This window comes from Microtus oregoni, unplaced genomic scaffold (assembly GCF_018167655.1).
Source record: "Microtus oregoni isolate MIOR12 unplaced genomic scaffold, Mior012 000062F_ref0000492, whole genome shotgun sequence".
NCBI classification, from domain to species: Eukaryota; Metazoa; Chordata; class Mammalia; order Rodentia; family Cricetidae; genus Microtus; species Microtus oregoni.
The window spans coordinates 5,966,277-6,110,455 of NW_024543872.1; the positions used below are offsets into that span (position 1 = coordinate 5,966,277).

A 144,179-nucleotide genomic window follows, 5' to 3' on the forward strand; every position below is an offset into this window, starting at 1 on the left:
AGTCCAGGCTAGCCTCAAACATCCTCTGTAGCTTAGAACCTGGACTTCTGATCCTTTTGCCCCCACATTCCATGCGCTGAGAGTATGTGCATAAACACCCAGTTTATGCCGCGATAGGGATCGGGCACAGGGCCTCACACATGTTAGGCAAACATTCCCCCAACTGAGCTACATCCGCAGTCCAGGACTGTATGTTCTGACTCTTGTGCAGAGTCCTTTCCTCTTTACCTAGTTGGGTCAAGGGTCAGCTAAGCAGGGGCATGGCTCTATGCTTCCTATAGCCCCCAGGGTACAGCAGGCTCTAGATTGGGAGTAGAACAGATGTTAATGGCATAATAGAAAGAATACGGGACTCAGGTTCTGAGCCAAGTGTTGCCACCTTCCTGTCATCTGATCCCAGTCCAGGCCTTCCTTCATTTTATTATGAAGCCTGGCTTCAAACCAGTGAGGCCCATTAGCTCCATAAGAAGACATGGCACTAATAGGGTCCTTAGAAGTCAGGACCAACCAGGCGTGGTGGTGAACTCCTATAGCCCCAGCACTTGAGGCGTAGAAGCAGGAGGATCCCAAATTCCAGGTCATCCTGGGCTATGCAGAGAGTTCAAGTCTAGCCTGGGCTACAGGAAACCCTGTCCCAACAATAGGAACTCTGACAAGAGAGCAGGGTGAGATGTACTCAAGGGGGCCTCTCTGCAGAGTGAAGCCTGCCCTGAGAACGCAGCACGGGAGCGGACCCGGGTGAGGACACTGCGCCAGGCCTTTTTGGCCTTGCAGGCTGCTTTGCCTGCCGTACCACCTGACACAAAGCTTTCCAAGCTGGACGTGCTGGTGCTGGCCACAAGCTACATAGCCCACCTCACCCGAACGCTCGGCCACGAGTTGCCTGGCCCTGCCTGGCCACCCTTCCTGCGTGGACTCCGGTACTTAGACCCCCTCAAGGTAGGTCGCTGGCCTAGGGTCTTGGTAGGAAACCTTGGGGAGGGAAATGGTATTGGGGGCATTTTCCTCCTGTTCTCTCAGCAGGGGGACAGAGGCTGGCTCTTGGAGTGGAGCGGTGACTGGGTGTTGTCTGCATGGGAGTGGATTGCTCCAGGAGGAGAGAAACGCTCTGAGATTCTTAGTGTCTGGGGAAGAGAGGAGTGGGTTCCTGTTCTAAGGCCCAGGACCCAGGAGAGTCACCCATTTCCAAGCAATTTCACCTCCTTGAGTAGCGAGTGGCGCCGGCCTTTCTGGTCTCTGACTATTGTTGCTGCAGACATCTGGTCTCTGGGAGGACAACATCCTAAGCCCCCCCCCCCCAGTGCTCTGGAAACACCCATTGGAAGGCAAGCCACCCGGTGTAGGTCAGAGGTCTTCCAGCAAGCACCATGGCAAACCATTACCCAGTTTCCTGAACCTTAGCTTGAGAATGCACTAAGATTGAATGCTGAAGATAAGCTGGAGGCCAAGCTGAGAACCTTAGGGCAGTCCCCCTGCCCCCTCCCCCACTTAGGGCAGTCCCCCTGTACCCCCACTTAGGGCACTCTACCTTCCTCCAACCAAGTCTTGCTCTTCTTGAGGTCCTTACTGCCCTCAGTGGGCTCCTGTGCCGTTGCCAGGCAGCAGGGAGACCCTCTAAAGCTGTGACATCCAGAGGACATATCAGAGGATGCCAGACTTAAGGTCTTAATTGTTTCCAGGCTATTCAGGACCACACAGTAGCTGTGTTAATCATTCCCCGTCTTCTGTCTTCTCAGAAGTGGCCCATGCGATCTCGTCTTTACGCAGGAGGCTTAGGATGCTCTGGCCTCAATTCCACCACAGCCACCGCTGCCAGCCAGAGAACCAGGGACGAAGAGGTGGGGTCTCAAGTCTCTGTAGCCACAGATGTTCTTGTCGCCGATCCAGTATCTCCAGCTCTTGGTAACAAATGACCAGCCCCTCATCCTCTTCTCTCAGACTGTGGCTCTCACGTAAGGAATCGGATTTTCTACAGCTCTCCCTGTCTTTCCCCCTGACTCTCAGCCTTTGGAATTAACTCAGGCTCAACTTTCAAGTTCAGGCTCGGCTTCCGGCAGGCAGAAGAAGCAATGGTGACGTCAATGGTGGAGAGTTCTGAGGGGACCCAGGATGAAGATCTTCACCTTTGGCTCTTAGGAGGGGACATTCCTGGCACTTCTAGGTAGTGGCAGGAAGTGAAAGAGCAAAGTGTTTGATGTGGTTTAAAGTCAAGCTAGGGAATCACCCTCCTCTTACTTCCCTAGGCTTCTTCCCAGCGAGAAAACAGAAATGACTCTGCAGGCTCAGGTGGAGGAGGCTAGGCTGGCGTTAGCCCCAGGCGCTCTTGGCCGCACAGGGAACAGGAAGGGCTTTTGGTAGCAGTACACGTGACCTCTAGGTCACAAGGTCACAAAGCCAGAGAGGAAACTGAAGAATAAAGTGTGATTTTTTTTAAAAAATTGCCCTACAAGATACTTATCTAACATCAAAGAGGAAGCAAAAAGTTTAGAGTTCTTGTCCCTGGATATGGTCTCTCCAGCTGCCCCCATCACCACATTCCCCCACCAAGGCCCTGCATCCTTTCACACTTTCTTAGCACGGGCTCTGTCTAGAGATGAAGCCACCACACTTACACGGCTTACATTCCAGGGGAACTCCCAGCTGTCTAGGGGGAGATGGTTTTATCCCAAAGGCATCTCTACTTTCACTCAATGAGGCAGCCAATCACAGTCCTGCCTCCAAAAGGTTGGCACCATGCACTCAGCTGTCTCCTGGAAGAGACTAAGACGAGGCATGTGTATCTTTCGGGGGGGGGGGTGTGTGTGTGACAACTATGGTCTTCATTTCTGTTATATTAGAAACCTTGCCTCAAGAAAATACAAGACAAGCATGTCCTCTGTGTCATCACTAACTGGGGCTTTGTTGGTTTGGGTATAATCTATACAGTTCTAGAAATCAGCTCCCAAGGCCAACTTCTCCCCACAGACATTGACATCCCAGGCCTGCTCCAAGTCGTGGGACAGAGTGCCAATATTTTGCTATAGCTTTAGTGACACTAGTCCTTGACCCTGAAGAAATAATTGGAGGACAAAGCACACAATGCAACGAGCCTTCCAAGTCAGGTAGAGTTTCAGAAAGGCTCCTCAAGCCTAGACACAGAAGAACAGCCTTCCTGTCAAATTTTAGTAACCAAGGCCAACTAGAGTCCTAACCGGATGATCGTGAGCCGAGTGAGGCTTAGGCAGGCTGGAAGGGATGGGTCTGCTCCTCCTGGGCTGACCAGGGCATTCGGGGAAAGGGGGTTGAGGGGGTGACTCAGCAAGCTGGGGTGTAGCTAGAAGACACAGAACGTCCCAGCCAGAGCTGCATGGGCTGTGGGAGAGCAGCTGGGCTGTGGCTGGGAGCCATCGCAGAAGGCCTTAGCCAAGGCCAAACGCATAAATCTGCCCGGTCCCGCATTTCTGCTAAGAGACCCTGAGAACTTGTCCAGAGCTGATGCGGGCAGCTGGACGGGGCCAGGCAGGGGCAGTGACCAGGTGTGGGAGGGCAAAAGCAGTATTCTTCACAAGACCATAAAAGTCCAGCCTAGGGGGTTCTATTTTTATTTTTTTTTTTTATTTTTTATTTTAATTTATTTATTTATTAAGAATTTCTGCCTCGTCCCCACAACCGCTTCCCATTTCCCTCCCCCTCCCCCGATCAAGTCCTCCCCCCCCTCATCTGCTCGAAGAGCAATCAGGGTTCCCTGACCTGTGGGAAGCCCAAGGACTGCCCACCTCTATCCAGGTCTCCTAAGGTGAGCATTCAAACTGCCTAGGCTCCCACAAAGCCAGTACGTGCAGTAGGATCAAAAACCCACTGCAATTGTTCTTGAGTTCTCAGTATTCCTCATTGTCCGCTATGTTCAGCTAGTCTGGATTTATCCCATGCTTTTTCAGACCTAGGCCAGCTGGCCTTGGTGAGATCCCAATAGAACATCCCCATTGTCTTAGTGTGTGGGTGCACCCCTCGTGGTCCTGAGTTCCTTGCTCGTGCTCCGTCTCCTTCTGCTCCTGATTTGGACCTTGAGATTTCTGTCCGGTGCTCCCGTGTGGGTCTCTGTCTCTGTCTCCTTTCATCGCCTGATGAAGGTTAATATTCCTGAGGATGCCTATGTGTTTGTCTTTGGATTCACCTTATTTAGCTTCTCTAGGAACATGAATTATAGGCTCAATGTCCTTTATTTATGGCTAGAAACCAAATATGAGTGAGTACATCCCATGTTCCTCTTTTTGGGTCTGGCTTACTATTTTTAAAATCAAATACAGCATCTCCCTGGTTGAGTTGTTGGAGGGTGGTAAAAAGATGTGTCCATGATTTCCTCCCAGTTGGTGACATAAAATTGGTCTCTGGGAAGGCAAATGACTGGTTTTGGGTATGTACTGGAAGTCCCCTCACAGCTTAGAACATCTCCCAGTGATCGGGTAGAGTTAGATTTAGAGCCTGGAGTGTCCACCCTGCCCAGACTCAAGCTTTTGCCTCATTTTGACAACTCCCTCAGGACTGAACACTTACCAGTGCCCTGGTGGAGAAGACAAAGAGGATGAAGATGGTAGAGGATTGGGTTAAGAACAAGCCCATCAAAGAAGAGATACTTTTTGTTTTTATTTGTTTTGTTTTTTACATAGTTCACTGTGTAGCCCAGGCTGGCTTTGAACTTGAAATTCTTCTGCCTCAGCAGGGATGATGGGCTCACAGGCCTTTACCTCTCTTCCCAACTAGGATATGTTTCTAAGGCTGCTTCCAGGGAATACGGTTTTCTTGGTGACTAAGACAGTCATCTGGTCCAGTCACCCCTGGGAGCCAGGGGGGGCTGGCAGTGGGGAAAGGAGCCAAAGCCAAACGAAGACTCAGGGCACGACCGGGGGTCCACCCTCTCTAAGGAGCCCAATACTGCCCTTGGGAAATAGCGCTCTGGGGACTGGAGTCTGTAAGCCAAGCAGAAGCAGTAATGAGCCCCTTTGTTCCCACAGCAGAGGAAGAAAAGCACCTGCTGACTGGGAGACCTATGCTCTCCAGTGCTGGGGACATGACAGATAAGGGCAGTTAGAGGCCGTAGAAGGAGCTGAAATCTGTCTCCATCAACAGCAATTCCCTAGGACCAAGCATGCGCAGGGAAGAATATGCCTAATTGAAGGTGACATGCGGTGTGAAGATTCCCTGGTCCAGGAGTCAGTTGCACGGCTGCACCCAGTGAACCTAGTCCATTCTGCTTTCTTCCAGTCCTCAGGGTGAGGTGCAGGCAGAGTGGGAAGGAAGACCTCGCTGTTGCCTCCCTCCACCCAGCTGGATGTGCTCCAAGAGCCCATGGCTGAGGCTCCGATGGAGCTTTGGAAGGGCACATTTAAGGATGACGGTGGCCGTGGACTTATCCCTACAATAAGTTACTCTTTAGAAATTAAATTTAACTCATCTGCAGCTGGAAGCAGCAGCAGTGTCACTGCAGAGACTGTGGGGAAGCAGTCAGACCCAGAGCTCGATCACATTTCACATGTTAGAAGTCTGGGAAAGACATGAAAATGTTCACTGGAAGTGTGTGTGTGTGTGTGTGTGTGTGTGTGTGTGTGTATCTGTGTGTGTGTGTGTGAGAAATGACTACCTGCACTAAGAATAGATCATTAGCATGCTGTGTGCTGGAGCTGCTATCATGACTAAATAAAACAGCATTGAGTGAAAACAGTTATAACAAATATATTTCTTTTCTTTTCTTTTTTTTCTTTTTTTTTTTTTTTTGATTTTTCGAGAGAGGGTTTCTCCGTAGCTTTTGGTTCCTGTCCTGGAACTAGCTCTTGTAGACCAGGCTGGCCTCGAACTCACAGAGATCCGCCTGCCTCTGCCTCCCGAGTGCTGGGATTAAAGGCGTGCGCCACCACCGCCCGGCAACAAATATATTTCTAAAAATTTCTATATCCTGGATGACTTAATCAAATCCACAAAGATCCTGCCTACTGCATCAGCATCAGTGTAGATTCTTGCAGTGAATTACACAAAACAAACTGAAAATTTTGTGATGCTTACAAACAAATTCATGCTTCCATCATTTGGTTTTCACGGTGTGGATGATCTGTGTCTAGTGAGTAAGTGGCATTTATTGGCATCCTTTTATTCCAGTTTTAAAACAACGATTTCATAGTCCCGCATTATCTATTTAACACTATAATTTTGTTGTATTTGTGTGTAGGAGAGAAAGAAACAGGAGAGCAGCTCAACATTAGTTCAAACTGATTTCAATCAAACTCGTAGAAACACCTGTCTTACCCTTCAAACTGCTGGGTTCATAGGTGTTGCCACCACACCTGACTTCACTTTCCATTTGAGTCTCCTGTATATTTATAATTTTATTTATAATATTAATAATTAATATTCCAGCATATAAAAATGAACTTATGACATTCATCAGCTAAACTTAAATTTACTTGGCATATTTTGAATATGCATACTTTAATAAAAATTGTATTTTGTAACTATTAAAAAACTTTGGGTATTTTGACTTTAAATAATTTGATACTAGTAATTCAAGAACTGAAAATATTTCTCACTGCTAATTAAAAGCTTATTCAATATTATACCAATAGCAGTGTAACAATGATAAACTTAGAAAACGAAAAATATTAAAAATTAATTCATTTTATTAAAACACTCAAACTCCTACTGAAAATTACTTAGTTTATATTTTTGTTAAGATAACATTGAAATGATTTAAATAATTTATTTTCTCTTTTAGAAAAATAAAATACAATGAGAAAGAAATAATTTAGTGAATAAGTGAAGTAGGATTCTAGATGCTTTTGAGATAACCAAAAAGATCTACTTCATTAAAAAATATTACAACAGGATAAACATATGTAAGAAAAATTTCAATCTAATTAATAGAATGTTAAGACCATCTTACATTTTACTAAGCCATAAAGAGAAACTCTCCTAAGAATTCCCAAGTATACACAAACTAAACAGAACAGAAAATTACTGATAAACACTAAATTAATTAAAATTATTGCATAGTCCTGGTGAAGTTTCCTATAAATAATTGCACAAGTTTGAGAAAGGTAGAAAAATGAGAAAATATAAAATATAATTTATATATATATCTTAATATTATAAATGTACTCCTGCAGGTTAATAAATGCATGTTCTTTGTGTTTCACCCTCTGAGCCATTTCAGCTGTTTTGTGAGAGGGTTGGAAATGTAACACAGCTGCAGTTATTTAGGAAGAATCATGTGTATAAAATTATGAGCTACTCTCAGAAGGATCCATAGTCAGATATGCTCATTTAAATACTTCATGTGGGGTCACTTTTTTACAGAGATATAAATGTACATTTACTGTACAAAGAGATAGATATCATTACATTTTCATTCAATACATAATATTCATGATCACCTTCACCCTATTAGCCTTCCCTGTCTAGGCGTTGTCCTCTTTCCAAAAGGCCACCTTCTACTATCACACACATTACAATCAGAGGTCACACAGCAAGAGAAATCTATGTTCTTTTACAAATTATTACACTGATATTTTATGTCTGCAGGCATTTGTTGTGTTTTCTCTTGATATAATAAGGCTCAGAAATGAATTCTAAACAGAGAACTCTCTAATCATTTTATTACAGAAAAATCTGCTTCCTTTTCCTCACTATTAATGAAGAGTAAAAGACACACTCACCTGGCAGGACCTTTAATAAACATCCATTTAGAATGAGGCAATAAGGCATAGTTATAAAGAAGAAGTGTCATCAGCTCATCTCTCTCTAGACCCATAATCACCATGTCACTGGTAAGGTGAAGTTATAACCTTGAAGTTGTTAGAAAGTGAACTTTCCTAATTCCAGGACAACAATTGAGAAGGAGCAGCTGAACACTGGCTTTCCCATGTGTGAGCTATTCTCCCCAGTCCCTATTGGTCTGTGTAGATTAGCTCATCCAGTCCTTCTGGACAAAACTAAAGTAAAAATAACGTCACATTCAAAAGAAGTAGAAAAACATTTTGATTCCTCAAGGAATCCTATTTGCTTCCAAAATGTTAATAACCTCCATATTTACTTGACAGTGGTTTCATGACCTCACCGAGAAATTAAAAATCTTTTGCTAAAATTAAAAAAATATTTGTAAATACACTTGGGAAAATTAATCTTTCTTACAGGAACACAGACATGAGTTGAGGTAATCAGCAGATAGTGAGCTGCGGATGTGGGTTGTAACTTAGTTGATAGAGTGTATGTGTAGACATTGTTGTTAATGTGGGATACCATGGAGAAATCAAACCTTGAACTTCTATGTACATGTGAGGGAGAAGAATCCCAAGTCAATGGCGAACACAAGACCTTCAAGGAGATCTTAGAAGAAATCTGTCCAAAACTAAGGAAAGTTCACCCATACACATAGAAGAAGCACACAGAACATATTAAAGACAAGAACATAAGAAAATTCTAGAGCATCTCATATTTAAAACATTGAGGAGACAGAGCAATAAAGGTGCATTGAAAGTTGCAAGGGAAAAAGTGCAAATCACAAGTGAAGAACACTTTTCAGAGAACAGCTGATTTTTCAAAGAAAACTTTCAAAGCCTGAAGAACCTGGAATAATACCACCCAAGTCCTAAATGACAACCAATTTAACAATATGACCAACAAAACTACTGTCGTGATTTAAGGAAAAGGAACAATTTTACAAACACAACCAATTTAACAATATGACCAACAAAGCTACTGTCATGATTTAAGGAAAAGGAACAATTTTACAAACATTTACAGCCTAAAAATAATTTATATGCAACAAACCAAACCCAAGGTAATACAGGAAGCTTTATTTTGCTGTAAATAGAGGGATAAGCTAAACATAGAGATTTCTGAAGGAACATGAGCCATAATTATTAAACCATAAAGACCACTGAGAACACAACAATGAAAATCAATAACATGATGACCAGAACTAGCACACACATTTCAATAACAATTTAAGCGTGAATGGCCTCAATTCGCCACTTAAAAGACAGAGTGTGACCTAATGGATCAAGAAACCAAATCTATCTATCTGGTGCCTACAAGAAACAGATTTTAGTTATAAAGATAGGCACTACCTTAGAATAAAAGGAAAGACAAAAGTACTCCAATCAAGTAAAACTAGGAAGAAAGAAGATAGCACCATCCAAACATCTAAGATAATAGACTTGGAACAGAAACTGAGCAACAGAAATAAAGAGGGAAACTACATTTTGATCAAGGGATCAGTTAACCAAGAAGTCATTACTGCCCTAAACATATGCACACCAAACTCGGGGACAGAAAATTTCAAAAAAAATATATCTCTGTTTTAAAAGACACAGATTAACCCTAATCCATTAATAGTAGGAGAATTCAATGCCCAACTTTCTCCAAGAGACATGATATCTTGCAAGAAAAAATATACAGAGAAACATCAGAATTAATTCACATCACATATCAAATGGTCTTAAAAATGCCTACAAAAAAGTTCACTCAAACACTAAAGAATACACATTTTACTTTGCATTATAAAGAAACTTTTCTAAAATAGACCACATATTGATATGTACAACAAATTATTACAAATGAAAGAGATTGAATGTCCTTGTAGCATAATTGAGCGTCCTTTGGGTATATGCCCAAGAATGGTATTCCTGGATCCTGAGGTATGTTGATTTCCAATTTTCTGAGAAACCACCATACTGACTTCCAGAGTGGTTGTACAAATTTGAAGTCCCATTAGTAATGGATGGATGTTTGCGTGACTACACATTTGCTCCAGCATAGTCTATCATTGGTGTTTTTGATCTTAGCCATTCTGAGTGGTGTAAGATGGTATCTCAGAGTTGTTTTGGTTTGCATTTCTCTGATGGCTAAGGATGTTGTATTACAACCATTTGAGATTCTTCCGTTTAGAATTCACTATTCAGTTCTTTACCACATTTTTAAAAATTGGGTTATCTGGATTTTTGATGTCTAATTTCTTGAGTTTTTTAATATATTTTTAAGATTTGTTATCTGTGTCATATGGGCATGGTGATGATCTTTTCCTATTCAGTGGTCTGTGTTTTTGTCTTTTTGACAGTGACAACAAGCTTTACAGAAGCTTCTCAACTTCAAGAGGTCCTTATTTTATTGTTGCTCTTAGTGTCTGTGCTACTGGTATTATATATAGGAAGGGGTCTCCTGTGCTCATGCATTGAAGGCTACTTTCCACTGCTCTTCTATCAGGCTTAGGGTGGTTGGATTTATATTATATTTAATCCATTTGGACTTGAGTTTTGTGCATGGGGATACATATTGATCTCTTTGCATTCTTCTATATGCTGACATCCAGTTATGGCAGCACTATTTGTTGAAGGTACTTTGTTCCATTGTATAATCTCAAAAATCAGATGTTCATAGATGTGTAGATTAATATTCAGGTCTTTTTTTTGATTCGATTGGTCAACCTGTCTGTTTTTATGCTAATACTAAGCTGTCTCCATTACAATAACTCTATAATAGAGCTTGATGTCAAGGATAGTGATACCTACAGGATTGTTTTGGTTATACTGATTTTTTTGTTTTTCCATATGAAGTTGATTATTATTCTTGCACGTTCTGTGAAGAATTGTGTTGGGATTTTGATTCTGATTGCTTTGAATTTATACATTGCTTCTGGTAGGATTGTCATTTTTATTAGGTTGCTCTTACCTATCCAAGAGCATGAGAGATCTCATTTTCTGGTATCTTCTTCAGTTTCTTTCTTCAAAGACTTAGAGTTATTGTCAAACAGGTATTTCACTACTTTGGTTAGTGTTAACTCAAGATATTTTATGTTATTTATAGCTGTGGTGAAGGCTGATCTTTCTCTGATTCATTTCTCAGCTTCTTTATTATTTGTCTTTAGAAGGGTTACTGATTTTTATAGTTGATCTTCTCTCCTACCATATTACTGAAGGTGTTTATCAGCTGTAGCAGTTCCCTAGTAGAGTTTTGGGGGAGGGGTCACTTATGTATATAATCGCATCATCTGCAAATAAGAGAAAGTTTGACTTCTTTCCAATTTGAATCCCCTTGAATCTACTTTTGTTGTCTTATTGCTCTAGTCAGAACGTGCAGCCTCCACTTTCCTTAGAGCTAAAATTGGTGTGGGGAGGTTTGCATCAGGTCCCTCACCTGCTGTAGTTGGCTAACAGAATGAGGAAGGGTCTTTCCTTCACTATATAGCCACATAGCAGGCTTGACGTGCTCTCCCATTCTCTTGCCCTCACCCATGCCCAAGCACATAAGTTCATCTCTGTTGTGCTGTCCAGAGGATGTGTAGGACTCTCTCTTTGGAGTGCTTCTTTAGGTAAGAGCCAGAACCATTCTCCATAGTGTTGTAGCCAGTGAGGGGCAAGATCAATTCTGTACAGCCTTATCCTCTGGAGCGTTGGTGGAATTAGGAGCCACAGACATCAACAGAAATAATGGATCAAAGACCCCAGACATGATCCCTGCAGGACAGGCACAGAGTAGAAGGTGGGGCTACTGGAGAGGACAGGGCCTAGTCAAAGTGTGGAGAGACAGGAAAGGCTAACTGGGTAAGGATAATCCAGATAATAACTGGATATTATATATTGAATGAAAGTGTCATAAAATCCTTGTTTTACACTGAATGTACACTAGTACATGTGTAAAAAGTGACCCCAAGTGGAATATTTTAGCAATCTCATCTGACTGTGGATTTTTCTATATGTTCTCTAATAATTCTGAGAACATGGTTCCAGCTAGTAATGCCCACTGTCTTAGTTTTCCATTCTTGTCACAAAACACCTGAAATAACGTAGAGGGTGAAAATCAGAGAACACACATTTATTTGTTTGCAGGTGTACATTGATAATAAAAAATGATACTTTGTTTTTCTCATTTTACTACTTTTCTTAAGTTAACTTATCATGCATTTATTTATATAAAACAAAATCCAGAAATATACAACGAATATTAACTAATTTAGTGTTTAACAGTAATTTTCTGTTCTGTTAATGTGTATTTACTTAGAAATTCTAAGAAGAGTCTCAGCTTACGTCCTACTAAAACATAGGATGGTCTTAACATTGTATAAATAACTTTAAAAAATTTTGCATATATTTGTTTATACTATTGCAGTGATTTCTAATTCTAAAGAGTGATATTGCTGGATCATGAGGTAGGATGACTCCCAGTTTCCTGAGAAACCGCCATACTGATTTCCACAGTGGTTGCACAAGTTTGCATTCCCACCAGCAATGGTGTTTCCCTTACTCCACATCTTCTCTAGCATTGGTTATCTTTGGTGTTTTTGATTTTAGCCCTTCTGATAGGTGTAAGGTGGTATCTAAAAGTTGTTTTGATTTAAATTTCCCTGATCGCTAAGGAAGTTAAACATGACCTTAAGTATCTTTTGGCCATTTGAACTTTTTCTGTTGAGAATTCTCTGTTCAGTGCAGTACACATTTTTTAATTGGGTTATTTAGAATTTTAATGTCTAGTTTCTTGAGTTCTTTATGTATTTTGGAGATCAGGCTTTTGTCTGATGTGGGGTTGGTGAAGATCTTCTCCCATTCAGCAGGTTGCTTTTTGTCTTAATGACAGTGTCCTTTGCTTTACAGAAGCTTCTCAGTTTCAGGAGTTCCCATTTATTCATTGTTGCTCTTATTGTCTGTGCTACTGGGGTTATATGTAGGAAGTGGTCTCCTGTGCCCATGTGTTGCAGTCTACTTCCAAATTTCTCTTTTATCAGGTTCAGTCTGGTCAAATTTATATTGAGGTCTTTAATCCATTTGGACTTTTATTTTGTGCATGGTGATAGATAGGGATCTATTTTCATTCTTCTACAGATTGACATACAGTTTTGCCAGCACAATTTGTTGAAGATGCTCTCTTTTTCCATTGTATACTTTTAGCTCCTTTATCGAAAATGAGGTGTTCATAGGTTTGAGGATTAATATCAGGGTCTTTGATTTGATTCCATTGGTCAATGTCTCTGCTTTTATGTCAAAACCAAGCTGTTTTTATTACTGTAGCTCTCTGATAGAGTTTGAAATCAGGGATGGTAATGCCTCCAGAAGTACCTTTATTGTATAGGATTATTTTGGCCATCCTGGGTTTTTTGTTTTTCCATATAAAGTTGATTATTGTTCTCCCAAGGTCTGTGAAGAATTTTGTTGGGATTTTGATGTGGATTGCATTAAATCTATAGATTGCCTTTGGTAGAATTGCCATTTTTACTATATTGATCCTCCCAATCCAAGAGCATGGGAGATCCTTCCATTTTCTGATATCCTCTTCACTTTCTTTCTTCAAAGACTTAAAGTTCTGGTCAAATAGGGCTATTGATTTTTTTCAGTTGATATTGTATCCTGCCACATCACCGAAGATATTTATTAGTTTTAGGAGTTCTTTGTTAGAGGTTTTGGCATCACTTATGTACACTATCATATCATCTGCAAATAACGAAAGTTTGACTTCTTCCTCTCCAATTAGAATCCTTTTGATCTCCTTTATGTTGTCTTATTGCTATTGCTAAACTTCAAGCACTATATTGAAGAAATATGAAGAGAGTGGACAGCCTTGTCTTGTTCTTGATTTTAATGGAACGGCTTTGAGTTTCTCTCCTTTTGATTTGATATTATCTGTCGGCTTACTGTATAGTGCTTTTATTATATTTAGATATGATCCTTGTATCTCTAATCTCTCCAAGACCTTTATCATAAAGGGGTTTTAAATTTTTCTAATGCTTTTCAGCATCTAATGAAATGATCATATGGTTTTTTTCTCTCAGTTTATTCATATGGTGGTTTTCATAGATTTTCATATGTTGAACCAGCCCTGCATCTCTGGAATGAAGCCTACTTGACTAGAATGGATAATTTTTTATTGTGTTTTTGCATTCAGCTTGCCAGTATTTTATTGAGAATATTTGTATCGAAGTTCATGAGTGAAATGGGCTGTAATTCTCTTTCTTGGTTGAGTCTTTGTGTGGTTTTGGTATCAGGGTAACTGTACCTTCATAAAACGAGTTTGGCAATGACTTTTCTGTTTCCATTGTGTGAAACACATCAAGGAGTATAGGTATTAGCTCTTCTTGGAAGTTATGGTACGATTGTATTAAAATCATCTGGTCCTGGGCTTTTTTTGGTCGGGAGGTTTTTTTTTTATTTTTTATGACAGCTCTTATTTCCTTGTGATTTATGGTTATATTTAAATTGTGCACCTGGTCTTGATTTAATTTTGGTATATGTACTTACTGAAAAAATGTCTATTTCTTTTTCATTTTCCAATTTCGTGTCATACAGGCTTTTGTTGTAAGATCTAATGATACTTTGTATTTCTTCTGTGTCTGTTGTTATGTCCCCCTTTTATTTCTGATCTTGTTAATTTGCGTATTCTCTCTCAGCCTTTTGATATGTTTGAATAGGAGTTTGTCAATCTTTGATTTTCTCAGAGAACCAACTCCTTATTTAATTGATTCTTTGGATTGATTTCCGTGTTTCTATTTTGTTGAATTTGGCCCTCAGTTTGATTATTTCCAGGCTTCTACTCCTCCTGGGTGAGTCTGCTTCTTTTTTTTTTTTTAAAGAGTTTTCAGGTGTGAGCTTTCTCCATTTTCTTTATGTGGGCACTTAGTGCTGTTTACTTTCCTCTTAGTACTGCTTTCATAGTGTCCCATTGGTTTGGGTATGTTGTGTCTTTATTTTCATTAAATTCAAGAAAGACTTTTCTTTCTTTCTTTCTTTCTTTTCTCTCTCTCTCTCTTTCTTCCTTTATTTTTTTCTTTCTTTCTTTCTTCCTTGACCCAGGGGTTGTTCAGTAGTTGACTGTTCAGTTTCCACAAGTTTGTAGGCTTTTTGGGAGTGGAATTGTTGTTAAATTCTAACTTTATTCCATGGTGATCTGATAAGACACATGTGGTTACTACAATTGTTTTGTATCTGTGGATGGTTGCTTTGTTACTGAGTATGTAATTAATTTTTGATAAGGTTCGATGAGATGCTGAGAAGAAGGTATATTCTTTCCTGTTTGAGTGGAATGCTCCATATATGTCTGTTAAGTCCATTTGATTTTATTACATCTGTTAATTTTCTTATTTCTCTGTTAAGTTTGTCTCTGGTTGACCTGTCCATTGGTGAGAGAGGAGTGTTGAAATCTCCTACTATTAGGGTGTGGGATTTGATGTGTGCTTTGAGTTCTAGTAAAGTTTATTTTACATATGTGGGTGCTTTTATATTAGGGGCATAGATATTCAGGATTGAGACTTCATCCTGATGAATTGTTCCTGCTATGAGTATAAAGTATCCTTCTCCATAACTTCTGATTTATTTTAATTTGAAATCATTTTGTTAGATGTTATTTAGCCAAACCTGCTTGTGACTTAGGTTCTTTTGTTTGGAAAACCTTTCCCCAACCCATTACTCTGAGGTAGTATCTGTCTTGGAGGTTGAGGTGTTTCTTGTAAACAGCAGAATGTTGGATCCTGTTTTCGTGTCCATTCTCTTATCCTGTGCCTTTTTAAAGGTGAATTGAGTCCATTGATATTAAGTGATATTAATGACCAGTGGTTGTTAACTCTAGTTATTTTTTTCTGGTGGTAATGTTCATGTGTTTCCCTTCTTTGGGTTGTGCTGGTGGAGGGTTGTCAGATGTCTGTGTTATTTTGGGTTTGTTGGCTTCCTTGGATTGTGGTTTTCCTTCTAGTACTTTCTGTAAGGCTGAGTTTGTGGCTACATATTGTTTAAATCTGTTTTTGTCCTGAAATATCTTGTTTTCTTCATCGATGGTGAAATAAAACTTTGCTGGGTATAGTAGTCTGGGCTTGCATCCATGGTCTCTTAGTTTCTGCAGAACACCTATCCAAGACCTTCTGGCTTTCATGGTTTCCATAGAGAAGTAAGGTTAATTCTGATAGGTTTGCTTTTATATGTTACTTAAACTTTTTCCTTTGCAGCTCTTAACATTCTTTTGTGTTTTGATTATTATATGGTGTGGGGATTTTTATTTTGCTCAAGTCTATTTGATGTTCTGTAAGCTTCTTGTACCTTCATAGGAATATCCTTCTTTAGGTTGGGAAAATTTTCTTCTATAATTTTGTTGAATATATTTTCTTGACCTTTGAGCTGTAATTTTTCTCTTTCTTCTAACCCTATTATTCTTAGGATTTTTCTTTTCATGGTGTCCCAGATTTCCTGGATGTTTTGTGTTAAGGATTAGCTGGATTTGCTGTTTTCTTTGACCAATGAGTTTATTTCCTCTATAGTATCTTAAATGCCTGAGGTTCTTTCTTCTACCTCTTGTATTCCTATGGTTATACTTGTGTCTGTAGTTCCTGTTCATTTACCCAGATTTTCCATATCCAGCCATTCCTCGGATTGTGTTTTCTTTATGACCTCCATTTCAGTCTTCAAGTCTTAAACTGTTTCCTTTACCTATTTAACGGCTTTTTCTTGGTTTTCTTGGGTATCTTTGAGGGATTTATTGATTTCTTCTAACTTCTTGTTTGTCTTCTCTTCCATTTCTTTAAGAGAGTTTTTCATATCCTGTTTAAGGGTCTCTATCATTTTCAAAATGTTACCTTTAAAGTCGATTTCTTCTACTTCTTCTGGATTAGGGTGTTCAAGTCTTCCTGTTGTGTGTTAGCTGGATTCTGGTGTTATGTTGCTTTTCAGGTTGTTGGAGGAATTCTTGCATTGGCACCTACCCATGTCTTCCTTCAAATATGGCCAGGAGAGTCTTGGCGTCTTGGTCCAATCTTTGCTGTGGCTGACTGTTTACTTGGTGGTTTTTCTTGATCTGCCCTCTCTTAGGTCCCCTCAGCACTGGAGCTGGCTCTCAGATCCCCACCACCCTGAAGCAGGCTGTGCTGGTGGATCTAAGGACCCTGCAGATGAAAAGGAGTGCTTGCGGGCAAGATGGAATAGGGTAAATAAAGAAAGTCAGTAGCTGGGGGAGACTCCCTGATGAATGGCCAGAAATGTTTAATGAATTAGAGGGAGCCTGTACTCCATTCCTGTGACCCTACAGCCTGGCGGCCACACACTCACCACTCCGGATGGATGTCCTCAGCACAGGAGCAGAACCTCTTGCTGGGATGAGGACCTTGCTGACAAAACGGTGTGCTTGAGGGGGCAGTGTAATGTGGAACAAAGAACCCCTGCAGCAGGAGCACTCACCACTGGCTCCTAGACCCTTAGCACTGAAGCCAGCTGAGTTGGGGGATCCCAGGACACCAGAGATCGAAAGGAGTGCTTGAGGGCAAGATGGGATGGGGTAAATAGAGAAAGCCAGTAGCTAGGGAGACGCCCCACAGAATGGCCAGAAACATTTAGGGAATTGGAGGGGGTCTGTACTCAGTTCCCGGGACTATCTGGCCAGACTGCCAAACACTCATCACTCTGGATGCATCTCCTCAGTCTACAAAATTCTCTATATGAGGCCACAGTTATCATGATTCCAAAATCACATAAAGACACAGCAAAGAAAGAGAATTACAGACCAGTTTCATTTATGAACATTGATGTAAAAATACTCAATAAAATACTTTCAAAACAAATCCAAAAACACATCAAAAAGATCATTTATAGCAGATGCAGAGATCCATAGACAAGCACTGGGCCATGCTCCAGGAATACAGCTGAAGAGGAGAAGTGACTATATGAGCAAGGGGGTAGCATAAGGTCATGATGGGAAGGCCCACAGAGACAGCTGGCCTGAGTTTATAGAAGTTCATGGACTTTAGACCAACTGCTAGAGAGCCTGTATAGGAGAAATGTAGGCCCATGCATGTGGGTGACAGCTGTGTAGGTTGATCTGATTATGAGGCCCCTAGCAGTGGAATCCGAACCTACCACTAGTGCATGAACTGGCATTTTGAACCTATTACCTATGGTGAGATACATTTCTCAGCCTTGATGCAAAGGGGAGGAGCACAATACTGCCTTAACTTGATCTGCCATGCCTTGTTGACTTCCATATAATGGCCTACACTTTTGGAATGGAGATTGAGGAGGAGTGAATTGGGGTCAGGTAGAAGGGAGGTGTGGGGGAGAGAATGGGAGGAGAGAAAAGAGGGGAACACTGCGAAGAATTCTACCAGAATTTCAAAGAAGAGCTAACAGCAAGAGTCTTCAAATTGTTCCAAACAACAGAATCACAAGGAACATTACCACATTCCTTTTATGAGGCTACAGTTACCCTGATAACCAAACCATGCAAAGACAGAACAAAGAAATAGAATTACAGTCCAGTCTCCCTCATGAACATCTATGCAAAAATACTCAATAAAATATTAATGAATGTAATCCAAGAACACACACACACACACACAAAGATCACCTGGCTTTATCCCAGAGTTGCAGTTATGGTTTAACAAAGAAAATCTGTCAATGTAATCCACCCTGTAACTAAACTAAAAGAAAAAAATTACACAATCATCTCATTAGATGCTGAAAAGGCCTTTGACAAAATCCAACAGACTTTCATGATAAAGACATTGTTGACAGGGTGATTACAAGAAACAGACCAAAACTTAACAAAGACAGTTTACAGCAAACCAGCAGCACAACATCAAATTAAATGAAGATAATGTCAAAGCAATTTCACTGAAATCCAGTACAAAATAAATCTATGAAAATTATACATAATTCTTTTGGGAGGCTATAACATAGCAGTCCTGCTATTAACCGTGTGGGGAGTACGTGTGAACAAAGCTGTAATTAGATCAAGCAAAGGATGACAGATGGTAACGAGTTCACAGTGGCACAGAAGAGAATTGGAACCATAGCATTAATGTATTCAATTCTATAAACACACTTGACTTTTTAAAAACCTTAGAAAACACCAAAAGGTAAATCTAAACAAACAAGCAAAGGACCAATAAGAAAATAATAAATAAATAGGAAGAAAGAAAGAAAGAAAGAAAGATGGATGGATAGATAGATAGATTGATTGATTGATTGATTGATTGATAGATGCACAAAGAAGGCAAAACAAAAACTCTACAAAAATACCACTGAATTAATTTTGTGCTGACTGTCTACTGCTGGGTATGGGGCTTGCCCTAAAGTTTGGTTAATATATCCAGTGAGACTTGCTTGGAAAGAAAGCCTGACTTTTCCTTTGCTACTAGATATCAATACAGATAGCTTCTGGGTTGTGGAAGCCACCTGTGTCTACTTTCCCCTGTCAGTGCTGGGACCCTTTCTGGCGTGAACTTGTGCAGGTATTATACACACTGCCACAGTCTCTGTGAGTTCATATGTGCATTAGACCTGTCGCACCTGGAAGTCACTGTTTCCTTGGAGTCGTTCATCACCACTGGTTTGTTTAAATCGATCCACTCATTTTCTACATAGGTGCCTGAGCCCTGAGGGAGGACTTTGATAAAGGTATCCCATTTAGGACCAAGTACTCCAAAGTATCTGACTCACTGCACGCCGTCCAGACTTGAGTTTCTATATTAGTTCTTATCTTCTGAAAGAAGAAGCTTCTCTGATATGAAGAGAATGAGGCACTGATCTATGGGTATAGCAGTATGTCATTAAAAGTTTTTTTTTAATGGCTATGTTCCTTTAGCAGAATAATAGTATTAAGCTTTCCCATAAGCCCATGTCCTGTCTAGTCTCAGGTTTTTGGCCACTTTAGTGGTGTCAGGTATGGATTCCAACTTACGGAGTGGGTCCTAAATCTAATCAGAAAGTAGTTGGTCTCTCCCATGACATTTGTGCCACTATTGCACCGGCATATCTTGCAGGCAGGTGGTTGTAGATTGCAGGGGTTGTAGTGGAGAGTGGTCCACTATTATTCCAGGTACACAGAGTATCTTCCAATGTCATGAACATTAGTCACTAGGGGTGAAGCTTCTAGTTAGACACCAGCTCAATATCTCTGTGTTCCGTGATGTATTTTCATAAATAGGACCTTACCATCAAGTTATAGACAGCAACCAAGAGCCTGTGATGTTTGAGGGTATCTTGGTTACTGTTCTGTTTCTGTGAAGAGAGACAATGCCCAAAACAACTTGTAAAAGGGATCATTTAATTGGGGCCTTGTTTATAGTTTCAGAGGTAAGTCCATGATCATCATGGTGGAGAGTGTGGCAGCAGGCAGGCGTGACACTGGGGCAGTAGGCAGGAGCTCACATCTGATCTATAAGTTGTAGGCAGAGTGAGAGTGGGACTGGATCTGGCACAGATTTTGAAACCTCAAAGCCTACTTCCAGGGACGCATCCAATAAGGCCATACTGTCTCTAACAAGGCTACACTTCCTAATCCTTCCCAAAGAATGGGAAGTTCCACGAAACAGGTCCTCAGTTGCAGGGAGCCGGACGGGATCACCATTACAAGATGGCGCCAACATCCTGTCTTGTTGGAAATAAACAACTCCATATTTGGCTATGCCTTTGGGAGCTGCGTGTCCCCCGCTTCCCGCATGTGCGGTGGTTTAGAGTCCTTGGGCCTATCCTGACGCAGTCTGGTGTCAGCTGATGGTGGCAACCAATCACAGGGAGACCCATGTGCCTACTCCCTATATAAGCAGCTGCTTTAGTGCTCTCGGGGCCCCTTGCTTCCTGCTCTCCCTCAACCAAGCACACTCCATTAAAGCGTGATCTGAGAAGAATCCTCGTGTGGTGGTTGTTCTTTCTCACTGGTCGAGAATTTCGCCGCACTCAGTATTCAAATATGTGAGTCTGTGGGGGCTGTTCTCACTCAAACTATCATGCGGAGTGGTTCCTAATACATTTGTTTTTAAACAATGACTCAGCAAGATATAACCTATTCCTGGCACTGGAGATTTTACTTGGTGCCATAAGATGTTTAATTGTGGCATTGTCTTCCTATTATTTGGTGACTCCATTTATATTTATAATATGTATATATTTTACAATGCTTCTCTAGTAATAGGTTTCCATATGGTCTTTAAATTGGCCGTTAGTGTTAGTTGTCCCTCCCCATATTCCCTCTTTTACGCATCTTTCTCATCTCCCTCCCAATTTAATTCTGCTATTCCAGTTTCCCTTTTGTCTCTCTCCATAACAGTATATTCTACTTACTCTCCTTTAGAAGATCCTCTCCTTCCCCCAATCCCTTACATGGTACCTAACCACTGTGGATATTATAATTGTAGCACACATATTGAAAGCTTAAAAGCTAACATCCACGTATAAGAGAAAACATACAACATTTGTCTTTTAGGATCTGAGTTATCTCACTAAGTATAATTTTTTTTCTAGCTCCATACATTTACCTAAAATTTTCAGGATTTTGTTGTTTCTTTTCTTTTCTTTTTTACATGACTTAAATTTTAAAAAAATCCATTGTGTAAACATACCACATTTGCATTAATTATTCAACAGTTGATGACTATCTAGGCTGTTTTCAATTTCTGGCTCTTATGAATAGAGCAGCAATGAACATGGTTGAGCAAGTGTCTCTGTAGTAGGATATAGAGTCCTTTGGGTATATGCCTAAGAGTGGCATAACTGGATCTTTAGCCTGTTTCCTGAGGAACCACCACACTGACTTCCATAGTGGCCTTACAAGTCCACACTATCGCCAACAATTAATACGTGTTCCCCTTATCCAAAATTCTCACAAGTATGTGCTATCATTTGTCTTACTGATTTGGTCATCCTGACAGATAGAGATAATATTTCAAAGTAGTTTTAACTTTCATTTCCTGATGGATAAAAATTTTGAATGTTTCCTTAAGTGTTTTTCAGCCATCTGTGTTTCATATTTTATACTCGGCTTACTTCTGTACCATTTTTTTAATTTGATTTTTTTGATGTTCAGAATTGTTAGTTATTTACATATTTTATATATTTTAGAAACTAACCATCTATTAGATAAACAATCTCTCCTCAGTCTGTAGGCTGCCACTTTGCCTGACTGATGGTGTTCTTTGCCATACAAGAGCTTGGCAGTTTTGTGAGGTCCCATTTATTAATTGTTGTTCTTGGTGGCTGTGCTATTGGTATTTTGTTCAGACTCCTTTCCTGTTCCAATGAGTTCAAGACTGTTTACCACTTGTCCTCTATCAGATTTAGGGTATCTGGTCTTATGCTGAGGTCATTGATCCATTTGGAGTTGAATTATGTGTGTGTGATAAATATGTATCTAAATTCTTCTATATACAGATATCCTGTTTGATAGCCCATTTGATTCTATATTTACTCAAGTGTGTATTTTTGACTTTGTTGTCAAAGTTTATGTGTCGATAGGTGTGTGGATTTATGTCTGGGTCTTCAAATAGATTCCATTGATCAATGTGTCTATTTTTATGCCAATACCATAGTGTTTTTATTATTCCAGTTCTTTAACAAAACTGAGTAATATTTCCATCAGTTCTTTCATTATTAAGGATTGTTTTGGCTATCGTGGAGTTTTTGTATTTATATATGAAATTGAAAATTGTGTTTCCAATTTCTGTGAAGAATTATTTTGGGATTTTTATGGGGATTACACTGAATCAGTCGATTGCTTCTGGTAGGATGTTGGTGGAGGCAGATGTTTTTTCCTGGCTGCTCAGATTCCTGAAATAACCACATAGAAACTATATTAATTAAATCACTGCTTGGCCCATTAGTTCTAGTTTCTATTGGCTAACTCTTACATCTTAATTTAACCCATTTCTATTAATCTGTGTATTGCTACGAGGCTGTGGTTTGCAGAGTAATGTTCCAGCATCTGTCTCCAGTGGGGCTACAAGGCTTCTCTCTTACTACACCTTCCTTTTCCCAGCATTCATGTTTAGTTTCCTCCACCTAGCTCTACTCTACCCCATCACAGGCCAAGGCAGATTTCGTTATTAACCAATGGTATTCACAGCATACAGAGGGGAATCCCACATCACTTCCCCTTTTCTGTTTAAATAAAAAGGAAGGTTTTAACTTTAACATAGTAAATTACATATAACAAAATAGGTATCAAGCAATAATCACAGTTACAATATTTATATCTACTTTATCTTTTATCATATCTAAGGAAAACTATAACTGTATATTCTTCAACTCCATCAAAGAATCCCGAAGAATATAATAGTATGTAAGTAAACAGGAAGTGCATTGTAAGCCACTGCAAAAACTCTAGAAATTACTGAGATATCTCGCTACCTGAACAGTCGCACAAAGTTCTTCTGTATCATTGGAACATTCATCTTCAGCATATAGGCACATAGAATCTAACAGACTTTTCCACAAAGCAAGAAATTTCAAAGACAGTTACAACTATATTGGCAGTTTGTCAAAAAAATTTTTTTCTGTGTCCTGCAGAATGCCTGGCAGACTCTTTCATGAACTAGGAACCCTGAAAGACAATCTCACCTTTAGGCAAGTTCAGCTATCATTTCTCTGTGGGTTCTGTATGCCCAGTTCATACAGCATACCATCAAGCAGTACAGGCAAGGGCAGTTTCTTGCGAAAATGGTTAACAAACTCCATAAGGAGCCTCTTTTGGTGCCCATCTTCCTCTTGAAGTAATTGGTGCTGCCAGGAGCATATGTGTCTCATGTCATAAAAAGTCCTAAGTTCTTAAAACATTTTAAATGCCATATTCCGTAGGTCTTTGAAAGGTTTGAAATTATCTAACTGAAATATATCTCTATATATCTAGAAAACCTAGCTAACATGACTATAAGCTTGATTACTATAGATGACTGTAGTAATATGGGTGGCGGGGCTGCGTCCCCAGCACCCTGGCTGCCTGGCTAGCTTATGCCCGAAATAACAACCACAAACTGTATTCATTTAATCACTGCTTGGCCCATTTCTATCTAGCTTCTTCTAGGCTAATTCTCACATATTAATTTAGCCCATTTCTAATCATCTGTGTTGCACCCCAAGGTGCGCTTACCAGGAAGATTCTAGCCTATGCCCATCCTGGGTCAGAGCTTCATCGCGTGCATCTTCCCAGGAGCGGGGAGCATGGCGTCTCTCTGAGGAGTCTGCTCCCGAGAGGAGAGCTGTGGAGTCTGAGCTCACTTCCTCTTCCTCCCAGCATTCTGTTCTGTTTACTCCTCCCACCTATCTTCTAACCAATGAGGGCCAAGCAGTTTCTTTTTATTTAACCAATGACCTTCCTCCATCAGATGACTATCTATTAACCTATATTTCTTAATTATACATTGCATTTTTAAATGAGATATACAAACACAATACCTTAATCAAGAGCCAAAATTGACATATAACAAAAATTGACCTTAAATTTATATCAATAAACCAAGATCCATACAATACAAAGTATTCATCTCTATATCATATCCCCCTTTAAATATAAACAAACACTTATAGACAATATTTGGGAATTTGGCATAGTTCTTTCTAAAGTCTTCTTGCTGTATTTTGGGCGAAGTAATTCTTGGGGTGTTCACAGAGACCTTTCAAGGAGTCTTGGTCCTTCAAACCACATTATTCTGGAAGAAATCCATAGGTTCTCATCTTCTTTGGGAACAAAAGAACCTCTTTTCCAAAGCAACATATCCTTAGACTCAGGTTTTAAAGTCAAGAGACCCTTAGGTTGGTTTATCTTATCAGTGTGTACAATAAAATGTCTCTCTGTACTTAGCTCCTTCACAGTGAAAAAAATTCAAAGAAAACACAATAATATACATATCCAGACTCTCTGTGTAGTTTCCATCTTTACAAGGCTTATTTTTCTTACTCTATTATTTTTCTACAAGTTTAATATTTATTTTATTATCTTTACTCCTTTAATCTATGACTGTCTGTACTCTTTTATATTACATTTACTGTCTCTTTATTTTCTTCTCTCTCCCAAGCCTACATACATTTTTAAACACATTGTATCTCATTTAGAGGTCTTTTATGTCTGAATCTGTCCTTATTGTGAATTTGTAATTTTTTCTGACAAGGATGGCTTCTTAAAATGCTAAGAGACATTACTATGACTAAGGCTGCTTTGCCTTTTGACTCTTCTTAATCCAACATGTTGAAGGAGGTCCATGAGTTGCCTCTGAGAGTGATTCTATCCACCCCAGATCCAGAGATGGGTTGCAGTAGGTCTGTGTTGCCATTAACAAGTTTTAGCACTATGTTCATGAAACCCATTTAAATGCTCCATAGACAGGTCTCCGGAAAGAGTCAGAGTTTGTGCTAGCATCATGGCCCAGGAAGCTGCAGTTTCAAAAATGCACCTTTTTCCTGCTATCACTGAATCAGGAAGACCTCTCTTAAAGGAGGTGTGGCATGCCACCAGCAAACAGCAAAAAACTGTATTAAACTCTGTTTTTTTTTTTGTGTGTCTAGAATTCCTTTTCAAATTCTCTCAGGTTTTAAGCTGATTTAGTTGGCCATGTTGGCACACTAATTCATTGCAATATTGCCTTCAATTTTTTTCTTCAGTGTCTTTTTTTTTCTTTTCTTTTCTTTGAGGCAAAGCCTCACTATGTAGCTCTGGTTGTTCTGGAACTTACCATATAGAGAAGGATGGCCTTAAGTTCACAGATACCCACTTGCCTCTGCCTCCAGAGTACTTACATTAAATGCCTGAGTCAATACACACAACTCTTTCTTCAGTGTCTTAATGTTTTTATTATACATGTCTTTTATTTTCTTTGTAAGAGTTACTCCAAGATATTTTATTTTATTTTGATGCTATAATGAAATATGTTGTTTCCCTGATTTCTTTGTGAATTTGCTATTTGTTTATAGATAGGTTACTGATTTTTGTGTGTTGATATCCTACTACTTTGTTGAAAGTGTTTATCAACCATACAAGTTTTTTGGTGGAGGTTTTAGGGCCTTTTATATATAAAATTGTATCATTTGTAAATAAAGATACTTTGACTTCTTCCTTCTCTATTTGTATCTCCTCAGTGTCATTCATTTGTCTTAGTGTTTTTCAGGTCCCATGGATGTGGATCTATTCCATCTTGACCAAAGGTTGGAGAATTCAGGCCTATTCTTGCTCTTTCAAGTGTTGACTAGAGGTTTGACCCAGGGTGTGGCTGATTACAAGATGCTCCACCAAATATGTGGTCACTGCATATCCTGACTAAACATCAGAATACTTAACGCAGGATATAGTTACTTGATGTTTCAGGTATTGAAGAGATAATTGTTCTGTATGTTCTTTGTATCATGGTAAATCAATCTTTTCCTTCTTTCCCCCTTTTGGATTGTGGTATATAAGCATATAAAACAATAAACTTGGGCAAATTCAGTATCCATTGGGTTGCCCTCCTGACTCTATTCTGAACCTCTGTTTATTTCCTTTGTATCTCTGTTCTATCTAATCCCTAGTCTCTCCAGAACATTTATCATGAAAGGATAAAAGATAGAATTTCATCTAAGGTCTTTTTTCCATCTAACGAAATAACCATGTTGGTTTTTATCTTTCAGTCCTTATATGTGATGGGTTAGTTTATTTATTTGAGTTGTTGAACCATCCCTGGATCTCTTACATGAAGCCTACTTGATTGTGGTAGATGATCTTTTTGATGTGTTCTTGGATTTAGTTTACAAGTGTTTTATTAAGAAACTTTCCATATGTATTCATAAGGATGGTGGCTATTTCTGGTTGTAAACTTGACTACATCTGGTATTTACTAAAACCTGAATGACTGGGCATGCCTGTGGGAGATTTTCTATTTCTCTAGAGAACCAATATAGGCCCATAATTACTAGGGGATCTAGGGGATAATGCTTTTGTACACTGTAAATATTTGTCACTCATATTGGCCAGTAGCCAGGCAAGAAATAAAGACAGGAAAACCAGACTCAGAGAATTCTGGGAAGAAGAAAGGCAAAGAGTCAGTTACCAACCTGATGCCAAGGAAGCAAGATGAGAATATTTTACTGATAAAAGGTACCAAGCCATGTGGCTAAACATAGACAAGAATTATGGGTTAACTTAAGCTGTAAGATTTAGTTAATAATAAGCCTGAGCTAATAGACCAAGCAGTTTATAATTAATATAAGCCTCTGTGTGTTTCTTTGGCACTGAATGACTGTGCGACCAGGTGGGACAGAAACTTCTGTCTACATATAATTTCTTTTTTTGTGTGTGAGTTACTGTGGTTCTGGTGTCAGGATAATTGTAGCCTTGTAAAAAGAATTATGAAAATTATGAAATATTACTTTAGTCTCATTTTGTAGGATAATTTGAGGTGTTTTGGTATTAATTCTTCTTTGAAGGTCTGGAAGAATTCTGCATTGAATCTATTATTCCCTGTACTTTTTTTTGATTTGGAGACTTTTAATAACTGTTTCTATTCTACTAGTGGTTATGGTTCTCTTGAAATTGCTTATCTGATCTTGGTTTAATTTCAGTATCTCACATATATGAAGCTATCTAACCCCATCTTTCAGATTTTCTATTTTGGTGAAGTATAGGTTTTAAAAGTATGTCCTTAAGGTTCTCTGGATTTCCTTGGTACCTGTTGTAACCCCCCCCCCTTCATTTCAAATTTTATTAATTTGCATAATCTCTCTCTGTATTTTAATCAGTTTGACTAGGGTTCATCAAACTTAATAATTTTCTCAAAGAACCAATTCTTTGTTTCACAGATTTGCCCCCCAACACTACCACCTCCTTCCATTTCATTGATCTCAGGCCTGAGTTTGATTATTTCTTCCCATCTAGTCATTTTGGGGCATTATCTCTTTTTGTTTTTATAGAGCTTTTAGGTATTACTAATATGAAATCTAGGTCACTAATATGAAATCTCTCCATTTTTTGATGTAGGTTCTTATCTATGTACTTGACTCTTAGAGCTGCCGTCATTGTATCCCATTCATTTCAGTATGTTACGTTTTCATTTTCACTCAGCTCTGAAAAGTTTTTCTATTTCTCCCTTAATTTGTGTCTTGACCCATTTTTCATTCAGTTGTGAGTTGCTCTCTGTTCATGAATTTGTAAGCTTTCTGTTGTTTTTTTTTTTTTGCTGTTGTTGTTGTTGATATTTGATAGCTGATTGATTATGGTCAAATAGCATGTGAGGTATTATCTCAGTTTTCTCAAATCTGTTGAGTATTATTTCATGTCCATGTATATGGTCAGTTGTAGGGAAAGTCTCCTGAGCTGCTGTGATGAGTGTATCTTCTTTTGTGTTTAGCTGGAATGCTCTGTAGCCATCTGATAGGTTCATTTGTTTTATGATGTTATTTCATGCCAGGGTTTCTCTGTTTAGTTTTTGTCTGTAGGATCTGTCTATTGGTGGGTGTGGGATGATTAAAGCACCCAATATCACTGTGTGAGGGTCAATATGTGATTTTAGTTGTAGTAGTGTTTCTTTTATTAACTTGGGTAAATGTTTAGGATTGCAATATGTATGCTCTAAGTGGATTCATTCTTTGGTGACTATGTAGTGTCCTTTCCTATCCTTTTGATTCGTTTTGGTTTGAAGTTGTTTTGTTTTATCTTTGGTCATATGTTAAGCTAGCTATACCTGCTTGCTTCTTGGGTCCATTTGTTTGGAATATCCTTTTCCATTCTTTTATACTGAGGATGTCTATATTTGATGTTAGGGTGTTTCTTGAGTGGGACAAAAAGATGGATCCTGTTTTCTAACTTTGTTTTTATTTGGGAATTGAGGGCATCAATGCTAAGAGATAACAATGATAACTGTTTATTTATTCCTGTTATGTTGTTGGTGGTGGTCTTCCTCCCCACTTTTGATTCAAATGCTTAGCATCTGGACAGTAAAATGTTTTCCTCATATTCTTTAAATCTTTCACTGTGACCTGTCAGTTCCTCTATGAAACACTAAAAAGAAAAATAAAACTGGATGATGTACTCCCATTTCCTTTTAAAGAGTGAACATCTATTCACTGAAAATACTTTCTTGAGGGTTCACATGCAGAATCTATAATAAATATTACACTGGGACTATATTAAGATAAGACTCTGACACTGCCATTGCCTCCATGCGTTCAAGCAGCTTGAAGTCTGGCATGGGATATTGTAGCTCCCTTCATCTATAGGGCATTATTTTCAAAGGCATGGAGGCACCAGAATGTAGTAGTCTGGAACTGTATATAGGTTGTTTTATGTTTTCCTAAGCATGCACACATTTTTATAAACACATTTTATACAATTTTATAGAAGTTTAAATTTTTACTTCAAGGAAGTGCTTTATGACTTAGGTATATTAAAAGTTCCCATATCATTACTCATATTGTGGCAGGTACTTCAACACAAGCACTATGGTACCTCCCTGCCAATGTGAAAAACTAAAAGATGGCTTATATCTTGGCGAAACAGGTTAATATGGCACATGATTTCATCATATTACTTAGAATGTTAAAATGTATGAGATGTTTACTTCTGTTTAATATTTATTGGATTATGGGTAGGCTATACATTAAGTGAAACTGTGGAAGGTGAAAGAATGCTTCTGTGCTTAACTCTTGAGTAGAAAAAGAAAGATAGAAAAGATGTAAGGTTTAAGACAGACATGGAAGAAATAAATGTATAAATGTGCTATAGAATAGAGAGAATACAACACTTCAGGAAGTCTGACCAGATGTCTAAGAGTTCAGAAATAGGCCGGACCCTCAAGGAGGGTTCCATATAAGTCTGAGTGTCTTCCAACATACATGTGATTCATAAAAATAAGAAAATGAAAATAACTGCTTCTCAAAGGTAAGGACTCAGAGAAAGAAGCTGAGAAAAATCATTGGGTCGGACCCAGGAAAGCCGCAGGTGAGATGTGAGATGCACTGGAATGAACTTAGCCTTAAAGACTACAACTCCCCTCAGTAGGTGGTACCAAATAACCCTCTTTCCTACTGTGACCTGGTGTCCTTCTTGCAGAAAGCATCTGATATGGGATTTCCCTATGTATGCTGTGAATACAGAATAAAGAAACTGCCTTGGCCTGTTCATAGGGCAGAACTTAGGTAGGTGGGGAAAACTAAACTGAATACTGGGGAAAAGGAGGCGGAGTCAGAAAGAAGCCCTGTACCTGCTGGAGATAGACATCAGAACTTTGGCCAGTAAGCCACAGCCATGTGGCAAGACACAGATTACTAAAAATGGGTTAAATTAAGATGTAAGAGCCAGCCAATAAGAAGCTAGAACTAATGGGTCAAGCAGTAATTTAAATAATATAGTTTCTGTGTGATTATTTTGGTTCTGGGCAGTCAGGACAAACAAGCAACCTCGTTCAACAAACATCATTCAAGACCTTCACAGATTTGTTTTAAAGACTCAGTATACTGTGTATAGGAACAGAAAACAGCAGAGAAATGACAAGCGATGACCAAATCACATGATGATGCTAAATGAAATGAACCAGCCTTGCAAAAGCAAGTAGCACATTCCCTCTACCATGGAAATAAAATAGACAACTAAGTATAAAGAGGCGGGGAGTGAGAGGAAATTTAATTTTTTTAAGATTTATTATTTTATGTGAATGAATGTTTTGTCTGCATGTATGTGTCCCACATGTATGGTTGGTGCCCAGAGACATAGAAAAATGCATCTTTGTCCAATGCTGGAGCGATGCTGTAGTAAGGGAAGTACCTGGAGTGTTCCTTCTCCTAGTGATTTGTTTGTTTCTGTTGTTGCTGTCAATAACAATCATTTTATAATCTTCTATGTTTATTAATTCACTTGGTTGCTTTGGAGTGCAGTGAACAACTCACATGTGAAGTCTGTTAAGTCTGATATCCAGCATCCTTACAGGAAAGGAGCTTTCATGGGAAGGACCTGTCACAGTAGCATGTATGCCACTCTCAGGACAAACCACAGGAGTCTGTGAAATCATTTCAAAGCTGTGTAATGCACTTTCCATTTTAACATTAAGTAAAACCAGTATGCAAGATGTGCTGGCCATTTCCCATAGTAGTGACATTGCTTTATTTATTTTATAACATCATCAAAAGACATATTTCAACTTCTTCACATTTTTCTAATGACATTAGATGAGTTTCTGATTGGGCTTAGTATTTTACCAGAATAACAGTACCCACATTTAAAATGACTTCAGGAATGCTGTAATGAGTATAAGTATAAATATGTTCAAATAAGCATAAACATCAACACTTAGATTTTGAAAATAAATTATTTGGCAATTACTAAGTTCAAAAACTCAAAATATATTCCTTAATACAAAATATACATCTATATATCTCAAAACCATGCTGAAAGCAGTGTATACTTTTCCTTAATCTTCAGAGTTACATATCATTTCAAATCAATAGTTTACTATTGGTACAACAACATTTTAAATAAATATTTTTTATTTTTAATTTACATGTATGAATTTTTTGTCTGCACGTATGTCTCTGTGCCACATCTAGGCAGTGCCCTGGAGGCCAGAAGAAAGTATTAGATCTGCTAGGACTGGAGTTACTGATGGGATGTGACCAGTCATGTAGGTGCTGGGATTTGAACCCTGGTCCTCTGGAAGAGCTGCCAGCACTTTAACCACTGAGTTCTCTCTCTAGCCCCCATACTGAATATTTTAAATATTTAGCATATTATTAAATAATAATTGTTGTTCAGAAAATATTTCATTCTAAACAAGCATTCTAATAGCAAGGTTAAAAATATACCAAAAGTTTTACAGAATTTTATTTCACTAAAAGTATTAATTTATAACTTCTTTATCTCAAAAAACTGTCCAACTAATTATAAGTAAAATCCTTTAACATTTTGTACCAATTAGATTAAGGAAAGACAGGAGAGCCCAGAAATCAAAGACCTAATTCCTAAGGCTGGTGATGAGAATGCTCAGAGTGGATTATTTCAGCATCAGGTCCATGAGGTAAAACCCTTGTTATTGTTGATTATCACTTGAAGTGCTTCCTTCATCCTTTCCATTGTAGAATATTTAGGCAAGTCTAGAATATTGTGGCATGTCAATGATCTTGGGTTATCCTCTTCACTGAAAGTTTGCGGACAACGAAATATTATTCCATCAAACTTTAGGCCTTTTATGTGAAACCTATCGCATCCTGTAAGAAACACTAGAAAGGGACAGTTTTGTTAAGGTATTGCATATAAAAAACCTCAAGATAAATAAGAAGAAATTAAGGATTATATTTAATAAATATTGAGGACACTCTTTGTACTGCACAGGGGTAGGTATAGCCTGGAAAAGTCATAACATTTGGGTTTTGTTCTCTACAAATTCATGCCAATAATATATGTTATCTCATCCCTACAGGGATGAGAACATGAGGGAATGGGATGGTTGAGTTGTGGGAGGGACGGAGTGGGAATACAATGAAAGAAATATGTTGATAGAGGGTTAGGGAGAAACCTGGTGCTAGGGAAATTCCCAGGAATTCACAAGGATGATCCCAGTTAAGACTCCTAGCAATAGTGGAAAGGATGCCTAAACTGGCCTTCCCCTGTAATCAGATTGACAAATACTCTAACTGTAATCATAGAACCTTTATCCAGTAACTGATGGAAGCAGATGCAGAGATCCACAGGCAAGCACTGGGCTGAGCTCTGGGAGTTCAGTCGAAGAGAGCGAGGAGGGAGTATCTGAACAAGAGGGGTCAAGACCATGATGAGAAAGCCACCCAGACAGCTGACCTGAGCCCCTGGGAACTCATGGACTCCGGACAGTCAGTTGGGGAGCCTACATAAGACTGAAATAGACCCTTTAATTGTGAATATTAATTGTGTGGCTTGGTCTTTTTGTGGGGCCCCTGGCAGTGGGACCATGATCAATGCCTGGTTCAGGAGCTGGCTTTTTGGAGTGGGATGCCTTGCTCAGCCTTGATGCAGTGGGGAGGGATTCAGTCCTGCCTCAACTGAATGTGCCAGGTATTGTTGACTCCCTATGGAGGCCTTCCCTTTTCTGAGGAGTAGATGGAGGGGGAGAGGTGAAGAGAGGAGGTGGGGGGAGAAGGAGGAAGCGAGGGAGGGGGAACTGTAGTTGGTATGTAAAATTAACTTAAAAATTTAAAATTAAAAAAGAATGACCTGTTACATTAAAAAAGAATACCTATTACAATACTTACAGAGGAATTTTTTCTTTTCATCCGAAGTTAATTCGTGGAAAGCCTTCCAAAAGAGTCGAATAGTTGGATGTGCTTTGTGATATTCTTTTTCATAGAGTGAATTCTTGAGAACACAAGAAAAAGAAGAGAGTTTTAGGGGGGTAATTGGAAAAGCCAGAGAAGGTTTTAGGGGGCATATATATCAGTAAACTTAAAAAAAAACTTAGGTTATCACTTACATTTTCAAATTGTTCCCAGTCACAATCAGTATTTCCAATTATTGCTTTCATTAGTTCTTCAGGATGGAACTGTCTAATTATATCCTGGTTACACACTGTGTAAAATCCTCTATGAAATTCCTCATAAATGGCTTTTACAGAAGTATTAAAAATGTAATCAATATACTTAGAAACATACATTTGCCTTGAGGGAAGAAAAATTAAAAATGGCATACTTTATCAGTGACTACAACATTATCTATTTTGCTTTTTTACTCTATTGGGAAATAAAAGTGTATTTCTTCCGTGTAGTGCTATAAAAGTCTATACGACACCAGAAGATGAAAACCTGGCCAGCTAGAAGAAAGGTCCTTAGAGTCTATAAGAGAAGGATTCAGACTTTGGTATGTTCTGATTTATAATTCCAATCTGAACATAAGCCCTCCTTGACTTTCAATAGGGATATGTCCCAATGAGCTCGTTAAACACAGAAAACACATTTAATACAGCTAACCTACTAAACATTATAGCTAAGCCACTTTCCCTCACTGGCGGCTCTCCAGCATCACGAGGAAGCATTGCACTTCATGTAACTAGCTTAGAGAATTGTCAAGAATCCAAACTCTGTGGAGGATGCTAACTATGGGATGTCACGTGCTTTCACATGACAAGAAAATAGGGATGGACATAAGTCCAAGCATCTGACCCTTGCTTTTTCCCCTTTCTACGTTCCTCTCTGCCACTGTCATCTTGCTGCCTCTTGTCTGCAGGGAACCGTGCAGTGTAAACATTCTCTTTAGCATGGCATGCTTCCTCTTTACCTGGGAACTCCTATCCAGTCATCAGATTGCCATACAAAAGTAACGTCCTCAGGGCAGGCACTTCTTTTCCTCCCCCAGTCTCTCTTCTAGCAACAGCTAATTTGTGGAAACAAGTTCTGAAAGGTCTGTCTTAGGCAGAATGCGCTTTTCACGGTGTGATACATACCCTGGTGGCAAGTGACACAGTGTGAATGTGGTTTGACTCTGTCTCACAAAGATTTATATTTTGACATTTGTTTCTGCCATTGTTGGGTATTATGAAGATAGAAACTTGATCTGACTGTAGTGTTTATGGTGGGGCCTTGGAGAAAGATTCAAGTAACACAAAATTGCCACATAGCGCCCTGTGATTGAACTCTGGTCACCTTCTAAGGTGAGTGAGAAAGACCAAAAGGGACACATGTTCATGCTCCTTAGGTCTTGTCAGGTGCTGCCTGCTCACACTCAAGATGCTGCCAGCGAGAAAGCCACAACAGATGTACTTCTTAGATTTCCAGAACTATGGGACAAATAAAAATCTTTTCTTTTTAAAGTTTCCCAGTGTTTGATGTTCCATTATAGTGATGGAAAGGAGGCTAAGTGGGGCTACTCACACACACACACCCATCTACCCCTTAAACTGTCTTTGTGAACTAACTTGTTTAAACAACCTCCTTCTGTCCTCCCCATAACCAGTCATATGCTGCTGAATGGTTAACAGCCGTTTTCCAAGAGGAAGGTGGGGGAGAGTAGAATATAAAAAGACAGAGGAAGAGAAATACAGAGAGAAGGCAGAGGGAGGGAAAACAGAAAGGACAGAAAGGAAAACCTCATTTGTAACATTTGCCAATTTTTCTAATTATTCTTGCCATGACTGACATCAAGTTACTAATACTTTAAATAATAACCTTTGAACATTGATGAAAAATTTGCAATCAGATTCCATAAGCTTATACTATCTGGTTGATTTGATACATTACATGGTAGTCTATTTGGGTATCTGCTTTCTACCCACTCTAATATAAGTTACACATTTTGTCTTTTTTCACAACTCCATCTCTAGTATCTGGAATATAGTTTAGCATAGAATAGGGCCTAAAAGTCTCTTAGATGACAGAAATATTTATTCCTGACCATTTCTTTTCTTCTCCTACTTGTTTATTATTTTAAAAGACAAGGAACTAAAATGAACATCTGAGAAGTTCAAATATATTTTAAATGGTATTGATACAAACATGTTATGCCTATTTAAAGTGGATAGTTTAGGTCTTAGCTCTTACCTGTTGGTTTGGTCCACAGGTACAAAGATCCCATTGGGAATTAAGTTGAAATCTTTTTGATCCCAGTGTATCTGTAACCAAAATGCAATTGACTGATAAGTACAAACCCAAGCCCACTGTTATTGTCAGTGCGTTTTCCCTATAAGATTTAAAATGACTCGAAATAGATAACCATTTTTCAGTTCAGTCTTTTGTTTGTTGCGACAGAGTCTGTATATGTAGCCCAAGCTGGCCTCAAGCTTGCTATTGTCTCCTGTATCTCCTAGGATGCACCACCATGTTCAACTCCAGACTTTTAAACATACACACGTGTGCGCGCGCGCACACACACACACACACACACACACACACACACACACCTTTAGTTTCTTGCGATTTTTGAGACAGGGTCTCTCTATGTAATCCTGGCTAACCTGCAGCTTGCTATATAGACCAGGCTGGCCTTGAACACAAAGAGATCCCTTGCCTCTGCCTCTCAGCTGCTGGAAATAAAGGCAGGAGCTACCATGCCCTGCCATAAAAAAAAATTTAAACCCTTCTTAATACATGTTATATTTGTATATTTCAAGCACAAATTACCCTGTTTAGTTGAGGACATTGTTTGAATCAAATGAATGTTTGCTATATTCATATAAAAAATGTCTGTAGATATAAGCTATACAAAATGAAAACCAGGTAAGAGAAAAATTGTTCAGAAATAAACTATCTTTTAAAATGTGGATATTTGGGAGAGGCGCGCTGTCCAGACGCAGCAGAGAGGCGTGGCGTCCAGATGCGGAGGAGAGGCGCGCAGACGCTGCGGAGAGGCACCACAATCAGGAAGAGGCTTTCGGGGACCAGCTGCACGGCAGACGCAAGCGGCAGGGACCAGTGCAGAGGCAGACGCAAGCTGCAGGGACCGGCGTGGAGCGGCGGGGACGGGCGTGCAATAATGAGAGCAGATCGCCCTACTACAATTAAATCAAAGAGGTAGGCCTTCTGTTGGCGAGGTCACTGCCAAACAGGGAGCCTGGTCCTGTCCTGAAGACCCTTCGGAGGGGTGAGAAGGTTCTTGGCCTGCTGCAGGAACCAGGAAACAGAGCAAGGGCATTTTGTAAGAGGAGCCCTTGGCCAGCAGGGAAGCCTGATCCGGTTTTAAAAGACCCATTAGATAGGATCAATAGGAGGAGATGGGCAGGCGCCAAGGCAAGAATTCACCCAATAATCTGAGAAACAACATGAAAACACCAACACCAGAACCCAATGATCTTACAACAGAAGTATTTGAACAACCTAACACAGAAGAAGTGGACAAAATTGACTTTATGAAAGCAATAGGAAAAAAAGCAAGTAACTTGTAAAGGTAAACCAATCAGACTTACACCTGACTTCTCTATGGAAACCATGAAAGCCAGAAGGTCCTGGATAGATGTACTGCAAAAGCTAAGAGACCATGGATGCAAACCCAAACTACTATACCCAGTCAAGCTATCGTTCACTATAAATGGAGAAAACAAGACATTCCAAGATAAGAACAAATTTAAACAATACATAGCCACAAATCCAGCCCTACAGAAAGTAATAGAAGGAAAATCGCAACCCAAGGAACCCAACACTGCCAACACTGCCTACAATAACTCAGGCATCTAGCAACCCTTCACCAGCACATCTCAAAAAAGGGAGACACACAAACTCGACTACCAAAAAGAATAAGAATAACCGGAGTAAACAACCACTGATCGTTAATATCACTTAATATTAATGGGCTCAATACACCTATAAACAGGCACAGGCCAAGAGATTGGATACGAAAACAAGATCCAACAGTCTGCTGTTTGCAAGAAACACATCTCAACCACAAAGACAGGCATCTACTCAGAGTAAAGGGTTGGGGAAAGGTGTTTTAAGCAAATGGTCCTAAGAAAAAAGCAGGTGTGGCCATATTAATTTCTAACAAAACTGACTTCAAACTAAAATCAATCAGAAGAGATCAAGATGGACACTTTATACTCATAACAGGAACATTTCATCAGGATGAAGTCTCAATCCTGAATATCTAAGCCCCTAATATAAAAGCACCCACTTATGTAAAAGAAATATTACTAAAACTCAAGGCAGACATCAAACCACACACACTAGTAGTAGGAGACTTCAACACACCTCTCTCTCCAAGGGACAGGTCAATCAGACAGAAACCTAATAGAGAATTAAGAGAATTATTGGAGGTAATGAAGCAAACGGACTTAACGGACATCTATAGACCATTCCACCCAAATAGGAAAGAATATACCTTCTTCTGTGCAGCTCAGGGAACCTTCTCAAAAATCGACCACATACTTGGAAACAAGAGAAACCTCCAGAGATACAAAAAAAAATCAGTGTCCACCTGTGTCCTATCTGATCACCACGGATTAAAGATAGAAGGCAACAACAATGCTACCCACAGAAAGCCGACAAACTCATGGAAACTGAACAGTCAACTACTGAACCACACCTGGGTCAAGGAAGAAATTAAGAAAAAAATTAAAGTCTTCCTTGAATTTAATGAAAATAAACAGACAAATACTCAAACCTATGGGACACAATGAAAGCAGTGCTAAGAGGAAAGTTCATAGCACTAAGTGCCCACTTAAAGAAAACTGAGAATGCATACACTGGGGACTTAACAACACACCTGAAAGCTCTAGAAAAAAACGAAGCAGAAGCGCCCAGGAGAAGTAGAAGAATGGAAATAATAAAACTGAGGGCAGAAATCAACAAAATAGAAACACAGAAAACAGTCCAAAGAATCAATGAAACAAAAAGCTGGTTCTTGGAGAAAATCAGCAAGATCGACAAACCCCTATCCAAACTAATTAAACAACAGAGAGAGAACATGCAAATACATAAGATCAGAAATGAAAAGGGGGACATAACCACAGTCACAGAGGAAATTCAGAGAATCATTAGATCTTACTACAAAAGCCTGTATGCCACAAAAATGGAAAATACAAAAGAAATGGACATTTTTTTAAATAAGTACCATATACCAAAGCTAAACCAAGACCAGGTGAATGATCTAAATAGACCTGTTAGTCGCGAAGAATTAGAAACGGTTATCAAAAATCTCCCTTTGAAAAAAAGCCCAGGACCAGATGGTTTCAATGCAGAATTCTACCAGAACTTCCAAGAAGAACTAATACCTATACTCCTTAATGTAGTTCTCAATATAGAAACAGAAGAGTCATTGCCAAATTCCTTTTATGAAGCTACAGTTACCCTGATAACAAAACCACACAAAGACCCAACCAAGAAAGAGAATTACAGGCCTATCTCACTCATGAATATCGACACAAAAATTCTCAATAAAATACTGGCAAACCGAATCCAAGACCACATTAGAAAAATTATCCATTATGATCAAATAGGCTTCATCCCAGAGATGCAGGGCTGGTTCAACATATGAAAATTTATCAATGTAATCCACCATATAAATAAACTGAAAGAAAAAACCATATGATCATTTCCTTAGATGCTGAAAAAGCATGCGACAAAATTCAACAACCCTTTATGATTAAGGTCTTGGAGAGATTAGGGATACAAGGGTCCTACCTAAATATAATAAAAGCTATTTACGGCAAGCCGATAGCTAACATTAAATTAAATGGAGAAAAACTCAAAGCCATCCCTCTAAAATCAGGAACACGACAAGGATGTCCACTCTCTCCATACCTCTTCAATATAGTGCTTGAAGTTCTAGCAATAGCAATAAGACAACATAAGGGGATCAAGGGGATTCGAATTGGAAAGGAAGAAGTTAAACTTTCTTTATTTGCAGATGATATGATAGTATACATAAGCGACCCCAAAAACTCTACCAAAGAACTCCTCCAGCTGATTAACACCTTTAGTAATGTGGCAGGATACAAGATCAACTCCAAAATATCAGTTGCCTTCCTATACACTAAGGATAAGGAAGCAGAGAGGGAAATCAGAGAAGCATCACCTTTCACTATAGCCACAAATAGCATAAAATATCTTGGGGTAACTCTGACCAAGGAAGTGAAAGATCTATTTGACAAGAACTTTAACTCTTTAAAGAAAGCAATTGAAGAGGACACCAGAAAATGGAAGGACCTCCCTTGCTCTTGGATTGGGAGGATCAACATAGTAAAAATGGCAATTCTACCAAAAGCAATCTATAGATTCAATGCAATCCCCATCAAAATCCCATCAAATTTCTTCACAGATCTGGAGAAGACAATAATCAACTTTATATGGAAAAGCAAAAAATCCAGGATAGCCAAAACAATCTTATACAATAAAGGATTGTCTGGAGGCATTACCATCCCTGACTTCAAACTCTATTACAGAGCTACAGTATTGAAAACAGCTTGGTATTGGCATAAAAACAGAGAAGTCGACCCATGGAATCGAATAGAAGACCCTGACTTTAACCCAAAAACATATGAACACCTGATTTTCGATAAAGGAGCTAAAAGTATACAATGGAATAAAGAGAGCATCTTCAACAAATTGTGCTGGCAAAACTGGATGTCAACCTGTAGAAGAATGAAAATAGATCCATATCTATCACCATGTACAAAACTCAAGTCCAAATGGATTAAAGACCTCAATATCAGTTCGAACACACTGAACCTGATAAAAGAGAAAGTGGGAAGTACTCTACAACACATGGGCACAGGAGACCACCTCCTACGTATAACCCCAGCAGCACAGACACTAAAGGCATCATTGAATAAATGGGACCTCCTGAGACTGAGAAGCTTCTGTAAAGCAAAGGACACTGTCACTAAGACAAAAAGGCAACCCACACACTGGGAGGAGATCTTCACCAACCCCACAACTGACAAAGGTCTGATCTCCAAGATATATAAAGAACTCCAGAAACTAGACCGTAAAAGGCTAATCAACCCAATTATAAAATGGGGCACTGAGCTGAACAGAGAATTCTCAACAGAAGAACTACAAATGGCCAAAAGACACTTAAGGTCATGCTCAACTTCCTTAGCGATCAGGGAAATGCAAATCAAGACAACTTTAAGATACCATCTTACACCTGTCAGAATGGCTAAAATAAAAAACACCAATGATAGGCTTTGCTGGAGATGTTGTGGTGAAAGAGGTACACTTACCCATTGCTGGTGGGAATGCAAATTTGTGCAACCACTCTGGAAAGCAGTGTGGCGATTTCTCAGGAAATTCGGGATCAACCTACCCCTCTATCTAGCAATACCACTCTTGGGAATATACCCAAGAGAGGCCCTATCATACAACAAAAGTATATGCTCAACTATGTTCATAGCAGCATTGTTTGTGATAGCCAGAACCTGGAAACAACCTAGATGCCCTTCAACGGAAGAATGGATGAAGAAAGTATGGAATATATACATATTAGAGTATTACTCAGCAGTAAAAAACAAAGACTTCTTGAATTTTGCATACAAATGGATGGAAATAGAAAACACTAACCTGAGTGAGGTAAGCCAGACCCAAAAAGAGGAACATGGGATGTACTCACTCATATTTGGTTTCTAGCCATAAATAAAGGACATTGAGCTTTAATTCATGTTCCTAGAGAAGCTAAATAAGAAGATGAATACAAAGACAAACGCATAGGCATCCTCCTGAATATTAACCTTCATCAGGAGAAGAAAGGAGACAAAGACAGGGACCCACATTGGAGCACCGGACAGAAATCTCAAGGTCCAAATCAGGAGCAGAAAGAGAGAGAGCACGAGCAAGGAACTCAGGACCGTGAGGGGTGCACCCACACACTGAGACAATGGAGATGTTCTATCGGGAACTCACCAAGGCCAGCTGGCCTGGTTCTGAAAAAGCATGGGATAAATCCGGACTAGCTGAACATAGCGGACAATGAGGCCTACTGAGAACTCAAGAACAATGGCAGTGGGTTTTTGATCCTACTGCACATACTGGCTTTGGGGGAGCCTAGGCAGTTTGGATGCTCACCTTACTAGACCTGGATAGAGGTGGGCGGTCCTTGGACTTCCCACAGGTCAGGGAACCCTGATTGCTCTTCGAGCAGATGAGGGAGGGGGACTTGATCAGGGGAGGGGGAGGGAAATGGGAGGCGGTAGCGGGGAGGATGCAGAAATCATTAATAAATTAATAAATTTAAAAAAATAAAAATAAAAAAATAAAAAATAATAAAATGTGGATATTCCATGTTGAAGGTTCTCTAATAAAATGGCGGTTTGGCATACATTCTTTGGCATGGGTTCAATCTCCAGCAATTCCTCGACAAAACAAAACAAACAAACAAAACCCATAAAACAGATTAAAGCTAACCTATAATCTAGGTTTTTCTGTTACTCACAGAAAAATACATGTCAAGTTTTTCAACATCACCAGCCTCACAATTGAGAACTTCTTGCAAATTCCTATTGAAAAAATAGTTTAAAATTACATATTTGATATTGTAAAATTTTAAAGTAATAATCACTCAATGGGGAAAAATTAAGTAATATCGACATGTACAAAATTCAGTGTAAATTTTCTCTCCTGCTCTTTCCCACTCATCTTCCTATGATTATCTTGATTTAAAATTTGTTAGTCTACCTTGTTAATACTGCTGCGTATTGTGAAATGATTACACAGAGAAGCCTTTACCTCTAACGTGGGGAGAATTTATTTTAAAAAGTCTGGAGATGTCTTTGGTTGTCATAGTTAAGGGCTATCATCTAGTGAGTAGTGTTCTCAGACACTATTAAACCCATGACATTGCCCAGAACAATGTCCCACAAAGAGAATTCAAACAACCAGATGCCTGAGGTTATAGTGCAGTAGATGTTCTTGTCCAAGAGGGAGGCGGTCCAAGGTTTAGACCCCAATCAAACACATTAATAGTAGAAAAGCTAAAAATCTCAAAATTGTCAATCTTGAGAAACTCTGCTTTAATAAAAATCTACAACTAATAGTCCATGAAAAAGAATCTTTTCTCTCAATCTTTAGTCAACACTTTAAGGAAAACTTGTTGGCAGGAAAAGGATATTTCACATAAATTCACTCAGTTACTAGTGACCCTAAGCATGCTTTCATTTTTTGATAAACCATATGTGTGTGTGTGTATATATACACATACATACATATACATGTGTACTTATGGGACTATATCTATTTATAACATATATATTTGCCCTTACGGCACTATATCTATTTAAAAACCATATGTATATGCACTTATGGTAGGTTAATTCATAAACCACATATACATACACAAAGCACTATATTTGTAAACCATATCTATCCACATAAACTTATAGCGCTATATCTCCTTATAAATAATATCTCTGTATACACATACTAATAGCACTGTATATATTTATAAACCACATTTATTAATATAGTGCACTTTTCACATTCCATTTGTAAACCATATCTCTGTACACACACAAATTTATAGCATTGGATCTATAAACCACTTCTATGCATATGGACTCGTACACCACTGCACCTATGTATAAAACAAATCTATACATCTATCCATTTATAGCACTATCTTTATTTATAAACTACATGTATATATGCATATACATACCTAGTACTATATCTACTTATCAACCATATACATATGCACATATACACTGCATGTATTTATCAATCATATATACATGGATGTGCACTTATAGCACAATATGTATTTATAGGATACAAACAATAGCAGATGCGCATTCTGAGAACTGTCCTGTGCACTTTCCACCTTGAAAAACAGCCCAGGTCCAAACTCTTTTTATTGTGTTAGTAGTGATCAGAGGAACATCTGACTTTTCTTCACTTTGAAGGCTGACAAGTCATGCTAATGCTCATCTAAAGGGCACACAGCATTACAAGTGAAGACATTCCTTGTGTGTGATATGATTTATGCTTCAGCAGCTGGCCTTAATACTGTTCTTGACAAGCAACACATGTACTTACGTTCCCAAGGAAAAACTGAGTTCTTTTAAATCTTCCAAAGTTGTCTTTTTTTTCAGAAGTTTTTTATACAAAGCCAGTGGGAAAGGAAGTTTGACAACTTTTAAGTTGGATAGGGAGAGTCCACACAAGATCCCAAAGAGGAAATATCTCTTCTTCTCAAACTTAGGCTAGAAAATAAAATAGAAAAAAATCCTAATGTATTATACATAATTAGTTTTACAAAGACACAATTAGACTAATGAATAACAAATTTTACCTCCCTTTTCTAATTAACATCACAAGTTAGACACAAACTGGGTTTAAAAAGAATAAACATTTCATACTCTAAGTTATAATGAAATTTAAATATCTTCCATAACGTTCTTTCTGTTGTTTATGTTTGTTTGCTTGAGACATACAGGATGTTCTCAAAACTCACTGTATAGTTGAGGGTGACCTTGCCTGTGCCTCCCCAATGTGGGATTATGGCCATGTGCCAGCACGCCCAGCTTCTTGCACAATTTTTAATATAAATTAAAAATACAGAACATTAAGTAAATAGACTTTTGTTACTGATAGCGTATCTGAAATGTAGAAACAAAAGCTCAGGAGCAATTATAGTTTTCCTTTGTAACTTTAAGGTCCTGGCCTTCCGATTCACGGAGAAAAACAACCGTGAGGAAGGAAGGTGGCTCTGCATTGACGCTTCAAGGTAGCAGAACAAATGCCAGATGAGTGTGATGTGAACGCACACTCAGCAATGCAGCCCCGCGTGGAGGTTGACCATTGGAGTAGCTTTCACGGGCCCCTTTCTCACTCTGGCATCCTGTCTTACCATGGCTTCTCTTAGCCTGCAGAAGATCCTGTCATGATACCCTGTGCCCAGAGTCCTCGCGAGAGCCAATGAATGTCAGCACTGTGTATGCCCTTGGACTTCTAGAACTCTGAGCTACATAGGCTGCTTAACAAAGAACTCTGGTGGCTCATTAAAGTGACAACAAGAATAGCAGGCTAATACAGCTGCCTTTACTTTTCCTCTCTGCATTGTGTAGTCCTGGGTAGAAAATCAAACCAAAACTAAGCTTTCCAGGACCAAACTGCAGCCCAAGGGAGGAAGTATCACTAGAATGACATTCGAGGATCCTTACTCCAGTGCCATTCTTGCGGTTAGTGGTCTGTGGGGGTCAGTAACTCAAAGAGTGATAATTCTCCCCACTTTCCTTGACGTAGTAACTCCTCAGAGAGAATTTTGAAATCAGTAAAAAGTAGAGTACAATCTCGAAAGGCCTCTCCTAACCTAGTCTGTTTGCTATCCCTTGATTTGTAACATGTACTTTGGTGAAACTTTCCTCTTTTATCAAGCCATATGCTTTTTTTTTAAATTGGGGGTATGTGTGTGTCTTTTTTCTATTGAGCAGAACAATATGAATATGCTTAAAAGTAAGGGCTTTGCTGAATGTGGTGCATGCCTAATTCAAGTACTCAGAAGATAGAGGCAGGAAGATTGTGAGTTCAAGGCTAGCTTGGCATACATAGTTAGACACTGTATAATAAAATGTATAAAAAGACAAAAATGAAAAAAATTGTAGTCAAATTAACTAACTTTCAAACTCAAAAGTTACCTCTAGTATTCTATCAACAGTTTCTAGTAATTTGAAACATTCTATACTATAACTCTCAAAATGAAGGAAAAACAACCACTCCTTAGAGATTACATAATCAGTTTTAGGATATCCATGCAATAGAATATCACTCCACAGTTGAAAAAATAAGAAATGAACTATGAGCACATGCCATGGCATGGATGCATCTCAAAGTAATTATATTCACTTGAAAAAGACAGATACTAAATTTGACCATATTTAATTTCATTTATATAAAAATATGGCTCACTCTACAGTGACCGGAAGCAGAGCAGTGGTTGCTTAGGAAGGGTGGATGTGGAAGGAGTGTGAGAGAGTCTTTGGCAATGATGTACACATTTGTTATTTCACTGGTGTGTAAGTATATAATGAAATTGAGTATTTTCTGTGTCTATTATATTTCAATGACACCTCATTAATACTAAAATCTAATATGTATAGGAATCACCGAGGGGATTTTATATGAGCCATGAGTTCTGATTCTGTAGATCTTGAGTAGGGCCAGAGTGGTGATGTCTTATTTGTTTGTTTTGTTTTGTTTTCCTGAGCTCACCAGTAACAGTTCAAGCTGCCCTCAAGCTTTGCCCCTCTACATGTGCCTTGAACACGGGTTAAGTATGCAATACTACACCTAGAAAAGTCTGGTTTTCTACATGCTGCCGGATCATGCCATGGCACAGCTACTGCTTCGTGAGTAAGGTGGTACTACTCAACATGGGGAAGCCGGGTCGTACAGTCCTAATTTTACACTGTTATCTATGGTCTGTATATTGCAGCATTTACTATGTTTTATGAGAAAGACATCACTTACATTGACCGGAAACCACATGCTGGAGCTCGTTTCGGGATACACAAACATTCCATATTTGGGGTCTGTCATCTCTTCAAATATATAGTGGAAGAACTCTGAACTCACCCCTGCACTCTTAGCACTCATTTCTTTAATAAATTCAACCTATAGGAAGAAAATTTATTTCAAGGTTCTTAGTCAAAATATAGCTTTTTGCCCTTAATTGAAAAATCTCAGGCCTGTCCTGACCATTCCTCGAATTCTCTAGAACTGCCAGACCCTCACACTGCTTTACCTTCTCATACTCTATTTTCCTTCAGTGTTTGCTGCCAAGTTGTGAAAGCCAGGAGCCCACTGATTCTCAGGTTGATTAGACCATGAGTACATGGATCCTTTAGACTGACATACTCAACACTGGAAGAAGGAATAATATCTTGGTATAAATTTTGATATGCTTCAAACCCCTGAGCCATGACAATTTCCAGTTATTTAACCTTATTGTCTGTCTTCATATTAGCTTTCAGACTGTGCAGACTTGTCTCTAATGATCAACCTTTTGGTTTCTCCAGCCTCTACCTCTGGTAAGCAGCCCTCTCAGTAAGTGTGAGCTAATTTACCTTTGCAGTAAATTCGTTGTCATAGCACCCACTCCTGCATCTGGATTTCATGACCCAGTACAGACTTCATTTTACTCTGCCTGCTTTGACAATTCCTTTTCTGGCTAATTCCATTTCTTTAATTCATTTATATATCGAATACATGGTGCTGGAGATTGAATTGGGCCCTCAGGCAGGCTAGGCAAGCACTCTGCCACTCCCTGGCCCTGTCGTTTGAATATGAGCATGCTTAAGCTTCCAGTGTTCGTTCATCTTCTACTCTAGCTGAGAAAGCTTTTCTGCTGGTCTTTGATCAAGCTCTTTGGCCTGGTCAGGACTCATAGTGAGGGCAAGGATTAGGAAGGACAGTCTTGTCATGCTTGGTCTATTTTGTATCTGTATTGAAGCTAACATATTTCTTCTTAAGGACAGTCATTTTCCATAGAGAAAAGAATGTTCTATCGATATCCCCAGAAAGTATAAGAAATCTAGATATAAAGGGAGTCTGATTTCTAAAATCAAACTGTTTTGTTTTCGACTTGAATTACACACTGAGAAATCATCCTCTCTGGTCTGAGCATTATCCTCCAGAATTTGTTTTCGTTGGAAGCTTACCACATTCCATTCCCTTAATGGAAAGGGGGAGCTTCTAGAAACCTTAAGATCTTAATCACCATAGTTGTGAATGCAACTTCTTAATTATGAATGTCCCCTCCCACAATAAAAAGTCCAGCAAGACCTTTTTCTTTACCGTTAGTGGTTTCCTAAGGTCAGAGTTTTCAGCTTGTCCTAACTGACGCAAGGCATCTTCAACCAGGTGGCTTCGTCTGACTCTCAGTGTTAAGAATACTGGAATAATGCTTCCTTGAGTTGCCATGGCGTCACACTTTTAGAAAAAAACAATTTTCAGTTGGTTCTCCTTTGGACCTTTAAGGCTATCATGGATAAAAGTGAATGGTGAAACAGGCCTACAGCTCTGTGAGTAGAAACTGGAGGGTCAAACATTCAAGATCTGGGGCCAGTGAGCTAGCTAAGAAGGCAAAGGAGCTTGCTGCCAGTCCTCCTAACCATAGCTTCCTCTCGGGAACCTATATGCTAGAAGGAGAGAACGGACCCAAGCAAGTTGTCCTCTGAACTCCGTATGTGGATGGCAACATACACACAAACAGAACATAATTGTAAACATGTTTTAGAAAGAAATTAAAGACTGCCTTGATTAGATACCAGGTTCAAATTCAAGGCCAGCCTGGTCTACCTGATTCCCCACTTTTTTACAAAAAAAATAACCCTAGCTTTTTTGTTTGTTTGTTTTTGGGTTTTTTTTTTTTTTGGTTTGCTCGTTTTGTTTTTCTCTTGCTGAAGGTCTCACCAGGCAGCCAAACTTCCTTGAATTCATAATACACCCCTCCATAAACCTCCTGAGGGCACAAAACACCGGGCTTGATTTACATCTAATATTTCTAATAAAATATCTTTTATGTCTTACTGCCAACACTCTATACATTTATAATTTAAGGAAGGTGCTATTAAATCTTTACAGTGTAAGATAATGCAATTACAGGATCAAACAAGCTGTGACATCTCGTGTTTATGTGCAAAAATTAGTGACTGGGCATGAACAATCAAATTATTAAAACTGTCTAAGATCCCTTACTGTAGCATCAAACATGCTAAGTGAACAATCTGCCATCAGTCTTTAGAAGTCCAGTGTTATCACCTGAACCTCAGAAATGACTCTAAGGGTTGTGGATGAGACAAAGGGAACTGTCAGTAATAGGAGGAAGACAAAGGGATGACGTTCTCTGAGAGGATACACTCTACAAATCATAACCGTCCATGTTGGAAGTCTCTAAATCTACCGCCAGGAGTCACACTGTTTTGGAGCACTGTTCTGACCATTCTAAACAGGAGTGCCTTGAGCCTCCTAAATCATCCATACTTCTTCCCTACCATAGGCCTTGGTCTTGCTTCTGTTAAATTCCTTGGTATTGGAAGTTTAACAATGGCCTTGGCTAACCTTGATTTAACCTTCAACACACCTCAGAGCCTTCAGGTCTACCACATGGACAATAAAGCAATATTTAGAAATCATGATACAAGACAGTTCCCTTGGGGTCTGCCTTATAGTAGTGATAACTTGATTAATGGATAACAAGTTTCTAGATTAGATGTGACTGCCCTTATAAGTTTTCTGTCATCTTAGGTAAGGATGTATGTGACTCTGGACTGGGGAACTCCTACTGCAGATCTCTGCAGCCACCACATACTGAGACATTTATACAGTTCTACTAGATTGGTCTGTTATTCCCCTTCCCCCAATTCTTTATTGACTTCTGTGTTCAGAACTCTGTAGTTCTGAGATGCTTCAGCTACACTGACTTGACTTCTAGACCACATTGTCCACGGCTCTGAAGGATGCACAGACCACTGACTGCAGCAGGCAGAAATACCTGTAATTTCTCTTGCCTAGGGAAGACGTGAATGGAGACTCTCCATCTGACCTTATGGTCCAAATTATCTCCACTTGTGAATTTTCCCACGCTCTCTTCTGTGAAAGTCCCTGAGCCTGTAGGGAAGGGGTAGGCTATGGACCCTATCACTGAAGATGTTGAGTCATAGAACATGGAGAAATCAAGAAGTAGATTTGGAAGCTGCATTCCTACTGACTCAGAGGCAGTACACACAAGGCAAACACAAGGGAAGTGTTTTCAGAACCCAATAGGGCAGTTGCACATATGAACCCATAGTGATTGGGACAGCATGCACAACAATTGAGCAGACTCAACCCAGACAAATCCCAGCGTGGATTCATGGGACGAGGTGAGTACAAACCCTCCACTCCTTGCTGAAGAGATACTGGTTTGTGATAACTGTTCAGAGGGTTGTGACTGCTGGTGGGCTCAACACCCAAGAGGATTTGAGCAACACAAATTGGACTAGGGTTAAAAAGGGGACGGGCATGGGTGGAGAGAAAGACCGTGAAGTTTGGTGGGTAGAGAGGTGAGAATGGATCTGGAGGGGTTTGATGAGATGTTAATATGATGAAAATACAGTACATATGAAATTATCAAAGAATTAATAAAATAGTATTAAATATTGATGCTTATAAGTCAAGCTCCAATGAATTAAAAAAATCTGAAGACTGACACTAAGATCAGAGCAATAGTTAAAATCAGATAAAATGAGGAGAGGAAAAGAATAGCTTATTCGGGAAATGATGTCACCTACAGACAGTGAGGACTGGAATGCAAAATGAGAAACTCAAATTAAACCAAATCATGATTGACTGCTCAGACTGGTACAGGTCACTCACAAGGTCATTAGCATTTTCTGCTTTGGTGAAAGACTGAAAGAAGGGCTTTATACATTGCTGGTGGGAACAAAGATTGGCAAAATAAATACAAGGTTTACTCTAGCAACATTTAACAATTAAAAAGAACAAGTTAAACATTGCACTGCTTTGTTATGTGAGTAATCAAATAGCCTGGATTAACCAAAAAACTTTTTTTCAGAATTCTAAATAATGACTTAGATATGGTAGGATCAGAAATACTGCTTTATTGAAACCTTAACAAAAGTAAGAGATGAAATAAAATTATTAGGTAACTTTTCCATCTGTGCAAAAGTGTTAAAGGTTGGTAAGAAATTCTAAAATGGAAGAAGCATGAGGTGACCCCTTAAATAATAAAATCAGTGCACACAAAAAATGAGGTAACTGGAATTAGAAGATTGAAGGATTAAAATGCTGGAAAGAAATTTGAGCTGGTATTTTTATTAAAATACTTCAGAAAACTAGTAGTGACTGCAAAATTAACTAAAGTAGTAGACCAACACATGTGGTAAAATGTTCATACCTTTTGGCCTTGGTCATGAGTACCACTATTCTTATTTTATGTATGTTTGATTTTTTATGATCAAAAATGGTAACCCATATTGGCTTGAATATCATTTGACTATGTTTCCAAAGAATCCTGTGAAACTTTGTCTCCAGTGTGGTGATAATTAACTTCTACATTGGACTTCTGGAAGACATTCAGGTTATGGGACACTACCCAAGGAAGGGATTCCTATTAGTCTCACAGAGGTTATTCCTTATCAGAACAGGTTGTTATAAAGTATACAAGGCCAAACAACACAATTGGACCCTTCAATAGAAGGTAAAATCCTTTAGTGCTTCTCCTATTTTAATGCTGGTAGTGAGAGATAGGGTAGTGAAGAAGTGAGGATAGACACATAGGGATTCCTACATCACATTGATGAACTTCTAAAACTGCTAGTTAAGAAAAACACTTTATAAAGTATACAGCCTCAGTTATGTTGTCATGGAAACAAAGACATACATACCCTCAGTTTTGCACATAAGTCCCATTGCATTAACCTAAGTTTGGATGGCAAATTGAAGCTAAATAGAAAATCACTTAAAACAACAAGACCAGAGGATTCTGAAGGTAACTAAGAAAAAAAATGGAAAGAAAAATAAGCAAACAACAAATTGGACAATGAAAATAAAAATAACATTCAATCCCTTCCTGAATTTTATCACTTTATATACTGCCAGGATCTTTTGAGTCTATTTTTAAGAATCTAATTAGCAAGAAGCACCCCTTCCTTTTGTTCCTCTCTCAGCCTACCTGTTTTTCCTTGTTTGTTTTTAAGACAAATGTCATAAATCCCAGTTTGACCTCAACCTCACTACATACCAAAGAACGACCTTGCACTTCTTGTTTTTTCAAAATTTAAACTATTTTTCAAAATTTAAATTACTTTATTCTTTTAAGTGTTTGGGTGTTTTGTTGTTGCACGTATGTCTGTACCCCAGATATGTGCAGTGTCTGCAGTGTCCAAAAATGCTTGAAGAGGGACTCTACCCTCTTGAAAAGGAGTTGCAGACAGTTGTGAACCACCATATGGGTGCTAGGAGCAGAACTCAGGTCCTGTGGAAGAGAACATCCAGTTCCCTTAACCTGTGAGCTATCTCGCCTCCCCCGGCCTCACATTTCTGATTCTTGTTTCTCCACTGAAGTGTAGAGATCACAGGCATGCACTGCCATACCTGATTTATGCAGAACTGGGAATCAAGAATTCAGGCCTCAATGCATGCTAAGCAGACACTCCCAACTAAGCTACAGCCTCGGTTGTAAATGTCCCTAGGAGGCACATTTATAGGACAATAATTTGTTTTGTGGGCAAAATATTTAAATTTTCAATGGCCATGTGATTTAGCCAATTTAGTATTATAATAAAGACATTTTTAGTGCACAGTTGCTAACATGTCCTGCCTTATGTCATGAACATTCTCACAAGGGAATATGTCATACTTACCTGATTGCTATACCTGTGGAACAGTTTGATTTCCTCCACAAAGTATAAGATGGCAGAAAGCTCATTTATGATGAAAGTACTTGCTGGCAGTCGACAGTTAACCTTAAAGAGAACAAGGCCTGAAATTTCACTTTCTACTAATAAATGATGTAATGGGTGACACCTACGTTTACATGCGTAACTGAATATGCATTTGACAATGATGGAATAAGGATGTTTTAGACAAGTTGAGTTTGATGGGATAAGCTTCATTCAGCATATTTCATCGAAAAGTCAAGAGTTTTTCACATGGTATCTGTCAGTAATTAAAAAAAAAATTCTGGCTTATCCATGGTGTCTTTTCTAATGCCAATCCCTCTGTATATTTGCAGGACAGTTGAATTCTTTCCTTTACTTATACTATAAATGCTTGTTGTCTGTAAATTTGTATGTGTGTGTCTTTCTTACGTTTTCAATTTTACACACACACACACACACACACACACACATATATATATATATAGTGCTGGATGAAATCCTTTATGTATTTGAAAAGAAATCTATATAAGATACATAATCAAAACGGCAGGTAATAAGTAGTTGAGAAGTACGTGAAAAATATAACTTTCCTACTTTCTCAATAGGTGGACAAAATTGTGCTGGTCTTTGGAAAATAAGCTAGTGGGGCTTCACAGGATGGAGCTTTCGTATGGTTCAACAATTCTACTCTTATCTATATGTCCAAAAGAAATGAAAACATTTATTTACACAAGAACTTGTATACAGCTGTAAATGATCAAGACGTTGGAATAACCAAAATATTTATCAGTTGCTGAAAAGATAAAAATATGGCAGGTTTAGAAAATGAAAGGAAGAGCTCTATAAAACATAGAGAAAGTACAGAAACCAGAATAGTAAAAAGGGACTATGGGGATTGTATTGGCTGGGTTTGCTTGTCAACTTGACACAAGCTAGATTCATCAAGAAGAAGGCACCTCAGTTGAGAAAATGCCTCTATGAGATCCAGCTGTAAGGCATTTTCTCAATTAGTGATCAATGGGGGAGAATCCAGCCCACTGTAGGGGGTGCCATCCCTGGGCTGGTGGTCCTGAACTCTATAAGGAAACACAATGAGCAAGCCAGAGGAAGCAAGCCAGTAAGCAGTCCCCTCCATGTCCTCTGCATCAACTCCTGCCTCCAGGTTCTTGCTCTGCTTGAGTTCTGTTTTGACCTCCTCCAATGGACTATGATCTGGAAGTGTGAGCCAAATAAACCCTTTCCTCTCCAACTTGCCTTTTGGTCATGGTGTTTGATTACAGCAATAGAAACCCTGACTAAGAGAGGGAGAGAGGGAGAGAGGGAGAGAGAAGGAATGCTTGAAAGGCAATAGTAGGATGCAAGTGATATGAACAGGGAAGTGGGAAAATCAGGGAGACTACAACTGGGGAACAGTGGAGGAGTCAGTGCAGAAAGGAAGTCACAGAGCAGGTGAAACTGACATTAAGGATATTTGAAAAAGCTATAAGAATCATTTTACTTTATACTAACCTAAAATTGCATGATTATATTTATGTGTGTGTACATACATATATACATATATATATATATATACACACACACACATATACACAACACAGACACACATATAATGAATTTATGCTACTTGAGATGACATTGCTCCCCATAAAGACCACAGACTATCTAACAAGAACTCCAGTACCACATTAAAGAAATCTTTTTTAGAGTTATAGGTCAGGGCAGTTGAAGAGACTCCCAAAACATTATAGGCTATTGCTGCTGCCTTTGATTAATTTCCAGAGGCTGAAAACACAACACACTTCAGAAAAAGGGCTAAGAACATTAGATATGGATCTGACCTGAAAGCCTCCTCCTGGGAGTCTAGGTTTTAGTCTCAGAACATATTTTAAAAGATGCCAAGGGAGGGAGGCAACCAAGGGTTTTACCCAGCTGTGATGCTTATGATTCATGGCAGTGCCAAATATGGCAAAATATCTCTATAGGTACAGAAACCTTGGTAGTAACCAGCAGCTATCAAATTGAACTTAAGGCCCATTCAACAGGAGGGAAATCATGCCCGGTACTGGAAACCTAAACAACTATCCAGGGAGAGCAAGGTCAGGATCTTAAAGGAGAACCTACAACTACCACTTTACTAGACCAGTATTATTCCCCAAAGCATTCTAAACACCTATCCTTGTATCCACTATAATTGTAGCTCTTAGCCCTCATCAAGGATGCTTCTCTTTGTAGCAGATGTGGACCATTACAGCAAACTACAACTTATCAAAGTTCAGAGAACAATTGATCAATTGTACAACTACAACTTTACTAGATCAGTATTATTCCCCAAAGCATTCTAAACACCTATCCTTGTATCCACTATAATTGTAGCTCTTACCCCTCATCAAGGGTGCTTCCCTTTGTAGCAGATGTGGACCATTACAGCTACAGCAAACTACAACTTATCAAAGTTCAGAGAACAACTGATCTTGGGTTGTTCAGACCCAATGGATACATCTACAATGCCGATACTGACTTTCATAGAACACTGTGAAAGAGGGGATGGAGAGACTATAACAGATAGAGGACCAGGAAGCCTTGTTGTATGATTGTGTTTTCTAGAAATGATGGGAAAGTTACACCCATGATGCCTCAATAATAAGGTCACCTAAATGATGTCTGAGCAATGACAGTACCGATAGATAGGCTGTTGTGGAAAATGGAAATGTCACAGTGCTCCTCCCTACACAAAGGACCACAGTCAGCCCAATAACTGCTGAGAGGTAGTTAGTCATCTTCAAGGATGATACCCCTCATTGGGTATCTAACACTAAGTGGCCAGCCCTGGAATCATGTACATAGAAGCAGCACTAAATGAACTCAACAGGGTGACTTCATACATATATGCATTTCTACACATATGTAACAAAAATAGAGTCCATGAATTTGAGAGAGAGAGAGAGAGAGAGAGAGAGAGAGAGAAAATAGGGAGATATAGGAGGTGTTGCTCTAGTGATATTTTATTTGTATTTTAACAAATAAAGCTTGCCTGAAGATCATAATGCAGAGCTAGACACTAGAGGCCAGGCAGTGGTATCACATACCTTTAATTTCAGTATTAGGGAGTCACACACCTTAATCTCAGCACTAGAGAGGTAGCGACAGGATTGATATGGCTGGGCAGAGAGAGGAATAAAAAACAGGAGGAGACAGAAGCTCAATGTAGTCTGAGGAGCAGTGCAGTCTGAGAACAGGATTGCCCCTTTGGTGTGAGCATTGGTAGAGGTAAGAACTCTCTAGTGGCTGGACACTTTGTTTCTCTGATCTTCAGCATTAACCCCTATATCTGACTCTGGGTTTTTATTATTAATACCAATTTTAGAATTTGTGCTACAGGTTGCAGGGAAGTAACGGAAGGGAGAAATGATACAACTGTACCTTAATTTAAAATATTTTTAAGAGCCTGCTTCAGGGCGGAGGGGTCTGGGGAGTCAGCAGGGAGTGTTCCTGCCACTGGGGCTTCTTTGTATTGTCTCATCATGCCTCCCAAGCCTGCCTTTTTATCTGAAAGATCCTTGGAGCCCTGCAAGAGGCCCTGCTTCCCCTACTGAGCAGATCCAGAGAGCACAGCCTGCTTCAGGGCAGAGGGGATCTGAGAGCCTGCTCCAGTGCTAAAGGGACCTAAGAGAGGGCAGACCGAGAAAAACTCCCAAGTACACAGTCAGCCACAGCAAAGATTGTACCAAGACACCAAGAGTCTGCTGGCCTCATTTGAAGGAAGAGATGGGCAGGCGCCAATGCAAGAATTCCTCCAACATCTTGAAAAGCAATGTTAACACCAGAATCCAGCGAATACACAACAAGAAGACTTGAGCATCCTAACTCAGAAGAAGTAGAAGAAAACGATTTTAAACGTAACCTAATGAAAATGATGGAGACCCTTAAAAAAGAAGTCAAAAACTCCCTTAAAGAAATGGAAGAGAAGACAAACAAAAAGTTAGAAAAAATTAATAAATCCCTCAAAGATACTCAAGAAAACCAAGAAAAAGCAATCAAACAGGTAAAGAAAATAGTTCAGGACTTGAAGACCAAAATAGAGGTAATAAAGAAAACACAAACCAAGGGATGGTTGGAGATGGAAAATCTGGGTAAATGAACAGGAACTCCACAGACAAGTATAACCAACAGAATACAAGAGATAGAAGAAAGAATTTGGGCTCTGAAGATACAATAGAGGAAATAGACTCATTGATCAAAGAAACAGCAAATCCAACAATTTCTTAATAAAAAAAATCCAGGAAATCTGGGACACCATGAAAGGACCAAACCTAAGAATAATAGGGATAGAAGAAGGAGAAAAAATTCCAGCTCAAAGGCCCAGAAAATATATTCAACAAAATTATGGAAGAAAACTTTCCCAACCTAAAGTAGGATATTCCCACGAAGGTAGAGGAAGCTTATAGAACACTAAATAGACTAGATAAAAAAAATCCCCTCACCATATAATAATCAAAACACAAAACATACAGAATAAAGAAAGAATATTAAGAGCTGCAAAGGAAAAAGGTCAAGTAACATATAAAGGTAAACCTATCAGAATTACACTTGACTTCTCAATGGAAACCATGAGAGCCAGAAGGTCTTGGATAGATGTGCTGCAGACACTAAGAGATTGTGGATGCAGGCCCAGACTACTATACCAAGCAAAGCTATCTTTCATTATCTATGGAGAAAACAAGATATTCTAGGACAAAAACAGATTTAAACAATATGTAACTACAAACCCAGCCTTACAGAAAGTACTAAAAGGAAAACTTCAACCTAAGGAAGCCAACAACACCCACAATAGCACAGAGAGCTGACAACCCTCCACCAACACAACTCAAAGAAGGGAAACACACAAACACTACCACCAAAAGAAAATAACCAGAGTTAACAACCACTTGTCATTAATATCGCTTAATATCAATGGACTCAATTCACCTATAAAAAGGCAGGTTAAGAGAATGGATATGAAAACAGGATCCAACATTCTGTTGTTTATAAGAAACACACCTCAACCTCAAAGACAGACACTATCTCAGAGTAAAGGGTTGGGAAAAGGTTTTCCAAGCAAATGGACCTTAGAAACAAGTGGGTGTGGCTACCATGATATCTAACATAGTTGATTTCAAACTAAAATCAATCAAAAGAAATGGAGAAGGACATTTTATACGCATAACAGGAACAATTCATCAAGAGGAAGTCTCAATCCTGAATATCTATGCCCCTAATATAAAAGCACCCACATATGCAAAAGAAACATTTCTAAAATTCAAATCACACATCAAACCCCACACACTAATAGTAGGAGATTTCAACACTCCTCTCTCACCAATGGACAGGTCAACCAGACAGAAACTTAACAGAAAAATAAGAGAACTAACAGATGTAAAGAATCAAATGGACTTAACAGACATCTATAGAACATTCCACCCAAATAGAACAGAATATACCTTCTTCTCAGCATCTCATGGAACCTTCTCAAAAATTGATTACATACTCAGTAAAAAAGCAAACATCCACAGATACAAAACAATTGTAGTAACCTTCTGTGTCTTATTGGATCGCCATGGAGTAAAGTTGGAATTTAACAACAATTCTACCCCCAGAGAGCCTAAAAACTCATGGAAACTGAACAGTCAACTACTGAACCACCCTGTCTCAAGAAAGAAATAAAGAAATTAAAGTCTTCCTTAAATTCAATGAAAATGAAGACACAACATACCCAAACTTTGGGACACTATAAAAACAGTACTAAGAGGAAAGTTCAAAGCACTAAGTGCCCACATAAAGAAAACAGAGAAATCTTACATTAGAGACTTAACAGCACACCTGAAAGCTCTAGAAAAAAAGAAACAGACTCACCCAGGATAAATAGAAGACTGGAAATAATAAAACTGAGGGCCAAAATCAACAAAATAGAAACACAGAAAACAATTCAAAGAATCAATGAAACAAAGACCTGGTTCTTTGAGAAAATCAACAAGATTGATGAACCCCTATGCAAACTAATCAAAAAGCAGAGAGAGAACACTCAAATTAACAAGATCAGAAATGAAAAGGGGGACATAACAAGAGACACTGAGGAAATTCAGAGAATCATTAGGTCTTACTACAAAGGCCTATATGCCACAAAATTGGAAAATGTAAAAGAAATGGACATTTTTTAGATAAATACCATATAGCAAAATTAAATCAAGACCATGTGAAAATTTTAAATAGACCTAAAGTCATGAGGAAATAGAAGCTGTCATCAAAAACCTCCCAACCAAAAAGAGCCCAGGACCAGATGGTTTTAGTGCAGAATTCTACAAGAACTTTGAAGAAGAGCTAATACCTATACTCCTCAATGTGTTCCACATAATAGAAAGAGAAGAGTCATTGCCAAATGCTATTTATGAAGCTACAGTATCCCTGTTACCAAAAGCACACAAAGACTCATCCAAGAAAGAGAATTACAGACCAATCTCACTCATAAACATCGATGCACAAATTTTCAACAAAATACTGGCAAACCGAATCCAAGAACACATCAAAAAATCATTTATTATGATCAAGTAGGCTTCATCCCAGAGATGCAGGGCTGGTTCAACATATGAAAATCTATCAATGTAATCCATCATATAAATAAACTGAAAGAAAAAGCCATATGATCATTTTATAAGATGCTGAAAGCAAATGACAAAATTCTACACCCCTTTATTATAAAGGTCTTGGAGAGATTAGGAATACAAGGATCATATCTAAATATAAAGCAATAAACAGCAAGCTGACAGCCAACATCAAATTAAGTGGAGAGAAACTCAAAGCAATTCCACTAAAATCAGGAACAAGACAAAGCTGTCCAATCTCTCCATATCTCTTCAATATAGTGCTTGAAATTCTAGCAATAGCAGTAAGACAACATAAAAAGATCAAGGGGATTCAAATTGGAAAGGAAGAAGTCAAACTCATTATTTGCAAATGATATTATAGTCTACATAAGTGACCCCAAAAACTCTATCAGAGAACTCCTACAGCTGATAAATACTTTCAGTGATGTGGCAGGATACAAGATCAACTAAAAAAAATCAGCAGCCCTCCTATACACAAAGGATAAAGAAGCAGAGAGGGAAATCAGAGAAACATCACCTTTCACGATAGAAACAAATAGCATAAAGTATCTTGGGGTATCACTAACCTAGGAAGTGAAAGATCTATTTGACAAGAACTTTAAGTCTTTAAAGAGAGAAATTGAAGAATATACAAGAAAATGGAAAGATCTCCCATGCTCTTGGATTGGGTGGTTCAACATAGTAAAAATGGCAATTCTACCAAAGGCAATCCCCATCAAAATCCAAACAAAATTCTTCACAGACCTTGAGAGAACAATAATCAACTTTATATGGAAAAACAAAAAACCCAGTATAGCCAAAACAATCTTATACAATATAGGAACTTCCTGAAGCATTACCATCCCTGACATTAAACTCTATTACAGAGCCACAGTAATGAAACAGCTTGGTATTGGCATAAAAACAGAGGCGTTGACCAATGGAATCGAATTGAAGACCCAGATATTAATCCACAAACCTATGAACACCTGATTTTTGACAAAGAAGCTAAAATTATACAATGGAAGAAAGAAAGCATCTTAACAAATGGTGCTGGCATAACTGGGTGTCAACCTGCAGAAGAATGAAAATAGATCCATATCTATCACCATGCACAAAACTCAAGTCCAAATGGATTAAAGACTTCAATGTAAATCCGACCATACTGAACCTGATATAAGAGACAGTGAAAAGTAGCCTGCAATACATGCACACAGGAGACCATTTCCTATGTATAACCCCAGTAGCACAGACAATAAGAACAATGAATAAATGGGACCTCCTGAAACCGAGAAGCTTCTGTAAAGCAAAGGACACAGTCATTAAGCCAAAAAAAGCAACCTACTGAATGGGAGAAGATCTTCACTAACTCCACATCAGACAAAGGTCTGACCTCCAAAATATATAAAGTACTGAAGAAACTAGACATTAATATTCTAAATAACCCAATTAAAAATGGAGTACTAAACAAAACAGAGAATTCTCAACTGAAGAATTTCAAATGGCCAAAAGATACTTAAGGACATTTTCAACTTCCTTAGCAATCAGGGAAATGCAAATCAAAACAACTTTGAGATACCATCTTACACCTGTCAGAATGGCTAAAACCAAAAACACCAATGATAACATATGGTGGAGAGGATGTGGAGTAAGGGGTACACTCACCCATTGCTGGTGGGAATGCAAACTTGTGCAGCCACTTTGGAAATCAGTGTGGTTGTTTCTTAGAAATTCGGGATCAACCTACCTCAGGACCCAGTACTCTTCGGAATATACCCAAGAGATGCCCAATCATACTACAAAAGCATTTGTTCAACTATGTTCATAGCAGCATTATTTGTAATAGCCAGAACCTGGAAACAACCTAGATACCCCTCAATGAAAGAATGAATAAAGAAAGTGTGGCACATTTACACGTTAGAGTACTACTCAGCAGGGAAAAAATAATGACATCTTGAATTTTGCATGCAAATGGATGGAAATAGAAAATACTATCCTGAGTGAGATAACCCAGACCCAAAAATATGCATATGATATGTACTCACTTATTAGTGGATTCTAGCCATAAACAAAGGACATTGAGCCTACAGTTCACGATCCTAAAGAAGCTAAGTAATAAAGTGAACCCAAAGAAAAACAGATATAGATCCTCTTGGAAATTGGAAGCAGTCAAGATCGCCAGGCAAAAGTTGGGAGCATGGAGGTGGGGGTGGGGTGAAGGGAAGGAGAGAGGGGAAGAGAGAAGGGAGAAGGGGAGGGTTGAGGAGAGCTTGGGGGAGTGGGATGGTTGAGATGTAGGAAGGACAGATATGGGAGCAGTGAGGAAGTTATCTTAATTAAGGCAGGCATTGTGGGGTTAGCAAGAGGCTTGACTCTAGAGGGGTTCCCAGATGTCCACAGGGATATCCCCAGCTAGGACCCTGGGCAGCGGAGGAGAGGGTCCGTGAACTGGCATTGTCCCGTAATCAGACTGATGACTATCTTGAATATCACCACAGAACCTTTGTCCAGTGACAGATGGAGAGAGAGCCAAAGACCCACAGTGGAGCACTGGACTGAGCTCCCAAGATCCAGGTGAAGTGCAGAAAGAGGGAGAATATGAGCAAGGAAGTCAGGACCACAAGGGGTTGGTCCACCCACTGAGACAGTGTGCCTGGTCTAATGGGAGCTCACCAAAGCCAGCTGGACCGGGACTGAACTAGCATGGTATCAAACTGGACCCTCTGAATGTGGCTGACAATTGGAGCAGACTGAGAAGCCAATGATAATGACACTGGGATTTGTCTCTACTGCATGTACTGGCTTTTTTGGGATACATACCTCTTTAAGCCTGGATGGATAGGGAAGGGCCTTGGACTTCCCACAGGACAGGGTACCCTGCCCTCTCTTAGGACTGGAGCGGGAGGGGGCAGGTTGAGTGGGGGAGTGGGAGAGAAGTGGGAGGAGGGGAGGAAATGGAAATTTTGAATGGTATTATTTATAAAGTAATAAAAATTATTAGAAAAAAATATTTTTGAAGCATGGGCTGGAGAGATTGCTCAGCAGTTAAGCTGAGCTGCTCTTCCAGAGGTCCTGGGTTCGATTCCCAGCAACTACATTGTGGCTCACAACCATCTGTAATGAGATCTGGTGCCCTCTTCTGACCTGCAGGCATATATGCAGGCAGAACACTCTATACATAATAAATCTTTAAAACATATATAGTTTAAAGGTTTTTAACTGTCTGAGACCTACAGAATTATTATTTAATAAATTGGTGTAGGCATTCCTCTAGAGGATCCTTACCTTATGCACACGTTTCATTACTTCTAAAAGAACTTTCAGACTATGTTGATCCTGCATCATTAAATCTGGATGCCACAGCTGAGAGATGGCAATGATGATAGTGTTCTTTAGCATCTGGACCAGTGCACTCAGAGAAGAAACGTCCAAAGATTTCCAGCATTTTTCTGAGGGTATGAAAATCAAATATGGTAAATACTTTCCTCCTCTCAGCCCTAAAATCCCGAAGTTTCTTCTGGGTTATTTATAACATATCTACCATCATAACCATAAGAAAACTCCTCTATGGATATTATCATAGACACCACACTACTCAACAGATGTAGGGGAAAGCTTTATTCTGAAAAAAAAATCATTAAAATTAAAGAATTCAAACTCAGGATTTGAAGAACCTTGTTAATGGTTCATACTTATGATTAGATTTTTGACCATGTTTTTCTTTGTGTTTATTGATTTTATTTGATTTGCTATTTCTGAGATAGGGTATTGTTATGTAGCCCAGGCTGGACTTGAACTTCTGCCAGGTTTCTCACCTCATCATATGAGTATTGATTTCTTTACATTCAACCTAGGAATTTTGTCAAACAGCTGCAAAAATCTAAAGCTATTCAGATGAATATGCAAGCAATATTATTCATATTATGCCTGATTTCAGATTTCATAAACAACTGTAGCATACAGATACACTTACTTTAAACAGCAGATAACTCACTTTTCACATTACTGAGATTAAACTGGATTTTGGTACTTTTAAATAGGAGTTCTCAGACAATAACTTTAGTAAATATTAAAATCCAAGTTCTCAGAAGGCGTTGGCAGGAAGATGGCCATCCTGGGTTACAAGAGATTCCATCTCAAAAAACAGCAACCAAAAAGGTTAAAATAAATTACCAAGATAATGCAATTAAATGATATTACCAAGATGCATACCATGCAGATCATGGACTCAAGTACACAAGAGATTTAGTATACTGCATATTCCAAAAATAAAACTTATCACTTAACAAGGGTGAAGGGGAAATTGAAAACTTGTCAGAAAGAAACAAAATCTAACATCCATAAACTATATGGGTTAAAGATTTAAACATGAAAATTATAATAGTAAAAGAAATTTTGACATTTTAGAAACATAGATGAACTCAAGAACTTGTTAAATAAGCCAGGAACCTGGAATGTTTTCCTGAGTGTACACTAAAAAATTTGATCTCATAAAGGTAGAAGGAACAGTGACCATGGAAAGGAGGATAACTGACTGGTACAAGTGGGCTGTTGGAAGGACTTCCAACATCCCAACATTGTAAGGCAGTTAATAGTAATAATTAATTGTTTAAAAACAGCCAGTAGAGAGAAATTCAAATATTCCCAACATAAAGAAACAATAAATGTTTGAGATAATACATATGTCAGTTACTTTGATCTCATTTGTATACACTGTAAAAATATCATACTGGGGCTGAAGATGGCTCCAGCAGTTAAGAGCACTAGCTACTCTTATGGATGACTGAGCTTGATTCTCAGCACCCATATGGCGACTCACAACCACCTGTTCCTCCAGTTCTAGGGGATCCAACATTGTCTTCTGGCTTCCTTGGCCACAGACATGAATGTGGAGCACAGAGACACATGTAGACGAAGCACTCAAGCACATTAAAAACATCAAAGATAAAAAATGTCATACTGTACTCCACAAATATGTATAATTACTATTAGGGAAGGGAGTGCAGAAAAATGCATAGATCAATAAAAGCAATAAAAATATCTTTAAAAATAAATAAAATGGTAGTACAAAGGATTGGAATACAGCTTAGTAATAGGCTGTCTGCCTAGTATACACAAAGTGCCAGGTTTAGTCCCCAGCTCCATACATATATACATACATACATATATTCAAAAATTATGGTGGGAACCTGGAAACGATTTTTTAAATTTAAGAGTGAGGCAGGCCTTTTGAAATGTAACTCCTAGATCTAGAAAGGAAAGCACTTTTTGAGAGAAAATTTTCATATAACCCAGGTTTCACTGTTTAGCCAAGGCTGTCCTGAACTCCTTCCTGGTCCTCTTCCTCTACCTCCCAAATACTGGAATTACAAAAGTTCACTCCCACACCCAGAAAAATCTCTCGGAAAAAAATGCAAATGCTGGAGCTAGAGAGATGGTTAAGAGGCAACTGAACCCAGGTTCAGTTCCCAGCACCCCCACGATGATTCACAACTGTTTGTAACTCCAGTTCCAGGGCATCCGATATTCTCTTCATGCCTCCACCAGCTCTGGTACATGTATGATGCACATAAATTCACTTAAAGTGTACGTACACAAATTTTCTTTATATATATTACATATATATAATTTATATTTATATTTATTTATATATTTAATTAAAAATACACTGCTCACTCAATCAATACATATGCACATACCATTTAATTTTAATTCTGTAACTGTGCTTTGCATTTGCCTTTTCCTTGCCTGTCTAAGTTTATGTCCATCCAAGAAATACACGTCCTCACTACTATAGCAGCAGAAGAATGGAAGCACCGGGTAGCAATGGCAACGTGAGAGTGATGGAAACTTTAAAAGTTGGTTTAACATAGCCCTTAAGCAACACCTGTCTCTCTCTTGAGAGAGGGTTGTTATAAAAGAGCGTGTGCACACACATGTGCACATGCACCTGCACAGAGGACAGAGCAGGATGTCCAGTGTCTTGATTAATCATTCTATGCCTTATTCCTTTGAGAGAGGTTCTTCCACTGAATCTGAAGCTAGTCTAGTAGCCCACAAGCCTCAGATCTTCCCCTTTCTCTGTTCCTCACAGCTCTGGGGTTACAGGTACCTACAACCATGCCAGCTTTTCCTGTGGGGGCTGAGGACTGGAACATGTGCACTTACCCACTTAGCCATCTTCCCAAGGACCAAAACTGGGAGTTTTGATGTTCACGCATAGAACTTAGAGTCTGTAACCTTTTTCTAAGATGCTTCCGGGATCGTCTATAGTTCACGTGTATAAACTTTTGTATTTTTTAAGCATCAGACCTTCAACATTCACTTAAAATTATGAAAATTCCATGATTTTGAATAAAATAAGTGATAAATTTAACCTTGCTTCTTATCACTCTACATTAAATGTTTGAAGTTTTCAAAAAGTGAGCAAAAATCGTAAAGTCTGATTTACCATGATTAGACACTGTATGGTTAACGAACTCTGATGCTAAAGTCCTATCCACATCGAAGAACAACACTTGCTCTGTGGTGAGAGTGGTGGTTTGTGGTTAATCTTCACAAAACTTCACATACCATGTACTAGAAAAGGTATTATGAAATGTATCCAATGTTTGCTACAATTTCTACTTCAAATGTGATTCTACTGAATATGTTTGTAGAATGATATAAAACTTACTCAAGAATTCAAATGATTCTGTATTCATTTTACAAATAGCCTTTGCAAATTCAACTGTCAGGGTCTCCCAAAAGTTCCTAGGGTCCTGCATCATGGGACATTCCGGGAGCAAAAGAAAAACCAATAGAGCATCTTGATGTGGAGAATTGTATGGAAGATCTTTGATAATCTTATCCTGAAGACATGTGATTATCTGTGAACAAAAGAGGGGCAAGGAACAAGGCTGGGGTTATACAAGACACATTATTGTGAACGAATACAAGTTATGACTGCAGGTTTTACTCAACTGTCTTCCAGTTAGGAAGTTTATTTAAGTCCTTCTGAAGCTTATCGATAAAACACCATCAACTCTTACACATTCCATGTACCCTTGAGGTAGAACTCATTTGAGCCCGCTGTCCATTTCTTTTTAGAGTACTTGAAGGAAATAAAGTGAAATCACATGAGTTGGTTTGAAACTAATGCAAAGGCCCCCAGAAACAATTCTGTAAGCTAATCGCTGTGGCACACAGGTGGAGTCCATTACTCAGAAGGCTGAGGTGGGGGATCATGTGAGCTCACAAATTAAAACCAAGTTGTGAGGGCTTGCCTACTGTGTCTGAAACCCTGGTGTTGACTCATATAAACCAGATGTGGTTGTGCAACACTCAGAGATAGGAAAAAGGAACAAATGTTCAAGGCCATCCAAAGAGATGGAGGCCCATCTGTGATACGGCAACCTTGTCTCAGAAAGAGAAAAGAAGAAATGGGAAGAAAATGCTGTTGCCCTCTCTCACACACAGACACATACAAAACCCACTTTTGCCTTTATTTTTTTTCACAGTCTACGTAGCTCTGAATTGATACTTATTTTACTCAGGCATAGACTTTTAAGATACACCATATATAAAAAGTAACAGTATGAATAATTGGAGGTTTGGTGCTGGTGGTTTGTATTTTATTTTGGAAAACAAATTTTATTTGGAAAAGTAAGGAGTCTTTCTGTGTACTTCAGGGTGACCTCGAACTCTTGAGCCCTTGAGCATCTTTGCCTCAGCCTCTCAAGCGCTAGGATTACAGGCATGGGCCACCTTGACTGTCTATATGGTTGTCTTTGTATTTGAGTGAACATTTATTGAGTATGTATCACATGCTAAGGGATCACATGTGAATTATTCTAATAATTGTGTGAAGTAGTTTTTGCTTTGTTTCTAACCTTTTTCCCTCTACAGATGAAGAGGAGGAGTCTCAATTGAAATACAATAGAGAGAGAAAGCTACTCAGTTTAAGATAGCTCAAATACCCATTTATCTGGCTCCACATTGTAGGCCCATATTTCTGTATGGTGTGGCAACCAGGCAATAAAGTCATAGGTCCCATCCAAGGGGGTCACGTAGCTCTGCAGACAAGCTGTCTCTGCCTAACAATGGTCAGGATGTTTGGAGGATATCTTATAGAGATGCTAATTCAGGCCTATGTGACAGCTAGCTTCCAGGTAGATTGTGGACGTGACAAAAGGCCATTCACCTGGTTGTCTAGGATACGAGACTAATGTATTTTCCCGCTCAATTTATGTGTTGGTATATAAACTGTTTGGATAATAAACACGGGGAGATCTTCAGGAGATCATCAGGAGAATGGACCCTGAGGTGCCCTTCCATGATGATATTATAAATTATGTCTGATTATTCCTTGTGTCTCTGTACCAGTCCAGTTAGGGAAGATAATTATCTGTGTTGGACCCGCACGGCTTCCATCACCAAATCAGCCTTGAAGAGAAACATTTTGTCCTATCTTCTTTCATTTTCCTTCTAGTGTCCTGTCAGACATTGGCATTTCTCAGTGTCCCCTGGAGCTGAGTGGAACTTTGTGACCGAGTCCTAGCTTCTGAATGTTAAGGCAAAATGCCACCCTTTCAGTTACAGCCTCTATGGCCTCTCATGTGACTAAACTCAGGAGAGCCAATGAAGGATTGTATAGTCTTAGGGTCTTAAGACATTGGAATGAAGCCAGAGTAAAGAAAAAAAAATCTATGAGAAAGTTCTCCTCCATCCCTCATTGGACTTTAGTGAGAGGATTAAATCTTCATTGGATTAGGTCCTTGAGGTTCAGAAGTTGTCTGTCAGAGCAGCTAGCATTAAAATTCTCCACCTAGTGGATCTTTGCTTTGTTAACTAAAGTGTATGCCTGTACATGACTAAGTAAGAGCTAAATAAAATGATATATGCAGCATTGGAGTGTGAAATTCTCCATGTTATTTTATTACATTTAACCCTCTTACAGTTTGTTCTTTTCAGGTCTAACAGAATTCTTTAATTTTAAATAATTGAGTTTATTTTATCTTATTTGAAGACAGAATCTCATGTACTGCAGACTAGCCTTGAACTTGTCACAGGGCTGACAATGAGCTTAAATTCTTTGAATTTCCTGACTCTACTTCCAGACTGCTATAATTACAGATGTCTTTCACCATGTCCTGTTTTTAAAGGGTTCTGGGGAGCAAATAAATAATAATTTCTGTGGTTTGCTAGTAGGTGTTTAATAGAAAAATTCATCACAATGTCAATAACTCCAAGAAAAATAAATAGTAAAGTTAGACTTCTTTCTGTATATGACATCATGGAGTCTTGGATTTACTAATGTGCATGATAATTCACAACAATGTGCAGCATTATTTCCCAAGGGATTTCATTAAGAACCCCCTTCCATGAGCTTCCCATGATGCAAACACTTCTCAGAAATACATGGAGAAGAGCACCTGGAGTTATCTCCCTACCAACTAAATAAATTCTTGGCCCAAATGTACTGAATATCTACTATTTTTTATTTTGAAAATGAGAATATAGTATTTATTACATAACAACCAAAAGTTCCCCCATTCTCTTCCAAATGTAGAATGTACTTGGATCCCTTTAAATGGCATGGGGATTAGCCATATGTATATATGTGTGTATGGTAATGAGAATTAAATTATGACTCATATAAGTAAGTGCACTATTACTGAAGATTACACTAGCACTAAAGATTACTTTAAACTGAGGTCAACTAAGATATAACTATGGCAAAAAACAGTCATTTTGGATCTCCTCCTACATCTGATTCAAGCAGGAACTCTTAGGAGCAAAGCTGTGATAAATCCCTTTGAGATAGCTTTATTACTAAGAAGGAAATCAAGCACTCAGACCACATACACCTGGATGAGGAACTGTATAAGGAATATTACAGGTGAACATTTTTTTTCTATCTGTCTCTGTAGAAACCCATCTTTTCTGCCCATAGATATCCTCTCTCTCATTTTCTTTACCCTAGTAAGTTAGTACATAAGCCCTGTCCCTAGCTTTCAATGTAAATGAATACAGCCTGTCTTCCTTTCAACAGATTGTCTGTGTCTCCCAAAAGTTCATATGTTGAAATATTACCTTTCAATACAGTAAAGAATTAAGACAAAAATTTTTGTTGATGATTAGTTCATAAAAATAGAGTCTTCATAAATGGGATTAGTGGCCCAATAAGTAAAACCCCTATCCCTTTCTTTCTACTACATGAAAATACAATAAGGACATAGTCTTCTATCAATTTCCCCCTTATCAGATATTGGTTATGGTGGCATCTTAATCTTAGAGCTTCCAAATATCCAAGCTCCAAACCTCTAAGAAGTCAGTTTCCTTTGTTTGTAAGACACCCACACTATACTATGTTGTGGCAATCCCAAAGTGCCAAAACATCCTGATAGCTGTCTATTATTAATTTGCAGCTTCCTGTAATCACAACCTAAACTTTTAGTTTCCTTTCTACACAGTCCAGAACCACAGACTTTAAAAACAAACTTAAAATCATAGTTAAAGAAAACATTACCCAAAGAAAGGATAGGATGAACAGGTAGCAGAGGTGGTGTAGGAGGTCCTTCTGTATTTGTGTTGCTTTCATTGGTTGAATAAAGAAACTGCCTTGGCCTTTTGATAGGGCAGCACTTAGATAGGCTGGGAAGACAGAACTGAATGCTGGGAAGAAGGGCAGTGTGGCAGATGCCATGAAGCTCCTGCCTGAGATTGACGCTGGTTAGAATCTTTCCCAGTAAGTCACAACCTCATGGTGATACACAGATTGGTGGAAATAGGTTAGATCAGGATGTGAGAGTTGGCCAAAAAGAGGCTATATATAATGGGCCAGGCAGTGTTTAAATGAATACAGCTTCTGTGTGATTATTTCGGGGCTAAGCTAGCGGGGTGGCTGGGACCAAAAGTGGGCCCCCTCTCCTACTACACAGAGGTTCACCAGAAATACGCCCAAGATTCATCTCAAAATAGACATTGATCTTTTAAAACCACTCTCCAGATGATCTCCTGCTTCCTAAACCACAGTTCTTTTTATGTGCATTGGTAGATAGATGCTTTGTGTCTCACTATTGCTTTCCTCATACTGAAAACAAAAAGACTACATCTGTTGTGCATTTAGTGGTTTAAAAAGAAATAAATGCCACCACCTATTACAATGTCTGGATTATAGTACTTTCATAAAGGAGACTAGCCCCCTGTTTAGTCTCATTCACAGGTCCTGGCCACCTACCTCTCACCAAAACTAAGCTGCTATTATATTATTCCTATTTTTAAAAAGGTATGATTATGCTGTATCTTAAGTAAGTCAAATAAATAGTGGCTGTTACCAAGTAAGAAATCCATGGCACTTCTGCTAACTTCTTGAAGACATCCCTTGCCATTTTTAAGTCCACATCAATGAAATTCTTCTCTCCAGGATCTCTATAATTACAACAAATGTTAAAAACACATAAACAGATGAAAAAAAGAACAGCATGATATTATTTTGTTTTTATCTTACCATGCACAAAATATTTATTTAAAGCTTTCCTCTTTTCAAAATGATAGACTAGAGTGACATGGAAATTGTTCAATGTGCTCTTGTTAAAAAAAGGAGAAAACAACAGCTTGTTGTCTCTATGTCAGTAGCATCAAGTATGGGCTGCAATTTTAGCAGGATTTTGTTTTATGTCATTTTACTATATTCTACTTTATGGTACTAGGATTGAGCCCAAGGCTCAATCTCAGACATAAGGCCTTACACCTAGTATAACATATACACAAAGTTACAACTTGATCCCTAGCAAGATGTTGTATACTAAATCCAAGAAACCATCAACCCAGACTGAATTGCCTCCTCTCCACGTATGGTTATATCTATTTGTTTGTTTCCTTACTTATTTGCATATTTATCTATTACTTTTTGAAACAAAGTCTCACTCTGACCAGGCTGGTCTTAAACTTGTGATCTTCTCACCTCAGCTTCTAAGTGCTAGGATTACAGATGTGCACTGTTATGTCTAGCTGCCATTTCGACTTAAGCTTTATATTTCCATGGTTACATTAGAGGTGGAGTGATGCAATAATAGTGGTTTTATTGTACCTTGTCAGCACAGAGGTTTGATAGTTCATTTTAGAAACTTTTTGAAAGATGCATTAACTCATTAATGGAAAAACATTAACACACAGCTTGTGCATTGGGAGTCTCTGAATCTCCTACCTCAAAGCCCTGCCCTTGCTATTTCCACCAGCACAGGATTCTTACTCAAGTCTTCTCAACCGCACCCCTTTCTGCACTGAAATAATGCCCAAATCCTGTCTAGTTAGCAGCTTGATTTGGTCACGTTTCATGACCAGTATTGAGCAAGTCTAGCGGCTTAAAAAAATAATAAAAGTTTGTGCTTGCTGAGTTAAATATCACTATTGATATTAGAATTAGAATACTTATACAAGCTCTAGCTGTAAATTTCTCTCCAAAATTCTTTCTCCTTTGCAATCTTTGCCTAGAAGTTTAATATTCCCAGAAATACAGGAGCCAGTTACAGGACAGCTTGTGCTATTGCACCGAGAAACCCTGTCTCAAAAAAAAAAAAAACTAAAAAATTACAAAAAGCAATGTGAAAGTCCTTATCCAAACTAACTAAAGAAAAAAAATAATTAATAAAATTCCCAGAAAGTGGTCATGGATATGTTTCTTCTTTTAAAAAAAATGGTATTGTAGAAGAGGACACTTCTGCCTTGCTCTTGGCCCTGAGAACTCTTTGGGTAGGTCTAAAACATCAAGTAGTACAAGGAAGATTATCAAAAGAAACACATGTAAGTTTTATTAAAATTCCATGTACATAGGGACAAGATAAGTCTGAAGAAATGACAAAAGCATGGTGCTCTATACTTTTAAACCAAAAGATATGTTTTTGAAGGAATGATAAGACAAATGGGTAGGTAGACTCAGGCAGTAACTCTTAAGGATATGAGTAGGAGGAGTGTGCATGTGTGAGTGTGTGTGCGTGTGTGTGCATGCGAGTGTGCACGCACACACGTATCGCCATGAGGGTTACTCCAGTGAGTATCCATATGTGTTCCTCACAACTCCCCTTACCATTCGACTTTCTTACTTTGATAGAGGGTGACACCTTTCCCTTGGCCCTTAAATTTTGGTTGCTTGCTGCATGTAGAAAGAAATAGGCCAGATAATCTGTTCAGTAGTTATCATGCTGTTGTGGGGTATTTGTACACAGGTATATTTCTGTGATTGCTATAATAAAAAGCTGACCAGCTAATAGCTAGGTAGGAGATACAGGCAGGTCTTCCAAAAGAAAGAGGAAGTAGGAAGAAGAATTTAGGTGCATGAGAGAGATGCCAAAGGACACAGAGGAGAAACAGGAGGTGCAAGATGGAAGAGGGGTAAAAAGCCATGGGGTAAAACATAGATTAATATAATGGGTTAATTTAAGTTCTAAGAGCTAATGGGACAAGACTAAGCTCTAGGTCAAACTTTCATAATTAATAAACCTCCACGCTGTCTTCTGTGAGCTGGAAGCCCAAAGAAAAATCTGTTACATCATGCCTTAGGTAATTTCAGCAGGAAATAATCAATATATGAATTTGGCATATTTTGAGTTTGTATGATCTTAACTCCTGAACTATTCGCATGGAAGGTTCGCCTTCATGCAATGGGGGAGTCTGAGGTTAGCATAAAGAAAGGGGACATCATGTGCCAAAGTCTTTCCCTTCCAAACTAAAAGGGACAAATGGGAAAGAGATGGCAGAGTGAGTATAGGATGGCAGCTATTCATTACAACTACCCTTAAATAATTATTCATGCTATTAGGTAATGTCAGCACTTGGGAGGTGGGGGCAGGAGGATCAGATATCAGGATTCTCCTCACCTACACACAAGATCAAGATTAGCTGGACTACATGAGTACTACATGGACTACTAAGTCTGTCCTAAAATTCCAAAACAAATTGACTAAGTAACCAACTCTCAGAATCAGACCTACTATTAAACCAAATGAGAGAGAAATTAAATTTTTGCGATATGTGAAAAACAAAATGAACAAGGTCTCATTTCTTTATTGATCCGAATCAGCAGGAACTGTAAAATGAACTTCTAGTTTGTAAACAGTAAAGAAATATCAGGCAGAGCTGATTATCTGTAGTTATAATAGCCTGAATAAAACACCATCCCCTGAAACAATACAACAGAGGAAAACCATGGAGGAGTTAGTTTATAAAATGAAAGAACCCTTTGTCAACCAGAGAATTCTCTGTTGGACTCTGTGTGCTGACAAAATTCACACTCAACCTGGCACTAAAATTTTCATTTTAAATACCCCCAGTATTTTAAATTAAGGTGATTCCCATTGAAGTTTTACCTTTTCTTCAAAAAGCTTGCAGTCAAACAAGCAGAAGATGAAAATATAGTACTGATTTCTCTGTAAATATAATAAAAAAAGGCAAAGTCACAACTGGACAGAGTGTCCAATCTTCTGATATTGTGAGGTAACATTTTCATATACCTGGTTCTCAACCTGTGGATCATGACCATCGGAATTATTCAGATATTTCCATTATGATTCATAACAATAGCAACATTACAATTATGCTGTTGCAAAGAAAATAATTTTATGGTTATGAGTCACTACATTATGAGGAACTGTATTAAAGGGTTGCAGCATTAGGAAAGCGGAGAAATACCGCCATATACACATGTGCTGTGTGGTACTTATAGCCAGCCTAGGATTCGTGTGGCCTGGGCACTGCAGGCTAGATACTCTTAAAGCCTGCTTTATGTTATGTCTGAATAAAAAATAGAGCTCCACATTCATTATTAATATGCAGTTATGAATATATTACTTGTGGTGATTTCTACCTAGTCTCACTAAAATGCTCCATAGTTAATTTTCTAGGCATTTAAATAAAATCCACCATGCTGAAGGCCTAAATTCTGAAATGCTAGTGATTCAGCTATGAAAACCTGAAAACAATGCAGCTTATTGTTAAGATTCATTCCTACATCTGCCTTCCTTAGAAAGATATGTGGTGTATACATTCTCTCTGTAGTTCTGGTATACTAAATAAAAGACTAATTGCTATGCACATCAATGGCTGATCCAACCAAGAAGTAGAAAAAGAGAATCACACCCAAAATAAAAATCCTACCATGACAAAGTCAAACCTTCTTTCTTACAGCTAAGACAACATGATCAACATTTGAGAAACATGGGAGTGGCTATAGGTCATCAAGCTGGGTCACCTTTCGGCTTCTTTACGCTCTTTATTTTTTCTTGCTGCTATCCACTTCTGTATCAGTGACTGGTTGATTCGACTAATTTCTGGCAGAATTTTCATGGAAACACTTGTAGACCTAGGATCCTTCAAGGAAAAAAATAAAGGCAAAAATGACCAGGAAAACACCACATGTATTGAGTAACAATCAATAAAGCACCTGGCACACACGAATCCTGCCTTCTTGGGCAGATGTTTGGTCACTTGCGCTTTGACGTCAGGATGGTCCAAACATTTGGCTTCCTAACTTGGGCCATTTCACTTGCTCTGCATTTTAAAAAGTGTAATAACACAAGAAACATTGAAAACAGAGACTGAAATGGGTGCTTATGGATCAAAATTCATCTTACCATTATTCACATGGCCACAAGATGAAAATAACACATGCCAATCAGTAGGTGAATGCAATTTCAATAAGATAAATATATAATATGCAATAAAATTATTTAGCATTGAAAAAAATGATATACTAATATAAGATGGATATATCCTAAAATATGCTAAGTTCAATAAATCAAATCAAAACAGAAGACATTATGTGATTCCACAGGTGAAAAGGATGTCCATATACCAACTTTGCAGAAAAAGCAGTGAGGAATTATTATTTAATAGATATCAGGTGTCTGTTTGGGGTGATTAAAAGGGTTGAGAGGTAGTGACAATAGTTGATTAGGCAATGTGTTTTAAATGGTAACCAGTACCACATATACACATCTTATATGTAATTTCAGATAGGGCCTCACTATATAGCCAGACTAGCCTGAAACTTAAAGTCCTCCTACTCAGCCTCCCGAATACTGGGTACTTGGTGTGAATATTAAAGAATAAAAATTAAAGTGGTTGGACACAGGGGCACATGCCTATCATCTCTGCACTTGGAAGGCTGTTGTAAGAGGATCCTAGTGCCAGCTCAGACTAGATACATCGTGGGAGCTTGTACGAAAAGATGAAGAGCGGGGAGCGGCATTAGTGTTCTGCTGTAAAGTATACCTCCGGTTCTACTGAACTGGTCAGGAATGGCAACATTCTATATCATTTTGCTTTCCAAGAATCAAATAAAATCCTCTTGAACAATATGTGTAACCACTATGCTTCAAGTCCTCCTCCCCGTACTGGTGATGGGGTCTGAGCCAAGACCTTGTTCACATAAGCGGAGGTGCCACTGAGCCACACCTCCACACCCAACCTGTGCTCCTTGATCTAAATCCTGGTGACTTTGTAGTTAATCAAAAGCAGGATTTATTTTCTCTTACAGCCAAGGATCTCAGGACAATGTGGCACCCCCTACTGGCACTTATGTGTCATTTATTTTCTTCAAAGTCGTTAGCTTCTCTGTAGACCTGACAAGGGACTGTGCCCTCTGCCCCTCCTTTCTTGGAAACTTCATCGGTCCCTGTTGCTTGTGTGTGTGCCACTGCTCCTCTCGCCATGCTTCCTGTCCTCACTCTCGACATCTTCAAAGTTGAGGAGTGTGCCATCTATCTTTTACTCCAGTATCTCAGCTCCCAATCTCGCCTCCACTCCTTCCTCTCCTCATTTTAGCTAGTCAAGACCTGGATAAGCTTTCTAAAGCGAAGTGATTGACACCTGGGGATAGAGAATTCTTTGTTGTGAGGTCTCCTACACTAGTAGGATATTTAATATTTACTGTTCCTAGCCCTTATCCACTGGATACCAGCAGCAGTCATCGTCAGGGTACCAACCTAAAATGTCTGCAGAGTCCTCCAAATGATTGTTAGGATGCTTAATCGCACTTACTTGAAAGGCCCCACTTTACTTCCAGGGCATCAGTTGGACTATCATTAAGAATTGCTCCATTTTAAGCAACCATTTGCAGCAGTCTTTCTGCCCATCACAAAACATTTTCTTGATTCATTTCTTTAAGACGAAGCCCCGAGTCCAGGATTTTCCAAGCCCTCTGTGATCATCATCGTGCATTTCAGCTCGCTTAGCTCCCAGACTTCACTACACTAACCCCCCTCCCCCAGCTCCTTTATGTCTCCCTTATCGTACTGTGAAATTACAGATGTTCAAGTCTGGATTACTCCAAAGTCAATTTCCAAAAGGCGAATGCCACTAAAGGCAGCTTCACAGCGTGCTGACCAACCACAATCACTGGTCCAACTTCCTTCACCTTTTCTGCTTCTCTCGTGCTCACATCCACCTTGGTCATCAAGCAAAAATGACCACCAGCTCACCCCATTCCCAGTCACAGTGGACTGGATTTCTGCTCTGGCATCTCAGTTCCGTGCTTATCATAGTTGTCGTCAACTTGACATAAAGCTTAGGGATTCTCAACTGAATTGACTCTATCAGATTGCCTGTAGGTTTTTTTTTTAATCTCTAGACCATTTCCTTGATTAATAATTGATATGAGTAGTTCCATCCCCAAACAGGTAAGCCTAGGATGTATAAAAATGGTAGTAGAACAAGCCAGTAAGCAGTGTTCCTCCATGGTCTCTACTTCAGTTCCTGTCTTCAAGTTCCTGCCATCATTTCTTCCCCTGGCTTCCCTTCTTGGACTGTAAGCTGTAAGCCAATTCAACCCTTTCATTTCCTATTTGCTTTTGGTCACAGGGTTTATCCCAGTGACAGAAAAACAAACTGATTCTGCTCTGGACTTGGTTTTCTTCCTACTGGGACATTCTTCTGCCACTCCTTCAGAGAATCGTGAGGAACCCTCCCGTGATCTTCTAATTTATCTTTCTGTCAAAACATCTCAGTTGTCACCAGACTTCCTCTCCTCCTCTTTCTCTGACCACACCCCAGGCAAATTTCTTGCTCTCTGTTAAAACAATACAATCTTCCTTTCTTTCCCTTCCCTTCCCTCCCTCCTCTTCCCTTCCCTCCCTCCTCTTCCCTTCCCTCCCTCCTCTTCCCTTCCCTTCTGTGACCCTCTGACTTGACTGTTGTGCACCATAGTTTCCCTGGATAAGCCACTTCCTAGACCCCGTGCCAGGAACTTTGCTTTCATGTCTCCTTTCCTCCTCCTCTGCATTCTAAACACCCACAGCCTGATTTTGTGCTTCATTCTCCCCTCTGTTCCAGGCATCTCCCCTGCCCCATCATTCCTCTCTTCTTTTGTCCTAAATCTTACCCCCACTGCCTCCATCCATTGCCTACCATCCCTACTTTGGGGTCAAATCCAGGTCTTTTGCGTGCTAGACGCGTATTCTCCCATGGAGCTACATCCCCAGACCTCTGTTCATTATTTGAGTCAAAGTCTTGTTAAGTTGCCCACTCTTCTAACGTTCAAAACCATTCGATGTGAGAAATCTGAAAACATAAAAAATATACCGTCTCAAACCCTAACCTGAAATTAAGGGAAAGGTGTGCATAGCTCACGGGAGAGTGTTTGCCTAACATATACAAAGCTCTGGGTTTGGCTTCCCAGCACCAGAAAAAGAAATAACTCCTGAAATCTAGAGGAAAAAATAAGTTTAAAAAGAAATAACACCTACTGATACCCGATGAGTTATAGCAAAGTTGGCATATGCTCCAGCAAAAATGTCTTTGACTTGAATATTCACGAGGTCTAAAAAGGTAAAAAAAAATGTTCAGAGTTTTACCTGGAAAAAAATTAATGTATACATAACTAAGTCAAATTATTCATTTGTCGGAAATTTATACTCTCCTAATTTTTTATTACAAATAGCATAAAAATTTAATTTTGACCAAATCAAATGTTACTTACTCACTCAATAAACATTTTTGTTTCTAGGCATTTTCACAATGAGTTGGGGTTAACATGCTTGGGCATTTGCTTAAACATATCAAAGGATGTTGTTAAGATTATTAAGTAGCCAACTTGACGTCTTCTTTTGTATTGGTTAAGTCTTTAGAAATGATCACCCATTACTCCGGGGGGGGGGGGGAGTGGAAGTTTAAAATTAAAGAACTAAGAACCATAAGCATAGTTAAGTGGGATCTTGTGGAAGAAGGCTGAACGGCATGACTTCTCTAGTTAACCAGCCGTGCTAGTGGGAGCACTCGTACCTTTTGCAGAGAGCAGGCAGGTGACACCAGGGTTCTCTGCTTGGGCCTCCTGGTGGGTTGGGTTGCTTGGGAGACTTGGTCCACGGCCTACAGATACCACCTGACAAGTGGTGTAGACATATGCAAGGGTGTGATAGCTGCAACATAAAGTACAAATACAATGATAAGATATTCCAGAGAACCGAACACTCCTGAGTTCAAGGAAAAACAAAACGATAGATTTACCTTCACCACGCAGCCAGCGCTAGTGTTGCAACAAACTAGGTGACGTCACTACAGGTGCCATTAACTTACTAGTAGTATTAGCGATGTTCCTATCACATGGCTTTTTGTTTTTATTCGAAATCGAGTCTCATGTAGACCAGGCTTTGCTACTATCTCTCCATGGCACACAGGATAATCTTCACTTTCTGATCCTTCTGCCTTTATCTCCCTAGTGCTGGGCTTAGAGGCATAGCTCACCACCTCCACACCTGGTACCACTGCCACGTCTAGTACATGTGGTTGTGGGGAATCTACTCCAGGGCTCAGTGAGTGCTAATAAAGGGGGTAAATTCTTCCACTCTCACAACTGAATTCAGGTTTCAAAGGTCTGAGAGCTGCAAGGGACCATTTATCCACAGCATCCTTGCATTCAGAGATGAGGGAAAGAGCACAGACAAGGCCTTACTCAGTGCAACAATATCTCAAAGACGAATCCAGCAGCCCCCTTCTGAGTCAGGTCTGGACTTGCCCAAGCTTGTGCAAGTATGTCCAAAAATGGTAAACCTAAACCTCAGCCAATTAAAAGTATACTAGAGTAACTGCTGCTTGCTTAACCAATTATGTATGAGATGACTACTGTCCCTGAAACTCCCCTAACTGCATAAGAGGACCTGTGTGCCTTTCTTCATGGTTGCCATTCTGTACAAGAGGCCTATTCCACATACACTGGCTGTTTCTGCAGAATAAACACACTCTCTGCTCTTGCATACTATTTGAGTCTGGGGTCTTTCTTCACCATTTTCTTGGACCCTTACTCTACCGGCAAAGACTCTACCAGCTTAGCTACATACCATGTATTTAAGAACTTATTCTTAATTTTTAAAATTTAGCATGTAAACTGGGTGGTGATGGTGCACACCTTTAATCCCAGCACTTGGGAGGCAAAGGCAGGCAGATCCCTATGAGTTCAAGGCCAGCCTGGTCTACAAGAGCTAGTTCCAGGACAGACTTCAAAGCTACAGAGAAAGCCTGTCTCGAGACCCACGTTGGAGCACTGGACTGAGTTCCCAAGGTCCAAGTGAGAAGCAGAGGGACGGAAAACATGAACAAGAAAGTTGGGACCGCGAGGGGTGCATCCACCCACTGAGACGGTGGGACTGATCTGGTGGGAGCTCGCCAGGGCCAGCTGGACTGGAATTGATGGAGCATGTGATCAAGCTGGACTCTCTGAATGTGGCTGACAATGAGGACCGACTGAGAAGCCAAGGACAATGGCACTGGGTTTTGATTCTACTGCATGGACTGGTTTTGTGAGAGACTAGTCTGTTTGGATGCTCGCCTTCCTGGACCTGGATGGATGCAGGAGGACCTTGGACTTCCCACAGGGCAGGAAACCCTGTCTGTTCTTGGGACTGGAGAGGGAGGGAGAAAGGGGAGGGGGAAGGAATAGAGGAGGTGGAAATAAATAAATAAAATTTAAAAAAAAAGAAAGCCTGTCTCAACAAACAAACAAAAAACACAGCATGTAAAATATTAGGCTACATCATGATGCTCTCAGATGTTTTCTTTCATTGCTTCTCTTTGCCAGGTGTGCTCACATCTCTCTGTGTCCCTCCTCCCTTGCCCTCCCACCCCTGTAGCATCCTTTCTGACCTCACGTCCCAAGCGCTCCATTGCTCTCCTTTCACAATATGTCTTTTTTCCCTTTTTTTTGGTCCCCTTTATAGTTTCATGACATATCACGCTTTCACCCACATGTATGCATACAGACAAACAGTAAAAGCTAAGATTTGCCTGAGAGAGCACATGCGCTTGTCTGTGTCTGAGTCACCCCCCTTAATATAGTAATTTCCAGATCTATTCACTTTCCTAAAAATTTCACACTCCGTTTTTCCTGATAGCTGAAGAAAATTCTATTGTATATTTGTATCACATTTCCGTTACCAATCGTCTATCAAGGGATGTCTAGGCTCATACAATTTCCTTGCGTTTGTAAATAGTATGTAAGTATTCATGGGAAGATATGGATTCCTCTGGGTGTGTGCCCAAGAGTACCACAGCTGGGTCCAATGGTAGTTCTGCTTTTTAAGTGTTTGAGGAATCTCCATGCTGATTTCCATGGTGACTGCACCAGTTTAAACTCCCACCAGCACTAGATTATTCTTTTCCATCCTCACCAAGATTCCTTGTGCTTTTGTCCTTGGTAACAGCCACTCTGTCACAGGTGAGGTGGAATCTCAAAGGCTAAAGATGGTACACATGTTTACAGATCATTTGTGCTGCCTACGGAGAGAACCATGTGCTCATTCCATGGCCCGTTTCTTAGCAGTTTGAGTTTTTTTTTTTCCCTATGTTCTAGATCCTAGCCCTTTGTCTGAAGCAGCTGGCAAGAATTTTTTTTCATTCTGTTGGCTGTCTTTTCACTCTGCCGGTAGACTCCTTGCTTCCAAATGCCATGCAATTCAACTTGTTAATTCTTGGAGCTGCTTCTGTTCTATTGGAGTCGTGCTCAGAGAGTTCTACCATGCCTGAGTCGTGAAGGATTTTCCTCTTGTCTCCCTCTAGCACTTCCAGGGGTTCAGGTTTCAAATGAAGGTCTGTAATCCACTTGAGTTAATGTTTTGCTGTCTCCTGTATCTGTGCATGGATGGTGTGCAAGCATGTAGGTATGCATGCCCACATGAGTGTGGGCAAGTGTACGTGTGTGTTTGTGGGAGCTGTAGGCTGATGTCAGGAATCTCCCTCCATCACATTTATTCCTTATCCATTAAGATGGGGATCTACTATGAGGCCCGGCAAAGATTGCTGAGATGACTAGTCTCTAGGGGGTACCTCGTCTTCGCCTGCCAGGGCTGGAATGACAGGTGGACTGCCATACCCGCCCCTGGCCTTTACGTGGGTTCTGGGGATATGATTTCTGTCCTCATGCTTGTGCAGAGAGCACTTCAGTCCCTGGGCTACTTTCCAGACTAACTTTGAATTAACTTTTGGGCAGGGTGAGAGGAATAAATCTAATTTCATTTTTAGTCAGGTGGATAGTCACTTTTACTGGAACCATTTTTTCAATACGCTGTTGTTGTTTTTTCCCAGTAAAGAGGTAGGAAGCTGTATCTGTGTAACTTTATCTCTAAGTCTCATATTCTATTCCATGTGTTCTAAAGTCAAGCATTTTTTAATGTACTGGGATAGATACAGAAATACTCAAATTGCCCTCATAATTAGGCTATCTAAAACCATGAATATCTTCAAATAGTCACCATGTACTGCATGCATAAGATTAATTTGCTTTATCAACTTAAGCAGGCAAACACTACCACCTTTGCTATTTAACTCTCTCCTATCCTCTACTCATAGTAAGGTGGTCTATATATACTAAACTTCTAATGCTTATTTGTTACAAAATTATTAGCATAAATGGAAATTTTAAATTAAAATATATTTAAAAGAAGCTATTTTTTTTTTAAAAAAAATGCCGGTTGGCAGTGGCGCACACCTTTAATCCCAGCACTCAGGAGGCAGAGGCAGGTGAATCTTTGCGATTTTAAAGCCAGCTTGGTCTACAGAGCGAGTTCCGGGACAGGCTTCAAAAGCTACAGAGAAACCCTGTCTTGAAAAACATAAATAAATAGATAAAAGTGTAGCCACATGTTTTGGGTTTCTTCCTTCCATCCTTCCTTCCTCCCTCTCTTCCTTTCTTTTTTCTTTCTTTTTTGATATTTTGAGACAGTGTTTCTGTGTGTAACAGCCTTAGCTGTCCTGGAGCTGACTCTGAAATCAAGCTGCCCTGGAACCCACTGTCTCCTGAGTGCTGGGATTAAAGGTGTGTGCCAACATTGTCCAGTTTGTTTTTGTTTTCTAAGCTTAATACTTTCTATTAAAACACTTTTAAAAAGCTTAATACCTTCCACACTCTATCATCGAAACAGGGCCACCAAGTCCTTCCACGAGTTGTGGGCCTCTTCTCTCACTTTGGGGACTGTGCTGAAGCTGCCCAGAGCTATTGTCTCCAAATGTAAACACTTTCCCATCCTGTTTAAAAATAAGGAATCAGATTAATTTCATGTTTTAAAATATAACTATCACAAGATGAAAGCAATATGTGAAATTGATTTGTATATTTTATAAGTTGATTTATAAACTTCTATAAATTTATTCCAAAATTATCTATATTCATTTAAAAATTTCCAGAAACTTATTCCAAAATTATCCATCTTATTATTCCAAAAGTTATTTAAAAATTTATCTATGAAATTTCCTTTAAAATTATGCACAAAACGTTAAAAATATATTATACATTTAAAATTGCTAAGAGAGAGGCTAGAAAGATGGCTTAGCACTTAGGAACATGTACTGCAGAGGACAGAGATTGATTCCTAGCCCCATGTCAGACAGCTCACCACCTCCTGGAACTCTAGCTCCAGAGAATCTGAATCCTCTTGCCCTTTCACTCATTTACACACACACACACACACACACACACACACACACACAGACACACACACACAGACACACACACAGACACACACACACAGAGACACACACTTCTAGATTTCTCTTGTCAACTAAGATTAATATAATTCAAACAATTGAAGTCATGGTTTTAAAACAAGTAATAAAAATAATGAAATAATTTGGTGGACTAGGAATATAGCTAAGTGGTAGAACACTTATCTTACTTCCTATGGTCCTTCATTTTATCTACTGAAATCATAGTTGTTAGTAGTAATAATGCTATTTAATAATCATTTGGTATATAAACTTTCTTTCTGACATTGAAAATCAGCTCTAAAAAGTCAAGGATTCTACCACTGATACACTACCTGGTCCTGCAGAATGCAGTCTTTAAACAAGCATTTAAGTTATAGAAATCATTTTCAAGCCTGTTCTTTATGATGGTGAGACCTCTCTGTCCCATTAGAATACACTGGACAGCCGGGGTAAGAGGCAGATAAAAACACTAACCAAACTGGCTTGTCGTATCAAGCAAGGAATGTGATGAAGTGTGTTCTTGTCTGTTGAGTGGATTATTGAAAATGATACAATAAATTTTCCTGTGCACCTGCACTGACAGTGACAAATGGCCTAAAATGGCTTCTACATTTGCTTCTACTACAGTATCTTGAGAAAGTTCCTGATTTATGTTCAGTTTTCCTCTCTAGACATTTGCCCATTAAGTAGGTATGTTTTGATATTGAAATCCATCTTGTGTCATATTTGAACATTTGTGTTTTAAATTTATGTATTTAAAATCCTAATTTCCAGGAACTGGAGAGAATGACTCAGCAGTTAGGAACACTTGTGTCCCAGCAGAAGACATAAGGTCTGTTCCCAGCACCCACAAAGAGTCTAACAACTGTCTATAACGTCGGTGCCACAGACTCTGGCCCCCCTTCTGGCCTCCATGAACACTGTGTGTGCGTGTGATGCTCAGACATACAGGCAGACAAAACATCCATACCCACAAAATAAATCTTTAAAACAAAACCTAAATTCTATTATAGTGCTATTAGGAGGTGGACTGGGGCCTTTGGTAGATGATGCAGCCATGAGGGTAAATCCTTCATTGATGGAATTAATTATTCTCTTTATAAAAGAAGACTCAAGAGAGGATAACTCTGACCCCTTCCACCGCATGAGAACACATCAACTGACTCCTAGGAATCAGAAGGGTACCCATCATCATATGTAAGTAAGTCTGCTCGCGCCTTGATCTTGGCCTCCCTGGCTTCCAGAGCTCTGAGAAGTGTTTATCCCAATTGGCAGGGCTTTGTTACAGTAACCTGTACAGACTCAGATCGCTTGTTTTTCACATTAGACAGGACACATATCATTTTACCATTTCTCCAACATCTAAACAGGAGAAGCACGTTTGAATTACCTGGGTAAGCACTGCAGTGTGCTCATAACCACAGCTGATATAAACCACACCCAAACTCTTCAGGGCACCAATTGAATTAGGCTTGTAGATTTTCACTGCTGAAAGAAAGCAGACTTTCTAGAATATAAGAGAAAGACTCAGAGACCAGCATGGGTTACAAAGTGAGACTCTGGGGTGTGTGTGTGTCTGTGTGTGTGTGTGTGTGTGTGTGTGTGTGGTGTGGTAGCTCAGAATTTTTTATAATTCTATAACTTTTGTAGTATCCACATCTCTGTCTTATAGCTCAACAGGATTTTAAAAGTGAAAAATTCAGAAGTATTTAAACATGATTTGAGGGGGAAAACCTGCACTTTAATACTTATTTCTGGAAACCCTTAACTTTCTAGAAAATATCAAGCAATTAACTTCAAACATACCAAGGTTCCCAATATGTTTTCGTAATTTATATTCATTTCTGATATATAGTAGGTGTCAGAACATATGTTAGTGACACAAAGAATACAAGAACTTATTTTAAGAGAGTTAGAAGGGATGCAAGTGATCTCCAAAGTACTGGCATATAGTAGGTGCTGATATAGATTGGCCAGATTCAAAGAGATAATGGAGGAGAATGGAGTTCTTTGAGAAGACTTCTTAATGAATTGGATTTTAAAGCGACGGGTGCTCAGAGACTTTTTTTTTCTTAACACAGGAACTAGTCATTTCCTGTAATACGACCAGTGATTCCCAAGCCCAGAATGGCTGAAGCCTGACTGTCACTCACAGACATTCTGACCTAATGAGCATGGAGCTCAACCTGGGCATCAAGAGCTTTAAAGGTAGACAAATGGTTTCCATCCCAAGCCCAGAGCTTTGCAAACATAAGTGACCTGGCAAAGGAACAATAAGGAAATCAGTTAATTAAAAATGCTAATCAGTTGACCATAAAGTAGCGAGATTAGCCTGGATGATCCAGGTGGGTCAATGGTATTCCTTTAACTGAGAGAAGGAATGCAAAAGAGCCAGGCTCACAATGGCATGACTTAGACGTAATCTGCCACCGTAGACTTTGAAGCCACAGGGAATATCCTATTCATGTTAGAGTTCTACTGAAGCTAGGAAAGACAACAGAGTGGATTCTCACCCAGAACCTTCAGGGAGCAAGACAATCCTGCTGCCTGAGACCAGGTAACAGACTACTGAGTACATAAAAAGTGCATTGTTTTGTATAGCTAAAAGTTCTGTGGTGTTATTCCAAAAGCAATAGGACACTGATACAGTTTCCCAGGCGATGCTAACGTGGCAGGGTTTGGAAACCACTGTGATGTGCCATTGAACATGCTAATCTTTCAGCTACAGAGGAAGAACTATTTCCTTACCTTTGGCTTTTTCCCCACTGAGCGCCAGCTGCCCAACACTGTTGCTTCCCCAGCCAAATGAAGTCCCCGTGAGAGACAGAGCAAAGCTGTGATTGCCACCTGCAGCCACCTGAGCCAGTGGGATTCCCTCCAGGGACATCACCCTTTGGGGCCTGTCTTGGGAACTGCAGTTCTTCCCCAGGCCCAGCTGACCATGACTGTTACTTCCCCATGAAAACACTTGGCCATCTACAAAAATAAAGAACATTTAAGAATTGCACACCAATTACCAAAATAGTAAAAAATTATCACCTTAGTTCCACACTTCTTTTCCCATTTTATTGAAGTATGATTGACAAAAGAAACATATATATTTGAAATGTTGAAGTAATATTCTAATATCCATATACACTCTAATAAATGCCACAATTGGTGATTAAATTGCCTCACACAGGGCTTTTGTTGGTGGGGTTTTTTTGCAAATTAGGCTTGCAGGGCTGGAGCTGTATAGATCTAGAGCATGCTCAGACTAAGCAAGTAAATAAGCAAACAGGAAAGTGGAAGAAAACAAAACCCTGCGTTCTTCGTCAAGGTCATGGATATAAAGCATTATTGTTATGGCAGGTACATTACAGAGCAACAGGTTTCCAGACCGTGTTTATCTACACGTGAACACTTCTCCTTCCTCGCAACCACCATTCTACGCTGTTTCTAGGAGTCCAGCTTTCTTTGATTTCACATGTAAGTGAGGTAGGTAGTAGTTGTCTTTTTATGTTTGGCTTAAGTTTCTGCTATAATATCATTCAAGTTCACCCATGATGTTGCAAAGGGACAAGGATAAAGGAGGAAACAAGACTAAGATTATCTGATGAGAGGCAAGGCGTGGATGTCATCAGGTTTGTATTATTCAGGAGCCCCTTCAAAACAATGTCCATTCTTTTCCTTTGCAAAGACAAATACTTGGAGTTGCCCTTGACTTGTGTTTCCTATAGCATTCAAACTAGAATCCTAACTGTCACCTCCCTGCTGCCAAGTCGATGAAGAATACAACCATTTCTCATCTCTCAATTATAACCATTTTAGCCAAGTCACCATGGGAAATTATAGTATCCTCAAACTACTATTTCACCCACCCACCCACTCCACCCCCCCACACACACACACCCGTCCCAACAATCTTTTCTACCAAGGGGTGGGGGTGGGGGGGTCAAAGTGAGCCTGTAACAATTTAATTCCAGTTCCCAAATCACGTCACCCTGCAGCTGCCTTTCAGGGATCCTGGCACCCAACCCCACCCCCAGCCACTCTTCTCTTTGGGACTGGCCCTATAACAGGCTCCTTTCCACTAAGGACCTTCTGCTGGTCCATGTGATAAGGAGACACGGGTAACCTTTCTGCATGCTTTGGCATGACCCTTCCTAACTCTGGTCACCCCGTGTGGACTGGGATAGATCCATTCTCCAGTCCAAGCCGAGTACACACATGCCATACTAGAGTCCAGTCTCACAGCATGCCTTGTCCACGTCAGAAACATAGCCAACCAAAGAAGTCCGCATGCCCTTGTCTTCTTGTAGAAACAACATGAAAGATGAAGACAGTATATACACCCCAAGATACACCCGTCCTGTAAAAGATTCTTCAATGAGAATTACTCAGATGGGCAATGAGGTACAGAACCTAAAAAGAACAACATAAACTTTATCAAAGAATCAAGGAGTTTTTAAAGAAGGACACAGTTTAGTGAACATGGAGAACAAATGCCTGTCCCGTATTCAAGAAAAGACAAACGTGAGAGAAATGATGAAGCCAATATGAATTTGAGATACAAATCTAATAAAAAGATAGAAATATTGAGAGGCACTTAAGCGAAAATGGAGATGGAATTAAAAAGAAAACACCAAAACACTTTCAAAGCTCAATAACCCAGGTAGGAAACTCAGAGGAAAGGCTCACAAGTAGAACTATCAAGCAAAAGATGTAATATCAAAACCAAAAATAAAAAATTAGACAACAAAATAAAAGAATGTGAAAACTATTTTAAAAGATGGGAAGGGAACAGGCATTAATTGTGAGAAAGCATGAAAAGACCAAATCTTGGCACTAAGGCATGCATAGAGACAGATTCCAGGTGAGTGCCATAACCAGAACTTAGCGTGATCACAGAAGGATACAGTCCCAAACTAAAGAAAGTCCTACCCAGAAAGACACAAGAAACACACAGAATACCAAATAGACAAGACCAGAGAAGAAATTCCTCAGAGCATGCAACAGTTAAAACATTAAAATATACAGAAGGAAGGATATTGAAAGTTGCAAGAGAAAAAAATAAATAAAAGAAAACCCATCATAATAATATCTTATTTCTCAATGAAAAGTCTGAAAACAAGAAGAGCTTGGAGCAATGTATCCAAGTTCTAAAAGACCACAAAAACAAAACTGTATATCTGTACCCACTGAATTTATTAGCCATATATGAGATATAAAGAAAAAAGTTTCTGTGATACAAACATGCTAACAGAATTCATACATACAAAAGCAGACCTGAAAAGAATATTGGAAGAAATGCTTCAGAATGAAGACTGGAATAAACATAGCTAAGAGACTGCAGAAAGAAAAAAAATGAAGATATAATTACTAAAACACAAACTAAGAATAAGAACACAGACAACAACAAAAAAAAAAACAAGACTGCAATCAACACACACCTTTAAACAATAACTGTAAGTATTAATGGACTTGACTGTCAAATTAAAAGACAGAGGCTGAATTTAAAAAAACAAAATCCAGGGGCTGGAGAGATGGCTCAGAGGTTAAGAGCATTGCCTGCTCTTCCAAAGGTCCTGAATTCAATTCCCAGCAACGACATGGTGGCTCACAACCATCTGTAATGGGGTCTGGTGCCCTCTTCTGGCCTGCAGGCATACACACAGACAGAATACTGTATACATAACAAATAAATAAATATTTTTTAAAAAATCCATATTTCTGTTAATTACAAGAAAACAATTGTAGTTTTAAGGAAAGAAACTACTCTAAAGTAAAAACATAGAAAAAATATTCCCAACAAATGGGACCAGAAAGCAAGCAAGCATTGCCGGATTCCTAATATTTGACAAAATAGACTTCAAACTAGAATGAATCAAAGAGATAGTTAAAACTCAAATAAATTAGAATTCTTCTATTCATTGTAATCAAGAGACCAGTTAACCAATAAAACAGAATCCTAAACATCTAGGCACCAAACTCTAGTGCACACAACTTCATAGCAACTATAGGATCAGAATTAAAGACACAGATTAACACCAACTTAATAATAGCAGATGATGTTACCACCCCACTTTCTCTAAGTATAGCGAGGTTTAGAGGCTATCTAGAGAAGAAAACATATACAAAGAAATATCAGGGAACATTGAAGAAGAGAGACAGATATACTGTAAGTGTCAGATGACAGAAAATCTACTCAGAGAGTATATCTTCTAGATAAGACAGAGAAACTGCAATATGACTGTTGTATAAGGCTTGACCAATGATATCAACTGACAAGCCACAATCAAAGGGAGAAATCTCTTAGAGGCCTTGCCCTAGAAGAAGAACTACAGGCAATAATGACCTGTAGTTGAGAATGAAAACCAGTCTTCACCAGGCATGAGTCCCAAAAGTATTTGTCCAATGTCAAGTGCTCAGCTCTGGAATCATATACACACAAGCAACTCTAAATCAAATCAGCATGACATATATATATATATATATATATATATATATATATATATATATGTATGTAGGTGTGTACCAATAAGAATTAAAGATTAAGAAACCATGAGTTCGAGAGAGGGAGGAGAAGGGGGAAATAATATGATTATATTTAATTAAATAAAATTATAAATGTAACATAATTATTATAATAATATATAGTTTACAGATATATATATGTGTGCATATCTCCAGGACTTAGAAATATCTCTGTGTAGGAGCTCTTGCTTAGCACGTCTTGCAGTTCAATTCTGGTTTTTCGAGACAGGGTTTCTCTGTAGCTTTGGACCCTGTCCTGGAACTTGCTCTGTAGACCAGGCTGGCCTCAAACTCACAGAGATCCACCTGTCTCTGCCTCCCTAGTGCTTGGATTAAAGGTGTGAGCCACCACGGCCCAGCTTTAGTTTCATTTCTTTTCTGTGAATTATTGCACATAAAAATATTAACAATAACTGGGTGTCTTTTATGTTAATCATTTTTCATTTAATTTGAAGCCACCATGATACTCCTCACAAGATAAAGTAGATTTTCTCCTCACCATGCCCCATCAAGAAATCTGAGCTGAGGATGAGGATGGTGAGGTATGAGAGAGATCAGTGGGAAAATACACGGTCCTGAATCTGACATCCCAACTTTTCTTCTATCTAAAGGTTCAGTTTACTGATGAGGATAAGACATTGGGCATAAAGGCAGTGTTAAAGTTGGCCATTCATGTGAAAGGGAGATCCCAGATTGCGGTGAGACACACACTACTTTGAATAAGAACAGTGACATTTGAAAAAAAAAATAAAGACCACCATATCTGATGAAGCCTACAGTTAAAATGTTCTAAATGCAGCTAGATGCCCATGACTTTAATCCCAGTACTGGGGAGGCATAGGCAAGCGAACTTTGTGAGTTCAAAGCCAGCCTAGTCTACAGACTGAATTTCAGGATAGTCAGAGCTACACAGAGAATCCCTGTCTCAAAAAAAAAAAAAAAAGAAAAAGAAAAGAAAAGAAAAGAAAGAAAGAAAGAAAGAAAGAAAGAAGTTCTAAATGCATTCAAATGAAACTTGGTGGATCTAGTGGATTAAAAACCCATGGTTATAATTTATATTTAAAATATTTTTCTAGTGACATTCAGAGGCTCCCAAAGTATTCTTTACCTTCCGATAATGCCAAGGTGTGGTAGTGTCCACAGGAAACTTGGATTATTTTTATGCCATCTGGAAATTTTATTTTCCTATAATGAAAAAAAGTCACAAAAGTCTGTTAAACCTTGTTTAGGAAGAATTAGCAAAGAAATTACAGACATTTAAAAGTATTCTAGATAATGCATCAGATCTTAGAGAATAATTTTATCCTCTTGTGCTCTTGTGCTCCGTTATCTCAAAGAGCCACGCTGCTTTTTTCCTTCCTTCTTTTTGTGATTTTTAACTACTGAGGGGAAGGGTTTCCTCCCAGCCTCTAAGAACTCCAGATCATCTCTGTCCCCTGGTGAAGACAGGGGAGCATTTGGGGTTCCCCCACCTATTTTGCACCTTTTAGATCTCTTCATTAGGCCAGACGGACTATTCTTTCCCACACTGAGCCTGCTAATGCCACTCCCGCCGTTATAATTTCCCTGGACAGTGAAGGAGACAGCAGCAATCTTATGCATCTAACCATATTCTTTGATCATGCATCACTGTGACAAGACATTGACTACCTAGGAGGACCTGCTGTCTACTCCTTCCTAATCGAATTTCTTCATTTCAAAGTACAGCACGCAGCCCAAGCCACATTCCATCAGTTGGTTTGTTTGGTTAGGTTTGGTGTAGTTTGGGTGTCTGGAGTCTTTAAGAAGAGGAGGGTAAGAAAAGGTCTCACATAGATCTAGCTGGTTTCTGACTCCCTAAGCCACTGACGAGGACCTTGAACTCCTGTCTCTATCTCTGTAAAGGTCTATGTATCCTAGAGCTTCACTGGAAGAGTATGACATGTTCCATTAGGCTTTTTCATCATAATTTCATTCATTGAATATTTGGGAAACACATAGGATGTGGCTTAATGTGAGAGGCTCTGTTCTACTCAGATGCAAGGGAATCAAGTGAGATTTCTTTCTGAATTCTTGGTTTCATGATAGTTTGTACTTAAATAGTTGTTTTTGATTTTTATTTACTGTAGGAGTCCAAGTGCTTCCCCGTATGTATATTATAAGAAATGAAATTAGGACTCAAGAATCACATATCATTTCATTCTGATTTTCTCCTTCATGAGCTCTAATTAAACAATGGGCTCTGCAAATGATTTTCTGACCACTTCTCTTACCCTTGAGGCTAGGGATACCTTAGGCAAGGTCATCTTTGTGTCCTGGTGTTTGAGTACCTATCATGCAAAATTATTGGGGAAAGGAGTGAATTAAAATACTTACTTAGGCATTAAGTTTATTTCCTTACATACTTCAATCCCCAGCTGCCCTTGCGAACCTGCTCCCCATGCAAAGACCCTTCCTTTGTGGCAGACAGCTATGGAGTGCTCCTTCCCACAGCTCACGAAGTCAACATGCAGAGTAGCCAATGCCTGGATTGGTTCTTTGGAAACAAAAATGAAGAGAAAACTCCCATAACGTTATAAGCTTCTAGAGTTTAAGACAGTAATTGCTTTCAAAACGCAAGACTTTACTCTTTGACTCCTTCAATGTCTGTTAAACCAAAGTCTAGAGACCTTACTAAACACCCGGAGGAAACAACCCAATATGCTCATAGTACATATGGGGAAACACAGCGGTGTTATTCTGACTGCCTGGACACAACTTGACTGGCAAGGCTTATCACCTTGAGTTCCTACATAAGCAAACTGAAACCCAGCTGTTAATGACGTCACAGCCCAGGGAAATGAAACTGAAACACGCCCAGCTAACCTCTACACAGAGAACAGAAGCTGTCCAGTAACCAGGCTCTGACCACTTTAACCAAGAGAATTATTTTGTCTTGCTCCCTTAAGCTCTGTATAAGTTTGTGGAAAATTCTGTCTGGAATCTGCTCACTCCCCTCAGGGTGGCCTGAGCCCTTAGACTCTAGTGCTGGTCTCTTCATGAGTAACAAATACTACAATTAATGCTTTAGGCTATTAATGTACATAGGTTACCTTTTTATTTCATTCTGCTTTTTCTGTTTGGTTCTTTTTTGCAATACTAGGGTGGGACCCTAGGGCCTCATTCATGTCTGGCAAGTGCTCTATCACTATTTCTTGATGGTCCCACACAGTAAGTCCCAGGCTCCTTTCTTTTGTTAAATAGAGTACACAAGTTCCTGAATCTAAGCACCTCTTTGGGTTTTATTTTCTTTCTGTGAATTCCCATGCAGACAAATTACTCTCTAGGTAAAAGATTGATAAAATTGAATGCTGTTTTTTGCCTGTTGGTTTTTTCCTGCTAAATTTGCAGCATTCAGAAACTGTATCTCAAAGAATACACAGTTATTCAAATTATTCTAAACACATAATCAAATATGGTTAAGGCCTAGGAATGTAATATAGCCCGATGGTAGAGTGGATGCTTAGCATATAAAATGACAAATAAACAAACCAAAAAACCCTAGAACTTTAGTTAGATCCATGTTTATAGGAATATGAATCAGTATAATATATTAAAAAGCCCCAATAGAGAAATATATTTTGGTAAAAACACAATTTGTTTAAATACAATACTTTACAATGACATGATTCTATAAGGATCAAATACATACACAGAAAATAAGACAAGCAGGAACTATGCCCTATTACTAGAGCTCTTGGTGTGACTACAGGTGGCTCCTTTTGAAAAATAATTTTTATTTATTTTTATGTGTGTGTGCGATACTGTGTGCATATGTGTGTGCTGGTGCCCACGGAGGCATCAGATCCCCTGAGACTGGAATCACAAGGTGATTACTGGCACATATGTTCTAGGAACCAAATCCTTAACCACTGTGCGATCTCTCCAGACCCTATAGGTGACTTTTTCCCCCCTAGGTTCCTACAACAGCTTTAATGCCCAAAAGTAATATTATACTTTTGTTTAAAATTAGGAGAAAAAAATGTTCCCGGGCATTGCTAAATTAGTTAGAAGTGTACAACCCACTCGGTCTGGAAGACAACCCCCTCCCCCTCCCCTGAAAGTCTGAAAGGCAAGGGGGAGGGGCCTTTTTTCTATCTAGAGGAACTCAGCTCTGAGCGGCTCATCATTTCTCAAAGAAGAGGAACTGGAAACCGAAACAAACGCTAACTAACTCTAGAGTCCTGGGAAACGGAAACCACTGACTTGGGCAGCTCAAAGCAGGGTAACCGGCTTCCAAGTATCCTTAGGGGAACCGGCTTCAAAGTATCCCTGGTCCAGAGACCGAGACATCCACATCCCGTCCCGTCCGGACACCCGCTCCTGGGCTGGGTACTCACCTGGCCGTTCGGTATTCTGCTCTCTCTTCTGGCCCAGCTGGCCAAAGCTGTTGTCCCCACAGGAGTACACTCGGTGGTTGCTGAACAGTAGCAGAGAGTGGCGCTCCCCACTGGCTGCCTGCAAGAGCTCACCCCCATCTCCCGCCTTCAGGCGCCGAGGCTCCGGACAGTCCGCAGTCCAGCAGAAGTACATCTCTGCACAGCCCTACCACCTGCGACTCTCGCGCATCAACTGGGTCAAATGGGCTCCCAACTGCGAGTGACTGGGCTTCCTAACTCCTCCCAGGAATGTTACTTTATCTCTGACGTCACGATTCTTTCACTCCTGTGAGTGTGTCCTCTTGTCTGGTGCCACTAACCGCTTCCTCCACTTCCTGCAGGTCATCTTAAAACCTGGCTGCTTGAGTTTGAAGCGCTTGAGTAGCAGAGAAAACAGAGAAAAAGGAAGTATCTCCACCATAATCAAGCCACTTCTGAGTCCTGCGATCTGGACAAATTGCTAAGTTTGTGAGGTTTTTTTTTTTTTTTTTTTTTTTTTTTTTTTGTGTGTGTGTGTGTGTGTGTGTGTGTGTGTGTGTGTGGTTTTTCGAGACAGGGTTTCTCTGTGGTTTTGGAGCCTGTCCTGGAACTAGCTCTTGTAGACCAGGCTGGTCTCGAACTCACAAAGATCCACCTGCCTCTGCCTCCCAGGTGCTGGGATTAAAGGCGTGCGCCACCACCGCCCGGCTGAGCTATTTATTAAGTGACAAATTCACAAGGTATAGATATTTCAGTGGCAGCTGATACTTGCTTTGTGGTCAGTTTTGGAAAATTTTCCATGAGGTGCAGATAAGAGGGTCTATCCTTTTGTGTTTTGGCGAAATGTCTTGTAAATAACTGTTATGTCCATTTGGTTTATAACCTCTGTTAGCTCTAGAATTTCTCTGTTTAGTTTTTGTCTGGATGACTTATCTATTGGTGAGAATGGATTATTGAAGTCTCCCACTACGTATGAGAATGAGTATCTGTTTTAAGTATTTCTTTTACAAATGTAGGTGCCCTTGTGTTTGGGGAATAAATGTTAAGAACTGCAGTATCCTCTTGGTGGATTTGTCTTTTGATATATAGTGACTTTCTTGTCTCTTCTGGTTAGTTTTGGGTTGAAGTCTATTTTGTTAGATATTAAAATGACCACACCAACTTGTTTCTTAGGTCCATTTTTTTTTGAATACTTTTTCTAATACTTCCCCTGAGTTAATGTGTATCTTTGATGTCGGAGTGTGTTTCTTAGATGTAGCAAACATTGTGGAATATTGTTTTAACTAGGAAAAGATGTGTTACATTTGCTTATGCGGCAGAATATTACTTTAACTGTGTGAAAGTATGTTACATCTGTTTCTGCTGCCTTTGTTAATGATGTAAACATGTGTCACATTTGTTTGTACTGCATTTAATTGTGTAAAGGCATGTTGCATTTGTTTTGCCTTGCCTACCTAAGGCATCTGATTGGGTCTAATAAAAAGCTGAATAGTCAATATCTAGGCAGGAGAGGGATAGGCAGGGCTGGTGGGCAGAGGTAATATTTAGGAGGAGAAATCTAGGCTGGAAAGAGAAAAGGGGGGAGAGAATGAGGGAGAAAGAGACGGACATACCGAGACCAGAAGTCAGGCAGCCACCAGCCAAACCTGAGAAGCAATGAAAGTAAGATATATAGAAGGAAAGAAAAGTAAAAAGCCTCGAGGCGAAATGTAGATGAAGAGAAACAGGGTAAGTTATAAGAGCTAGTGGAATAAGCATAAGCTAAGGCCGAACATTCATAACTAATAAGAAGTCTCCATGTTATGATTAGGGAGCTGGTTGGTGGCCCAAAGGAAAGTCTGTTAAGCAAAAGAATAGGTCCTGGTATTGCATCCATTATGTTTATCTGTGACTTTTTATTGGGGGAATTGAGTCCATTGATACTGAGAAATATCAGTGACCAATGATTATTGGTTCTTGTTATTTTGTTGTTTTGGGTGGTGGTGATGGTGTTGGTGGTAATAAAGGTGTGTGTGTGTGTGTGTGTGTGTGTGTGTGTGTGTGTTTGTGTGTGTGTCTTTCCCTTATTTTGATTTGCAGGTCTGGGAATATTTATTTCCTGTGTTTTCATAATTGTAGTTAACCTTAGTTTGGAATTTTCAATCTAGCTCCTTCTATAGGTCTGGGTTTATAGATAGATACTGTTTAAAGTTGATTTTATCATTGAATGTCTAATTTTATCCATCTGTGGTAATTGAAAGTTTTCCTGGATATAGTAGTCTGAACTAGAGCCTGTGATCTCTTTAAGTATTCTCAACATCTGTCCATGCTCTTCTGGATCTTAGAGTCTCCATTGAGAAATCAGGTGTAATTCTAATAGGTCTGCCTTTATATATTACTTGGTCTTTTCCCCTTGGAGTTTTTAATATTCTTTCTTTGTTCTACATACTTAGTGTTTTGATTATTATGTGGCAAGGCTACTTTTTTCTGGTCCAAATCTATTTAGTGTTCTGTGTGATTCTTGTACCTTTATAGCAATCCCCTTCTTTAGGTTAGAAATTTTTTCTTTTATGATCTTGTTGAAAACATTTTCTGGGCCTTTGTGCTGGGTTTCTTCTGCTTTCTTATTCCCATTGTTCTTAGGTGTGGCCCTTTCATGGTATCCCAGATTATCTGCATGTTTTGTGTCTGGGATTTTTTTAGATTTAACATTTTTGTTGACTGATACATCCATTTCTTCTATTATATCTTTAACGCCTGTGTCTTACATCTCTTGTATCCACTGGTGAAGCTTGCTTCTGTAGTTCCTGTTTGAGTTCCTAAATTTTTTCATTTCATTTCATTCCCAGAAGTTTGTGTTTTCTTTATTGACTCTATTTCCAAATTTGGCTCCTAAACAGTTTTATTTATTTCTTTATGCTGTTTGTGTTTTCCTGGATGCCTATATGGGGTTTACTAACTTCCTCTTTAAGGACTCTATCATCTTCAAATAGTTGATTTTAAGGTCTTTTTCTTGTGTTCCAGCTGTGTTGAAGTACTCAGAGCCTGCTGTGGCAGGATAGCTGGGCTCTGGTGCTGACATTTTGCCCTGGCTGTTGTTGATTGTGTTTTTATGCTGACATCTAGGCATTTGGATTTGGGGCGATTTATAGGTCTAGGTGCTGATTTCTGCATTTGTCTTTGTTAGGTTTGTGATTGTGGATAGGGTCAGAAAGGAAAGGGAGGCTGCATCTTGGTCCCTGCTACAGAGCGGGGATGCGACTGGGGGAACTGGATCTCAGGAGCAGTAGGAATGGGGTGGGTCCAGCTTCAGCCCACTTGTTGCCCTGGGAGGAGAGGCCCTTGGGTTAGCAGGGGGTGACTGCTTGGGCTGGGGCCTTGGAAAAAGCAATGAGTGGAGTGAGGAATGTTAGAAGTGGAAGGAAGATCTCTGGGATCTACAGAAGATGGGAGCAGGGAGTCAGGGAAGCGCCCACTGGTGTTCTGATGCAGAACTGGGGCTGAGGCTGGGGGAACAGAGCACCTGACATATTCTTAAGAGGTTAAATAATGCTAATCTTGGTTTTAATGAAATGATAAATTTAATGAAATTATCTCCTTTCATAATCATCTTATTTGCGGTGGTCGTTTGGTTACTCAGAGTTCCCTTCTTACATGAGCCGAGTTTCAGTGTCTAAATGCCTGAAGTTTTGCCACTGTCTCTATAAAAAAATTTTTCTCATTATTCAGTATAATTTGGATTTTAAGAATTGTTATATCCAAAAGAAATTCCAATTCCCCAAACTCCAAAAGGCAGTACACATGTCCAGAAATGAAAGTCTTGGTCCAGCTCCAGCCAGATTATAGAAGGATTGCTGGCAGTTAGAGAAAAGCCAGCATTACCCAGGAACTTATGAAATGGTTTTTGTCTGCCAAAAGAACTCATTCCCTTGACTCAGGCAGAAGGATCATGTGGTTCTTCATTGACACATACTGTGTTTGCCTATCAAAGCCCCTACTGACTCCAGGCTAGTCCCTGCCCACAAGTACCCACCCATTCTACATTTCAACGTCCTAGCCCTGCTGACCTACTCCTCTGCTCTACACTCCCAGGCCTGTTCCCGCTTACAGGCTCCCCCCCTCCCAGTATTTATTCTTCCTCCATATAACAGGCTATTCTCTGCTGTCCCCACTCTTGCTCTTCCTCACCATTTCTGCTTCCCTATCCCTGGCCATGTCCACTCTGTATCTTTTCTCTCTGCTCTGGACTCTTCCAGATGCCTCTGGATGTTTTCTCTCTCTTATCCACAATAAAAACCTTCCCCTAATGGAGTGGTCATTTTGGTAGTTTCCTGCCCCAGCCCCCTTCCTTCTCCATGAATCTGGTCCAGGAGACCTGGGAGGAGCACAAAAGCCACCACCTTTGCAAGGGACCCATCTGTCATAACTGAGTCAAGCCACTGATTTGACCCTTCCAAGATGTGAACATTTGCTATTGCTGGCTTCTACCACCCACCGTATTTCACTTAGAATTCTAGAGTTCACCTCTCAAGCCACTTAGCTACTTGCTGTAACCACTCATCTCTCCTTGCCCACTGGGAAAGTGTCCTCTCACTCTCTCTGGCCCTTGGAGCCTGCCTTGCCCTCCTAAATGTCTATCACTTGGAAAGGTTCTGCCTCTCCTGGGCAGCCTGGAATCTTCTGTACACTTCTCCTCTGTGATTCAGGGTATCTCTCTGCTAAGGCACTTACGCCTCTCCTCTACTGGAATTCTCCCACTGGCAGAGTTCCTATTTGTGATCCTTTTCCAGAAATCTCTCCAGTTTCACTCTTGCTCTGCTTCTGGCTCCCTCCCCTCCTCTCTCTCAACTCACTCCTGGAGTTGCTCTGGAGCCCTCCCTCACCTACTGGTGCCTACACTAGCCACTGGCTCTCATTAGACTCACTGACTCTTCACCTGCCTCTGAATCTCCCCCCCAACACACACACACACACACACACACACACACACACACACACACACACACACCACTTGTTCTCAGAGACCCCACAAAGCCTCACTGTCTGGCTGCAAACAGCTTGGCCTCAGTATAAACTAGACAATCAGTCTCAATGGCTACAAAATGTCACACTCAAGTCTCCAGATTCTCACAGATGATTACAACTTCTGCCACTGCACAAGCAAATGATCCCCCAAATCACTTATCTCTTGGCTTTCTCTACTATCCACTCTTGAAAATCTCTATGCTTTCTCTACTCTCTGGTCTTGAAAAATCTACTAAGACCATTGTCTTAGTAAAACTTAACACTGTCCTCTGTGTCCGCCAAAGACTGATGACCTCTGCACCCCTGCAACAAAGCCATCGAGATTACCAAGGAGGGTCCCAGACTAACTGTCCAGGCAGTGGGTAAGTCACTGTACAGAGGTCACTTGGTCTATACTTCCTGGTCAAATGTATCCTTCTCAGATCTCTGTGATGGCCTTGATGGAGGGCCCTAGCCTTATCAGACAGTTTAGTAGCACCAAGATGACCTCTACCAGGCTCTCTCATGAGGTTATTCTGCCAGGTCAGTCCATTCATAGCTAAAATGTCTGCTTTAACCTTTGACAACATTTGGTTTTACAGTAAGTTTCAGGCATGTTACTTGATGATACAGGTTAAAATAATTCTAAAGTTTAAATTACTTGACTCTCTTAAATTAAAAAAAAAGGCTTTGTGGTGGAGGCTTAATTACCTACCAGCCTAATTTGTTTTCATATGTAAAAATCAAACCTTGCTTTGCCTAGACTAGATCTCCCTACTAAGTCTCCCATTAAGAAAAGGCAAACTCAGGTTTACCTGGCTTACAGGTTACATGCTAAGAAAGACAAAATCACAAAACCGATTTCACTGTAGAAGCAAACTCAAGCTACCATGCTGTTGTCTAGGAAGTGATTCAAAGTTTGTAAAAATGATACTTCAACATTAAATGTAGGTGGAGACTGCTTGTTTGTTTTCTGGCCACCCAGACCTGAATAATAACAAAGAAACTATATTAATTACAACACTGCTTAGCCTGTTAGCTTAGTCTTCTTATTAACTAACTCTTATATCTTAAATTAACCCATTTCTATTATTTTGTATTTTACCACAAGGCTCATGGTTTACCAGTAAGATTCCCGGGCATCTGTCTCCTTCAGAGGCTACATGGCATCTCCCTGACTGTGCCTTCTTTCCTCCTCTATCTGTTTGAAATCTCTGCCTTTCTCTATTCTGCCCTGTTGTAGGCCAAAGCAGCTTTATTCATTAACCAATGGTAGCAAAGCACATTCACAGCATACAGAGGGAAATCCCACATCACCCCCCCTTTCTGTCTAAATAAAGGAAGGCTTTAACTTTAACATAATAAAATTACATGTAACAAAACAGGTATCAAGCAAGAATTACAGTTACAATATTTATATCTACCTTATCTTTTATCATAACTAAGGAAAACTGTAATTATAACTATCTTTTCTTCAACTCCATCAAAGACCCCAGAAAGATATAATATTACCTAAATTAACAGGAAGTGCATTGTAAGCAGCTTCTAACACTCTAGAATTGACAGAGACAACTCGCTGCCTGGACAGTCACCCAGAGTTCTTCTGTATCACTGCAGCACCTGTCTTCAGCCTAGAGGCCCACAGTATCTGTCAGGCTTTTCCATGAAACAGGAAAGATCTCTTACGCTTTGTACTGGCAAAGTTCATCAGTTGCTTTCTTCTGTGTCCTGAAAAATGTCTGACAGTTGTCTCATGAAGCAGAAACCCTGAAGGACTGTATCACCTTCTTAGGCAACCTCAGCAGTCATTTTTCTGTGGGTCCTGCATGTCCAGTTCATACAGCATATCAAGCAGTCCAGGCAAGAGCAGTTTTTGTCCAATTGACTAACCAACTCCATTATCCTCTTTGATGCCCATCATCCTCTTGAAATAGATTGGTGTTGCCAGTAGCAGATGTGTCTCATTGTCATGAAAAGTCCTAAGTTCTTTTTTGTTTGTTTATTTGTTTTTTGCATCTGTCGCTTTCAAAACTAAGTTCTTAAAAAATTTTAAATGCCTTATTCTGTTAGCTTTGAAGGGTTTGAAGAATACCTATCTGTCTGAAATACATCTTATGTATCTAGAAAACCTAACAAACATAACTACAGGCTTGACTATTATAGATGACTATCTATTAACCTGAATTTTTTCATTATACATTACATTTTTAAGTGAGCTGCACAAACACAATACCTTAAAGAGCAGAAATATACATTTAACAAAATTGATCTTAAATTTATATCAATAGACCCAGATCCATACAAGTGCAAAGTATTTATCTCTATATTATAGCTCCCTTTAAATATAAACAAACATTTATAAACAATCATTCAGGGAACTGGATCATTGTTCTCTCTACTACTTCCTGCTGATTGGGGGTGCTGTTAATCAGGTCTTTTATGGGATATCCTGTGTGGTAGGTCCATCCCAGCCAGTAGTCCTGAAGCTGTCATGGATGTTGGACTATCTCAGTCATTGCCTCAGGGGGTCTTTTTTGATAAACCCTATTAGTTAGTAAGGAATCCAAAGCTTTTTATCCTCTGTGGAAATAAAAGCAGAACCTCTTATTCAAAACAACATATCCTTAGACCCAAATTTTGAAGTCAAGACACCTTTAAAATATATATGTTGGTTTAGCTGACAGCCCATACAATGAAATGTCTCTCTGCACTTAGCTCATTCACAGTCAAAATATTTAAAGAAAATACAACAATATACATAATCTAGGTTCTCTGTGTATATTTCATCTTTACATGACTTATTTTCTTACTCTATTACTTTTCTTACAAGTGTAATCTTTATTTTATTATTTTCATTCCTTTAATCTCTGTCTATACTCTTATATTATAACTATCTACACTCCTTTTCCTTTCTCTCCTAAGTCTTTATACACTTATTAAACATACTGTGTCTCATTTAGAGGTCTTTTATGTCTGAATCTGTCCTATAGTGTATCTGAAATCTTTTTCTGACAAAGAACATTCTAAAATGATAAGCAGTGTGGTCACAGCAACCCTAGATATGGTTCTGCCTCTCTCAGCTTTTTTAACATGGTAGAGGTAATTCTCTGCTAGCTTGGGACTGTGAGTGGGAACCAAGCTCACAACCTCAACTCTGGTAAGCAGTTGACTCATACTGCAACCAAGCAGCTTGCAGCATGCTGCCCACAAACCCCACTCAAGTGCTCAGCCTCCTGAAAGAGCCACAGTTTGTGGTGCCAGCATGAATCAGGAAGCTGCAGTTTCTTACTCTGAGTCAGTAAGCTGGGGTTTTTTTTCTTTCTTTCTGTTTTTGTTTTTGGGGTTTTTTTTTACGTGTGTGTGTGTGTGTGTGTGTGTGTGTGTGTATGTGTTGTGGTTTTTTGAGACCATGTTGCTCTGTGTTGCTTTGGAGCCTGTCCTGGAACTGGCTTTTGTAGACCAGGCTGGCCTTGAACTCACATATACCCATCTGCCTCTGCCTGCCCAGTGCTAGGATTAAAGGCATGAACTACCAGCCCCTGGCCAGTAAGCTTTTTCTTTTTTTTTTCTTTTTTTTTTTTTTGTTTTGTTTTGTTTTGTTTTGTTTTTCGAGACAGGGTTTCTCTGTGGCTTTGGAGCCTGTCCTGGAACTAGCTCTGTAGACCAGGCTGGTCTCGAACTCACAGAGATCTGCCTGCCTCTGCCTCCCGAGTGCTGGGATTAAAGGCGTGAGCCACCACCACCAGGCAAGCTTTTTCTTAAGCTTTTTCTTAAAGGAGCTGCAGCGCCCCTGCTTGTAGCCAACAAACAGAACCCTTCTGGAAAAAAAAAAATATGCAGCTACCACACAGTCCACATTGGCCAGTTTTGTAGGTGGAGACTGCTCATTCATTTCCCAGCCACCCAGAACCCAAATAACACCACAGAAACTATATTAATTACAACACTACTTGGCCTTTTAGATTAATCTTCTTATTAACTAACTCTTATATCTTAAATTAACTCATTTCTATTATTTTGTATTTCACCACAAGGCTCATGGTTTGCCAGTAAGGTTTTCGGGCATCTGTCTCCTTCAGTGGCTAAATGGCATCTCCCTGACTCTGCCTTCTTTCCTCTTCTATTTGCTTGGAATTCCCACCTTACTCTATTCTGTCCTTCCGTAAGCCAAAGCAGCTTTATTCATTAATCAATGGTAACAAAGTACATCCACAGCATACAGAGGAGAATCCCACATCAATTAGGCATATAATGCTGACTTCAGAGTTCAAAGTTTAACCTTACTAAATGGAGTTCTGATATATTATTTAGCCTTGGTAACAGTTATAATAAGCACTGGCTACTAAACCTCTCTTTTTTATAAAAATCATAATTACAGACTCAAATTTTTAAATTTCCTTTGGACATGACAATAATAACTAGTTTTTAAAATTAACAAAAGCTTACTTTAAATCTTCAAAAGGAAACTCCATTTGGAGTACCTATATTTTAAATTCAAAATCTTACAGCCAAAGAAAATAAATTTGTTTCTATTTTAAATGTGTGCATGTATGTATACTGGGACAGACCACCTTTTATCACTCTGAATATACAGCAAAATAAACATTGTGCAAGGTGGTTTAATATACTCAGATATTTAACTTTCTGTTTACTGTAGCTAGAGATACCCAAAGATTTACATTAACTCTTCTCATCAAATTATACAAAAGACATCAATATCTAATAGCATCAGCATTCGTGGTGTTTTATACTATAAGTACTGCTATTTCTTGATTAAATTAGTATTTACGGTGTCTGTAGTATAATAAGCCAGGATTTGTAAAGAACAGTTCTAACAGCACTTGGATTTTGCTAATAAACAGGAAATGAGCACTACTACGATGAAGTCTTCGAGAGTCTCATTGCATCTCCAACCATTAGAACAAAAGGTAATGTTTGCTTATGACTACGAGGAGTATCAAATTCTGATACCTAGCCCGTCTGATTTCCCATTTCTATCACTATCAGTATTTGGCATGTAAAAAGACAATCCTGTTAAAAGAAAGTATAGAAAGATATTATATTGTTATCTATCCTTTTCTGTAGCATAGCTTTCCATATACTTTTTGAAACTAAGTAATATCAATAAAATACATCAGATTAACTCAGTATTCACATAGAAGAGCTATGATAATTTAAATACTGAAGATCAGTCATTCTTAGGGCTACAGATAACCATGCCACATTGAGTTAGACAGCAGGATCAAGCCAGACAAAAATCCTTAAAGAGAGAGAGGGAGAGAGAGAAAAAGAGGGAGGGAGAGAGGGAGGGAGGGATGGAGAGAAGGGAGAGAGAGAGAGAGAGAGAGAGGGAAGAATTTACTAAAATACCCCAAATGTAAATATGGTAGCTCATAGAACAAAAATAAATTTGTGGAAACAAATCCAGCTTTTTAAATTTTAATTTTAAGTGTAATGATCTGATATGTCACATGTAAATGTTAAGTCAAATTTGGAGGACAAATGGGAGGAGTCTGATCTAGATCATGATGGTTAATAATTTGATTTGATTCAGAACTTTCTTTCTTAATGGCTTTACCAACTATTCTTCTCTGCTGAAGACCACTGTCCTGCTCTCTACTTGGCCACGTCTACGTCAGATCCTAGGAAGTAGAATCCTAGCTGTATGAAAATAACTGTGTGGCTTCCTGCGCATACAAAGTGTGATGCTTGGCCAGCAGGGGGAGCTGTGAATACGAATTCCTGGGAAAATGTCTGTGAAGGCTTATTAACTGACTAGAACATCAGTCATGTGGAAAGTATATAATGTTGCTATTCCAGAATCTAACTACAGTTTATGTGGGGGTGTCTATAGTCTATAAATAACCATCGTTTTTTTCACCTCTGTGTTAAACTTAACATTCTGTGACTAACAGATGCAAGCCTATAATGTATTAATTTAACAAAATTTAGTTTTCAGCCCATCAAAGGACTACTTCTTTTGTGCTAAAGCTTTCAGATGTGCTGTTAAGTCGCTAGCCTGAGATCTCTCTAATTTCTTTATGAAGGCACTAATCCAATTTAAAAACAAATCTAAACGGACTTCTCAAAAGAAAAATCTCAAATGGCCAAGAAGGAATTAAAGAAATGTTCAACATCCTTAGCCATCAGGGAACTGCAAATCCAAACTACTTTGAGATTTCATCTTAAACCTGACAGAATGGCTAAGATTAAAAGCACAAATGTCAGTTCATGTTGGAGAGGATATGGAAGAAGGGGAACACTCCTCCACTGCTGGTGGGAGTGCAAAAAAAAAAAAAAAGTGGCTCAGTTGGTAAAGTACTTGTCCATCATGCATAAGGCCCTGGGTTTTATCCTCAGCACCACATAAAACTAGTCTTGGTAGCATACACCTGTAATTCCAGCGTTCTGGAATGGGCCAGAGGATCAGAAATGCAAAACTGGACTGATCAGGGTAAAGGCACTTGCTGTCAAAACTGATGACATAACATCAATCCTCTAGACTAGTGGGTCTCAATCTGTAGGTTGTGACCCTTTGGGATCAAATGACCTTTTAACAGGGATGGAGATCTTCTGCATGTGAGGTGTTTACATTTCAATTCATAATAGTAGCAAAATTATAGTTATAAAGTAGCAATGAAATAGTTTTGTGGTGGGAGTCACCACAGCATGAGGAACTGTACTCAAGGGTTGTGTTGTAAATCTCGATCTTTTTTTAAAGTAAATATTCATTTATTTATTCATTTATTATGTATACAATATTCTGTCTGTGTGTATGTCTGCAGGCCAGAAGAGGGCACCAGACCTCATTACAGATGGTTGTGAGCCACCATGTGGTTGCTGGGAATTGAACTCAGGACCTTTGGAAGAGCAGGCAATGCTCTTAACCACTGAGCCATCTGTCCAGCCCCTGTAAATCTCAATCTTATAGTTTTACCAATAAAGACTTAGGCGTCAAATGTGGGGGTGAAAAGCTCCTAGCCCAGAGAGGCAGAGGAGCAACAACTGACATTCTTCCTTAGACAGCATCTCAAAAAGAGTGTTTCCATTCCATCGTTCCAAACCAAAAAGGACCGTAAAACTAATAGTCCTTCCTCATTACTTCCCATTTGTTTCTCTATCATTTTCCATAGTCCCTCCAATTCTATGGTTACTTCCTGTCAACTAGTTGCTGGCTCTGACCCAAGGTTGATTTTATTTCATGAATGCAATCTCTGGGTTCATAGTGTGATTAAATATCTCACTACAGGATTGTACCATTAAGAAGGCTGAAAACCACTACTCTGGACCCACATTGTGTGGAAAGAACAGAGGCTTGTAACTTGTCCTCTGACCTCCACGTGGCATCATACATGTACACACACACACACACACAGTCATAGTTTTCTTTCTGTTGTGATAAAATATCTCGATGGAAAGCAAGCTATGGAGGAAAGAATTTATTACGTTTACATGTTACAACCCATCATTTAGGAAAGGCAAGACAATGCAGGAACCAAAACAGAGACCATGAAGGAACACATCTTCCTACTTGCATACAGATGAGGTTTACCAGCCAAGTCACAGTACTATCCACAGTGAACTGGACTTTCTCCTATTGAAGGAGAAACTGCCACCCAGCCTACACAAGCCACAGTTGCCCTGCTCAAGTCAGCCGCATGAGCATGTGCGGTAGGTACTTTTTCCCTGAGCTAACCTAAGGCTTGCCGCTACACCCAGTGACTGCTGATGCAGAGACACCTGACTGGAGATATCAATGAGGAGAGGACAACGCAGCAGAGTCAGATACCTGAGCCAATGGGACCTTGGAAAGAGGAATATAAACAGGCCCAGCTTCCTTATTAAACAAGTCTGCAGGGAGCTCTGCTACTCACTTGATTCCTGGTTGCATCTTTGACCCTGGCGCCTTCTGGTGCCTTCTCACCCCCTCTCCCAAGGGGTGTTTAAGCAAAGCCACCTGCAACCTATCAATCATTAATTAAGAAAACACTCCACAGTCCTGCCTACAAGCCAAACTGATAGAGGTATTTTCTCAACTTGAGGTTCCTTCTAAAGCAGAAAACAGTACAGGAATTGCATAGGTTGTTACCCTATCATTCAACAAATCTAACTATGTATTCAAGAAATTAAAACACACCCATAGAAATGCATGCAGATAAATCCTTAATCATCAAAAAGTAATTAGGCAGGGGTGGAGAGATGGCTCAGTGATTAAGAACATTTGTTGTTCTTACAGAGGTTCCAGCACCCACACAGTGGCTCACAAGAATATGCAGTTCCAGTTCCATGGGATCCAGTGCCCTATTTTGGCCTCCAGAGGTATATGGCATGCACACAGTTCAAAAGTAAATAAATAAAATCTTTTTTTAAAAACAAGTTTCCAGGCAGACATGGTGACACATGACTGTGACCCCAGCACTTGGGGGTTAGAAGCAGAAGGATAAGGAATTCAAAGACAGCCTTGCTAAGTATTAAAATTGATGCTGATTTGGCTACACGAGATCCTTCACAAACAGATAAATAAATAAACAAACAAATAAATAAATAGGATCAATTGTGGTGGCACATAACTGTATCCTAGGAGGCATTTTGTAGGCAGAAGCAGAGAGATTACCCATGAGTTCCAGGCTGTGTGGTATACCTAGAGAGTTCCAGGCCAGCTAGGACTATATAATGAGACCCTGACTCAAAAATAAACCAAAACTAAAGTCAAAACAAAAAAGAAATATGACCAAATACTGGTGAATGAAACAAGTAAAGGTGATATAGCCATACAATAAAATGTTATTGAACAATGAGGAAAAATAAAATTTTGTTATATTATATGACACTGGTAAACCTTGAAACATGCTAAATTAAAAAAGCCAGTCTTGTAGTATCCCATTCACATGGAACTTTCATATTATATTATAACTTGTAAACATTTATCTTTTAAAAGAACATTTTAAATAATGTATCTTGCTCATATATACTAACAGTTCTTCACACGCCAACTCCCCCAGGATCCATAAACATATCTCACTTCATGACCTCTTCTTCATTCACTTTTCTTTTATATCGAACAGTTTAATTAATGAAACCACTATCCACATGGGTGTGGGGCAATCCACCCCAGTATGAACAACCTACCAGTGGACATGCTCCAGAAAAGTGAGGTCCTCTCTCAGCAGCCCATGACTGTCCATAGCTCCTCATCTATGGGAGGGACCTTAAGAACTGCTCCCCATCCATGCTGGAAAGCTAACAATTTACATACTGGACAGGGTACTAAACTTGGGAGTTCATGAGTGCAATGATCATGTCATATCCAGACGACAACATTATTTTTAACACATATTCTTTCCTCCAGGTATTACCTTTTTTCTGTTTTCTCTATAATAATGTTTCCTGAGTCTTGGGGAAGGTTGATATTGATCTATTTAAAGATGAGCACCAAACAGTCACTATTCTCAGCACTTTGGCCTTTTTAAAATGAGTTTCTGTGTTGAGTGCTGCCCTCAGCAAAAAGAAGCGTTTCTAACCAAGGTTAAGATCAATACTATAAACGTAAAGACAGAGAAGACAGTTTGAAATGTTCATTTAGCTAAACAACTGTTCGCAGACTGTTTCTCTGTCCCACCAGCTAGGTTCCAAATAATGACATAGAATTAATAATTAATTATTAATTTTATAATTAATAATTTGTTAATTATAAAAGTTCGGCCGATAGCTTAGTCTTGTTTCTAACTAGCTATTATAACTTAACCCATTTCTATTAATTTACTTTCTGCCTTGTGGCTGTATTACCTTCACTCTGTACTGTTCCTGCTGCTTCCTCTTAGTTCTGCAGTCTCCTTCTGACTCCTCCCTTCATCTCTCCAGCATTCTCTGTGTCCCCAAAATCCTGCCTAGCTATTTGCTGTTCAGCTTTTTATAAAACCAATCTGAGTGATACATGTTCACAGTGTACTGAAAGATTATTCCACAACAAAGAACAGTAGTAAGCTTCCCCACTAAGGTCCATGACCTCTAAAACTCTGTTTTGACTAGGTTTACATTATCGGGCAAAAAAAAAAAAATCCCTTCCAAATCCAATCAGAAAGTGTTTGGTTACTCCATAACCATCATGTCACGGTTGCAACAGTTTCATGTTGCAATCTCTGCCTCACAAGCTAGGATTGTAGCATGTGGGTTTCACCCTTGCTTAATACCATTAAGAACTATTTTCTCCCAAAGCACTTTCTGACACTGTGAGAGCTGGCTAAAAAGAAGGTTCCAGGTCAATATTCCAGTTTGATTTCTCTGTATCCTACCTACACTTGAAATACATCATGCTTTCAACACTAGGGCCTTAATTTATTGACGGCAACCAAGAATAATGGCAATTTGTTTATAGACAAGGAGATCCGCCTCATATTTTGTAATATCATTTTCTTTACAACTTGATAAAATTCATTTGTGTCTGTATAGCATAATTGTTATCCATTCATCTGCTGATAACCATCTAGACCCATTGCATTTCCAAGTTGTAGTGGATAGAGCCACAATGAACGTAGATTGCAAGTATCTGTAGTAAAATATGATAAACCTATTTTTGAAGGGGAGGTTCAAGACAGGGTTTCTCTGTGTAACAGACCTGGTGGTCCTGGAACTCATTTTGTAGACCAGGATAGATGTAAACTCACAAAAATACACCTGCCTCTGCCTCTGAGTGCTGGAATTAAAGGCATACCTAGGTGGATATGGTGTATTTTCAGTATATGCCCTGGGGTAATAGAGCGAAGTCAAATGGTATTTCTACTTATAGATCGTGAGAAACTGACATAATTGAAGATAAATTAATAAAGACTTGGGGAGAGAAGAACTTTTAATAAATTAATAAAATATATTTATAAAAACTTCAGGTTCAACCTGAAGACCTGAAAAACAAAGCAGCCAGCCACTTGCTCTTACCTTGACCTCAGTCTGAAAATGGCGATCCTGCCTTGAGGAATCTCGGAATGAGACTGTGACTGAGAACTGTCTCCTCCCGTCTTATAGTCCTCTCTAGTTTGGGGATTAAAAGCATGCACCGCTGGTATTAAAGGCATGCACTGCCTAGTTTCTATGGCAACAGTGTAGCTACTGGGATTAAAGGTGTGTGTTACCACTGCCTGATCTATGAGACTGACCAGTGGGGCTGTTTTACTCTCTGATCTTCAGGTTAACTTTATTTATTAAAATACAATTGAAATGCCACTACACATACTGATTTCCAAGATAATTGTACCAATTTACACTTCTCCTAACAGTGGATAAGGTTTGCCCATTCCTTACATTCTTACTAGTATTTATTGACATTTGTCTTCTTTTTTTCTCTGTGGCATATTCTTTTATTTATTTATTTATTTATTTATTTATTAAAGATTTCTGTCTCTTCCCCGCCACCGCCTCCCATTTCCCTCCCCCTCCCCTGTTGCGGGAGGTCCTCCCACTCCTCCAGCCTATCACCGCTGAGGTACCAGCCCATTGGGGCGTGGTTTCTCTCCCTTTAAAAAAGCGGCCACTTCCCTCTCCTCTCTCTCTTCACTTCCTGCTCCGCCTGCGACTAGACTCCTTTCCTGGTTGCGTAGAGGGCTGTTGCCTGGGACAGTGATCTGTAAGTTTTTTCCCCTTTAAATAAATACCACCCTAATAATCATAACCCCGAATTGGTGTGGCATTGTTTGTGACTTATGCCTTTATTTTGGCGCCCAACGTTTGGTTTTAGAACCTCTCCTTTCCCCACTCCCAGCCGCGATTTCGGCTTGGCGGCCCCAAGTTCGGCTTGGCGGCTACGGGCTTGGCGGCTGCGGGCTTGGCGGGCGCAAGTTCAGCTTGGCGGCCGCGGGCTTGGCGGGCTCTAGTTCGGCTTGGCGGGAGCCCTCCCCTTCCTCAGCCGCCAGCGGCCTTGGACTCCCCACGTGGATTTAAACTCCACAGGCCCGCGTAGTCTCTGGCCGCGTGGTTTGCTCTTTTCTGAGTCATTTTTAAATCTCCCTTGCAAGTACAGCTCTTAAGTGGCACGAACCAGAGCACGTGGTTGCTGAAAACTGCAACCCCTCAGGGTGACTCTGTCACATGGAGGCATAAGCAGCTTCCAGATTGCTCTTCTCTACCCCTGGATTCTGGGTTTCTGGTTCCGTCTCAGGAATTGATTTAATTACATTTACTTTGTTGAGAAACTTGCATTTTCCAGTTTTTAACATCTACTAAGGCACTGAAACAGGACCATGTTTTCACCGCGACTCTGCAACAGCGCCACCTGCTGGATAATAGGTAATATTGCAGTTTTTGTTTCTAACGCAAATTTTACTGCTTTGTTTTCACTAATACAATGGATTAGTAAATTTATATTTACTAATACAATGAATTACATCATACAAGGTTTATATGATTATGGGGATACCTTAATTTGCTTGTTACTAGCCTTCAGTTTTCTTTTCCATATTCTATCATTAAGGAAGAATATGGCACTACTAAGAACGATTGAATCTTTACGTACTAATAATGAACAGAAGAATATGGCACTCCTAAGAATGATAGAATCTTTACGAACTAATAATGAACAACTAATTGACAGGATTAAAATTATTGAAAATCAGAGATTATCTGAACAAGTGGATACTATGACAGACAAAATTGATTCCATATCCAAGGGTATTAGAAAGTTACCTGAAAGGGTTCAGGCTGTTGAATTTGACGTTCAGACTTTATCACAAAGTTTTGATAAGGTAACAGACAGAATGTACCTCCAAGATGGGAATCTACATGATATACAAGAAAAGTTTAAGGAGGACATGTTATCTTTGAAGGAAAAAATTAAAGCTTTGGAATCACAGGTGCAGAATGGGGACCAAAAAATTGATACCTCAGTGAAATCACTGGAAATATATACAGGTCAGGAGATTCAGGATTTAAGAGAGACAATGATAAAAAGATTTGAAAAGATTGGGGAAATTATTACAGCTGGTGAACAGAGTAAGGAGGCACAAGGACAGGATACAAGGCCTCCACCAGCTATTAGAACTGGCTTACCCAGGGTTCTAGCGACATACCCTATACTTAATTCTGAAAAAGCATCAACTTCTAAAGGCTCAAAGGGAGTCAGAGAAGCTAGATGGACGCCAATAGCAATGAATGATCTGAAAGAAATTAAGCAAGCTGTTGTTAATTTTGGCTTGCACAATGCATATGTAAAGGAAATGATAAGGACTTGGGCTTCTAATGCTAGAGCTACTCCCCATGATTTCCATCAGTTAGTGTCTGCAGTTTTAGATAATGGACCTTCCTTGATGTTTGGAATTTATTTCAGAGAAGAATCCAAACATATGGAACAGCAAGGAAGAGCAAAAGGTATTGAGGTTTCCCAAGATCAAATTCTTGGTGCAGGAGAATATGCTGATCCACAGGTCCAAGCTCTTTATGACGATGAAGTACTGTGTCTATGTCACCAAGCAGCTTTAAATGCTTGGAATAGGATACAAGATCCAGCAAAAAGGGTTGAATCATATACCAGAATTAGGCAGGGACAGAGAGAACCCTTTATTGACTTTTTGCAAAGATTAATTAAGGCTCTGGACATAGGGGTAACAGACCCAGAAGCTAGACGAATACTTCTTGAATCTCTAGCTTTTGAGAATGCAAACATAGAATGCAAAAAGATAATTGGGCCTTTAAAGTCTAGATCAGCACCTATGGATGAATGGATTCAGCATACGATGAATGTTGAGACGTTTAGCTATAATGATGAATCTTGGGTAGGAGAAGCGATTTCCAAAGCAATGAGGAGACATCAAACTGCCAGGTGTTTTAATTGTGGTAAATTAGGACATTTGCAAAGGAATTGCAGGCAAAGAATTTCTAGGAATAATATCTCTTCTGGGAATGACAAAAATAGGAGACCTCGGCCTTCAGGTATATGTAGGAGATGCGGTAAAGGCAGGCATTGGTCCAACGAATGTAGGTCAACAACAGACATACGGGGCAATCCGATATCATCGGGAAACTCCTTGGGGGGCCTCTCGCAGGCCCCCAAGCCAACAGTGGCCCAGTCATTCCCAGTCACAGTGGAGAACGTGCCTCACCAAGAAAATTAAAAGCTCCAATTTCTGCTGTAAAAAGTAATACTGGTCTAAATGAAGAATTACGTGTGGAGGATGAGTCAAAAAACCCAATAGGACAGAGTAAACGTATATTTTGGCAGACTTCTATTAATGATCAAAGACCAAAGCTAAGAGTCTGTATAAATGGCACTTTTATTGAAGGCTTATTAGACACAGGTGCGGATGTAAGTATCATTACCCCAGAATCTTGGCATCCGAATTGGCCTCTTCAAGAGGTAGATGTTCAGTTCCTGGGAATTGGAACCCTATCTCGTGTAAAACAAAGCACAAGATGGGTTGAATGCATAGGGCCCGAAGGGCAAATAGGAAGACTAAGGCCATATATAGCCAATATTGCCATAAATTTATGGGGCCGTGACCTGCTACAGCAATGGAATACCCAGATTAACATTCCTGTATTTCCAGGAACTCATAATTCTGGGAAGGATATGATGAGGTATTATGGAAAAAGGTCACCAGCCATTCAGGCTGTACAAGAACATACAGCAAATACCAAACCTTTAGAGGTACCAACGGCCCTACCTTTGAAATGGCTAACTGAGAAGCCAATATGGACCAAACAATGGCCTCTAGCTGAAGATAAACTACAGGCATTGGAACAGCTGGTGCAAGAGCAACTAGATGCTCACCATATTGAAGAATCAACCAGCCCTTGGAATTCTCCTGTGTTTGTTGTAAAAAAGAAATCTGGTAAATGGAGAATGGTGACAGATCTAAGAGCTGTCAACAAAGTAATTCAACCTATGGGCCCACTACAATCTGGAATTCCTTTGCCTTCTCTGTTACCAAAAGGATGGCCTCTTATAGTTATTGATTTGAAAGATTGTTTTTTCACTATACCGTTACAAGAAAAGGATAGAGAAAAATTTGCCTTCACAGTGCCTACTTATAATAATTCTCAGCCTAATAGGAGATATCAGTGGACTGTCCTCCCACAGGGTATGCTCAATAGTCCTACACTGTGCCAATATTTTGTAAGTAAGCCATTGGAAATAATTCGTAAACAATTCCCCAAGTCCATCATTTATCATTACATGGATGACATCTTATTATCTGATTCAAATAAAGATACTTTAGAAAGGATGTTTGAAGAAGTAAAGAAAGTCTTGCCTAGGTGGGGATTACAAATTGCCCCTGAAAAGATTCAAAGAGGAAATTCTATTAATTACCTAGGTTACAGAATAGGGTTAGAGAAAATTAAAACGCAAAAGGCACAAATTAGGAGAGACCGGTTAAAGACTCTTAATGACTTCCAAAGATTGTTAGGAGACATTTCCAGTCTACGACCAGCTGTTGGGATAACACCTGATCTAATAGTTCATTTAAACAAAACCTTAGATGGTGATAAAGATTTGAATAGTCCAAGAGAACTGACAGCTGAAGCAGAAAAGGAACTGACAATGATTGAGGAAAAATTACAGGAGGCACATGTGGATAGGGTGAACCCAAATCTTAGCTGCATCCTAGTCATATTGCCTTCCAGAATTTCTCCTACAGGGATTCTAATGCAGAGGGAAGATATTATTTTAGAGTGGATATTTATACCTAATAAACCAAGTAAAAAATTAAAAACTTATGTCGAAAAGGTCTCTGAATTAATTATAAAAGGTAAGCTGAGACTTCGTCAACTAGCAGGTATAGACCCAGCAGAAATTATAGTGCCTTTTACTACTGAAGAAATAAAAAAGTTATGGGAAGACAATGAACCGTGGCAAAGAGCTTGTGCTAACTTTTTGGGAGAAATTAATAGCAACTATCCCAAAAGTGATAGACTTAATCTCATAAAAAGAACTTCTTGGATTCTTCCTAGAATTGTACGTGATGCTCCAATAACTGGAGCCCGTACGTTCTATACTGATGCAAATAAATCAGGGAAAGCAGGTTACAAGTCAGATGAATTGAGTAAGGTGGAACAAAGCCCTTATAATTCTGTCCAGAAGGCAGAATTATATGCCATTCTTATGGTGCTAAGGGATTTTAAAGAACCTCTTAATATAGTTACAGATTCACAATATGCAGAAAGAGTTATCTTGCATATTGAAACCGCTGAATTTATACCAGATGACACAGAGTTGACTTCATTGTTTATCCAGGTACAAGACATAATCAGGAACAGGCTTTGTCCGATGTACATAACACACATCCGGTCCCATACAGGTCTGCCTGGTCCTCTAGCCCAAGGCAATGCTGAGATTGATCAATTATTGATTGGAAGTGTGTTGCAGGCCTCGGAATTTCATAAGAAGCATCATGTCAATAGTAAAGGCCTAAAGAAAGAATTTTCCATTACTTGGCAACAAGCTAAGGACATTATAAAGAGATGCCCTACTTGTTCTTTCTATAACCAAACACCATTGCCTGCAGGGAGTAACCCAAAGGGTACTAAGAGAAATGAAATCTGGCAGATGGATGTGTTCCACTTTATGGAATTTGGTAAATTAAAATATGTACACCACACCATAGACACGTATTCAGGTTTTCAATGGGCTACTGCCCTGAGCTCAGAAAAGGCTGATTCAGTAATCGCACATTTATTGGAAGTTATGGCCATCATGGGTATACCTGCGCAAATAAAGACAGATAATGGTCCAGCATATGTATCTAAGAAAATGAAACGCTTTTTTGATTATTATAATATAAAACACATTACAGGTATACCAAATAATCCTACAGGTCAGGCAGTTATAGAAAGATCAAATCGTACTATAAAGGATATGCTGAACAAACAGAAAGGGACTGAAAATACCCCCAGAAATAGATTACATAATGCTTTATTAACCTTGAATTTTCTTAACGCTAATGAGAAAGGAACGACAGCAGCAGAAAGACATTGGATAATGGAAAAGTCTGCTGAACTAAATCAACCGATTTATTTCAAAGATGTGCTGACCTCTCAGTGGAAGCCAGGAGATGTGCTACGTTGGGGAAGGGGTTTTGCTCTTGTTTCCACAGGAGAAGAAAAATTGTGGATACCATCAAAATTAATAAAGTTTCGATTTGAAGAGGAGAAACCTCTTGGAAAGGAGAAATGACAACTCATCCACAATGATGATATTCATACAGGTGGTAAGAAAAACATAGAATGGGGGCAGGGTTCTGTTCTTATCTCCACAGGAAAACACTCATCTTTGAGAAATTCAAGGGACCCTGGATGTTTGGATACTGACAGATGGAAAAATACCTGCCCAATAGGAAATATCAAGACAACTGAATGGATTGTGTAAGTAATATTAAACCATATTTCTAAATTTATAAAGCTGGTTTTGAAGTTGGACTCTGGCCCAGTCCCTCTCCAATTCCAAGCCTGTTAGTAAGAGAAAAACCCAGAGTTTCTGGAGTTTCTGTCTCATGTCAAGAGCCATGATATGGGACAGAAAGAAATATGAGTTTAGAAAACATCTTTGCTTTTCTTCATATTTATCATACTTTTCATTGAATATATCTATCATGTCTTTCATTGAATATATATATATATGTCTATATATGTCTATATGATTAATGTTTAAGTTTTTCATAATGAACAATGAGTTTTTCCTGAAGTGACATTTGAAGTTTCCAGGAAGAAGATGGGGCCCCATAACAACAACTCCACCTGGTTGATATGACGTCATGATACTGATAGCGCTACTACAAGACCTGCTTTTGGTACCAGCTGCACAAGACAGTTCCAACTTGGTTAGCTGAAATGGTGCACATCTTATACAACATTTTGGCCAGACCTGCACAAAATACTCAGAGACTATTGGCAATTTTAAAAGACATTGATCTTGAAATTTAACCATCATTTCACTTTCACAGGATCCCCCAGAAAGAACGTCGCCCCCATGACAGCTGGAAGTAATTCTAGAGGACGACGTCCCCTTTCCCAATAAAACTTGCCCTTGGGTTTAGGGACATCATTTAGGGGTCGATTATAATTAGTATACGATTGAGGGTTGGGGGAGGAATTTTATACGCTCAGGGATCATTTTGAAAAAAAAAAAAAAGAGGGATGATGGGATAATAGATTTGTAATTGTGAGTTACTGTTTTTAGACAAATACATTGCTATAGATTCTTGTATATTGATACAAAGTTAAATTATATTGACTATTGTACGCATGCATGTTTCTACCTCTGTTTAAAACATTTTTTTATGTATTGACATATATTGTATTGATATATATATATATTGTATATATTTACCATATTGCAGTGTACATTTCTACCTCTGATTAAGATACTTATATAATGATTGTGTATTGATATATATTTACCTACTGCAATGTATATTTGTACATTGTTTATATTTGGAGGTCATTGTCCTCATTTGTTTCACAGTCGTTTATTGTCTTAGTCTTTAAGTTAGATAGATATTGAGAATTATATAGACTAATAGTCATCTAAGTTTGTCATTTATAATAGACTAATCAGGTTCTTTAGATATATAGAGATTATACTCAGTATAGATAGATAATCTTCAACTTCTTCAAAGAGCTGTAGAAAATGGCCTTTAATCTAACTCAGAGTTTTGTGGTAGTGAGACACAATTGCTCCTGGCAACCCCACTCTATTCCCGAGAGAATGTTGAGCACCAAAGACACTCCACCTGGAGCCTTTCTTTTTGGCAGAACTGGCGTTTGGGCAAAGAAATGCCCATACCTCAACAACTGACAAAGATACAGAGCATGCATCAATGGATAAAACAGGACTGTCATATCCTGCCAAGATAGGGTAAGATAGTTTTGAAAAGTTGCTTGCCTTAGAAAATGGTATGCCAGTTATGTTAGGCCTTAGCCAAAGTTGGTTGCTTCAACGCTGCTAATGTGACTTTGGGTGATTGCCCAGGTAGCTAGTAGTCTCTGTAATTTGTTGCATGTTTTGGAAGTTGTTTTACTGAACTTCCTAATTACCCAGGTAACATTATTTCCCTTCTCAGATCTTCGATGGGGTTGAAGACTATATAAATGTAGTTACTTTCTCTCATGACTTGGCCAAGTTATTTATTATATAAGACCTAAGCTAGTTAGAATAGGATATTTGTACTTATTGTATATAATTTCATAGTAGGTTTAGAACTCTCTTATTTAAACAAAAGGGGGAGGTGTTGCGGGAGGTCCTCCCACTCCTCCAGCCTATCACCGCTGAGGTACCAGCCCATTGGGGCGTGGTTTCTCTCCCTTTAAAAAAGCGGCCACTTCCCTCTCCTCTCTCTCTTCACTTCCTGCTCCGCCTGCGACTAGACTCCTTTCCTGGTTGCGTAGAGGGCTGTTGCCTGGGACAGTGATCTGTAAGTTTTTTCCCCTTTAAATAAATACCACCCTAATAATCATAACCCCGAATTGGTGTGGCATTGTTTGTGACTTACGCCTTTACTCCCCCAATCAAGTCCCCCTCCCTCGTCAGCCCAAAGAGCAATCACGGTTCCCTGCCCTGTGGGAAGTCCAAGGACCACCCACCTCCATCCAGGTCTAGTAAGGTGAGCATCCAAACTGCCTAGGCTCCCACAAAGCCAGTCCGTACATTTGTCTTCTTGATTATAACCATTTTGATTAAGGTGAGTAGAATCTCAAAATAGTTTTAATTTGTATTTCCTAAATGGCTAATGATGTTGAACACTTTGGACATTGTTTGCTGGGCATCTTTATTATTTTGAGAACTCTACTCAATCCATGGCCCCTCTTTTTAATTAGATTGCTTTCATGATGCTTGAGTTCTGTGTATGTTCTGATCCTCTGTTGGATTCCCAGCAAATTTTCTACCTTTCTATAGACTTCCTTTTCTCTATATTCCCAGATGACCCTGGCTTGTGTCAAGATAGCCAAAAGCACATCAAATTCTTACCTTGATTTCTTTCTCAATATATTTGTCATTGATATACAGGAAGATTCCTAATTTTGTATTTAAATTATACTACACATTATTGGTTTTTATATTAGTGTAATACTAGCTTCACGGAATTTTGTAATGTTCCTTTTGCATTTTATGGAGTACTTTGAGAAGCACTGGCTGTTGTTCTCTAAAGAGGAACCTTCTTCAGCAAATGGCCTTTAACAGGCTGGACCAGGTTGGGGCATGACTCAGGGTACAAAAAAGCTATGTTCCCGCCCCGCTCGGCCTTTTCTTCCTGTGAGCCACACCTGGATGTCAAACCACGTTCTTATTTCTTCGCTGTGATCTGTGAGCTTTCTTTTAATAAAGAAAAACCTTAGAATACTCTATTCGAAGTGTTTTGTAATTATTTGACTTGGGTTTCCCCCATTTGACGCATTTTGCATCATAGGGCACCCCATGTGAGAACAAGTCCACGCTTACCAGGAACCTCCCAGTTCTCCAGCCCGGGCATGTTTTCTTGCCTGTTAGCAGCCCATCCTCTGCTGATAAGGAACCTGATGCTCCCTCCTGGCTGCTTCTCTAGCCAGAGATCCCTGCGTTGTTTCTTCCCTCAGCATAAAGCACACACTTTGTGTCTCGCGATGAAAAACTTTGGGCTTTCTTCTTATTCTGAACACCAACTCTCTGAACCGCTTTGATTGTCCTTAATAACTACTCTTAATTTGTTAAAACATGTTTATCAGTATCTTCAGTAGGTGACATTGCAGAACCAGAGCGAAATTGTACATTCTATGCAGATACAAATAAATCAGGAAAGGCAGGTTACAAATCAGAAGATTTAAGTAAGAAGAAACAAAGCCTTTATAATTCTGTCCAAAGGCAGAATTATATGCTATTTTCATGGTACTAAGGGATTTTAAACAACCTCTCAATATAGTTATTGATTCACGATATGCAGAAAGAGTTGTGTTGTATATTGAAACTGCTGAATTTATACCAGACGTTATGGAATAGACTTCATTATTCATACAGGTTCAAGATATAATTAGTAATAGGCTTTGTCCCATATACATAACACACATCAGATCCCATATGGGTCTGCCAGGTCCTCTAGCTCAAGGTAATGCAGAAATTGACTGATTATTGATTGAAAGTGTGCTGAAGGCCTCAGAATTTTATTAAAAAATCATGCCAATAGCAAAGGTTTAAAGTTAGAGTTTCCTATTCATGGCAACAAGCTAAGGAGATTATAAGGAGATGTCTTGCTTGCTCTTTCTATAACCTCCAGGGAGTAACCCAAAGGGTACTCAAAGGAATGAAATCTGGCAGATGGATGTGTTCCACTTTGCACATTTTGAAAAGTTAAAATATGTGCACCACTCCATTGACACTTCTTCAGGTTTTCAATGGGCAATTGCCTTGAGCTCAGAAAAGGCTGATTCAGTAATCACACATTTATTAGACGTTATGGCCATCATGGGTATACCTACACAAATAAAGACAGACAATGCTGTAGCATATGTCTCTAAGAAAATGAAAGTTTTTTGCTTATTATAATATAAAGCATATTATAGGTATACCAAACAATCCTACAGGTCAGGAAGTTATAGAAACATCAATTTGAACTATAAAGGATATGCTGAACAAACAGAAAGGAATTATACCCCCCAGAAATGATTGCATAATGCTTTATTAACCTTCAATTTTCTTAAAGCTAATGAGAAAGAAACAACGCAAGCAGAAAGACATTGGATAATAGAAAAAACTTCCAAATTAAATAAATTGGTGTATTTCAAGGATTATTGACCATACAATGGAAACCAGAAGATGTGCTACGTTGGGGAAGAAGTTTCGCTCCTGTTTCCACAAGAGAAGAAAAGCTATGGATACCATCGAAATTAATAAAGATTCAGTTTAAAAAAGAGAAAGCTCTTGATAGAGAGGAAAGATAGCTCATCCACAGAGGTGACAACCATACAGGTGGTAAGGAAACCTCATATGGGTTGGGGCAGGGTTCTGTTCTTGTCTTTGCAGAAAAATACTCATCTTCAAAAAGTCAAGAGACCTTGGACATTTGGATGCCTAAAGGGAAAAAAAATAACTACCCAGAAAGGATCACCAAGTAAAGAAGAATATGACCTCATGAGGGCAGGTCATATGATGGTAAAAATTCATTCTCTAAATATTTATATATTTATATCTAACTTCCTATAGAGTTACAAAATCACTTAAAAACCAAAGCTGGCCTTGGAGTTGGATAATGGCTCTCTCCTCCTCTAAATCCAGTCATGTTGTTGAAAGAAAAATTCAGAGTTTCTGTCTCATGTCAGGAGCCATCTGGTATGGGACAAAAAGAAGAAAGAATTTAGGAAAAAAATTTACTTTTCTTTATACCTATTTTGTTTATATTGTATCTTTAGTTGAATATGTGTCTATATGAATAATGTTTAAGTTTTCTACAATGAACAATAGATTTTCATACAGAAATCTTTGAAGTTTCCAGGAAGAAGATGGGGCCCACAACAATGACTCCACCTGGTTGATATGACATCACGATGCTGATGGCACTGATATAAGACTGGTTTGGGGTACCAGCTGCTCAAGATGGTTCCAACTTGGTTAGCTGAAATGGTGAACCTTCTTACAACATTCTGGCCAGAACTCCAAATAAGAACTTCAGAAAAATCCTATCAACTACTCAAAGAGCATTTGCAATTATACCAGACAATAGTTTTGAAACTTAACTATCATATTACTTTTACTGGATCCCATAGAAAGAAAATCACCCCCGTGACAGCTGAAAGCAATTCTAGAAGATGGTGTCCCCTCTCCCGACAAACTCTGTCCTCAAGGTTAGGGTCATCATTTATGGCTTGATCATTACTTGTATAGGGTTGGGGGTTGGGGCGGAAATTATGTAGTCCCAGAGAGCTCCTTGGGGAAAAAAGTGAAATTGGATGGGATAATAGGTAAATTAGTGTGAGCTTACTCATACTACTAATAATAGTGAGTAACAGAGTAAATATTTGTGAGTTAATGATGGAGGAAGGTCATTGGTTAAAAAATAAAGAAACTGCTTGGCTGGCCCTCATAGGTTAAAACATAGGTAGGCGGAGTAAACAGAACAGAATGCTGGGAGAAAGAAGCTGAGTCAGTGAGTCGCCATGATTCTTCCACTCCAGGCAGACGCAGGTTAAGATCTTTCCTGGTAAGCCAGCTCGTGGGCTACAGCAGATTATCAGAAATGGGCTAGTCCAGGTGCGAGAGCTAGCCTAGAAGAGGCTAGATAGAAATGGGCCAAGCAGTGTTTAAAAGAATACAGTTTCCATGTAATTATTTCGGGGCATAAGCCATGTGGGCGGCTGGGTGCTGGGGACGCAGCCCCGCCGCTCGTACTACTACAAGTTATTGTTTATGGATAATTTAGATTGGTATAGATTTTTGTATATTGATACAAGTTCAAATTATATTTGTTATATTAAATATGCTCCTATTCCTGTTTACGATAGTTGCATACCAATGCAAAGTTATTTTGTCGGATTGTATCCATGCATGTTTCTACATCTGTTTAAGACATTGATACAATTTTAGGATCATATTATATTATATATTTCTACCTCTGATCAAGATGTTTATACATGGTTTACACTTGGAGGTAATTGTCTCCATTTACTGCACAGTTGTTTAAAAATTGCTTAATATTCTGATATGAAGTCTTAGTCTTTAAGTTATATAGGTATTAAATAGTCAATAGTCATTCATGTTTATCATACATATAGTCAGACTATTTAGGTTCTTTAGCTAGATAGAGATTGTATTTTGCATAGATAGGCAATCTTCAACCACTTCAACCACTGTTGAACATGGCATTTAAATAAAAATTTAAATAATGTGTCAACATCTGTTGACATGAGACACAGTTGCTCCTGTAAGCACCGATCTATTCCCAAGAGAATGTTGAGCACCAAAGACACTCCACTTGGAGCTTGTTTTCTTCATGGCACAACTGGCCTTTGGGCAAGGAACTGCCAATACCTCAACCACTGACAAAGTGCATGGTGTCTGGACTGTCCAAAGAGGATACAAGAAAAAAGTCTACCAAATCTTGCCATGACAGGGTAAGACAGTTTTGAATTTTTTTTTCTGTCTCTGAAAATGGTCTGTCAGTTAATCTAGGTCTTAGCCAAAGTTGGTTGCTTCAACATTGCAAATGAGACTTTGGTTGATTGCCCAGGTAGTCAGCTGTCTCTGTCATCTACTGCACATTTTGGAAGTTGCTTGATTACACTTCCTACCTACTCAAACAATATTATCTCTATTCTCAGGCCTTCGATGGGGTTGAAGATTAGATAGTCATAGTTACTTTCTTCTTATGATATAGCCAAGCCATTTCTAATACAAGGCTTAGACTTCTTAGGATAAAATAATTATTAAAACATTTAGCATATGCTCCTTGATTACTATTGTTTATGGTGGTTGTAATTCTAATTGTTATACTTGACATCTGTTCTTAGTGTAAATAGTTTTGTATTGGGTTTGGAACTCTCTTATTTAGACAAAAGGGGGAGGTGATGGAGAACCTCCTTCAGTCAATGGCCTTTAACAGGCTGGACCAGGTTGGGGCATGACTTAGGATACCAAAAAGCCAAGATCCTACCACACTTGGCCTCTTCTTCCTGAGAGCCACACCTGGATGTCGGACCCCATTCCTATTTCTTTACTGTGATATTGTAACACCCGATTTTGTGTTACACCCTCGGTACAGTTTGCGCGCCACTGTATCGTTCGCTAGCAGAGCAAGGGCCTGGAGATTGAAAAGAACACAGAGAGACCAGGGTCATTCGAAAGGAGATCGGCGAAAGCCATTTATTTAGACTTGGGGAAATCCTTAAGTAGCTAACTGCTGCACAAGGATCTCCGCCCAGGCAGGTGGGAAATTACCATATTAACAATGGAGTAAATGCCCTGCAGCTAACCACCAGACGGGGCAGGGAGAGCACAGAAACACACAGGAAGCTTAGTTAGCTGATCATAAACTGTCCCCACGAAAGCACCCCAGGAATAAGGGAGACCAGGGCCCTACATGATATTTCTTTTAAAAAGAAATACCTTAGCTGGCTTTGTGGGAGCCTAGCCAGTTTGGATGTTCACCTTCCTAGATATGGACGGAGGGGGGAGGACCTAGGACTTACCACAGGGCAGGGAACCCGGACTGCTCTGTGGACTGGAGAGGGAGGGGGAGAGGAGTGGGGGGAGGGGGAGAAGTATGGGAGGAGGGGGAGAAGGGTGGGAGGAGGGGGAGGGAAATGGGAGGCTGGGAGGAGGTGGAAACTTGTTTTTTTTTCTTTTTTTTTCTCCTTTTCTCAATAAAAAAAATTAAAAAAAAGAAAAGAAATACCTTAGAATACTCTATTTGGAGTTAGCTTAGTATTATTTGACTTGCGTTCCCCCCATTTGATGTGTTCTGCATCAGTTCTTGAAGTCTGGTAAACTCCAACTCCATCCGTGAATCCTTCTGGGCCTGAATACTTTTTTTTATGGTGATGGTGGTAAGATTTTTGAATACTGCTTCAAGTTCACTGCTCATTACAGACCTGATTAAAATATTCATCTCATTTTTGTTTAATTTTGACAGGCCCTAGTCATTTAGAAATCCATCTATTTCTCCTAGACTTTCTAATTTAGTAGGATATACATTTTCAAAGGCAAAACCAAGTGATTTTCTGAATTTCATTGGTATGTGTTGTAATGGCTTCATTTTCATTTCTAATTAAATTAATTTTTGTCTTCACTTTCTTTCTTTTGGTTGTTTTGGTTTGGTTTGTTGATCTGTTTTTTTTTTTCTTATCAAAAAACCAACTCTGTTTTGCTGATCTTTGTATTTTGTTTCAGTTGTTGTGATTTCCATTGTACTAATTTTTGCTTTTTTTTTTTTCATTGCATAGATTTTTGCCCTAATCTTAATGGTTTCTTTTCATTTTCTGAATTTAGGTTTTACTTATTCTTCTTTTACCGTGGCACAAAGGTATATTATTATGTATCTGACATTGCTCTGATGTCTTAAAACAGGGACCTATAAACCTTCCTTTTTGGAGTGATTTCATTGTACCCTATAGATTTTTGGTATGTTGTGTTTTCATTTGTTTCTAAGAAATTTTTTTAAATCCTTCTTTATTGCTTCAAGGACCCATTCACAATCCAACAGTGAGCTGTTTTGGGTTTGCCTATCTTCTCAGGCTTCTCTGTCTGTTGATTTTAGTCTTACTCCATTGTGATCAACAAAATTCAATAAATTATTTCAATTTTCCTATTTTACTAAGAATTGCTTTATGTCCTAATATATGATCTATTTTATAGAAAGTCACATGGGTTTCTAAAAGGAATGTATATTCTGTGATGTTTGGATAGACTGATCTATAGATGTTAAGTTCATTTGGTCTATAATGTGATTTGATATTTCTGTTTAGTTTTTGTTGGGATGGTCAATCAATTAGTAAGAGCAGAATATTGAAATAGCCCACTGACATTTTTCTGGCTAATCTGTGACTTTACATCTAGTAATAACTGTGTTATAATGTTGAGTGCACATATGTTCTAGGTATATATGCTTAGAATTCTATGTCCTCTTGATGGATTATTGTTTTGGTCAGTATAGAGTGACCTTCTCTATTTTTCCTAACCAGATTTTATTTGAAATCTGTTTTTTTTTTTAAGATATTAGAACAGCACCTGCTTGTTTTTTAGGTCAGTTTGCTTAGAATACATATTTCCATCTTTTTACCCTAAAGTAGTGTCTGTTTTTTATGATGAGGAACATTTATTGGAGGCAACAATTAGATAGCTACTAGATTGTTATTGATCCAGTCTAGTATGTGTGTCCTTTGGTAAAATTGAGAACACTAATATTCAGAATTTTTATTGGAAAATGTGAATCTATTTCTGTCATTTTGTCAGTTCTGTAGTGTTTCCCCCTATTCCTCTCTTGATAGACTATTATTCTATTGTCATTTATTCTTTCTTATGTCTTCATGGTGGATTTTCTTTCTTTTCAGTCTAAAGTTTTGAGTGAATTTGTCTTTCTCTTCAGTCTGAAGATTCCCTATGAAGAACTGTAATAATGGCTTAGCAGTCAGAAATTTCTTTAGTCTATTTTCATGGTGAAAAGTTTTGAGTTCTTATTCAATCATGACTGATATGTATTAGTCTATGTAGGCAGTTGTGTCTTTCAGAACTTGAAATAAATTGCTTCAGAGCTTCCTGGCTTTTAAAATTTCTATTGACAAGTCTGCTGTCATTCTGATGACATGTCTTTATGTAACTTGGTATTTATTCTTTGTCACTTTCAATATATTTTCTTTGTTCTGATTATTTAATGTTTAATTACAGTATGATGATGGGAGGTTCTTTCCTGGCCTTGCCTGCCTTGTGTTTTAATGCTTCCTGCATGTAGATCTCTTTCTGTTTCTGTAACTCTGGGGAATTTTTTGTTATGGCCCTTTTTAAAATAATTTCTATGACTGTAGAACAAGATTATACTCCTTCTGTGCCTACCTTCTCAACAGAAAGTGCTGCTTACAGAGTACTGTGTAAATGTTGGAACTCCCCAAGGACCTTCTTACTTTTGTTCTTGTTTGGTATTTCCAGCTCCTCTAATTTATCTTCAGATCTTTGGTACTTTCCCTGATCCCCTCTGCTGCAGAGACTTTCCACAAAGCTTATTTATTTGACTTACTGTTGTTTTTACTCCAAACAGTTAAGATTGTTTTTCTTCAGATTTTTGTGTGTTTGCTGAATTTCTCTTTCATATCTCACCTACCTTCATCATTTCCTTCAGCTGTTTGTGTTATCATTGGGAGGTTTTTTTTTCTTCTTTCACTTATTTGAAAATACTCATAATCATTCTTTGAATTATCTGTCTGGGATTTCACTGTAGCTAGATTCCATTACTATATTATTAATAATTTTGGGAGCAGATATTGCTTTGGATTTTTGTGTTTCTTCAATGGGACTGATGTATCTGGGTTTTTTTCTCTGTTTAGTAATCAATCATAATCTTTCTATAGAAGAATTTGCAATGATACATTTGAGGTACACAGTTCAGAAAATAATTCAGGAGTACCCGTAAATCACATAAAAAGTACAAACTTTATATTTTTCTCAAGTAGAATTTTAATTATGAGAGTAGCATAGTTGCTAGATATTTCCACTCTGCAAGTCAATTAATGATAGTGACTCCTTTCACTTCAGTAACTGCTTGAAGATAAACAATCAAGGACAGTATGAAGTATATACAGATTTAAGTTAATAAGATTAGCATTGGATGAGAAACAGTATAAGCAAGGATAGGGATGAGTGACAGATTATCTTTTAAAAAAATAAGTGGAATAAAGTAGCTTGGGCTGGGGGAAATTAGGTGAGTGAGTATAAGCATGGATGACAGATTGTCTCTTAAAGGAAGAAAAATGGAGTAAAGTAGCTGGGAGCAGGGTATTAGACCATTGTTAGAGTTCACAGATTTTAGAAACTGTTAAAACTATGATACTTTCATTTATTTGTTTGTATGTCTTTTGAAAATATATTCTTCTCTCACATAATACGTCCTGCCCACTGTTTCCCCTCTCTCTATTCCTTCCAGCTCCCCTCCACCTTCCCTATCCCCCAGATCCACTCCTCCACAAAAGACAACAATCAACCCTCATATCAAGGCTGGACAAGACAACTCAACAGGAGGAAATGAGTCCTGAGAGCAGGCAAAAGAGTCAGAGACACCTGCTTTGACTGTTAGGTGTCCCCCAAAAATACTAACAGCTATAACACATACATAGAGGATAAGGTGAGGGCCCATGCAGGCCCCATGCTTGACGACTCGGTTTTTTCAAACCCATGTTAGCTGTGCTTAGTTGATTCAGTGGTCCATGTTCTCCTGCTATCTTCCATCACCTCTGACTCCTACAATCTCCCCCTTGCCACTTCTGTGAGTTTCCCCTAGCTCTGAGGGGAGGGACTCGAGAGACCTCCAATTTAGACTCTCTCTGCACATAATGTCTGGCTGTGGGCTTCTGTATCCTCTTCCAGCATCTGCTGGAGGAAGCCTCTATGATGACAACTGGACAAGACACCAATGTATGAGTACAGCAGAATATCGAGGACCATTTCATTGATTTTTCTTTACTTTTTCTTTTTTTTTTTCCAGTTGTATTTGACTCTACCTTTGGTCTCTGAGCTACACAGTCTCTGGTTGACTATACTCTGCCCATTCAGGTAGTATAGGGCATGGGCTCCCTCTCAAGTTAACCCAAACATTGGTTGGCTACTCCCACAAGTTCTGTGTCACCATTGCTTCAGTGCATCTTGCAGGCAGGACAGGTCATGGGTTTTGTGGCTGTGTGGGTATCCAGGTTTCTCTCTCAGTAGCCAGAAGAGTACCTTCTTGTACCAAAGAGACTAGTGCATGGGGATAAAGGCTCCATGTAAGCACCTGGTCAACCTCTCTATGTTCAATGAGTTGTGTGGATGTTGTCCTTTGTAAAGCCCTCCTATCAGTTTTCAGAGAGTGACTTCTGTCCTAGCATTGGACTGGGTTACTTAGGGATCTCCACGGGACCCCATTGGTTGACAACTCAACCAAATGCAACCAGTCCCACCACTAAAAGCCTTCCTTGGCTACAAAAGGTGGCCAATTTAGACTCTGTATTTTCTGTTATTAGGAGTCCTCCCTAGGGCCATCCTCATAGCTTATAGACAAGTTTCCACTGAAGTAGGTTTCTACATTGCCCCCCCCAAATGCCCCCAGTTCTAGTTGTCTTTTCCAATACTTTCTCCCTCTGTCCCTCCTGTTTCCATTTCCACCTGCCTTCAGTCCACCCACAAAATCTATTCTATTTCTCTTTCCCAGGGAGGTTCATGCATTCCCCCCTAGAGCCCTCTTCTTTACCTAACCTCTTTAAGTCTATGAATTGTAGCTATCATTTGTATAACAGCTTGTATCCACTTATAAGTGAATATATACCACATTTGTCTTTCTGGGTCTGGGTTACCTCACTCAGGTAATCAATCTGCATGGAACTCACTAGTTCCATCAATCTGCATGAAAATTTCATGGATGTGATTGTTTTAACATCTCGGTAATACTCCATTGTGTAAATGTAAACATTCTCTTTATCTATTCTTTTGTTGAGGAACATCTAGGTTGTTTCCAGCTTATGGCTATTATAAATATAGCTGCAACAAACATGACTGAGCAAGTGTCCTTGTGGTATGATGAAGTATCCTTTTGATGTATGCCTAACAATGATACAGCAGGGGCTTGAGGTAAATTAATTCTCAATTTTCTGAGGAATAACCATATTGATTTCCACAGTGGCTACACAAGTTTGTACTCCTACAAGCAATGGGAGACTCTTCCCCTTGTTCCAAATCCTTAACAACATGAGCTGTCACTTGCGATATTGATCTTAGCTGTGATGACAGGTGTAAGATGGAATTTCAAAGTAGCTTTGATATACGTTTTCCTGATGGCTATGAACATTGAACATTAATTTAAGTTCTCCTCAACCATTTGATATTCCTCTACTAAAAAATTCTCTGTTTAGATCTGTACCCCATTTTTAACTGAATTACTAGCATGTTTTTTGACATTTATTTATTAAATTCTTTATATATTTTGGATATTAACCTTCAGTTGAATGTAGAATTGGTGAAAATGTTTTCCCATTCCAGAAAGTACCTTTTTATCAGATTGGCAGTATCTTTTGCCTTATAGGAGCTTTCAGTTTCATGCAGACTCATTTAATAATACTTGATCTTAGTGTCTGTGCAACTGGTGTTCTGTTCAGAAAGTTGTCTCCTGTGCTAATGTATTCAAGACTATTCCCTACTTTCTCTTCTACCATGTTCACTGTGTCTGGTTTTATATTGAGGTCTTTGATCCATTTGGGCTTGAGTGTGGGTGAGAAGTGTGGATCTATTTGCAATTTTTCTACAGGCAGCCATCCAGTTTGACCAGCACCATTTGTTGAAGATGCTCTTTTTTTTTCCAGTGTGTATTTCTGATTGCCTTACCAAAAATCACCTATCTGTAGGTGTGTGAGCTTATTTCTGAGTCTTAAATTCAATTCCATTAATCACCGTGTCTTTTTTATGCCAATACCATGCTGTTTTTATTACTACAGCTTTGTAGTATAGCCTGAGACCACCAGCAGTTCTTTTATTGTTCAAGATTGCTTTAGTTATCTAGGGTTTGTTGTTGTTGTTGTTTGTCCATATGAAGTTAAGAATTGTTCTTTCAAGGTCTATAGAAAAATGCGTTGGAATTTTGATGGGGATTGTGTTGAATCTATAGACTGATTTTTGTAGGATGGTCAGTTTTACTGTGTTAATCTTCCTAATCCAGGAGCATGGGAGAACTTTCCATTTTCTGATATCTTCTTCAAGATAAAAAGAGAAGGGCATAAGGATGAGAGAAAGGTGTAGGTAATGAAAATTATAGGAAGTATGGTGGAAAAGTCTAGTAAAAATACTCTTGAGGGTTAGAGAGATAGCTCTTCAATGAAGAGCCCTTTCTTGTCCTGCACAGAGCCAGAGTTCAGTTTCCAGCTTCCACATCAGGTCACTCATAACCACCTGTAAGTCCAGTACCACAAGTCTGTTCTCTTCTGGTCTCATTTGGCACCTGTACACACATACACAGACATACAGACACAAAGACACACATACACATAAAAAACTTTTTAAAAGAATGTTTTAACAGTAATTTAGGTGTAGGAACATACACAGTAAATCCTAAGATATAACTAAGTAATATAGACCCAAATGCAAAACCCTCATGAGACAAACATAGAAGAGTGGGAATTAAATAATATAAAAATAACATATCAAAATATTTGTGGGGTGATTTACTGCCATAGTTTGTACTGAGTTGAAACTGAAAAATCTAAAACTCCTCTGGCTCTAGCAGGCCCCTTACTCATTTCTGAATTGGATTACTTGGAGTTTAATTGTTCAGTTGAAAAAGTTTTTTATATATTACAAATATAAGTCCCTTAGCACAAATATGATTTACAAAGACAGTATCACCCCAGAGATACATAAATCTTTGAATGTTATATAATTAGCACAGTGCTAGCCAATAACGTTTATGTGTTTTTCATATACTGTAAACAACCTCAATTGTTTATAATACCATATACCATGTAAATGCTATGAAAATTGATATTATACTATATTAAATCAGCAATGATGACACAAAAAAGAACACATCTACATCTTCAGAACAGATACTTTTTTCTGAATATTTTCTATTCACAGATGGAGAACATAGAATATAGAAAGCCAACTCAATTTTGTTGAGCAAACTCTATCTTAACCTAGCTTTGTTATTATGCCATTGTTTGGAGTTTAATAGTCTAAAAATCAAAATGCATTGGCTATTGGAACATGCCATCAAGTTTATATTAATGTGTTATCAGAACCAGGAGAGAGAGAGAACAATTTTGGCAAGGAAGTCAGTTTTGGTCAGCACAATAGTGAAGTTCTGTCTGACTTAATCCTTACAGGACAACCTGAAGTAACCCCAGTCATTTGTCTATTGTTCTGTCCCTCTTTTCTGCTTCTACATTTTTCAAGGACAGTAACTTTGATCAATTAGCTCTTTGTTCTTTGTTTCTGCTTTTTTTCAGCCCTTATCTGTCTACAAAACATTCTCTTCTGTTTGGTTCAATGAACACTTACTCTATTTTGTGAAATAAAACATTACCTATTTATAAAAATTGAAGTTCGTGGAAATTAAGATATTTTTAATTATAATTTTGTCCTTGGATAGATTAAATGTCAAAAATGGAACATGTGTCACCACAATTCAGGATATAGACAAGGCAGGAGAGAAAACAAAGATCTCAGGTGAATTTTCAAGTCAGTTTAATTCTCATACAATGAACAACGTGCAAACTGTTTTATCCCACAGGGAAGCTTTAAGAAGTTTGAAGTCAGACGTTTGCAGTGTGGATAGAGACTACTAACATGGTGAAATATTGGAAGCAGAAATTTTTCTAAACTTTCAGTGTTTCCATAGCCTTGGAAATGTCTAGCATAGCAATCAATGGCTTTACTAATATTTACTCATGGTAACTAAATGAAGAAAATCATGTGAGAGAAAATCAGAAATAACACAAAAATACATTTTCTGCTTAATGCTGTCCAAAATCAACCTTTGTATTTAAATAGGAACCGGAGAATAATGGGGCAAATGAAAAAAAAAAGAGAGAGAAATTAAGATTTTGAAAACAAATCAAGAACAGTGTTGAGATTTAAAAAATGGGGACTGCCAAAGGGAAATTAGGGTTTGTGTGAGTGCACACATGTATATGAGTGGTGTGTGCGTTATGCGTGGTGTGTGTGTGCGTGCATCTGTGTGTGACATGGAGGTGTATGTGTGTGGTACATGCATACATGTGTGTGCATAGGGGTATATATGTGTGGTATAGGCATGTCTGTGCACATGTGAGTTTATCAGATGAACATATCAGGTGAACTGTTACATCAATCTCTACCTTTTCTTTTTTGAGAACTTTCTTCCTCATTCTCACTGAACTGGAGCTAGACTGGTTAACTAACAAGCCCCAATAATCTTCCTATCTCTCTCTTCTACAGTGCTGGAGTTATAGGCATGTGACCATACTCAACTCCCTACAGTGGTGCTTGGAATTTTAATGCAAGTCCTCACACTGTCACAGCAAATTATTTTGTCCACTGAGCCACCTCCTGACTCTCAGATTCAGTTTTAAAACACTCCTACAGAAATGATCAGGTACTTGTCTACACCACCAAGAAGTTTGTTTGTGTCTCCTAGAAATGGCAGAGATGTGACACCCATAATATCTCTTGTTTAGGCTGCCTAAACAAGACCTGAACGATGATAACATCAATAGACATGCTAGTAAGAAAAGGGGAGATGACATGGTACCGAGAGAGGGAGATAAGCCTTGCTTGGGGATGATTCTTCCAATTGGTTATGCAAAACAGTCATCCCTGAAATCAAATACACATAAGCTACACTAAATAAACCCAGCACCTTTTATTTATATATTATGTGTAGTTGGACTTTCTTTGGACTGCCAGTTCCCAAATAATGTCACAAAGACTTCTTATTAAGTATGAAAGATTGGCTTTAGCTTAGGCTTGGTTCCCAAGTTGCTCTTATAACTTAAATTAACCCGTTTATATTAATCTACATTCTTTCAGGTAGCTCATTGCCTCTCTTCCACATTGTATGTCCAACTTACTCCATGTCTTACTAGCAAATTCTGTACCTCAGATTCCTCCCAGAGTTCCAACCTGTCTCCAGAAGTCATACCTGTCCTCTCCTGTGTAGCTATTGGCTGTTCAACTCTTTATTAAACAATTAGAAGGTATTTTATCAAAGACATTTTCACAGTGTTCAAAAAGATAATCTGACATTCTTCTTTTTGTTTAAATAAAAAGAAAAAGTTTTAACTTTTATATATATAGTTAAAACTATATATAATCAGCAGACTTATCAAGTAAGAATTACATTCACATCTTCCAGTCCATTAATATTTGGCAAATTTGGATAAAATAGTCTATTATCTATCCTATCTTGGTGAGTTCAAAGTTTTGTACCTAAACCATTTTTGATCATAACTTGTATTATTACCATACAAAAAATATTGTTTTAGACCTTAAAACATTTACTTGGATAAACAGCTTGAGCTTTTATGTTTCTCAACCTTATAAACTTTACATCTCTTTTTTTAAATTTGCTAACAAATAAAAACAGTAAAACTAACTAGTCTCCAACCTCATCATGATGTGATAAAATATTACCTTAATAAACAAGAAGTTCAGAGCAAACAACTTAAAAACTATAGAAATGACAGAGACAGCTAGATACCTGGACAGTCACCCAAGGTTCCTCTGCAACACTGGGGCAACCATCTTTGCCCTACAGGCCTAGACTATCTGACAGGCTTTTCTGTGAAGCAGGAATTTTGAAGGATTGGCCTACCTTGTCTTGTCAAAGTTCAGCAGTCACTTCCTTTGTGTCCTGCTTGCCCAATTTGAACAGCATACTGTCAGCACTTGAGACAAGGGCAGTTTCTTGCCCAGTGGTTAGCTTTGCCACAATGAAAGAAAATTCCATAAGTTCTTTGATACCCATCATCTTCTCTGAAGTAGATTGATGCTGTCAGGAGCAAATATATCTCACTGTCATGAAAAGCTATGTGTTATTAAAACATCTTAAATGCCATATTCTTCAGATCTCTGAAGTGTTTGAAGACCAGCTATCTTCCTAAAATATATCTGATTAACCTTGAAAAGATACCCAACATGACTACAAGTTTGATTGTTATAGAGGACTATCTACTAACCTGCATTTATTAATCATCCTAAATAGTTTGTAATGATAGCTTTCAAGGACTAGAACTTTGCGTCACATTTTAACATGAGGTACATAGGTACAATGCCTTAAATAAGAGTAGAAACATATGTAGAGTGTATTCTAAACAAAAACTAACCTTAAATTTCTATCAATACAAAAATCCACACCAATGTAAAGTATTTCAGACTAATTGCTTTTTAGTCTAAAAATAGAGTCAATAATTTAATCTTTAATCATATCATTCCTATATTACCTCTTTTTTTTTTTTCAGAAAGAGATCTCTGAATCTAACCTCCTTTGTTCAATTTCCTCCCGGACTGTAACCAACAACAACTTGCAACCATACCCTCCTAAAAATACACGTCATCCTTTCCTGTAATAAGGATGAAGATTTATATTACAGTTTGGTTATTCAGTCCAAACAGACTTCTAACGCTGACAGATATCTTTTATCTTCTCAAACATAGAACAGGGAATCATCTTATTACAGATATTCATAAACCACTGAATGACCAAAAACACCCACCCCACCTCTCAGGAATATAGGCATCATGTTCTTAAAATCACTTGCTGATATCTGAGGGCAATGGCATCTTTAGAGGTTAATAGGCAAGTCCTAGGAGAGCTAGCTGTACCATTTGTTGCCCCATCTCTGTGTGATGGGAAAGTGCAGGACTTATCTCAAGTCCTGGCTGCAGTAGTCTTTGAGGATGGACCATCTCAATTAGCAGCTTGGAAATTTTGGATATAGATTTTAGAGGAAATTGCAACTGAGGTATTGGAGAGACTAGATAACGTGGGATACTTGTCTTTATTGGTATCTGGTCTTTTTTTTCCCTGGAAACAAATAAACTTTTAAAGGTAGCATTTGTATCTGCATTAACACTTTGGAAGGTGTGGTGTTCATAAATCAGATAAAGAGGATTCTCTGTTCTGTGTCTGAGCAGGTAAAAGGCATCTGTCAACTTTGTAAGTCTGTTTGGATTGCATAGCTGAACTATAGTATAAATCTCTATTCTTGCCATATAAAAGGATGGCATGTAACAATAAGTCATGAGGACTTGTAGCCAACAAGATCTATCATGTCTCATCCATTCTTAGAGGGTTCAACACATACATCACATGTTTTGTAGACTTTCTTAGTTTCTTCCTTCATGTCTGTAGTCAAGACTTTCAGTTCTTCCCTGGTCAAATCTAACCTTTATTATTATTTAAAGAATCCATATCTTTTTTGTTTCCTGTGGAAACAAAGGCATTTCCCCCAACATAGCACACTTCCTGACTTAAATTCTGAAGTTAAGACATCCTTAAAATATATATGCTGGTTTAATTCAGCAGTTTTTTTCTACAATCCAGTGTCTCTCCGCAGTGTTTGTTTTTTCTCATTAGCATTAAAATATTTAAAGTTCATAAAGCACTATAAAGGATTCAGACACCCTGTGCATTTCCCATCCTTATGTGACTTATTCTTTTTATATTACTTTACTCTTTCTTTAAAGACTTCACTTTATTAATTTTAAACTGTTTTTTCTATGCTGTCTATACTCATTTTCTTTCCTTTTTTCAGCATATAAGAACATTTCAAGAATATTGTATCTGTTTAGAGGTTTTCTCAGTCTGAATCTGGTTTTTTGCATGTCTGCAGCCTTCTCTGACCACGTTACTAAGCCTTAAAGGACCAGGCTACCCATTGCATGGTTCTGCTTGGTACATGGCACCGGTGCCTGGCTCCGTCCCCACTAAAGTCAGTCCAGCAGGCTACCCCACTGGCTCTTGGCTGCAGTGCTGTTTACCTTTCCATGAGAGCATAACCTCATGCCTAAGGCATCAACAAGGAGCCGCATTTATCCACCCCTGCACTGAGATGTTGGTGAGCCTGCACCGAGGCAGGAGTTTCTATCAAATTTTGCCTCCACAACAGGACCTCTTAAAGGAGCCAAGTTCTTTTAAACCAAGAGCATAAGGCCTGTTGAGAAACTGGTTGCTAAGAAACTGACTCCGTATTTGGAATTTTTTTTTTTTTTTTTTTTTAGCTTTCTCAGGCCCTATGCGGATATTCAAATTCCACAGTGGGTGCCAAATGTAGTTGGACTTTTTTAGACTGCCAGCTCCCAGATAATGACATGGATACTTCTTGTTAAATATGAAAGCTTAGCTTTAGCTTAGGTTTGTTCCCAACTAGATCTTAGAACTTAAATTAACCCTTTTATATTAATCTATGTTCCTCCACGTGGCTCGCCACCCCTCTTCCATACTGTATGACCCACTTACTCTACCTCTTGCTGTTGAATCCCAACCCTCAGATTCCTTCCAGAGTTCCTATCCTTTCTGTAAGTCCTGCCTAGCCACTCATGCCTGTTTATGGGCCATTCAGGTCTTTATTAAACCAATCAAAAAGTGCCTTAGCAAAGAAATATCTTCACAGTATACAACAAGATTATCCCAACACTTATGCATATATATTGTGGTGGTTTGGATAAAATGCCCCCCTCACCTCATATGTTTGAATCCAGGCTCCCCATTTGGTGGGACTGTTTGTGTAGGAGGTCTGACTCTGTTAGAAGAAATGTACTGCTGGAGGTGGCCTTCAAACACCGGTCGGTGCCATTCCCAGGGCTCACTCTCTCCTGGCCTCCTGCTTGCAGATCTAGATGTAAGCTTTCAGCTCTTTCTTCCACCATGCCTTTGCTCTACTTCATGGACTGTGGCTCTCTGAAACCAAAGCCCTTAATTAAATAGTTTCTTTCATGATTTGTCTTGATTATGGTGTTTTATCACAGCAATAAAAAAGTAACTAAGATACACATTATAACACATACACAGACACATACACACAGAGGATAGAGATTATTAATATAAGATGGAGTAAGGAGACACATGGGAGGAGTTAGTGGGATGACAGAAGTGGGAATCAACCCAATTACATTTTAGTTTTTAAAATTTAATTTTAAAAAGGCCAAACAAGTTGTTGAGATTGGAAAATCATTATGTTAAATAAAAGAAGTTGGCCTTAAAGTTTACATATTTTTTAAAATGTCAATTTTTCCTTTAAAAAGCCTAAGAGAAAAGTGGCAAAATCAAGCTGTGAGCTTACAACAAAAGTTTTGAAATTAATTTTGTGTTCAGCTTCCTTGCATTTTCACGGGTCAGAGATGGACCACTAATGTTATTTATGAGTCTCTTATTGTTGTCCTCTTTGCATGGTGTTTCACTTGGTGTAATTTTCCCCTCAACAGTCCCCAGCACAGTATAGAAACTGAGGATTCTTCTTCCATTTGCTCATTCATTTAACAAAGAATTTGAGCCTTTAGGATCTGTTCTAGATGCTGGGAATACCTCCATTTATATAGCAAAGATATTCCTCTTAGCGTCCTAGGAAATGACAAGCATAAGTAAATAAATGCATAATAGATAGCTAAGTAGAAAATCAAGAGACTGGGCAAGAAAATAGGTCACAAAGGAACTGTATTTCAAGCTGGTGGTCAATCATGCACCCTCTAAATACACTTGTGTGTGACAGAGACCTAAAGAAAGTGAGAGCGTTTTCTACAGCTGATCTTTTTTAGGTAGGGTCTCATATGTCTCAGGCTGAAATCATATGACCTACGATGACTTTGGAGATGAACTCCTGATCTTGCTTTCTCCCATCCTGAGTGTGTGTGTGTGGTGGTGGGGGGGGGGGGGGTTTACATGATGTAACACCATGCCTGGTTTATTCAGTGCTTGGAATCAAAATATCAATGCTTTCAAGATGAGAGAGGCACTCTAGCAAGCTGGCTTCATCTCAGGTTCTTCCGTCACTTATAGAGATCAAGGCCTGCAATGAAGTGCTTACGTAGAGAGAGGAGAGACGAAATCAAAATATTTAGTCAACACATTTCCTGTGTCTGGCATCATTTCTGTTTTGTGATTTATTTGATACACTTGAGCCTTCTTAGCATTTTGAAACAGGGTCTCATTATGTAGAGCAAGCTAAATTATAGTCTTCAATCCTTAAGGGCTTAAAGGCATGCAACACTCCTGGAACGATCAAGTTCTGAAATCAGACAATACCGTATTTTTCAACCATGGCATATTTTGAAGAAATACTTTCCATTATCCAAGGGAGACATATTCTGAATTGTGGGACAGAAATTTGGATTTATAAGAAATATATCTTCATACAAAAGAAAATGAAGTCATTTATAGAAGCTAGATAATCTAGCAAGCACAGGTGGAGGTAAACCCCGACATAATACATAGTAGAGGCACTTCTCATGAATGGATGCTCATTGTAACATTATTTGAAGCCAACAGAAAGTGAAAACGACCCCCAAATATCCACCAAATGTTGGTATCTTTATGGTTTTCCTCTTGGGGTTGTTGGGACAAGTGAGGAGAGCTGACAACTTGCCAGTTGTCCACACTGGCACAAACTCCTCCTGGTCCTGCTTCTCCCTCCTGAGCTCTGGAGTTTATAGGTATGTGGTGCCACATCTTGCCCACCTTCAAAGGTTAAGAAAAGGCAACGAAAATTTAAGTCTGAAGAGAGAAAATTTAAGGGTTTATTAGAGTTTGCAGTAGGATACAGGGTATGAACCTTAGGCTTAGGCAGGGCAGGAGAGTTGAGAAGGGTCCTGCTGTAAAAGCTGTGTGGGCAACCTCAGTCTTGGGGCAACTTGGAGAGGAAGATGATGAGAGAGCATCTGTCAGATGTTCTGCTAGGTTGTGTCCTAATAGCAACAAAAATTTGAGTATGAGAAAGGACTTGTTCTTTACCCAATGGTGCTACTCAGTAGATCAAGCTTTTCCCCAAGGTCCTTCAAAATTCAGTTTAGAACAGAAAGCAGACATGCCTCTTGGGATGCTAGTATGACATGCTCTGGCATCACAATCCAAATTCAAGCCTACTTCCACATCACTCATGTAATATGGTAGAAAAATTGATTCTCCACATATGTATTAGTTGGGATTTTCATCAACAGTTCAATCACGTAATTATTCTTCTACTCTTCAAGTTTCTGGTGGTCCTAAGACAGACCATCATCACAGTATACAATCAGAATTCTTGTCCCTCTCTATAAGTGATGAACCCTGTTAACCTGATCTTGTGTCTGATTGTCTTTTTATAGAAGACATGATTTTTTCTTCTTCTTCTCCTGATGACAGTAGCAGAAAGATGGGAAATGGCCCTCATCTTGACCAGGGTGTTACAGGACATTGTTTTATCGGGCTATTTTAGGCCCGTTCATTAAGTTCTGAAAGTACCTTGAAAATTGGACATAGTAACTTCATAATTTGGCACGATGATTTGAAAAAATTAAATCTACAGCAAAAATTTCATACAGAAAAATTATGTTCCATATTTTTATTCTTATATTTTTAAGATTGCAATGTAATTGCATTGTTTCCCCCTTTCCTACTGAGCCTCCTCCACCTCATATACCCCTTCTTGTTCTCCTTCAAATTCACGATCTCTTTTTTGTTGTTGTTGTTGTTGTTAATTTTTGTTCCGCATTCATTCCACTGAACTTTGATGTTAGGGCTTTGTGAGGAGCAGAGTGGTTTCTGCATAGGAGTGGCACGACTCCCCGTCACTTGGAGTAGGAATGCCAACTGCAAAAGTCTATTGTACCATGAAGGAGGCATTTCAGTTATCTACTGTCTTTCATATTGCAATGCTTTCTTGTCAGGCATTTTGGTGCCTGTAATAGAAAACATCCATGTTGGCAGTCGCAAATGGCTGCCTGTATTTTGCTAATAAATTAGAAAATATAAATTCTCAGTAACCCATGTTATTAACATTTCATTTGAAAAGCTTAATGGCTATGCTTGAGAATGAGTATGCTGCCTAACAGAGAATTCCACAGTGATGTTCTCTAGAATTCTAGCCCAATTGAACATAAAGCTATACTGTTTCATTCTAAAGACTTTAGAATTTTTATTTAAAGAGTTTAGTTGATGTAGTACTGATCATTCGAGAAGTTAAGTATTTTTACATGTACATTTTTATATCAAAATGACAAGGTGGCTGAAAAGTCTCCTGTTGACAAGAGGTGTCGATGTGTGGTCAGAAAAGGCAGCAAAATGTTTCCCTTCATGGATTCCTCTCCAGATATGATTTTCAAAGCCTTTCTGTGCTGCCTCTGTCATTCAAATTTTAGAAATTTTAGCATTTTCAAAGTGTGCAGGGCATTTGCACAGGATCTGCTTATAGTGAAATTTGTGCAGGTTACATTTTCATGTGTGAACATTGGAAATAACTTCATATTAGCATTTTCTGATCTTAATTTTTAAAATCTTATTTAGCAAAACTTTGATCAAAATATTGTTTCTCTTTCATTGTGAAATCACTTATAAAAATTCATCCCTTGAAAAATTTGGATTCTTTTTAGTACCACAGAATTGGTACTGTTTTCTTGCTTAATATATTAAGTATATAAGAAAATAAAATTTGTCTTTTTGTGGCATCATTGACCTTAGGGGTATTTTATTCAGTGTTAGCACCATACTTTTTTCCATATTTATTGGTGTTAAGATTGTTGGTCTTACAGAATCCATTGTAGATTTGCAACTTGTCTGTGTTAGCACCATACTTTTTTCCATATTTATTGGTGTTAAGATTGTTGGTCTTACAGAATCCGTTGTAGATTTGCAACTTGAGATATGCTGTGGCATAATGCTCTTGTACACTGTAAAGATTTCTCACTCAGATTGGTTTAATAAAAAGATGATTGGCCAATAGCCAGGCTGGAAGTATAGGCAAGGTGGCCAAACTAAGGATGCTGGGATGAAGAAGGGCAGAGTCAGAAGTCACTAGGCAGATGCAGACAGAGCAGGAGATGAATGTGCCATGTTAATAAAAATACTGCCACATTGCAGAGTGTAAACAAAAAAGATGGGTTAACTTAAAATGTAAGAACTAGTTAGTAATAAGTCCAAGGTATTGGCCAAGCATTTATAATTAAGATAAACCTCAGTGTGTTTGTTTAAGAGTGACTGTGAAACAAGAAAACTCCACCTACACAGTGCATAGATTTTTCATTGGCCTGGGGATTGCAGATGGAGCACTATAAACTGATGCATTTACTGCACCTGGTCTCTGGTTTACACTCAGATGTTCTGGTTCTAAATGTCCAATTCTGTCTCTGGTAATGGAGCTATGTACCAACTGAACAGAGTCACATTTTTTTTTAAGTTTTAGAATATATTAAACATGTAAATTATCATTTACTTTTAAGAAAAAAAACTTGATTTCTGGACTGACTGATAGAAAACCTAGCCTGGATGAGAGACTGAATTCAGTCTCTGGCATCATAACACAGCACAGCAAAAGAGGGAGCTGGGTCCTGCCAGGAAAGTGTGGTGAACAACTGTGAGGACCTGGTACAGTGAGTGCAAGAGAGTCACCGTTTCTGTGACAGCCCCAGTCAGAGTCTGAGCTTTCTTTACACAGAAGAGAAATCAACCATCCATGGACCAGAAAGAGGATACAGGAATCTTTCCTCCTATTCCCTGACAGATCAAGTGATCGGGTGGTGGGAAGAGCTCCCAGAAGGTTGAATCTGGTGTACTGGCAGAGTAGAGCCTTAGGACACAGCTCTATGAGAGGTACCGGTGACCATGATGTTGAGCAATCTGTGTCTCCACCCCTGCTGTGATAGCACGCCTTAAGGGGTGGAGCAAGCTAGCAGGAAGGGTACATGGAATGCAGTGCAGCTTCCTGATGGGAGCGACAGGTCCTGAGCTGCGGAGAACGCAGTGGATAGCGTGAGTGGAGCAAGATGGTCTGAAGCCTAAGGCCTCAACACCCTCTCCCCCGGCTGTAGCAGGAAGGGGCGGTACAGACCCCACAGATGCAGCAGTAGCATTGTGACAGAACTCCATGGAGTAAACACTAGGAGGAAGCATTGCCTGAGACCTGATACCCAGGTTTCCTTCATTCCTCACTCATATTTGTCTCCGTTTAATCATTAATTTAAATGTTTTGTTTGCATTTTATGTTTTTTGTACACAGGTACACAGTTTTCAAAGTTAGTAGGTACACTTTTGTACTGTAGGTGTCCAGCTACTACACGGTTACTTGTGTTTCAAGAATAAGGGTTTTCTGAGAAACCAAAACACTGACTTCCATAGTGGTTGCACAAGATTGCATTCCCACCAGCAATGGATGAGGGTACCCCTTTCTCCACAGCCTCTCCAGCAAAGGTTATCGTTGGTGTTTTTGACTTTAGCCATTCTGACAGGTGTAAGATGATATCTCAAAGTTGTTTTGATTTGCATTTCCCTGGTTGCTAAGGATGTTGAGCATGTCCTTAAGTGTCTTTTGGCCATTTGAACTTCTTCTGTTGAGAATTCTCTGTTCAGATCAGTGCCCCATTTTTTAATTGGGTTAATTAGCATTTTAAAGTCTAGTTTCTTGAGTTCTCTATATATTTTGGAGATCAGACCTTTGTCTGTTGCGGGGTTGGTGAAGATCTTCTCCCAGTCAGTAGGTTGCCTTTTTCTCAGGAAATTCGGGATCAACCTACCCCTGAACCCAGCAATACCACTCTTGGGAATATACCCGAGAGATGCCCTATCATATGACAAAAGCATTTGTTCAACTATGTTCATAGCAGTATTATTTGTAATAGCCAGAACCTGGAAACAATCTAGATGCCCTTCAATGGAAGAATGGATGAAGAAAGTATGGAATATCTACACATTAGAGTACTACGCTGCGGTAAAAAACAATGACTTCTCGAATTTTGCATGCAAATGGATGGAAATAGAAAACACTATCCTGAGTGAGGTATCCCAGACCCAAAAGGATGAACATGGGATGTACTCACTCATAATTGGTTTCTAGCCATAAATAAGGGTCACGGAGTCTACAATAGGTGAATCTAAAGAAGCTAAGTAAGAAGGGGAACCCAAGGAAAACATATAGTTATCCTCTTGGCTAAGGGAAGTAGACAACATTGCCGGGGAGAAAATTGGGATCTTGGGGGTGGGGTGGGATGGGGGTAAGGGGAGATGGGGAGAGAAAAGTTAGAAGGGAAGGAGGTCGGCCTTGGGAAAACAGGAGGATTGGGATAAAGGAAGGTTGGACAGGGGAGCACGGAACCACAATTCTTAGTTAAGGGAGCCACTTTAGGGTTGGCAAGAGACCTGACCCTAGAGGGGCTCCCAGGTACCCAAGCCGAGGTCCCCAGTTAGTTCCTTGGGCAGTTGAGGATAGGGAACCTGAAATGACCCTATCCTAGAGCAATACTGACGAATATCTTGCATATCATCATAGAACCTTCATCTGGTGATGGATGGAGATAGAGACAGAGACCCACACTGGAGCACTGGACTGAGCTCCCAAGGTCCCAATGAGGAGCAGAAGGAGGGAGAACATGAGCAAAGTAGTCGGGACCACGAGGGATGCACCCACCCACTGAGACAGTGGAGCTGATCTATTGAGAGCTCACCAAGACCAGCTGGACTGTGACTGAAAAAGCATGGGATAAAACTGGACCCTCTGAGCATGGCGAACAATGAGGGCTGATGAGACGCAAAGGACAATGGCACGGGGGTTTGATCCTACGTAATGTGATGGCTTTGTGGGAGCCTAGCCAGTTTGGATGTTCACCTTCCTAGATATGGACGGAGGGGGGAGGTCCTAGGTCTTACCATAGGGCAGAAAACCCTGACTGCTCTTTGGACTGGAGAGGGAGGGGGAAAGGAGTGGGAGGAGGGGGAGAAGGGTGGGAGGAGGGGGAGGGAAATGGGAGGCTGGGAGGAGGTGGAAACTTGTTTTTTGTTTTTTGTTTTTTTTTCTTTCTCCTTTTCTCAATTAAAAAAGAAAAAAAGAATAAGGGTTTTATGTGGCAGTTCTCAACCTGTGGGTTGTGACCATTGGAAAACCAATATTTCTGATGGTCTTAGGAACTCCAATCATAAATTTATTTTTGTTGCTACTTCATAACTGTGATTTTGCTACCCAGTGGTGTCTCCGGTTATGTCTTCCTTTTTCTTCGAACCTAATATTTATTATTTCTCACTTTCCTTTTATATTTCCAAAACATTGTAGTTTCCTTCTTATTCTTACTTTCCTTGCGCCTGTCCTGTTCCCTATGCCCTCTTTACTTCACTATTTAAATATTGATACCAACTACAGACTGTGTTTTCCCCGATTAGTATCCTAGCACTATCTCCAAACCTTATGGGGGACACAGGCGAAATGCACAGATGTCCTCTGCCTCGACCAATGCTGGGACTGCTTGTTATGTGGCAGTGTCCTCCAAGATTGAAACTTTCCATCTTGAAGGAAACTTGCTAAGACGGGACATTTACAGGTAGGAGAAACGACGGGAAAGGGGAAACACTGCAGGGAGGCTTGGTAAGACTGGAAGTACGTAACTCAATGCAGCACAGCACCAGGAAGCCCCTGGAACTGCCCAGATTCTCTAGGCCACTTCTCCCTGGGCACATAAACAGTAAAGACTGCCAGAAGAAGACCAGACCACACCAATGCCTGGGAGAAACAGAGACCAGCAGCGCTGCCTGAAAGAGGTTTGGACCAACTGAGCCATCTGGACAGGACACTTTCCAACATGTTGAGCTGCCCACAGGCTGTGCTGTGTTCTCCAGGTTGCCTGACTTTGTGAACTGTCCCCCATGTGGGGGTGGGTTTTGTTGGTGCAGCTGTCTTTGAGTCATTTTTGCTCCAATAAGTAACCCATCAACCCTATTCCTGTAAACAACTGAAATAAAATTCATTAGCTCACTGACCTGGACTTTGATTTGATTCCTGTACTTTGTATCTGTATCTGTACTTTGGAATTATATGAGCTCCTTGTCTGTGCTAAGGAGATGTGTGTGTGTGTGTGTGTGTGTGTGTGTGTGTGTGTTCTCTCCCTAGGAAACATCTGTCACATAACACTGTTGTCTAACTATCATAGTTCTCATTGCAGTC

At 39.2% G+C, this 144,179-nt stretch overlaps 2 protein-coding genes across 2 annotated transcripts in view; one reads left to right on the forward strand and one right to left on the reverse strand.

The window, feature by feature from the left end:
• LOC121439563 (transcription factor 23-like) overlaps positions 1–1,913 on the forward strand; it is a 2,489-nt gene extending 576 nt beyond the window's left edge. The window contains exons 2-3 of the mRNA XM_041640076.1: positions 697–939; positions 1,737–1,913. Coding sequence (XP_041496010.1) covers positions 697–939; positions 1,737–1,913 — 420 coding nt within the window. The remainder of the gene's footprint in view (positions 1–696; positions 940–1,736) is intronic.
• Positions 1,914–31,371: 29,458 nt separating this feature from the next.
• LOC121439737 (E3 ISG15--protein ligase Herc6-like) lies at positions 31,372–93,225 on the reverse strand. The gene is made up of 23 exons (XM_041640344.1): positions 92,922–93,225; positions 90,919–91,078; positions 89,672–89,748; positions 84,796–85,023; positions 83,438–83,532; positions 81,461–81,588; positions 77,356–77,492; positions 76,821–76,894; positions 73,328–73,446; positions 72,447–72,506; positions 69,417–69,510; positions 64,775–64,967; positions 61,384–61,547; positions 51,464–51,565; positions 50,486–50,593; positions 46,893–47,027; positions 45,567–45,710; positions 43,134–43,300; positions 41,536–41,599; positions 35,217–35,287; positions 33,158–33,341; positions 32,940–33,042; positions 31,372–31,931 (listed from the first exon to the last, which is right to left on the reverse strand). The coding sequence occupies exons 1-23, from the start codon at positions 93,112–93,114 to the stop codon at positions 31,717–31,719; spliced, it is 3,015 nt and encodes a 1,004-aa protein (XP_041496278.1). The 5' UTR covers positions 93,115–93,225; the 3' UTR covers positions 31,372–31,716.
• Positions 93,226–144,179: the final 50,954 nt, after the last annotated feature.

Coding starts and splice junctions, on each gene's coding strand:
- LOC121439737 (XM_041640344.1), bottom strand. CDS start 93,114: ATGTACTTCTGCTGGACTGCGGACTGTCCGGAGCCTCGGCGCCTGAAG. Junction 83,533..84,795: donor CAGTGGGGAAAAAGCCAAAG/GTAAGGAAATAG, acceptor TTCTTTCAGCAG/TGAAAATCTACAAGCCTAAT. Junction 69,511..72,446: donor GCAAGCTTTTTGAAGAAAAG/GTAAAACTTCAA, acceptor TTGTAATTATAG/AGATCCTGGAGAGAAGAATT.